This window comes from Pelophylax lessonae (assembly GCF_965119305.1).
Source record: "Pelophylax lessonae genome assembly, chromosome: 2".
Taxonomy (NCBI): Eukaryota; Metazoa; Chordata; class Amphibia; order Anura; family Ranidae; genus Pelophylax; species Pelophylax lessonae.
Genome location: NC_138769.1, coordinates 589130655 through 589274833, shown reverse-complemented (window position 1 = coordinate 589274833; position 144179 = coordinate 589130655). Strand labels below are relative to the sequence as shown.

The 144179-nt window shown below is 43.0% G+C and overlaps 1 protein-coding gene across 1 annotated transcript; it reads left to right on the top strand.

Moving 5' to 3' along the window:
- Nucleotides 1-81122: 81122 nt before the first annotated feature.
- GTF2H4 (general transcription factor IIH subunit 4) lies at nt 81123-132404 on the top strand (the record flags this gene model as incomplete). The annotated part of the gene is made up of 13 exons (XM_082248527.1): nt 81123-81241; nt 86118-86222; nt 96560-96691; nt 108728-108824; nt 109898-109986; nt 113152-113260; nt 114297-114365; nt 114495-114578; nt 116071-116203; nt 117678-117808; nt 119360-119407; nt 125834-125912; nt 132064-132404. The coding sequence occupies 13 exons, from the start codon at nt 81123-81125 to the stop codon at nt 132231-132233; spliced, it is 1365 nt and encodes a 454-aa protein (XP_082104653.1). The 3' UTR covers nt 132234-132404.
- Between the last annotated feature and the right edge of the window lie 11775 nt (nt 132405-144179).

Genomic DNA, 144179 nt, shown 5'->3' with positions numbered 1-144179 from the left:
TTCCAAGCCATTTTACTATTGTAAATGGAAAGTTGTAAACTCTTTCATATACCCACTGAAGTGACTAGCCTCGGGTGATACACAGAGATTAAACAAATCCTCCTATATAAGTTGTGTCTGTTTATCTTCAGCCCTCTCTCCTCTACAGCTGTTCAAAGCACACAATTTACACAGCATTTCTCCAGGAAGCAGGGGGCAGGGATCTAATAACACACACTACACAACATAGAGCTAGAAGCTGAGTGTGATAAGAGGCCTAAATGGAAGGAATGGATATACCCCCTGTACACAGTCTCATAGAGAAACATGCACACCTAAAGCTGCCATTCACCTGCTGTGCTGGAGGGAGGGCAGGGCTGTCTCCTGGAATTGCTTGGTTCTTGGATCAATGATCATAAGTAAATCACGCAGAGAGCAGAGGGAAGAGAGAAAAGCTGGAAACCACACTAAATGCTTTGGATAGAGGCAAGCATTGTTTCTAGGTTGTGATTTTTATTGCAATCGTCCATTGATTTGTGTAGGTTTGATGTACATCCACTGAAAGAGGTAATAGCTACCTACAGTGTATTAAAGGAATTATATTAGTGGGCAGACACCTCCCTGTCATCAGAAAGCATATTTTCAATTTGTGGAAAACAGGGGTACATTTGAGATTTTATTTATTTTTTTATTAAGGATGAATAATGACAGAGTGAGTGAGTTTAGTTCACATTTTTGATATCGTGCATATCATTCTGCCAATAATGTTTTGTTTTTTCTTTCCTGTGTGATATGACACTATATTCCATTACTTTCCCTTAACGTGGCCCCTTACTTTAAAGGAAATTCAACTTTTGAAATCTGATGATGTTGTTAGAACTTTGCATAAAACAAAAGCTTGACACCAGGACAGAGGAAGAGAGATGTGGGCAATGGTCCAATAAGGAGCAATCACATCTGAGATCAGACAAAAGCTCCGGGAGCTATGACTTACTTTCTTGAACGATAAGAAACAATTTACATGTTTAAAACATCAGCTGAAAAATCATTCCCTTCTATCTACTAGAAAATGTTTAAGGCTACATAATAGTAATATGTGTGTAGTACAAGGGTGTGTTCATTTTTTTCATATAATGTTTTTAAATGTTTTGACGCAATTCATACATTTTATATAATAGGGCAGCTATTTGTGTTTTAAGTTTTTGTGTGTTTTTTGCTATTTAAACCTTTTGCATTCTATATAGATGTACTTTAGTGTTTATATTGATTTCTTTCAACTAAATAAGTAACCTGTTAGGTGATCATTGGTGATTCTTATTCTGTATTACAGCAACTTGTCATCTGTAAACTGTTCAGGAAGAAGTAGGTCGAGATTTAAGTTGGGGTTTGTTGGTGCTAAATTTGGCCAGATAATAGCTTTAGACATTTTCTCATGTTCTTGTCTGTAGAATGATGACTAAAACAAAATACTGTATATACATTGTATCAATGCATTCATTTTAGTACTGAACAAAAAATTAATGGCTTAACGTTTTTTTATTTTATAATATAAATCTTTAGGGTGCATGCCCCATGACAAACAGGAGTTGTTCCTGATGTGCCAGTTTAAACATTAACTACCAATCCTTGCAGGGATAATTCACCTCTTTGGTGATCGAGTAACTTTAAATGGCATTGTGTACAGCAGTGCTCTCCATACTGGTGCCCGTTGGTCTGATGTGTTCCTTTTGCTTGCTTTTATCTGGCCCTTGGGGCATTATTACCCCCACTGTTGCTGACATAGTTTTTGCCACTGACACAAACAATGGGCCATATTCCTCCCACTAACGCCAATGATGGCGCACTGTTCATTCCATTGACATTGACGGGGCACTAATCCTGCCATTGACACCAATGATGGGGCACTATTCCTCCCATTGACACAAATGATGGGGCACTATTCTTCCTATTAATACCAACGATGGGGCACTATTTCTCCCCCAATATCAATAATGGAGAATTGTTTACTCCCACTGACACCAGCGCATTCTCTTCTCCCACTGGCTACAGTGTGGCCCCACTAAAGGTTGAAGGACAGTAAACTGGCCCTTGGTTTAGAAAGTATGGGGACCCCTGGTGTACAGGGTACTGGGTCCAGTCTCCATTAGTATAAATTATAAAGTTATATATTTTGTGTGCAGTTTTAATTTAATTTAAACACATAATGATAATATCAATAATTTTGAGTATATTTGCTTATAAATCACAATCCATGTTGTGAAAAAGTTAATATGTTATATGTACATTTCCTATCTCAGTGTTTTTGTATATTTAGGTGTTAACTTGGGGTGCATCATTTTTATTCATAGATATCTAGTGTGAGATGAAAACCTAAGTATGGCAGGCAGTGCCTAAATGACAGCAGTTGTATAAATAGCTCAGCTGGTTAAGCCTAATGTTAACAAATGAGGCTAAAAAGCTCTTCGAAGAAATGGTTTTCATGCCAGTTTAGTCAAATATTGAAGAGTACACTCAAAACCTATGTAGTTTGCAAATAACTCTTCTATCTCTTTAGTAATATTATTAAAGTTTAGGTTCAGTTTTTATTGAAATTGATAGGAAAATCCCAATAGTCCCCAATATCTCTCAGACAGGTCACCCTTTCCTGCAAATACTGTCAATATCAGATTGCCATTCTATATGGGAACAATGACTACAAGAGGAAAAGTGGGTTATCAAAACAGCAAATGCCAGACACCATAGGTACATAGGTATATATTGGTTATACCTACCGATGACATAATTGCAAAGGATGCTACTAGATAAATCTCTTTAGACTCCTCTGGTGGCAGAGAAGTTTATTAACAAGATTCAGTAGGTCAACAAACGTCTGTTCCCACTATACAGATGTGAGGAGATTTATGTTACTGCTTTCCGGAATATGTTAGTTTTATAATCACAAAAATCCAGAGGAGAAGAAAGGCTCAATTCTGGATTAAAGTTAAATGGATGCTCTTTGGGAAAAAGAACCAAGAAAAAGGATCCACATGGTTCTAATTTACTTTCAGTTATTCACTGCAGGACTTTGTGTTAATTCCTGAATGAAGAACCATTATGTCCCATGTGTTTATACAGCCCCCTGCTAAAAATGTGGTGCTATAGACATTTTAATATACATGCATAACATTTTCAGATAGCAGGAATGTGTGTTTAAAAGATCAAACACACTAGGGGTCTTTATAAAGCAAGAGAATTTATAAAAAAGAAATACTGTAAAAGACAGATTAAAAGTGTGGCAAAATATGAGTAACTATAGCGTATATATTTCAGGCTGCCTATAACAAAATTCTTTGCTACTGAGGTAAAATTGAATTACTGCGGGGGGGTTTCAAAAGAGCCAGTTGAGCCGCATTTGTACCTTCCTCCCCTAAGCTGCAAATGTAGCCATGCTGTGATGCAAGTTATCCCCCATGCAAGCAAAGATGACTGCGTCACAACCACCCCACAACTATGTTCAATGCATGTTGCAGCACAGTGATGCAGGCTTTTGGGAGTTAAAAAGGCAATGGGGAGTCTATTGAATTCCTCCACACCACCTGTCAAACCCCCTCTAAATAGTATTTCCCACATGACACAGAAAGTGTGGGAAAATTGAAAATTTTGGATCAGTGCAGATGTTAAAAATTGCTGTAAATTAAGAATTCCTTCAGAAATAGAAGTATAAATAGTTAATTTTGTGTCAAATAACAAAATGGAAAGTAAATGAACAGAAGAGAAATTAAAATCAAATCAATATTCGGTGTGAGCACCCTTTGAGATGATGGGCTCTGTGGGGGTCAAACCATCACTTCCAAGACTTGCTGTTCTTTTTTACACTGAGGTAGTTTTCATGACATTGGCTGTATGTTTGGAGTTATTGTCCTGCTACAGAATAATTATGGGGCCAATTACATACCTCCTTGATGGTATGGCATACATGATAAGTATCTGCCTGTATTGCTCAACATTGAGGACACCATGGATTCTCCATTTGCAGAAATGCAGCCCCAAACTTGCAAGGATCCTCCACCATGCTTCACTGTTGCTTGCAGACACTCATTATTGTACTACTCTCCAGCCTTTCGAGAAACAAAATGCCTCCTTCTAAACCCATATATTTCAAATTTTGAATCATTGGTCCAGAGCACCTGCTGCCATTTTTTGCCCTTTGGGCCTTATGGTTTTTTGGCTGCAATTCTTTTATGAAGACCACTTCCGGCCAGACTTCTCTGGACAGTAGATGGGTGTACCTGGGTCCCACTAGTTTTCACCAGTTCTGTGCTGACAGGACTGCTGGATATGTCCCGATGCTGATATGTCCCGATGTTCAATGGAAGTAAGCATGATGAGTCTTTCTGTGATGAGTGATGAGTCTTTCATGATGAGATTCTGTTTCCTTATAGCAGGTTAAACAGCACAGTGCTTGTGCTGTCTTACCTGCCCCCCTGGAAACTATAAAAAACCTGGCTGATCCTGCCACTTCCTGTGTCCCCCACAGTGTGCTGACCAAGATAATCAGGGCTGCTTAGCCCTGACTACCATGATCTGCCTGCGTGCCTCAGTCATCTGCAGCTCTCCTCTCTCTCCTCCCCTTCCTGCCTGTCTGCTCTGTGTGTCTGTGTCTTTGTCCCCACCCCCCCCCCCCGGTGCTGATAATAATAAATAAAAATGTCACTGCCTGCCCCTCTCATTTAAGTTCCCATCCAGCACTGTAAATTTGTTTTTAAGAAAGGAGGCTCTAAATACCTTTTTGTGTAGTGACTTTAGGCCAGTCATGTGACTCCCGGCCGCTCTGCTATTACTATCCAGGGCTACAGCAGGAGGAGACACATGACTCCCAGCTGATGTAAGAGGAAGAGCTCAGCTCCTCCTGCTGTAGCCCTGGATAGTAATAGCAGAGCGGCCGGGAATCACGTGACAGGCCTAAAGACACTTCACAAAAAGGTATTTAGAGGCATTGTTTCTTACAAACAGTTATACAGTGCAGGATGTGAGCTTAAAAGAGAGGGGCTGGCAGCAAGGCAATGGTTTAGGGTTACAAACCCTTTAAGTTTCCTTGGCTGACCATTATGTCTACGGACCTCAACGTTGCCTGATTCTTTGTGTTTCCTAAAAGAGCTTGAACAACACATCCTGAAATTCCATTCTGTTTTGAAATCTTTGCTGAGAGACTTTGCTGATGCAGTATAAATACTTTGTGTCTTGCTGCTGTGTTCAGTTTTGCCATGATGTATGACCTGTGACATGAAATGGTCTTTTACAACCTCACCTTAGTAGCAGAGTTTGGCTGTTCCTCACCCAATTCTAAGCCTCCTACATAGCTGTTTTTGTTTCAGTTAATGACTGTGCTTCAATCTACATATGAAATTGATGATCATTAGCGTCTGCGTAGTATAATTGGTTAATCATACATCTGAGTCTAATCCTACAAAATCCCTGACTTTGTGCAAGTGTAGAAAGTGTGCAAGTGTAAAAATTGATGCTGGTTTGAAGCCAAAGGATAGTCACGCAAATATTGATTTGATTTAGATTTTAATTCTGTCTGCCCACTTTACATTTTGTAAATTAATAAAAATAAACAATTAAAATATATCTTTTTGAAAGCATTCTTACTTTATAGCATTTGTTTACACCTGCCTAAAACTTTTGCACAGTACTGTATGAATAAAACGTATCTCAACAAATTCCATTGAAGGGGGACACACTTTGGTTGTAATGATGTCCAAGCCTGATCTGAATGGGAGGTAACCTCTAGGTGATGAGTGTCTTTGAAATGGGAAGGCTGCTACTTTAAAATTTCTAACATGCTGGAACATCACTTTGAATCCAATAGTTTTTCTTTTTCTATTGACAGAAAACAAAGAATCTTACAATATGCATGCACTGCATTCAAACAATAACCCGGTTGAAAATAAAATCCCAGTGAATCAGCCTATCTATGTCTGGCTGAGATAAGAAAAAAAAATGATTAGATTGTTAATATCTCATATTGCATCCCAGATACAGACCAAGCAGGGATCGCTGATCACTATCTGCCTGCAGCAAGATAGTCAAATGTTCTCACCAATGTGCTAAATCTAAAGTTTTTCAGAAGAGCCACCAAAGGTGTGGTTGAATCTTGTGTGATCAGCGCTTTCAAAGTGCAAATTAATGGAAAGCAATACAAAGATTAAGGCAATATTAACCGATCAAGCCAAATAAATCAAATAACCACAGTAAAGTATCAGGATAGAGACTGAGGTGAGGTCAAGAATGAGTTAGAGTTCTGGGCTGGTGAGAAATTTCATGGAAATCAAGGTCAGACAAGGAAGCCAGGTTGACAGCAGGTCAAGCTGATCAGAAACAAAGTGCGCACAAAAAGCAAACATAATCTGTAGCAGCTGCAGTACCCTGGGAATTATGTTCCCTTCAAAGCTTAAACAATCAATAGCATGCCATGTTTCCACCTACGATTATATGCACTTCTATGCAAAGAATAAGTAATGGCCACTCCCCCTGATGATGTGTGCTGTGATGGAAAGCACTGGGCAGGCCAACTGAGGTGACGTAATCACGCAAGCCGGGACCCGGAAGTAGGCTATTGCACAGCACGAGGAGAGAACTGGATGTTTCCATTGTGTAATAGTGTAATTTGATTATGCTGGCTTTATCCTTTTACTATTATTTTTTTAAACCTTTTAAAAAAATTGGAAGACTTATTTACTGCACTATGAGGGTTTTCTCTATCACTCTTTGATTTTTGTGCCCATGTTTTGAATGAGGTGAATATGGAAGTTCCCTTGGAGACCTTAGGATGTCCTGACATTGATTACATTAAGAGCGTGTTTTGACCATCCTTCATTGGTGGTCTTACCATCTGGTAAGGTGGATCTACATGCACTGGTAAAATGTTTCCTGTTTTCTTGGATAATGGAGGAATTTTCTGAAAGGACATTTTAATTTCGGAAAAAACACAGATAAATGAACCTATTGTAGTGGACTGTTTATACGCATTTTTTAGGGGTATTTTGTTTATTGAATGGACTCTTTCACATTATATGTTATGGTAGTGGTTCAATTAGCACCTTTTTATAACACCATGCTTGCGCATATGAATGTATTTATTACTGTTTGTATTTGTATTTAAGCGCTGCACATAATCATATTATTATAAGTTAAGTAATGAACCAGAATGCTTAGAGACCTTCAGGAGCCAGAAAACTCAAGGAAAGAACATGTGAGTTTCTAACACTTTGCAGTCAAAAAAAGATGTGCACACATGCCATGCACCGTATACCAACTTCTGCATACATGCCATACACCGTATACCAACTTCTGAATACATGTCATTCACCGTATACCAACTTCTGCATGCACAAGAAGTACCTACCAATGGGCAGATTTTACTCATGTGATGTGATCATATCCTGTGATTGATGGATATTGGCAACAAGTGACAGCATTACTGTCTAACATCCTTTCTGTCCCTTTGCCATATACCCCACGGATTTGTCTGCTTGGTATATTGGATGAGGAACAATGGCCTAGGTACACCAGAATTTTACTTTTGGAAACATTAGCCATCGCACTTAAGTGAAATCAGTCTGTTCCCCCGTCTGTTCATCAATGGATACTGATGATGAACCAGATACTCGCTTATGAAAACCTAATTTTTGAGCAAATGTAACAAAGTGTTGGACATTTGGTGCTCCTCGACTCTCACTATTACTAATACTTGAGAGGTATATTGTATACATCTATTGTATGGGTATCATAACATGTAAAAGTTTGTATATCATGTGGTCTTATACAGTTACTAACCTGGCTCTAAACGATTGGAAAGTACTGTGTCATTGTCTTATTTCCTTTGCCATACATGTTCAGTTTAAACAGTCCATATGTAAGGTGATCTTCACTTAATATTTGTGTACTGGGTGTTGTATTCCTTCAAGCTCATGTTGATCGCAATGGTTGTTATACTAATTTGTCTTTTTGTATCTTGTCAAAAAAAAAAAGAGTTTAAAAACAATAGATATTCACTCAAATATCAGTATGAATATATAATGACAAAGAATAGCACTACTGTTCCCCACGTAACCCAAAAGTTTAGCTTGAGTGATGTGTATCTAGATCAGTAAGATTAAAGCAAACTCACCAATACATCCATGTCTCCATGCCTATACAAGATTTATATAGCTCCAACAGTTTGTGCAGCACTTTACAACATGAGTGAAGACAGTACAGTTACAATATGAATCAATACAGGAGGAATCAGAGGGACCTGCTAGTTAGAGCTTACAATCTAAAAGGGCAGGTCAAATTATATAAAAGATAATAACTGTGGGGCTTTATTTTATTGACAAATCACTTTGAAAAACACCCTGGGGCCATTTTACGGACAGGCAGAATAATTATGTAGCATTTACTTCCTGGAATCCATTCTGTCAGGCATGCAGAAGGTGGTTAGCTGAGAATGCCTCTCCTCCCATCCTCCAGAATGCCTATGAAGACTCCTCAGATGTATGACATAGTTTTGCCCTAGGCCAGAAACCAGGAAACAGGTGAAAGAGAAAAAAAAAAGTTTAAACAAGTAAATATAATATAATATCCTATCTATCAACTAAAGCTAGCAGCATAAGGTTAAGCATAAGCATTAAAAGTATTCAATGTTGATTTAGAGAGTAAAGTTCTGTGATGGGACTGGCTCGGCTGTGAACTGGTGACGCTGTGTGGAAGATCGAAGCATCTGTCATTACAGACACGTGAGGAGAGACACTCTTAGTCTCCTCTTGTGGGGACGTGAGATTGTCGTCTTGTACACAAGAGAAGGCTATCTCGTACACCAATATATATGGATTGAAATTTGGAATTGTCCATCTAATTGGGTATTGGACTATTACTCTGTAGTAAAGGGAAAGGAGAGGGAGGATTATCCTTTTTGTCTCCGATCCTCTTTTAAGAACACAGGCTATCTATTGGCCCGTCACAACTTTTTTCCCTCTTTTTTTTTAATAACCCTTATGGATCTGACATAAAGCATGGTAACTGGTGATGATTAAGTCTTCATCTTTCAGACTACTAGTATTATCTTCAAGCCTTACAAGTCTTAGTAATTCTTCATATCTGGATCTTGAAGAAGCCCCTGAACAGGGTGAAACGCGTTGATCCTGAATTACCCACATCGTATTCATTTGATCCCACTGAGTTGGATACATTATATGTGTAGAGTATTGTGTTATTGTCACCTATCATATGATTTTAATATTTGATGCATTAATAAATTATTGATGTTTTTATATCTGTGGATTATAGAGTCATTATAATCAAGGCCAAACTAATATTTATATTAGGCACCTTAAAATCCCCCCTCTCTTTCCTGCCTTGTTCTCCAAGTGGAGAAAAGGTGGGGGCTTCTTCCTTTTCAGTTCAATTTGGAGATAGTGCTGTGAATTGGATATTTATTTTGTCCACACAGAATTTCCTCCTATCTCTTTATATCATATTCTGCTAAAATATGTTCCTATTTTTTCTCCCTCCTTTGCATTTCCAAATAAGTAGATATTGACTAGTTTTGTGTTGTTTGCATTTCTAATTTATCTTGTCATCTCGCCCATATTCAACAATTCTGAGATTTAGTGTAGAATCTAATTTCTTAGAGTTTGAACACAAACATGTTAGCTTATGTGGGTAAGTAGCTGAAAACTTTAAAGATTCCAAAAACACATTGCTTGTTCAAATATGATATCATCAAGGTGGTTGTTTCACATTTCAATTTGCAAAACTTGAAGCTTACAAATATACTGTAGGACTAATTAAAGATCCACTAAGAAAATACATTGCTTTCAAAATTAAACAAAATACTACATCAACTACACACTGCAATAGTTGTAGAATATATTGCTTCAGATCTTCTTTTATATTTGTATATATCTATCATAATCTATAGAGGGGAAAAACTTCCAAGTTCCAAATAGACATGCTCAACCCCAGTTTTATATTAAACATTTTAACCTTGTCACCCCTATATATGTCATCACAACATACTAGTGTTCTTTAGAACTGTAATCTTTTATCAGCCTTCCTATGCTAAAAACAGATGTAACAGTATTTAGCTAGGAGTGTTTCACTCCTCCAAACAGAATGCTGCCTGTAGTTTGAGATCAGTCAGGACTGTAGACAGCTATATGACGAGAAGTGAAACAGTTAAAAGGTGCATGAGGATGAGCTTTTTGGGAAATCATGAATACAAACTGTAATCAGTTGCTATAGAGTTAAGAACAGTGATTGGAATGTTATTTGCCAGTTATACAAAGCTATGGATGGCATCAGATCAAAATAGAATGTTATCTTTTGTAACACTGGGCAATGTTGCTGAATTGCAGAACCGTATTTGTCCACAAGATGGCATTGATTTGTGCAGGTCGCACAGGAGCAGTGTGGGAGATGTAATCTTGAAAAATGAGTCTAACTATAGCCATCCATGGGCTGCAACTACAAGTCTTGTATTCACCTGGGAGCAGGATGGACCAGATAAAAGCAAAAGCCTGGGAAGGAGTCGGGTAGTTGGGGGAAGCACACCAACCGAGTAGGAGCAAGAGAACTGTGCTGTGAGAAGACAGGCTGTGTCATGCTGTGCAGTGCCAGAGAGAGAGTGGGTTGCTCTCCTGGACTCTGAAACCAGAAGGCTGATCCGCGTACATCTGAACCCAGAATCGCTGTTCAAGTCACTCTCAAATGCTCAATCAAAAGTTGCTGTTTGCTGTACTGCTGCATAAAAGCCCCCCCCCCCCCACCATACAGACTTCTTGCTGCCATTAGAGGACTGCCTACAGAGGAATCCAATAAGAGGGTCTCTGACTCGCATTACAGTTACGACCACCTGTTAACCCTTCCTTTAGTCCAGACACTTCAGGGTTGATGTACCAAAAATGGAGGGTGCATAATCTGGTGCAGCTCTGCAAAGAAACCAATCAGCTTCCAGATTTTTTTCTGTCAAAGCTTAATTGAACAAGCTGATTAGCTACCATGCACAGCTGCACCAGATTTTGCACTCTTCGGTTTCAGTAAATCAATCCCTTTGCCTCATATAATCTATAACATTCGCTGTTGTGTCCACCACTAAGCAGCTCCGATCAAAGCCAAAGATAGCGCATAAGGCCATTAGTTTGCCAAAACACTGCCTTTGCCTTACTTCTCATCTTCTTCTAATTGCTACATAGTAAGCTAGACGTTATACCCTCAACTGCCCTTTGAGTTGCTAAATATTCTGCATTGCTGTAATAAGGATTCTACAAACCTACTAAGGGCAACTTTACACTAGACTGCTGTTGAATGTCACCCTCTGAGTCACCTTCATCATTCTGTGCGCCAACGGTTTTAAAGGGCCCCAACATAGCCAGATAAAGTTCACTATAAAGACTTACCATTATTTATCAAAATGGCACTTCTGGGACAATGCCTTTGGCAGCAGGGTTTTGCTTGCCCATACAAGTGTACTAGTAATGATCCTAGAAGCATCTCAAACTGATGTTATACTGCTGCCATTAACACAAGCACAATACCTGTAAACATAGGAAAAACCTGTCCTTGATTTGGAGAAATTATGCTAATTGTTTCCCTATTCAGTTTCTGTATTCTGGCCAAAAATTTCAAAAATTCTGAAAAAATGGCTTCTACATACAAAGCAAATAGCATTGTTTTTCAACAGTCCATTCTAGAAAAAGATGTTACAGAAAAAAAACACACATTACATAAGGGGTGGAGCTCATATAAATGGCCTCATTCTTCAAGTGTGCTTAGGGCAGTGTTATGTCTACAAGCCATGGACACCCTTTAGAATTCCTTTGGGGCATGGCACCGAAATTGCTGCTGCTTGCACCTAATTTTTTTTTTTTCTCAAAGACAGGCACATGAATTTAGCAAATTCTGGAACTGAGGTCAGAGTGTCCATAATAGAAACTCCTCCCTTAGTGTGCTCCCTCTCCCCCCACCTCTGTGCCCAGAACACAGACATGTGCATGGCTGAGGAGAAGTGAGGTGGGTGGAATCTTATGGGGAACTGAGAGACTAGTTCCCATCAGGTCTGCCTTGCTGTTGATTGACAGCACATGGCAGTGGGCAGATCCATAGCCACTATTTAGTCCAATAGCAGCTTTCGAATCTGCCCACTGCTATCCGCTGTCAATCATAAGTAATGCAGACCTGATGGAGAACTATTCTGTCAGTTTACCATCACATCCTACCCACCCAGTAACTTAAGTCTTTTTACCAAACACGGGCATTGCCCTCTGAGCTCTGATGTACTTTCATACACTAATTAAGAACTGGTCCTGATTACCACAAGTTTCCTAATCTGCAAACTGGTGGTAATTCTTTAAAGCGGAGTTCCGGCCTCGGGGGTCAAATTTAAATAAAAATACCCCTCGGAACAGTCAGGGCTAGTACATTCCACAATGGATAGCCTCTGAACTGTCCCGGGTCGCACTTACCTGTAAGAAGAAATACTTACCTTGAAAAGTTCTTCTCCAGCACTGCCATCTCAGGTGTGGGTAGCTGAAGCCAGTGTGTCCTCTTCTGCGGCCTCTTCTGTGACGTCAGAGTCCCACAATGCACTGCACCGGCCCTGCTCGTCCCTTCCGGTGCAGGCGCGGCATCCCTGCACAGCTTCTGGGCTTGCCCAGAAGCTGTTTAGCAGGGAATGCCGCGCCTGCACCGGAAGTGAGGAGCGGGGCCGGTGCAGGCGCATTGACTCCTGGGAGCGATGACGTTCAGCTCCCAGGAGTCATCGCAAACCGGAAGTGACGGCGTGGGCCTTTCTAAAAGGGGTTGTAAAGTCAGAAGGTTTTTTTTATCCTAATGCATTCTATACATTAAGATAAAAAGCCTTCTTTGTGCAGCATCCCCCCCTAAGTTCCCCCCAATACTTACCTGAGGCCCATCTCTATCCAGCGATGTTGCAGGAGTGTCTCGGCTGCCTGAGACTCTCCCTCCTGAGTGGCTGAGACGGCAGCGCGGCGTCATTGGCTCCCGCTGCGGTCAATCAAATTCAGTGAGCCAATCAGGAGAGAGAGGGGGTGGGGCGGGCCGCTGTTCAATGTCTGAATGAAAACAGGAAGCAGTGACTCAGCTCTGGTGCCCCCCATAGCAAGCTGCTTGCTGTGGGGGCACTCAACAGGAGGGATGGGCCAGGAGCAGCGATGAGGGATCAGAGAAGAGGAGGATCCAGGCCACTCTGTGCAAAACCATTACACAGGGCAGGTAAGTATATCATGTTTGTTATTTTTAACCCAAAAAAAACAAGATTTTACAATCACTTTAAAGTGTCATTAATCTCATACAAAAATCTATTGACAAATGCTGTATGACATGCTGTTTATACTCTACCAGTCACTATTGGATTTGTTTGCTGTATTCTGCAAAAGCAGGGTTGATCCTGCAGTTCTCCGTCTTCCCATTCTGTTCCATGTCCCCACTACAGTTGGGGATTCTGCAGAACAGTGTTGGCAGATAGCACACATGCTCAGTTTTCAGTGTATTCAGTGTATGAAGAAATGTCATCAGCACCAAGGATTCCTCGAAAGGGTCCAAAGCTTTATTCAGTGGTCACATGATAAATATGTAGCAACATTTTGGAGCCACGCAGGGTCCCTTCATCAGGCAAGTGACGGGGCCCTGCGTGCCTCTGAAACGTTTCTACATATTTATCATGTGACCACCAATCCTTGTTGTGCTTATGACATTTCTTTACTTTGAGTATCCACGGTTTCCAACCTATGGTCATTGCAGCACCCAGCATCACTGAAGAGCCGGTTATTTTGAATGTGTGTGTGGGGAATATTGTGTTTGCATGTGACTATAGAGTCACACTTGTGGGTGTATACACAGTGTTAAATGACAATCCACTCCTGCCCTCCTCCTCCTCCATGTTAGCTGAAGCCCTGATGAAGGGGAAGGGATTTCTGTCCCTTGAAACACATTGATTGTCTTTAAGTGCATACTAAAAAAAAAACAATTTGGATCGCTTACTCATCTACCATAGCAGGAGAAACCAAAGCCTCAATCTGGCAAACTGTCTCCTGCCTCTGAAGACAATAAGTGCCCCTTTCATTTCTTCCAGGCTTTTCATTTAAAAGTTAAGCCTAAGGGAGGAGCCCAGTGTCACCACAAACCTTGGGCCTCAACATTCTCCCAGCCTGCAGGCAAGTCTTTTTCAGCATGAAGAAACATACCCACATATCAAAGAAAGTGTATGTCTGTTGGCCTTTGCTTGTACCTGGTCAGAAAGCATCTTGCATGCTTGGGTAAAAGATGCAGTGTCAAGGGGTTACAGGTTAGAGTTCAGCTCTCTGCCATGATTTAAGCCACTCCCTGTGTCTCCACACAGCATAGCAGACCTCCATGCTGCTCTTTGCAAATCTTTTAAAATCAGGGAGTCATTGTCGTGATTTCCTCAGCTGACAGGTGTTTCAGAGTATTTGCTTTGATCTTGTGTGTTGGGAGGGTGCGCTGATAGATGGTTAAAGCTGCTACCGGTATTCAGTGCCTTGTGAATAACTAATAATAATAAATGTATGTTATAGGTGCGCTAAAACAATGGAGTGTTACCCAAACAAATAAAAAATTACTCAAGGGTTATTCTTGTGTGACAGGTTTGACACAAATGCACAAATGAATAAATATTCGTGAAAAATGCAAGACATAAATAAATACAAAAATTCATAGATACAAATATTCATAAGTGTCCATAAGTGATGGCTCAAACTGGTGAAATGATGAAAACAAAATGCTTCTCAATTCGATGTGTAAGCCCACCACCAAGGTGAAATTCCTCCTTACCAGACGGAAAATAAGGTGCAGATTATGATGCAAATAAACTGAAAGCACAACAATCCCAAAGTGCTTCCAATCTCCAAGTGCAAAACACCCAAATTGGTCTCTTACCGAACTGCAGACAATAAGCGCTTGTTAACCACTTCCCGCCCGCCCTATAGGCAAATGACGGCGGGAATGTGGTTGAGTTATCCTGACCGGACGTCATATGACGGCGGCAGGATAACTCCGCTCTGGGCGCCCCCCGGGGGCGCGCAGAGCGGCGATCGGTGATGCGAGGTGTCAGTCTGACACCCTGCATCTCCGATCTCGGTAAAGAGCCTCTGACGGAGGCTCTTTACCATGTGATCAGCCGTGTCCAATCACGGCTGGTCACATAGTAAATAGGAACAGCCGTTGATCGGCTTTCCTTAGTTCGTGCCTGACAGGCACGAGTAAAGGAGCGCCGATCGGCGGCTCCCCTGACAGGGGGGGGGTCGGCACTGGTAATCAGATCATTGATTACCAGTGCAGACCCTCGGGGGGGGGGATGCCACTAGATCCACCAGGGATGCCCACTATGACCCCAGGGATGCCCACTATGACCCCAGGGATGCCCACTATGGCCACCAGGGATGGCAATCAGGGCTCAGGGAGCCCCCCATTGCCCACCCCATCAGTGCTGCCCACCAGTGCCCTCCCTATCAGTGCTGCCCACAAGTGCCCATCATTGCCATCCTTAAGTGTCGCCCACCAGTGCCCATTATTGCCCACCGGTGCCGCCTATCAGTGCCCATTAGTGCCCATCAGTGCCGCCCGTCAGTGCCGATCAGTGCCGCCCATCAGTGCCCATCAGTGCCGCCTATCAGTGCCCATTAGTGCCCGTCAGTGCCACCTATCAGTGCCCGTCAGTGCCACCTATCAGTGCCCATCAATGCCGCCTATCAGTGCCCAGCAGTGCCGCCTATCAGTGCCCACCAATGCTGCATATCAGTGCTACCTATCAGTGCCACATATCAGTGCCTATCAGTGCTGCATATCAGTGCCGCCTATCAGTGCCGCCTATCAGTGCCACCCCATCAGTGCCCCCCCATCAGTGCCACCCCATCAGTGCCTCCTCATCAGTGCCTGTCAGTGCAGTCTCATCAGTGCTCATCAGTGCAGGAAAAAAATTATTTATTTACAAAATTGTATAACATAAACAAAATGTATTTTTTTTTTTTTAAACTTTTCGGTCTTTTTTTATTTGTTTAGCAAAAAGTAAAAATCGCACAGATGATCAAATACCACCGAAAGAAAGCTCTATTTGTGGGGGGAAAATGACATAAATTTGGTGTAGGTACAGTGTTGCATGACCGCGCAATTGTCATTCAAAATGCAACAGCGCTAAAAGGGGAAAATTGGCCTGGGCGGGAAGGGAGGGAAGTGCCCTGTATTAAAGTGGTTAAATACTGCAACGAAACACTATCTTCTCCTCCTTGTCCAACCTCTAACAAGGTGTCTCAGTAAACATGGAATCTGACAATCACCCTCAGACATTCCTACTGCAGATCATTAATAAGATGCTTCAGAGATTGGAGTTGTGATCTGGTGTGTCCATATTCGTTGCTGATCCATATGGATTCCATTGAAGTCGGTACATCCAGCTGGGACATCCAACAAACATTCCAACAAGCTTGTATGACCCATATGCTATATGGTATATGGGTCCCATTTATCTGGTGAGCACAATCCACTTATCTTTATTGGTGTTGGGATTTGCTGCACAATAAGATCACGTTTTCCTATGTTGGATTTACTTCACCACATTACTCACTTGGGACTTTCATTTTCCTGATGGACTTTTTTTATCAATTTCCATTTGGTTTTTTGATTGGACATTTATATATGTGATATTTGTTTAATCACACTCATTGTTATTAGCGCTGCACATTTTTTTCTGTTGTCACACAAGAATAACCCTTGAGTAATGTTTTATTTGTTTAGGTAACACACCATTGTTTTAGCATACCTATAACACATATTTATTTGCTTTGATCTTGTTACTTTTCCAAAACCAAAGGGGGCCACATGGATCTTGCAGTCTTAATCTAAAAAACTGCTAGCCTCCCATTCATTGGTCAAGAATGGTGTCTGAGCTGACAAGCTTATCCTGTAAAGGACTCTTTTTAACCTTATATAGAGATAAGGTAGAATTTGACTCCTAAGGTATTTTTGGCCTTTCACCTCAATCAGGACATTGTTGAACCATCTCTCTGTCAAGCTTCAGTACATAAGAAGAAAATGTACATTCACTGCCTTGATCAAGATCGAGATGTGCTGGTTTACCTCTCTGCCACTTCTTCGATTAGAAATACTAACTGTTTTTAAAATCTATCCCAATAGTCTCCATAAAGGAGAGGCAGCCTCTCTTTCCACCCTTTCTCAGTGGCTTACAAAGACCATTATTTAAGCTTATGGTCCTAGGGAAAATGTTCCACTATTTCCTTCCAAGGTGCACTCTACTAAATAAGTTAGTGCCCCTTGGGCTTTTAGGCATCAGGCAACTGTTTTGCAGATTTGCAAGGCTGCCACATGGTCCTCTGCTCATAAGTTCTCTAAGTTTAAGCAGGTGGATGTTCAGCCCTTATCTGATGCCAGCTTTGGATACAAGGTCCTTCAGGCAGCTATACAGTACAGCCACTTGAAGCCAGAAGTTTAAACCCCTTCCTGTCCAAGCCATATTTCAACACTGTGATAATTTGACTAAAAATTATTCAGGCATGCAATATTGTACCCAAATTAATTGTATATCATTATTTTTAGGCCGATAGAGCTTCCTTTTGGTAGAATTTATTCACCACAGTTTTCTTTTACTGTATAAAAACTTTAAATTAAGGCAAAAATGTATTCTGCTACATTTGGTTAAAAAAAAAAAAAAAGAAAAAAAAACAAATAAGTGTATATTATTTAGGTTTTGTGAAAGTTATAGAATCTACAAACTATGGTATATGTATTTGAAATGTATTAACCCTGATGTACTCACTGCCTATGTAATTTCTTGAGGCCCTAAAATGCCAGGATAGTGCAAACTCCCAAAATGACCCATTTTCGGAAAGGTATTTAGTAAGAAGAATGGTGAGTTTAAGTTTTAATTTTTTTAAAAAATTAAATGAAACATGTTATTATTTTACAAAGTCCTAATTTTAACAAATTATTTCTCACACATAGCATTGAAATATTTAGAATTACACCCCAAAACACATTCTGCTACTCCTCCCAAGTATAAGTATACCACGTGTGTGAGTCTTTTTCCCTGCTGAGCTACATAGAGGGATCCAAAATCCAAGGAGCACCTTTAAGCTTTCAAGGACCATACATTTTGTATATCTGATTTCCTAACTGCCCATCACATTTTTTGAGGCCCTAGAGTGCCAGGACAGGAGAAACACCCGCAAAAGGACCCAATTTTGCAAAGTAGATCCCCCAATGTATTTAATCAGATGTATGGCAACTCTTCTGAATACCATATTTTCTGCCATAAGTCCCTGCCACCTTGGCAAAGGGACGCTGCACAGCCACGAGGATCGGCAACTTCCGGAACGCTGACGAGCGAGCGGGAGACCGGTAAGCGGCCGGCAGAGACCGTAGCGCCATACATTGTCCATACATGCTGTATTTGCTTTTATTAGATGTGAGTGTAATGGGTGAGGGGGGGAGTATCCAATAAAGGTGCATGTTTTATCCAAGCGGTATTGCCCTATGTGTATCTTTACTCCTTCCTTACGCACCGCATCTTTGAGGACATTACAGCCACGAGCAGGTCCCATAGGGATCGGATCATTGGGAGAGTCCGGATTGGAATAGACCTTACAGGCTTCACTAACAAAGCTATCTGGTAAGCGTATATACTCGAGTGTCTCACACGCGGTGAGGTGGAGGTGCATACCGAGCAGTATTACACGGGGATTATATATTCCATAGCAACCCCACATGAAGTTCTGGTGGTGATGGACTTTCTCTTTCACGGACTCTGATTCTGTTTATATTTATATACTTTTATACATTTAAATTTCCTTTTGTGAGAGACTTATGACTATATGCGATAGGTTTGGTCATCCAATCATATTTAGTGGTTGTTTTTAGGTATAGCGCCGCTTGTGCTTATTTTAATACGCACCTATATACAATGTTTTTCTTTATCTAGGCGGCTGCTTCTTTTAGTATTGTTGTGCAGGAGCATACCTGTGTATAAGTACAGAGCGCTGGGTGATTGAGCTTTAAGTTGTTTCTTGGTGCTCTGTCCTTCTTTTTGATTGTTTACAATGACTTTAAGCTCCAGACTTCCTTTTTTCTTTGCTTTGTTTTTGCTGTATGTGCGTCTGTAAGCCCCCGTTCACACTGGGGCGACCTGTCAGGCGACCTGGTCGCCTGACAGGTCTCCGTAGGTCGCCTGGCATAGAGAAGCTGTGGACCCGTTCTAATAGGAGCGACACAAGTCGCTCCGACGTAGAAAAAGGGTCCGGAGCTTCTTTGGGGCGACCTGGAGCGACCTGCATTGACTTCAATGTTATGAAGTCCATGCCGGCCGCTCCGAGGTCGCGGTGCGAGCAGCGCGCCACGACCTGTGAGGTCGCTCCGGGAAGTCGGATTGCCCCAGTGTGAACGGGGCCTTAGTGTTTTGTTTGCTGTGTTGCCCACCCCTCACTTGAAATGCTTTTGGACATCCCAATCGTATCAGAATATCTTGTGATCCGGTGTCACAATAATGAGAGATAAAGAAAACTCGATTTTTGTACTTATCATAGGATCTGTTTTTTGGAGTTTATTTAGGGACGCAGGTCCTGTTTTCTTGTGATCCACCCCTTAAATACTGATTTTTGGAAAAAAAACGGAGGCATGCTGGGAGTGGGAGGGGATATACAGTGCCTTGCGAAAGTATTCGGCCCCCTTGAACTTTGCGACCTTTTGCCACATTTCCGGCTTCAAACATAAAGATATAAAACTGTAATTTTTTGTGAAGAATCAACAACAAGTGGGACACAATCATGAAGTGGAACGAAATTTATTGGATATTTCAAACTTTTTTAACAAATAAAAAACTGAAAAATTGGGCGTGCAAAATTATTCAGCCCCATTAAGTTTTTTTTTTTTTTTTTTTTTTTTTTACTTTATTTTTATTTGCATATAAAATTTAAGTTTACAAACAGTATTTCTCGAAGTAGGATTCACATTTTACATGTTAAGGTTATGCAGAAAAGAAATACACTGAATCAAATACTAAAATATATCATAAATATTTTCCCTTTCCCTCCCTCCCCCCCCTTCCCAATATTCCTCCCCTTCTTGCCACCACTTCCATTTTACAATGCCTCCCCATGGTAGATATGCTTAACTATTTATTTCAATATATTTAGTTGATTTTTTAAATTCTTTCCATTTTCCCCATTTTCTTTTCATGTTTACTGGAATTTCCTCTTGTGTGTTACATATATATTCCATATTAAAGTTGTTATTTATCTTTTTACACCATTCCTTTATTTTCGGGCTCTCCTTTTCTCACCACTTTTTTGGTATGGTTCCCTTAGCTATATTCAGCAATGTTGGTACAAGAGTCATATTATATTTTTTTAAAGGTATTATTGTTTTGTGAAAGAGGCAGACCCATGGATCGTTTGGTATTTTTATTCCAGTGATTTCTTCAATCAGTTGTCTAACTTCTAGCCAGAAATCTTTTATCTTGGGACAATCCCAAAATAGATGGTACATTGTACCTATGTTGCCACAATCCCGCCAGCATTTGTCTATCTTGTTTGGTTGGTATTTATTTATTACTTCTGGGGTGATATACCACCTGAGCAGACATTTATAATTTAATTCTGTTGTGCTTACGTCTGTGGCTGTGGATCCGACCACCTTTAATACAGTCCCAAGTTCCTGTCCTTGCAAGTGTGTCCCAATTTCTTTTTCCCATTTTACTATATATGGAGGTTTTTCCAGACTGTGCCATTCCGTCAGCATTTTATAGATCTGAGAGACTCCATGCCTTTGCGTGGAGGAATAACTCAGTTTCTCGATGTTATTAAGATTTTTTTCCGACCTAATCGGCTGTGGTAATGAGCTGACAAAATGTCTCAGCTGGAGATATCTCCAATCATCTATTTTTATATTTTTATTTTCTTGTTTTAATTCCTGAAGTGTTTTTATGTGACCTTTGTGTAGAATATCTTTTAATTGAGTGTTCCCTATCCAATTTCCACCCTTTTCTTCTTTCCCTGGTGGGAAGTATTTAGTGCCATTTAGTGCTATCATTGGTGAGTTATATTCCCATTTCAATTGTTTGTTAATCCCATCCCATATTTTATAAACTACCTTTGTCAATTCATGTGCTCCCTGTATTTCCCTATATTTTGGTGGTATCCATATTGTTTTGTGTAGGTGATTATTATTTTGCGCACATTCTATCTCTACCCATCTTTTTTCCCTCTTTTCTGTTTTTGTCCAGTCCACCATTCGTGTAATAATTACTGCCTTATAATACCTTTCTATATCTGGAGTTGCTAATCCTCCTTGTGTTTTACTTCTTGTAAGGATCTTGTACTGTATTCTGGGTTTTTTCCACTGCCATATATATTTTGTCAATAAAGTTCTTATTACCCTAAAGAAAGTTGCGGGGATGTTTATTGGCAGCAAGGAGAAGGTGTATAAGATTTTTGGCAAGATAAACATCTTAACAACGTTATTCCTTCCGATCCATGAGATTAAACCATTTGATTTCTTTCTTATGTCTGTTTTTATTTCGTTCAATAACGGTATATAGTTAGCTTGATATAATTTTCCAATTTGTGGTGTTAAATATATCCCTAAGTATTTTAATTTTTCTTTTGTCCACGTATATGGGAAGTATGTTTTTATTATTTGTTCTTCCTGGATATTTAACCTTATATTCAAAATCTCTGATTTTATTGGATTTATTTTAAAGTTTGACAACAGCCCCATTAAGTTAATACTTTGTAGCGCCACCTTTTGCTGCGTTTATAGCTGTAAGTCGCTTGGGGTATGTCTCTATCAGTTTTGCACATCGAGACAACATTTTTGCCCACTCCTCCTTGTAAAACAGCTCGAGCTCAGTGAGGTTGGATGGAGAGCGTTTGTGAACAGCAATTTTCAGTTCTTTCCACAGATTCTCAATTGGATTCAGGTCTGGACTTTGACTTGGCCATTCTAACACCTTTATATGTTTATTTGTGAACCATTCCATTGTAGATTTTGCTTTATGTTTTGGATCATTGTCTTGTTGGAAGACAAATCTCCGTCCCAGTCTCAGGTCTTTTGCAGACTTCATCAGGTTTTCTTCCAGAATGGTCCTGTATTTGGCTCCATCCATCTTCCCATCAATTTTAACCATCTTCCCTGTCCCTGCTGAAGAAAAGCAGGCCCAAACCATGATGCTGCCACCACCATGTTTGACAGTGGGGATGGTGTGTTCAGGGTGATGAGCTGTGTTGCTTTTACGCCAAACATAAAGTTTTGCATTGTTGCCAAAAAGTTCGATTTTGGTTTCATCTGACCAGAGCACCTTATTCCACATGTTTGGTGTGTCTCCCAGGTGGCTTGTGGCAAACTTTAAACAACACTTTTTATGGATATCTTTAAGAAATGGCTTTCTTCTTGCCACTCTTCCATAAAGGCCATAGGTCAACATTGGATCATTCAGAGATCCTCACTGAACTTCTGGAGAGAGTTTGCTGCACTTGAAAATAAAGGGGCTGAATAATTTTGCATGCCCAATTTTTCAGTTTTTTATTTGTTAACAAAGTTTGAAATATTCAATAAATTTCATTCCACTTCGTGATTGTGTCCCACTTGTTGTTGATTCTTCACAAAAAATTATAGTTTTATATCTTTATGTTTGAAGCCTGAAATGTGGCAAAAGGTCGCAAAGTTCAAGGGGGCCGAATACTTTCGCAAGGCACTGTAATTGGCTTGCCAACAGCTTTGTTGGCCAGTGTCTAGTGCCTCCTAAAGGCAGCAGTATAACCCAATCATATCAGAATAACTACTGACCCACTGTCCCTTACTGAATTCTAAGAAACACACTTTATGATAAGTACAAAAAGAGTGAAACATCGAAGCACATTTACTCATTCATTTTCACACCACGAACAATGTAGCTAGTTGCCAACCTTACAGGTATGTTTTTCGTCATGTGGGAAGTTACCACAACACCCATGGAAACCTGGGAAGAACACGCAGACAAGAATTGGTGTGATTACAAAGCCAGAACTTTAGTGTTACAAGAGCTTCAGATGCTAAAAGTCTGTGTATTGAAAAGTTTTTTTGCTTATACTATAAACCTTGTATTACAGATGTTAATTTAAAAATGAAAAGGAAATTGAAGCAACGTCTCCTACACCTACAAGCTGCTATAAACAGTGTTAAACTTCAAAATTACAAACTAAAAATGTGATAAAAATGTTATATATCATTTAATAGTATTAAAGAAAAACTATGGCTGCCACAAACAAAGAATCATATGTGACCTGAACTCAAATGTACAATACAGGATTTATTTTATATTGTTCCCTACTCCTCAGCAGCCATAGGACTTGGTGGTATCATCTGAACAAGTAAAACAGCGCCCCCTGTTGTTAAATGGCAGACAGTGAAATTAATTTAATTCATATCATTCTATCTTACAGCTGAGAACTGTAAACCCTCTCTTTCCTCGAATGTGGAAAAAAAAAAGCCAAAAGAGAAAATGTTATGGCATACATTAAGGTCTTCAATGTAATTGAAACACATTCAATTATTCATAATTGAAAACTAAATTACCATGCAAAAAGAAACTATACATATTTTTTTGTTAAATTACTAAAACAGATTTATTTGCACTAAAGTTCTTTCATTTCCTTTGGATGAGGAAGGAAAAACAACAGCTACTGCAAGACAGTAAATATGAGACTCAAATATTTGTGAAACTGTTAAATTATATCAGTATTTCCGGAGTGTGCCAAAATTCCTGGTCGGGGCAGTTTTTTTCACCATTACAAAATGCTCCTTTGTTAATCATTTCAGAATACCATGTGTAATCAGAGCTGAGATCTACCCTGTCACCAACAGCACATATAGCAGCTGACCTCTGCATTCAACTAACCGTTCCTTTTAAAGGTAGAATTGTAATGCATAAGATTATGCTATTCTGCTTTCCTAACTGGAATCTGCCAGTCAAGAAAATAGTACTGAAATTAAAAATATCTTAGCATTTAATTGTAACAGGGAATCTAAAGCCTAATTTTAAAGGTAACAAACTTTTTCAAAGCTGAATTCCTAGCAAACACCTTAACCACTTAAGCCCCGGAAGATTTTACCCCCTTCCTGACTAGGGGGTATTTTGCGATTCGGCACTGCGTGACTTTAACGGACAATTGCGCGGTCGTGCGACGCTGTACCTAAACGAATTTGGCGTCCTTTTTTTCCCACAAACAGAGCTTTCTTTTGGTGGTATTTGATCACCTGTGCGATTTTTTGATCACGCGCTATAAACAAAAAAAGAGCGTTAATTTTGCAAAAATAGCAATATTTTTCACATTTTTTTATATGAAATTTCCCCCAAAAAAAATGTAAAAATCAAAATTTTTTAACATTTTCGGCCAATTTGTTTTATGCTACCTATGTTTGGTAAAAAAAATCACAAAAAGCGTATTTTGATTGGTTTGCGCAAAAGTTATCGCGTTTACTAACAAAGGGAAAGATTTTTGTCATTTTTGTTGTTTTTTTTTTTAACGCGTAATGGCGGCGATCTGCGATTTTTTTTGCGGTACTGCGACATTGGGGCGGACAGATCGGACCCTTGACTGACATTTGTGACACTTTTGGGGGTCCTAGTGACATTTCTACAGTAATCAGTGCTATACATATGCACTGTTACTGTAAAAATACACTGGTAGTGAAGGGGTTAACTTTATTTGGGAGGGAGGGGCTGTGTGTGTCCCTAGGGGCGTGCTTTCTACTGTGATTGGCTGTGGCTTCAGCTGTAAGGACACTGATCAACGGATCTACATAGTAGATCCATGTGATCAGTGTCTTTACAGCGAGGAGAATGACAGGTGGCTTGTTTACACAAGCTGCCTGACATTCTCCCTCTCCCCCGCCGATCGCCGAGTGACCGGCGGACATCGGGTCCGCTGGTCACACGCGCGGGGGGGGTCCGTGACCACGCGGGAGCGGGAGCGCGCCTCCGGCGGCGCGCGCTCGCTCCCTGGACCCTCACAAGCAAGCGACGTAGACCTACGTTAGTTTGCCTGTGAGGGGCTGACCGCCGACGTAGATAGTCGTGCGGCGGTCGGCAAGTGATTAATACATTTTTTTTTATTTTTTTTACAAATTTGTATTTCTGTTCATCCAATATTGAGATGTACACACAACTCTGCAAATATGCAGTTCACTATTAGTACACCTGAATGCTCTTCTGAAGTAATCTTATTGATCAGAAAATTGCTTTCTACAAACATTCAGGTATGCTGATGGTGAACTGCATATCTTCAGACCCCATACTGACAATGCCAACCATCGTAACTTCAGCAACAGCTCTGCCACACAGTACAGTCCTGCCTGGCAGCAGTGGAGAGCTGATATTTCTCTGCTTTTCACCTCCTTATGGCATGCTTTTTGCACTGCTGCACAACTGATTGGCTCCTTGTGTTTGTAGGAAGGTGCAGTCTATTTTATCCATTGTAGGCATTACAGTTGGAGGGGAATCCAAGAGGAACGTGGTTCCTCTATGATTTCCTGAGTCACTGGGGAGGCTACCCAATTGGATTCTGCCACCCCATGTGGCTCTGGCAGCCATCTTGGGTCAGGCAGAGCCTATTTATGGCCTCAGCTCCCAGACTTGCATTTCATGTGTGGGTAGTGTAGTGACCGGTCACCAGTGTGACAGGGACAGTGATTAGCGGCAGGCAGAGGTTACAGTCAAGAATGGAAAGGATAGGGACATGCCATCCTTCCTGGACACCTCCCCATTTAGGTACAGACTGGCCAGGCTGATTTACCATTCTCAAGACAGACGCTGTCGGCATGTCTGGAACCTATTCTGCTACACATCGATGTTGCATTCTGTGAGTTTTTCCAGTCGGGCACCTTCCCGCTGGGCTTGTTGTGAATTGCTTAATTTTTACATTAACACAAGTTCTATTCTCTGCAACTGGACTCTGAGTGTTTACTGCCGCTGCACCACGCTGCACCTCCCCACTCGCTGCTTCTGCCTTTCCTTAAGTCATGCTGTACAGAGATTGCTAAAGACTGATATCAAGTTGCATTCATGTACTTACAAAGCTTGCATAAAAAAAAATGAATTTAATAAAGCATTAGTAGGTGCCTTTTTATCTACCTGGAGTTCAGCTCTAAGGCAACCCATTCATCTCTCAGCCAGGGATTACAAGCTGACAGCTGACTGAGTGGGGATAGTGACTGACATCACTGACCAAATATGGCCACGGACATATTTGGTAAATGTCATTAGCCACCATCCCTGACCCATTGTTTAAAATGCAAATCTCAGCGTGGAATCTGTCTTTTGGCACAAATCTCTTTCAGGAGCAAAGGACATTGTGCTCAGTTGGTGTGATTTTTTTTTTTTTTTACAACGCGCATCATTTATAGTAATTGACAATAGATTTATATTGTGGGGCAATTTTTTTAATTTTTTTTAAATAAAGGACTTGTCAACGTGCATGGTGTACTTATTTGCTGTTTGGTGAATGAGGTACTATCTATGTACTTGCTCATTTATGTAGGATGGGGGACCAGTATCTGGGGTCTCTATTATTTTTACAAGGGGCTCCTGGATTCTGGCCATGGTTGAGGAGGAAGAGGCCCTTTCCTTCTCAACATAAGGATGTAGTGCTTTGCCTGGGAGGTCACTCACAACAAGGTACCCATTGTATGGTCCAGGAGGAGGCTGTACGCTGAACCCCCACCCCGGCTGCATACTCAGGTAAGAGTTTGGTATGAATTTTGAGGGGTCACCACTTTTTTAATTTGAGGTTCCTGAATAATGGCTGAACTTTACTACTCCATCTCATACTGTCAGAGTGGTGGATTTACTAAAGAAGTAGGGAATGTTCATTTGTAACAGTAAGATGAATAAGATTTATCATCTGCCAGAAAGTGTATTTAGGCAAGGGTAGTAATTGACTGGGCAGGGCTTTTGCCCCTTGCCCCTATACATTCAGGCATTCAGTTTTTAACCTGCACTAGAAACTAATCGATTTTGGTTTCTGTGAGGGCAATAGCTGAGGCCGGTCAGTTTATATAACTGTGCTGCGTTAGCACATATACAGTACATAATGCCATGCGTTAACAGGTATTGCATTACGGCAGCCTGTTCCTTTGAATGAGCTGCCTATTACACTAAAATGCACCAAAAAGTGGATGTAGCATTTTATGGTTTGTGAGGGGTCATTTCAGGTGTCCCTAGTGAGATCGCAGATTCACTAAAACTGTTTGTGTGCCCCGCCATATTGGATTTTAACTCATGAGGCAAATTTACTGGGCAGAAGTATTGAACTGCTCACATAATTGAAAGAGGGACAAAGGCATAACAGAAATGACCTCCTTTTCACCCCACTCCTGGGTTGGGGTCTCACTTAAGGTTCACTTTAAGATTTTTGACTTCAAAATGTATCCATAATAGAAATGTGATAGGCACATAGCAATGTTCATTTCTGTGTTTACAAAATGTATCAGTATTTTATTTTTTTTTTTGCACAATTTAGGAAGGTTGCCCCTAGCCCTTAGCACTTTAATTTAATTTAAACGTGTAATGATAGAATCATGCATCCAAGTAGAATCGCTTGTTTATGTTCTAGCTGTGCTACTGTGAGTATAGGTTCTGATGTGTTTTCTTTTTCTTCGTTCTTGGTCTGAGTATTTCGGGCTCCCCCATGGGAGGTGGGGGTATGAAAAGGCAAGTCTTTCGGAAGGTAGCATTGAACAAAGGCACCTATTCAGTTGCTGGCTTTCAGTCTATCACACATGAAAAAATGAGGCCAGCCTTTAACCTGAGCTGCTGGCAGTCTGTACCAGATGTGACATAACTCAGACAAGGAAGAAAAAATGTACATTCCACGGAAGACAGAATATAGCTTGGAAAAATAGGGCCCTTTCTTTTTAATTTTTTTTAGCTTTTTTTTTCTTATTTTTATTTCCCAAACCTGGGGCCTATTCCTTAAAACCCCATGACAATCCAAGACCAAAAACAATAAATTGGTTATGGCCGTTGATTAAATATTATTTTACAAAGATTCAGTTATTTGCTATGACTGTATGTGACCACTAAACAAAGCCCTTTGATGGAGCTTATTGAATATAGTACTGCACTCAGCTCAAAGTGTAGTATCATGCCAACCAATGAAATTCTAACTGGTAATGGTCTGGCTCCAGTAAAATTATTTTTTTTTGGTTGTTATAGGTTACTGTAAAAAGAACTACAAATGAAAACAATTCACTTGAGGCACATGGAAATACAGTAAGTCCTCTATAAAAGGAAAAGGTAAGCACTAATCAAAAGGCATATCAGTCATCTACAGCTGATAGCCTTTTGCTACAGAGCTATTTGGTGAAAAAAAATAATTATGCATCTAACTGTATTTTAATCCTTTACCTCTACCTAGACATTATAAAAAAAAAATGAAAGGGACTGTAAAGAATTAAAGCGTATCTAAACCCAAAAACTAAAATGTGATACATTGCAGCTTACAAGTCTATAAATGAGGTGGCTGTATTCGTTTGATATTTCAGGCTAAGAGCATTTTATCAAGTACAGAAAATACCTGTTGATCTTGCCAGAAATGCAGTGTCCTTGTCACTTCATGAGAGCTGTAAAGAAAGCACAATCTTATCCTTCTTGTGTAAACTACTAATCCCATCAATCTACTATATAATGGAGATTATCATGGGCAGACTTATTCAACTACTTCAGCTCTCACACCTGTACACCCACTATAGAGCAGTGAGAGTTTTTACATTTCTGCTTTTGGACCTGTTTATTTGACAATAGCTTTGTCATTACTTAACCTCTTCACGACCGCCCCCCGCAGATGTACTGCGGCAGGCAGCCGCTCCTGCGCAAATCACCATACATGTACGGCGGTCGTGAGCAGGAGGCTAGGGGCGAGCGCGCACTGCCGGCGGCACGCTCCTGCTCCCACTCGTTAGCGGGGAAGCTGATGCAGCGGGCAGACGGCTCCGATTGCCACCTGACACCCTAATCATTTCCCACTGAGAGAGAAGAACGGTTAGCTGTTGTAAACACAGCTGACTGTTCTTCTCCCTGGAATGATCATAGAGCCCCTGTGATCCTTCTGTATAGGATTACAGGTCTCTATGGTCATTCCACAAGCCACCCCCCCCCCCCCCACTGTTAGAATCACTCCCCTAGGCTCACATTTAACCCCTTGATCACCCCCAATGTTAACCCCTTCCCTGCCAGTGTCATTATTACAGTAACAGTGCATATTTTTTGTACTGATTACTACAGTATAGTAATGTCACTGGTACCCCCAAAAGTGTCAAAAATGTCAGTTAGTGTTCCGATCTGTCCACCGCAATGTTGCAGTCCCGCAAAAAAATGCAGATCACCACCATCACTAGTTTAAAAAAAAACCAATAAAAATGACATAAATCTTTCCCATAGTTAGTAGACGCAATAACTTTTGCGCAAACCAATCAAATTACGCATATTGCGATTTTTTTTACCAAAAATATGTAGCAGAAAACAAATTAACCTGTCCAACAGTATGCGTTAAAAACAGGGGTTTAGTTAGTACAGTGGGAATGTGGGGCCAGTGATTTCATGAATCCGCCTCCTAAACCTGGTCCAAAGACAAGCCTATTCAGAGAGTTGTGACAGGCTTAAAGATTAGAGTACAGAAGTAATACTACAGCAGTTTGGATTTTTACATAAACTATAAAATGGTGCATGTATTGGAGAAATTATGCATATGAGGTTTACAACTACTTTAAAGCAGAGTGCCACCCAAAAGTGGAAGCTCCACTTATTTGCTTTCTCCCCACATTTGGCACCTTTCGGTGGGGGGGGGGGGGAGCAGATACTTGTCAAAAACAGGCACCTGCTCCCACTTCCATGTAAGGTCGCAGTGGGGATCTACATAATTTCCCCTCCTTCTTCTCTCGCTGCCTTCTGGGAGACACACACAGGTCCCAGAAGACAGCGAGACCATTCAGAAAGCACAGCGTGACTTGCGCATGTGCAGTAGGAAACTGTTTGCCTTTGTAAGGATTCTAGCTCCTGCATCTGAAGCCAATGGACAGATCGGCTTGGGGTGCCGACATTGCGGGATACCTGGACAGGTAAGTATCCTCATATTAAAACTCAGCAGCTACAGTATTTGTAGCTGCTGACTTTTAACTTTTTTAATACAGGCTGGAACTCTGCTTTAAAGTCAAGCTTGTGTGACAGCCATGGCTCCTTTCATAGAAAGAGTGGGAAAAAAAGCATAGCCATGAAGGGACAGGAAGTAGGTTATATGCAGGATTAGCAGGTAAAACTAAAGGGAAAAGAAGCCTAAGAAAAATAAAATGAATGCAACAACTACATCTAAAGACTGCAATATATTATATTTTTGCTTTAAGATTTAGAAACGCTTTAAGGAAAATAATGATCTTTTTACTAATTCACAAAAAATAAAATTAAGTAAATAAACACACACTGTAAAAAAGTATTATATTAAAAAAAAAAAGAACCCATGATGTAAATCTAATTTTAGTCATTTTGTCAAGCAATGTAGATCCATCATCAATCACAATGAACATCACCCTGATGACACATACATGATGACCAATACTGAGGGTCCACTTCTTTTCCAATTGTTTTTAACGCAAATTTTTAACCATTATACAAAAGCTTAAACTTAAAAAATGTCATATAAGTGTCAAAACGAGGTCGCATTTTCCAAAGTGATCAGACACCCTGACCAGCTAAACACAGAAAAACGACATCAAAAAGTTTTAGGCCTAACAATCCTGCTGTACTTATTAGCATTACCATCTGTCTAAGGCCTTTGAGCCCATAGGTATCAGCCACTAGGCACCACGAACATAACAAATAGAAATGATTATCAAGTGACATTACAGTAAGTTGTCGGTCACGCATATCTCTAGAACATGGTGAGGTGGAAGAACATTATCATCTAGGATTGATCCCGCTACCTCAAAGCATGGGGTCTCAATCTCGAGAGAACAGTACAATTGGGGAGACTTTACTGTCCCCCCTCAGCATCCTACCAAAAAAAAAAAATAATAATAATAATGAATAATATGGTATAACAGTACCAAAAAACTGGAAAAGTAAGAAATGAAAAAAGAAAGTAAGGGGAAAAGATCAGAGTAGGGTAGATCCCCTGAGCCTAGGCCTCCCCCCACAAAGTGGCCCAGTGTCTAGGAAGCTTTAAGATACGCAATCCAGGGGTACCACATTTTTTCAAACCTAGCCTGCTTATCTCTCCGAATGCTGGTCAGTTTTTCATTAATAATAATCAAGGATATTTAATGTTTCACCATTGTAACATTAATCACAGGTGATTTCTATGCTCACGTTATGGTTATTGTAGCTCCTAGAAAACTAGAAAAAATAAAAATTTGATAGTTCGAAGATGTCTGGTGATCTCCTCCGACAGGTCAGCAAACAGCACTGTTTTGGCGCCTCTGTGTATGTTCTGCCCTGTCACAGAATAGCCCAAACGAAACATTCTGATCCAGACATGTCGGACCTTCGGACAGGACCACCAGATATGATAAATTTCACCCTCGTACCCACATCCCTAAAAATATAGGAGCAAGATACAAGGGTATGGTTTTGCCAACCTTGTTGGAACAAGGTACCAGTGTGACAGCACTTTATAATTTGCCTCCACCAGGGAAGTGTTAAGTATGCCCTTGTGCATCATGGTGGCCCATTTTTTCCACACCTCCTCCTCAATTGTCTCCCCTAGATCCAATTCCCATGCCATTTGGTAGGAGGGTTTGTTACCCTGGTTATTGAACAAGGCATATAACTCCGTGATTCCTCCCCTTGATTCGGGCCCACGTATGTACCTGTTCTCGAAAAGGGTCAGGCGATCCACTTCTGACTGAATTCACCTTCAATCCAGAGATTTCCCAAACAGTATGTTTTTCTCACAATAAGTCCTGATATCCTGATAGTCAGCATCACTCAACTCAGTTCCTTTGAGCCCAGGTCATCTTAGATGCACCCCAGCCTTGTAATGGACAGTGAAGAAGAAGAACAAGCAGCACAGTGATGTGCTAATCTCCCTGTCACTCTACTTTCTCTTCCTATCAGCATGCTTCATGTCAGCACATGAACTGACAGGCTCCTTCTACTGCTTCATCCTCTCACACTTAATCCATGCTATACAAAAGGCCACTACTACAATCAGGTAATACCAAGTGAAATTCAGACATTAATTAAATGTATTAATTTTTATTCCTATGATAACAGAGCTGCTTTATTTTGTATCCTGTATATATATATATATATATATATATATATATATACATGTGCGTATTTTGGGTGGAACATGTAACATGTTCCAGCTTCTGCACCTTGTCCCCCTGCATAGTCGCATGATCCATTCACAGTTTCCTGTGAATGAACAAACTACAAGTACAGTCAGCTACTGCTGCAGATGTACTTGTAGTTTGAATGAGCATGCCCATAGTTTATTCACACTGCCTACTGCTCTGAAAATGACAGCCGATACACAGATACGGGCAATATAGCTGTAGGCAGTGGGTGTAGGAGCATGACATTGCACCTGCGATCGTGGGTGCAATGTTTCCAGGCTTCGGTTTTAAAAACGCACATTTTTCACCTGCAAAAGAGATGTGCATTTATTATTTTTTATGTAAAGGGGAACTTAGCCTTTATTGTATCAAATCCTATTATTACACATTTTTAACTGCATTAAGTTAATAATAAATAAACTCTATTTTTTGCAATAGTAAGTGGTCAAATAACATGGACATGTCTGAGTGCTTACAAGAATTTTGCAAAGCCTCTCCATCTATTTTGTGAGTATTTGCTCAGGCAATGTAATAGAACAGGAAGTCACATGATCCTGTTATTATATTCTTTCTTGGAAGTGGGATGCTCTTCACACTTGTAAAGCATTTATGTGCATTCTGTAAGCATTACCTTAGAGAGTAATGAGGGGAAAACTCTAGTAAAATGCTATAAACCCTTAAAATATACATACATGACATGAGGACTATGGGGGGCCATTTTTGCTAGACTGCTTTTGAACATGCTTGTTGACTGTCTGTTATTCTTTCCTATTGGCTTTATTGTTTTTTGGGTCATTGACCAAAAACAAGTATACAATCAGAAAAGTAGGAAAAAAGTCAGAAGTCCTAATCTGGATACTTGTTCCAAAGCAATAAAGGTACTGCTGGGTAGCGTAATGTCCTGTCCAAAAGTGTCTACTGAGCTCTGGCCATAACATGCGTGGCATTGTTCTGTGCAGGACACTGAGCAGGACATGTGTAAGTATGTACTTCTTTTTACTGACTGCCAATGCCTTAGAGGGGGGAGGGCTTTTACTTACCACCAATACCTGGTTGAGGGGGGTTTTCCACTGACCACCAATGCCTGGGAAAGGGGGATTTTACACTGACCAACAATGCCTGGAGAAGAAAGTATATTCCACTGCAAGCCAATGCATTGGGAAAAAGGTGAATCCGCTGATTACCAATACCTAGAAGGACAGGACAATATTTTCTGCACCTATGGCCACCCAAGGGTAATGTAATGTAGTTTTATTTAAAGCTGAATTACAGCTATAGCTATTCTTCCATAGGTACATTGGTCCTGCTTGGACCAATGTAAGCATGCATGTGCTATACCTGTGCCATGCCGCTACTACAGTGATCAGTGCTAGCTTCTGGGTTCTTTGCCAAGCAGCTGCGGTGCTGCTTAAGTGGGGTACACACTAGTAGAAAATCAGCCGAAATCTTAGTCCGTGGAAAAATCGTAGGATTTTAGGCTAGTGTGTACACAACTTTCAGCAGCCAATTCCGACATTCTTAACAAAAAAACGGAGGGACAAACTCCAAAATTTTCATCGTCCATCCTCAGCACTACCAATTTTCGTTTAATGTGTATGCAATACATCCGCAAAAAATCGGATACCAAAGACCGCGCATGATCGGAAGTTGCTGACGACCCGGAAGTTTATCAATAAAAAACAACACAAATGGATAATTCGTATCTATAGTATATTCGTTGCACTAATATGAACTGAGGTCTCACTCTCTCTCTCTAGCTATCTCTATCCACACATACAGTGTACAGGGAATATATAAAGTCTATACACCAATGTGGCCTCAGGGGTCACACCAGGCCCGGACTGGGACAAAAATAGGCCCGGGCATTTTAGGCTGAGCAGCCCATTTTTTTTTTTTAAACCATATCACAAAAAATGATAATTCATGGTTTCTTGATGTCTATTTGGAATTATATAAATATATGATAAGAAATGATAGAATGAATGCAATATATAAGGTGCTACATTTTTAAGCAATGATTCAATACAAAGCTTTTAAGGCCTTTACAAGTTACCACTTTAGAGTTAAACAGAAGGTCTGGTGCTAGAATGATTGCGCTCACAATGATGTTTGTGGTGATACCTCACATGTGTGGCGCGATGGCCATTTACATAGGCATGTGGGAACTTTGTGTGCGTTTGCGCGCTAGCAGGAGGGAACTTTACTTTTTTTTTTATTTATTTTTTTTTTTTAAACACTGCACCTTTTTAACTTTTTTTTGATCATCTTTATTGCTATTACATGGCATGAACAACATCCCTTGTAATAGCATGGGCCATGACAGGTCCTTTTTATGGAGAGAACTGGGGTCTATTAGACTCCAAATCTCTCCTCTGGCTTCCAATGCAGCCAAACAGTCTGATCGGTTGCTTCACTGGCCGGTAATGGCCAGGTAACCAAAGAGCCGAAACAGGAAGTGACAAAATCCTTGCTTCATGTTTCTGATATCGCACAGTGAGAGAAACAACATCCTTTCCTCACACTGTGTGCCTAGAGCTGGATGCAACCGGTTGCATCCTTACTGGGTTCCCCGATCATACAGGGGTGCCTGGTGAAGGTGGGAGGGGGGTGAGACCCCCCTTCTGCTACCTGTAAAAGTAATCCAGCAGCTTGTTAGCCACCCAGATTACTTTTATCCTGTGCAAACTGGGGCTAAAGAATGATATCTCCATCATTGCTGCATTGCTCTGCCTTCCCATCTGAGGACGTTTATAAATGTACAGTGGACGGGAAGTGGTTCTAAAGCCTCAAGGTTTATTACCTAATGCATTCTGTGCATTTAAAAGGAAGTATGGGAATCCTTTTTCAGATTCATACTTACCTAGGTGGATGCAGCATCGGTCCAAGTTGAGCCGGGTGCCTGTCCAGGCATGTGGGCGAATCCCAACTCCATTGGTGTGATCTTTCCAGAGCTTCAGCCTGCTGTCAGCTGAAAACGGGTCACAGGAGTGCAGAATGAACTGCACTCCTGTGATCCACAGGAGAAGTACAGCCAAACGAGTTTTGGCTGTACTTCTGCTTTTCAAGGTAAAAAACCTTCTGTGTCACAGACTCACACCCTCATACTTACCTGAACCCCATCGTGATCTATGTGCATGAGAGCTCCTGGCTTTGTACCTCCTCCTTGTGCAGATCGATAGCAGTGGGAGCCATTGGTTCCTGCTCCTGTCAATAACATCTAGTGAAGAGGGAGCAGGGGATTGGGCCGAGTCTTGCTGTATGTGTCAGTGGACACAGCAGCAGGGCTCGGGAGTGAGCTCGCATAAGTGCCCCCATGGGAATGGGTTTCCTATTGGGGGAACCAGCAAGAAAGGAGGAGCAAGGAGTGTAGGCGGGGGACTAAAGAAGAGGCGGATCGGGGCTGCTCTGTGCAGAACCAATATACAGATCAGGTAAGTATGACATGTTTGTTATTTAACCTCCCCACCCCTGGGCCCCCTCCTTTTACAGTGCCCTGCCAATTGTAACAAGCTGAGCACCTTTCCCAACAACATTTCCTGTCTGAAGCTGCACATATACAAGAGGAGTGTATACGTGAGGCTGTGCGGCTATCCTGGCTGAATCGTTTAGAAGTGTTTAGACAAGGATCCAAACATACCTTTGCTCACCCCTGCTAATGGGAATGCTGAAGCTGGCTTTAATGCCTTTAGCCCAGGTTCACACTACTGTGGTCAGAGACACCACATGTAATTCACACAGGAATTGCAGCACATTCCTGTGTGAATTACATGCAATGTCTCTGGGGTGCGATTTGAGCCACAGATTTGTATGGCTCAAATTTCAGCACATTCGCACCAAACCCTTTTTTTGCCTGCACCAGAATCAGATCACATGAATGGTCACACCCATGTGATCCAATTCTGCAAATTGCGCTGTGTTTTTCAAACTGATTGCGGAGTGTCGTTAACATGACCTACACTCCCCAATCTGTTCCCATGGATGGGTTGCGATTTAGGTTGCGGTGCCGAATCCGCAGCAAATTTGCTGTGAATTCGCATTGCATCTAGTGTGAACCCATTGACTTTTGTTAATTCACCTGCCGGACAAAGTTAATAAAAATGTTTCCTAACTTCTTCTGCTTCCTGGGCCCCTCTGATAAACTGATGGGGCCCAAGGAAATTTAATACATCTGCAATCAATAACCTAGGAGCCACAGAGAAATATATATTTACTGCCTACACACTTAGTAAAATTTCAAGCTGCCGGGCCCCCATGTTCAATTTATAGGGCCCCAGCCCCCTACAGGGGGACCCCTATCGGTGGCCCTGTGTGTGTGTATATATATATATATATATATATATATATATATATATATATATATATATGCATATACACACCCAAAAAAGTTTCCTGTATTTAAAGTGTATATATGATTTTTTTTAACACCGCACTTACCCAGCCAGTACACCGCAATTACAAACACACACAAAAATATATATCTATATATACTTTGTAAATATATATATATATATATATATATATATATATATATATATATATACACATTTAGTGTGTGTGTTTGTAATTGTGGTAGATTTAATACTGGCTTGGTAAGTGCAGTGTTAAAAAATCCTATATATACATACAGTATACTTTACATGTAGGACATCTTTAGGTTAGGGCCCAAGAACTGTCCCTCTCTCACACAGTCTGATACCTTCACTCACTGTGTAAAAGAGAGCCAATTACCAAAACCAATATCATACAGACCATCAAAAATTGTGTAAAAATAAGGATTACTTTTGCAGTCAGGCTGGCATAGTCACTTACCTTGCAAGCCTTGGGTGGTGTCTGCGGTGCGGCTGCAGAGACACTGTTCCCGCTTCCCGACATCAAGCAGAATGGGTCGCCTCTAGCTCCACCCCCTTCACAGTCATCTGACCCCTTCGTTTCCACCCCTCCTGAGCTACAGAGAAGGCTGGATGGCTGCGGAGCCGGCCGCAGTGAGCGGCGCTGAGCTCAGCATCAGCCCGGCTGCCAGTGCCTTAGGAGTGGGGACATACTCGGCCAGAAGAATATGCGGCCCTCTCCGCGGAATCAGCCGTGGAGAGGCCGGCGGCAAGTGAGGAAGGCCTGCCCAAGCAGCTGCCTCGGGACTCGGAGGGACACAAAGTGACATGCGCCCGGAGGCCTCGGCCCACCGGGCATATGCCCGGTCTGCCCCATGGCCAGTCTGGGCCTGGGTCACACGTATACGTACTTACATCACACTCTACGATCAAACGTCCAAAGAAAAAAAAAGAGATCGGACGATAAATTTTGTGTAACATTATGCACTCGCAAATAAAAACGGTTATGGCCGCTGAGCCAGAAAAATCGGACGATTTTCGTTCAGTGTGTACGAGCCTTTACTGAACACAGAAGGTCACTCTCTTTGCATAGTCACCATTCAGAAAACACTTTGTATCTTCTCCATGAATGCAGAACGTACTCTAAGTGTATGAGGAGGAGATATTTATGTGCACCTCATCCAATCAGAGAGCCCTTTGCATTCATTTAGAAAATGCAAAGTGTTCTCTGAATGGTGCTTGGGACCAGTGAGCGTCCTCCTGTGTTCACAATGCAGCAGTGCAATCACTCAGCACGGGACCTGGAAGCTAGCGGCGATAACTGTAGTATCAGTGTCTACTACAGTGATATCCAGCTTCCATGGGGATCTCACAGGCGTGACGCATGCATAGTTACAATGTAACTATTTAAAAATTGTCATGCCTGGAATTCAGCTTTAAAGATTTCTAGTTTATCCAGTACTCTGTGTATATGCAAGTTTCTCTGACCCCACATTGCATATGCCTCAAGCACAGCTTCCCGTGGCTCTATTCCAGGGGAGTGACCCCTAACAACCTTTCCCTTCATAGAACTGTAAGTTAAACACGGCTGAACACCACACTTTTTCCACTCCCACAATGTGACTTAAGTTCTACTGTCTTTCTTCCAGCGTGGCTTGTGAAATTTCAGATATTCACTCCAGCAGCTTATTTAAAATCCCCCAGTGTGTACGGTGTAAAAAAACGTATGCCCAACATCTTGTACAATACTCACCTCTGTAAAATCAGATCCAGTTCACACAGAATCAGCTAAACTCCTCCTTTCACACATTTACACTGTGCCTTACTACAAAACGTCAATTCACATTTCATGGAATTTGTGCATGATTTCAGACAACTCATTGAAACAGCTAATATAATCCCTAAAACCATGGTGCCACTTCTTTATATTTTAATTTCCCTTTTATTAAAGATCTCTGCTTAGGTCAGATATTAAGCCAAAGAAAAATTGTTTGCTTTAGAGGTGGTGAACAAAAGAGTAACATACAGTAAATTCCCGTGAACAATAGCTCTGGGTGTTTCATATACAGTATACCAGCTCAGACTGTCTCATATAGATACAGATGCTCAATAGGGCTTTAGGTCTGGAGACATGCTTGGCCAGTCCTTCACTTTTACCCTCAACTTCTTTAGTAAGGCAGTGGTTGTCTTGGAAGTGTGTTTGGGGTCATTATCATGTTGGAATACTGCCCTGCGGCCCAGTCTCTAAAGAGAGGGGATCATGCTCTGCTTCATTATGTCACAGAACATGTTGTCATTCATGATTCTCTCAATGAACTGTAGCTCCCCAGTACCAGCAACACTCATGCAGCCCCAGACCATGACATTCCCACCACTATGCTTGACTGTAGGCAAGACACACTTGTCTTTATACTCCTCACCTGGTTGCCGCCACACACGTTTGACACCATCTGAACCAAATAAGTTTATCTTGGTCTCATTAGACCACAGGACATGGTTCCAGTAATCCATGTCCTTAGTCTGCTTGTCTTCAGCAAACTGTTTACAGGCTTTCTTGTGCATCATCTTTAGAAGAGGCTTCCTTCTGGGACAACGGCAATGCAGACCAATTTGATTCAATGTGCGGCATATGGTCTGAACACTGACAGACTGACCTCCCACCCCTTCAACCTCTGCAGCAATGCTGGAAGCACTCATATGTCTATTTCCAAACCTACCTATTTCCAACAACCTCTGGATATGACGCTGAGCACGTGCACTCAACTTCTTTGGTCGACCATGGCGAGGCCTGTTCTGAGTGGAACCTGTCCTTTTAAACTGCTGTATGGTCTTGGCCACCGTGCTGCAGCTCAGTTTCAGGGTCTTGGTAATCTTCTTAAAGCCTATGCCATCTTTATGTAGAGCAACAATTCTTTTTTTCAGATCCTCAGAGAGTTCTTTGCCATAAGGTGCCATGTTGAACTTCCAGTGACCAGTATGAGAGAGTGAGAGCGATAACACCAAATTTAACACACCTGCTCCCCATTCACACCTGAAACCCTGTAACACTAACGAGTTACACGACATCGGGGAGGAAAGATGGCAAATTGGGCCCAATTTGGACATTTTTACTTTTGTTGCCAGCGGTTTAGACATTATTGGCCATGTATTGAGTAATTTTGAAGGGACAGAAAATTTACACTGTTATACAAACTGTACACTCACGACTTTGTAGCAAAGTATCATTATTACAGTGTTGTCACATGAAAAGATATAATAAAATATTTACAAAAATGTGAGGGATGTACTCAATTCTGTGAAATACTGTATATATATATATATACAGTGCCTTGCGAAAGTATTCGGCCCCCTTGAACTTTGCGACCTTTTGCCACATTTCAAACATAAAGATATAAAACTGGAATTTTTTGTGAAGAATCAACAACAAGTGGGACACAATCATGAAGTGGAACTAAATTTATTGGATATTTCAAACTTTTTTAACAAATATAAAACTGAAAAATTGGGCGTGCAAAATTATTCAGCCCCCTTAAGTTAATATTTTGTAGCGCCACCTTTTGCTGCGATTACAGCTGTAAGTCGCTTGGGGTATGTCTCTATCAGTTTTGCACATCGAGAGACTGAAATTTTTGCCCATTCCTCCTTGAAAAACAGCTTGAGCTCAGTGAGGTTGGATGGAGAGCGTTTGTGAACAGCAGTTTTCAGTTCTTTCCACAGATTTTTGATTGGATTCAGGTCTGGACTTTGACTTGGTCATTCTAACACGTGGATATGTTTATTTGTGAACCATTCCATTGTAGATTTTGCTTTATGTTTTGGGTCATTGTCTTGTTGGAAGACAAATCTCCGTCCCAGTCTCAGGTCTTTTGCAGTCTCCATCAGGTTTTCTTCCAGTATGGACCTGTATTTGGCTCCATCCATCTTCCCATCAATTTTAACCATCTTCCCTGTCCCTGCTAAAGAAAAGCAGGCCCAAACCATGATGCTGCCACCACTATGTTTGACAGTGGGGATGGTGTGTTCAGGGTGATGAGCTGTGTTGCTTTAACACCAAACATAACATTTTGCATTGTTGCCAAAAAGTTTGATTTTGGTTTCATCTGACCAGAGCACCTTCTTCCACATGTTTGGTGTGTCTCCCAGGTGGCTTGTGATAAACTTTAAACTACACTTTTTATGGATATCTTTAAGAAATGGCTTTCTTCTTGCCACTCTTCCATAAAGGCCAGATTTGTGCAGTATACAACTGATTGTTGTCCTATGGACAGAGTATCCCACCTCAGCTGTAGATCTCTGCAGTTCATCCAGAGTGATTATGGGCCTCTTGGCTGCATCTCTGATCAGTCTTCTCCTTGTATGAGCTGAAAGTTTAGAGGGACGGCCAGGTCTTCGTAGATTTGCAGTGGTCTGATACTCCTTCCATTTCAATATTATCGCTTGCACAGTGCTCCTTGGGATGTTTAAAGCTTGGGAAATCTTTTCGTATCCAAATCCGGCTTTAAACTTCTCCACAACAGTATCTCGGACCTGCCTGGTGTGTTCTTTGTTCTGCATGATGTTCTCTGCGCTTTAAACGGACCTCATTCACATGGGTGCTGTGCCCTGTTGTAAGAATATCACATACTTAACTGTTTGCGTTCCACCACTCGGTCCGGTGGAACGCATACGTCACGTGCTGATGTTGGACGTCACTTCCCAGCGCCGTTCCGAAGGGCTATTTAAAACAACGGTATGTTTCATACCGTTGTTCGTGCAACTGCAACCACTTACCTGGATCCCTTGACCTGCTTCCTTGCTCTCTCTTTCACTACTGGAGACTGCTGAAGTATACCTGCACCCTCTCCTTTTCTCACCGAAAATGGAACCCTGCTGAGCTTGCCTCCTCCTCTGATGCCTGCACTTTCCTCTGTCCTTGAAGTTGCTGTTGGAGTGATAAGTACCCCCTAGGGGACTCTGGTTATTCTCCATTTATTTCCATTTACTTCAAGGAATAAGTCTACTAACACTTGGCCGCCTGCTCACTCTTATTGCATGCTTCTACAATCGTGTGAGGACAGTTTCTATCTTAGCCCATCTTCTTGCCCATTCCCTGTACGCTGCTACTACTACTGTGTGGAGTAAGTCCGTTTTCAACTGCTTAAAGAAAAGGGGTTCTGGCGCTAATCCAAGATGTAAAAATCCTATAATGTCCTTATATGGAGAATGCAAAATCGCAATTGGAAATATGTCTAATGCAACACTGTTCGCCCACTCCTAAACACAGGATGGTGTATTGGTCAAGAGAAGTAAAAATTAGGATGGCGCTCTAGTGTGCATCATTATTGTAAAAACCCCAATGGAGGCTCAAATGAACAATCTTGAAAGTTTATTGAGTAGGTCCACAAATGGTTAAAGCAATTTGATATGTAATCCTACCGATCCTTGAAGCCTCTGTGTCTCCTGGCTGTACTGCAGGAATCCCTGGTATATGTCATGGGAGCCTGATGGCCGATGCAAAGGGATAAGACTCATAGATGGAAAAAGGGATTGATCACAGTGGTGAGGGCTTGCACGGTCCAGTGTGCGGCCGCGTCCCTGGACCGGAGCCGATGTGCTATGCTCCCACAGTGCCCACCGTGAGCACCGGGAGGCGCACGCAGATGATGTCACCACAGGGGACCGGAAATCCGTTGAGAGCCAGCCGAAGAGACAACCCGGAAGCCAGGGGGAGCGGAGGAGATGATGTACTCGCTTCTGTGGAGCCTCCCGATTGCCACAACTACATGTTTCGCTACAAATGTAGCTTTGTCAAGTTGCCTTTTTAACTGCTTACCTACGCTACTGCATTCTAGTTTGTGCGGACTCAGTGTGTGGGAATCATGCTAGTACAGTTGCTGGTGAGTCTACCACTGTGATGAGTTAAGAGATTCTAAAGTCGTCTGACTTAAAATTATCTCTAAGCCTACTTCTGAGTGGTATCTGCAGCTGATGATCCATTCCCCGGACCTAACCTTGAGTGATCGTGACACCTGTACAGTGTGAATCTTTGTTTTTCATGTGGTTGGAGCTGTGTGTAGTCAGTCCATGTTACGCTATGGGCTTGCAGCAGCTGTACGAACACAGCCACAGGTCCAAATTTGCAGGAGTGTGGATGTAGGTGTATGGCCTCGTATATAGACAGTGTGCATTTGGGGCCCCTCACCCACACCTTCACACCTGTCAAATTAGGACCTGCGGCTGCATTCGTACAGCCTCTGTGTTCTCATAGAATACAGGAGGCTCCAGTCACACAAACCACTCATTCACCCTGTATTGGCTGTGTGAATGAGCCCTTAATTGTCTTATTTGTTATATTGTTTAAATATCCTTATGATTTCTTTTGTTTTCATTGATTTATTTTAAGAAGTTGGGGTGGGGCTTTGGTGAAATATCAGGGGTCTAAACAGACCCCTGATGTCTTACTTTTGAAAAAGAGAAAAGGATTGAGAGTATTATTTCCTCTATCCCTTTCTCTGCAGCATCAACTGCACTAAGCAGTGAAGAAACAGAAGGCTCTGTACAGAGGCTCCTGTTCATTCACAAATGGAAGCATAGTAAACACAGTTAAACGCATGTGGGCTAATTTTTGGGGCCTGGAATGGCCGACACTTACTTCTTTATCCTGTGAATGCCTAATGTAATTTCAGCCACAGAATACTACATTCTTAGCTGTCAGGTAAACCCATGTGGGCTAATTTTTGGGGCCTATACAGGCCGACACTTACTTCTGTATCCTGTGAATGCCTAATGTACCTCCAGCCATCAAATACTACGTTCTTAACTGTCAGTTAAACCCATGTGGGCTAATTTTTGGGGCCAATACTGGCCAACACTTACTTCTGTATCCTGTGAATGCCTAATGAACCTTCAGCCACAGAATACTACATTTTTAGCTGTCAGGTAAACGCATGTGGACTAATTTTTGGGGCCTGGAATGGCCGACACTTACTTCTTTATCCTGTGAATGCCTAATTGTTCAGACTGGAATTGAAAATCAATGGTTCTTTAAAGGTTCTGCCAAATTGTGGAATGGATGTGGACCCATTTTACAGGATTTTATGGACCCTATATGTATTAGACATGTATTTACCGGCTGCTGTCAGTTCTGGCTGATTTATGAAAAAAAAAAAATAATAATTTTTTGGTGTAAAAAAAAAAAAAATTTAGGGCAACTTTTCCAATTGCAATACTTCTGTTATGACATTGTCCATGTGCTGGGACTATTTGTGCACAGCTAGCACGTCTTTTGTGGCTGCAAATATGACCTAAAGGTTTTTAAAGTTCGCCTCCCATTAGTCAATGGGGCCCGCCGCGAACTTGCGGTTCGCTGACTTTTGAGAAAATTTGCGGCTGACGTTCGCGAACCGCCCCGGCCGATGTTCGTCCATAGTTACATAGTTACATAGTTAGTGAGGCCGAAAAAAGACACAAGTCCATCCAGTTCAACCTATGATGTGTGTGTGTGTTTGCTTTTAACCGTACGTTGTATACCCCTGTATGTTGTGGTCTTTAAGGTGTCCATCCAATAGTTTTTTGAAACTATCAATGCTCCCCGCTGATACGACTGCTTGCGGAAGAGAATTCCACATCCTTACCGCTCTTACAGTGAAGAACCCCTTACGCACTTTAAGGTTAAACCGCCTTTCCTCAAGTTTTAGTGAGTGGCCACGTGTCTTATTGTATCTCCTTTCTCTGAATAGTTTGTTCCTTATGCTAGGGTCGCCAGTACAGTATTTGTACATTGATATCATATCCCCCCTCAATCGTCTCTTCTCCAGAGAGAATAGGTTCAGTGCTTGTAGTCTTTCCTCATAGCTGATGTCCTCCATTCCCCTAATTATTTTTGTTGCCCTTCTCTGGACTTTCTCCAGTTCCAGCACATCCTTCCTGAGGACCGGTGCCCAGAACTGGACAGCATACTCCAGATGTGGCCGGACCAGAGTCTTGTAGAGTGGAAGAATAATCTCTTTATTTCTGGAGTGAATCCCCTTTTTTATACAACCCAGTATTCTGTTGGCTTTGCTTGCGGCGGCTTGGCATTGCATGCCACTTCCAAGCCTGTTGTCTACCAGTACCCCCAGGTCCCTTTCCATCCTAGACTCACCCAGAGGTTCCCCCCCTAGTGAGTAGCTTGCTTTCTGGTTTCTGGCCCCCAAGTGCATTACTTTACATTTTTCTACATTAAATCTCATCATGTAGTTGCCCACCCCGTTATTTTGTTCAGGTCTGCTTGCAAGATTTCCACATCCTGCATAGAAGATATTGGCATGCCTAATTTAGTATCATCTGCAAATACTGAGATTGTACTAGATATCCCCTCCTCTAGATCATTTATGAATAAATTAAACAGGATTGGTCCCAGGACAGAACCCTGGGGGACCCCACTTTCCACACCCGCCCAATCAGAGTACTCCCCATTAATCACCACCCTCTGGACTCTCCCCTGGAGCCAGTTCTCTATCCAGGTACTCACCTTATGGTCCATACCTATCTTCCTTAGTTTGTACAGTAAGCGTTTGTGGGGAACGGTGTCAAAGGCCTTTGCAAAGTCCAGATACACCACATCCACAGGCTTACCTTTATCTAAGTGGCAGCTCACTTCATCATAGAAGGTTAATAGATTGGTTTGGCATGAACGATTTTTCATGAATCCATGCTGATTACTACTTATAATACCGTTTTCATTACTAAAGTCTTGTATGTGGTCCCTTATCATCCCCTCCAAAATTTTGCAGACTACTGATGTTAGGCTGACCGGCCTATAGTTACCCGGGATATATCTCGGCCCCTTTTTAAATATTGGTACCACGTTGGCTTTTTTCCAATCAGCTGGCACCATACCTGTCTGTAAACTATCCTTAAAGATCAAGAATAATGGTCTGGCAATCACCTGGCTGAGCTCATTAAGAACCCTTGGGTGCAAGCCATCCGGTCCCGGGGATTTATTTATGTTAAGTTTCTCTAGTTTAGCTCTAAGTCTAACCTCTGTTAGCCATGGCGGCACTTCCTGAGGTGTATTATTTAGTTCGGCCTTACAAGCGGGGTTCGTGTAGCCCCCCGATTCCTTTGTGAAGACTGAAGAAAAGAAATTATTTAACACTTCCGCCTTTTCTCTGTCCTCAGTGGCCATTTTTCCTTTATCATCTTTTATGGGGCCAATGTGTTCTGGCCTCGCTTTCTTACTGTTTATATACTTAAAGAACTTCTTGGGGTTCTTTTTACTCTCCTCCGCTATATGTCTCTCGTGTTCTATTTTAGCCGCCCTGATTTCGTCTTTACATTTCTTATTACACTCTTTGTAGTGCTTAAATGCTGCCAATGACCCCTCAGTCTTGTATTTTTTGAAGGCCTTTTCTTTAGCTCTAATATACATTTTTATGTTGGAGTTTAGCCACCCAGGGTTTAGTTTTGCTCTTTTAAATTTATTTCCCTGTGGAATGCACTGGCCCACCCCCTTGTTAAGTATGCTCTTGAAGCACTCCCATTTTTCCTCCGTGTTCTTTGTTCCCAGGGTTCTATCCCATTTCCATATCCATCACTACTGATGGGTAGTGTTGGTGGGTAATGCTGGCGTTTACTGCTGGCGGGTAGTGTTGGTGGGTAATGCTGGTGGTTACTGCTGGCGGTTACTTCTGGCAGTTACTCCTGGTGGGTAATGCTGGTGGGTACTTCTGGCACTGCTGGCAGGTAATGCTGGTCATGATGTCGGGCACCGCTGGACGAGGCAGCGGCTGCAGTAGAGAGCAGAGTCGCTGCTTCCTGTATGGCTCCTGTTACAGGTGGAGTGCATTTCATATCACTCACTGTGACAGAGCCGAATCTATACAAGAAGCAGAATGTCTCTGTCACTGACTGCAGACATCCTAAGTCTCCCGCAGCAGCCGGGAGATCGCACGGCACTTGCGGGTGTCCGCGAGTCCCTGGCCAAAAGCAGGAGTCTGTTTGGAGTTCCGCGGCTGGTGGGCTGCATTGCCTGCGGTTTCCGGGCCGCATGCGTATTAGTTTATAAGGGCTAATGATGTTGAATGTAGAATGTAAAATTTGAGTGTTATTATTTTTAAACAAAACAAGCCGCAGTGATTTTAATTGGTTTTACGCTATGGTTTTTCCGGGACTGACCTGAGAGAGTGATTGACCAGGAGCAGCAGCATGGATAATCTTCCTGCTTTGTGTTTGATGTAGAGCGTTTTTGCTGGTTTATAATATGACCAGCCATTATCTCTGGTGAGGTCCGGTTCACACTGATGCAATGCGGGAAGGCTGCGAATCCGCAGCCTGTTCCCGCATCGCACACGCACCCCCGGCAGTTCACACTGCCATATGCGATACGCTGAGGGTGTCAATGTAATCTTAACGACACCCCCAGTTTGATCGCATATCGCAGTGCGATCGTGCAGCTCGCACAGGATCGGATCGCACAAGTGTGAACCGCTGTGTGATCCGATCCTGATGCGGCTTCCAAAAAGGGTCCCTGTGCGTGTTTGCTGCGGCTGCGGTGCGAATTTAGCCATACAAAGTGTATGGCTAAACTCGCACCGCACAGCCGATCGCATGTAATGAAGGAGCAGTGCGCTCCGACATTACATGCGAACCCGGCACTCGCACAAGTGTGAACCGGGGCTCAGTCAGTTTGATGTGAATGGTGAAGAAACTCACTGGGTGTTTTCCACAGGGATAAGAATTTTTTTGAAGAACTTCTTAACACTTCTCTTGGATTCTCTTAGTATACAGGCAGTCCCCGGGTTATGAACAAGATAGGGTCTGTAGGTTTGTTCTTAAGTTGAATCTGTTTGTAAGTTGGAACAGGTACATTTTTAGTGTAGCTCCACCCAAAAAATTTTTTTTTTAAGTTTTTTGGATAGCATAGGGAAGGGTTAACACCTCTGTAACATTTGTTTTGCAGTCTGTGCCCCTGTTCAGAAGATTTCACCTCACATTCTGTCCCTATGATAATTCGATTTTGAACATTTTGGGTTGTTAGAAAAACAAAGATTAGTGATAAAGCTTCAGTGGAGACACCTTTTTCCTATGATAACTCTTCCAGAAGTGAACTTCCCGTCCTAGGGGTTAGATTTCCTCTCACTTCCTGTTTGTAAGTAGGAGTCGTTTATAAGTTGGATGTTTGTAACCTAGGGACCGCCTGTATATATTAATATCGATTTTTCAGGCAGAGGGTCTATTTCACTATAATGTATTATTGGTTGGGACTATAGATCTGCACTGCTTGTTCTCCCCCCTTTTTTTCACAGTTTTTTTGTGAATTTACCAGAATCCAGGTGGCAGCGATCTTGTTTGATCCCTTCGTTTTCCATCAATATCTTTGGCACTAGATCTTTCTTTTTTTCTTATGATCTACCAAAAAAATCCTCAAAACCTTCTCCACCATTGACTCCCCCAGTTGTTCTCCCCCTAGTATATAGGTAAATAAAAACATTTACTGGAACATTTCGGGCACAAATTGCAAAACTCTGGAAACATAGCTAGCAACTGCAAATTGTGTAGGAAGAATAGATCAAAATTACACAAATATTACCAATTGCCGACCGCCGCAAGTACATATACTGCGGCGATCAGCCCCTCACAGGCAAAGTGACGTATGGGTACTTTACTAGCCTGTGAGGCTCTGGGGAGTGAGCATGCGCCGCCGGAGGCACGCTCCCGCTCCCGCTTGGTCACGGACCCCCCAGCGCGTGTGCCTGGCGGACCCGATGTCCGCCGGGCACTCGCGATCGTCCGTTAGAGCGGGAGAAAGGCAGGCGGCTGATGTAAACAAGCCGCCTGTCATTCTCCCCTGTTTAAGAATAGTGATCATACGGTTCTACTATGTAGGACCGTTGATCACTGTTCCTACACCTCAAGCCACAGCCAATCACAGTTAGAATCACATCCCTAGGGACACACACAACCCCTCCCTCTCAAAAAAGTTAACCCCTTCACTGCCAGTGTCATTTTACAGTAACAGTGCATATGTATAGCACTGATTACTGTAGTAATGTCACTAGTAACCCCAAAAGTGTCAAAAATGTCAGTCAAGGGTCCGATCTGTCCGCCCCAATGTCGCAGTCCCGCAAAAAAAAACGCAGATCGCCGCCATTACGCGTTAAAAAAAAAACAACAAAAATGTCAAAAATCTTTCCCTTAGTTAGCAAACGCAATAACTTTTGCGCAAACCAATCAAAATACGCTTTTTGCGATTTTTTTACCAAAAATATGTAGCATAAAACGAATTGGCCTAAAATGTTAAAACATTTAGATTTTTACATTTTTTTGGGGGGAATTTCATATAAAAAAATGTGAAAAATATTGTTATTTTTGCAAAATTGACGCTCTTTTTTTGTTTATAGCGCATGATCAAAAAATCGCACAGGTGATCAAATACCACCAAAAGAAAGCTCTGTTTGTGGGAAAAAAAGGACGTCAAATTCGTTTAGGTACAGTGTCGCACGACCGCGCAATTGTCCGTTAAAGTCACGCAGTGCCGAATCGCAAAATAGGCCCTGGTCAGGAAGGGGGTAAAATCTTCCGGGGCTTAAGTGGTTAAATGAATGATATTTTTGAAAAAAAGAAAATAAATTACAAAATATGTATCATGAATATAAAACTATTCCAAACTTTGCTAAGAAGAAGGAGATGTGTTTAGTCAGTGTTCATGAAATATGCCCACATGGGACACGTGTTGTAAAATGTCTGCTACAGGTCAGTGCTCATTAGAGAAGTCACATCTGAAATCTACCCCAAGAGAGGCAGAAAGGTCATGACTACCAGAAAATGATTCAGTTTGTTCACTTCGTCAACATAAGTCAGCTTGTTCCAAACCATCACAGGAATGGATAAGGCCCATACATTCTAAATTCCTAACCTTGCGCACTTCCATCATGTGTTTTTTTATTGTTCTTTCTGGCTGAAAGCACTCCGGCAAGTCAAAGACCACATTGTTCTCTCACATTTAGAGAAAATGCCTGATGCGCGTTATCCAATACAAGGATCCATCTGGTTACAAATAGGTAAACCATTGTACTATTGGAAGCAAGCTATAAGTAATCTCTCCTGTGATAAAACAGTATGTTTAAAATGCAAGATAAAAAAATAAATCACATACCTTTAGTGACATATTCTGTTTTCAGTAAGGTTACAGTCATATATCTGTACAAGGGTGGCCACCGGCCAGGGGTGGCCACCAGCGAGAATTAGTAGATTTTCGCTAATGCTTCCTCATGCTGACTGCACACACACCGAGGGGGATTTACTAAAACTGGAGAGCGCAAAATCTGGCACAGTTCTGCACTGAAACTAATCAGCTTCCAGGTTCTATTGTCAACGTTTATTTGAACAAGTTAGAAGCTGATTGGCTATCAAAGCTCCACCAGATTCTGAGTGCACCAGTTTTAGTAAATCTTCTCCGCTGTGTACTTTGTACAAATTAATCAATAATCAGTTGAATGACAAGTGGTGGGCTTTATGTCAGGAAAGGACAGGGTTTAATGTCAAGGCGTTCTGTACAACCTGTCTCTATGTAGAAAATTGGGCTCCACAGGGACACAGAGATGGAGTTTAATGCCTCGTACACACGCAACGATTGTTGGCCGTGAATTTTCGGCCAACGTCCGATCAGCCGATTGTCGGCTTGTTAGTATGATGCTTCCGACAACCGACTTCGACTTTTCGGCCGAACAAAATGTGGGGTGCATGCTATAAAATTTTCGTTGGCCGTCAACAGAACGGCCGATTGTTCGTCAGTCAGTACAGATTTCGGCAGACAAAAATCTGATGAGCAAGACTGGGCATGCTCAGAGAAGAAAAAACACACGGAAAGTAAACCAGCACATGACATCACTTCTGAAGTTGGTTGTTGTTGGCCGAAAAAAATCGTGTGCAGTCTAGAGCACATTTCAACCAACACAACAACACTGGACAAAAGACGGCCGATCGGTCGGCCGATAATCGTTGCGTGTGTACGAGGCATAAGACTAACAAGCAGAGCTGAATTCAACATCATAGCCTGTTGAGCTTCTAAAGGAAACCCCCCACAGTTAGTATTGCTTCTTTTGCACAGAATGTTTTCTTGCTTTCCTGATCCTTACTCAGCCTAAAATTATGTGAGTGTGTAAATATGCATATATAAGATAAGTGTACCTCTACTAGTAATTGGAAAATATGTGGGGTCAGTAATTATTCATCCCGCCAAACTGTATGTACACTTGTTTTGTGCAAATGAAGGCAAAATTGAGTGTTATTAGGCTATTTTCTCTCCCGGTCGAATGCTATTCATTCATAACGAATAGAGTAAATCAAGGGAAATCAGAACTCCCTCCAACCCATAAATTCTGGAAACAAATTGTTAAACTTAGTAGTGCCATTGTACAAGGCGACATATATATCCAGGGGTTGTCCTAAGAAATACGAAAAGGTCTGGCATTCATGGATTAACTCTGATTCAACGTTGGAAGAGCAGGACCCTATGGGTTAAACTACTCTGGCCCTGTAGACACTTGACTAGCAGAGAACCCCATGCCATGTGTCTGGAATGGGCCCGGGCGGGTTACATGGCGGGGGACTGGAGGAGGGGAAAATAGACTCCCAAAAGCATAAAACCTGTACTGTTTTAACATCCGGTTGCTGAGGAGTGAGCAAGATGCATGAGTATGGAGGTCTAATGTTCTGACCTCAAGGTATTTCAGATGCTAGATGTAGAGTTGTAGTGTAAGATGCTTGTTGTTATGTATGTCTTAAGTCGGGGTATGCCCCACAGGCTTTGTTTTGTAAAAATATTTTCGCAATAAAAAGAAGTTTAAAAAAAAAAGGAAATAAATAATAATATACTATGATCATAAACCAAAAAAATTGCACTAGATAACGTGACAAAGATTAATAAAGCAAATCATCATTAGTGAATGAACATCTATATGTGATAATATTAACCGGTTGCCGACCGCCGCACGCCGATATACGTCGGCAGTCAGCCCTGGCCCGGCAAAGTGACGTATATATACGTCACTAGCCTGTCACTTCCTTGTGAGACAATAGCGGGCGAGCGCGTGCCCGCCCCGGCTCTTTCCCTGGGAAGTCAGTGCGTGTGACCGGCGGACCCGATGTCCGCCGGTCACTCGTGATCGTCCTACGTGAAGGGAGAAAGGCAGGCCGCCTGTCATTCTCCCCTGTGTAGGAATGGTGATCATACGGTTCTACTATGTAGGACCGTTGATCAGTGTTCCTACACTAGTAGCCATGTCCAATCACAGTAAAAAGCACGTCCCTAGGGACACACTTAACCCCTCCTTCCCCAATAAAGTTAAGCCCTTCCCTGCCAGTGTAATTTTACAGTAACAGTGCATATGTATAGCACTGATTACTGCAGTAATGTCACTGGTAACCCCAAAAGTGTCAAAAATGTAATTCAAGGGTCCGATCTGTCCGCCGAAATGTCGCAGTACCGCAAAAAAAATCGCAGATCGCCGCCATTACGCGTTAAAAAAAAAAACACCAAAAATGACAGAAATCTTTCCCTTTATTAGTAAACGCAATAACTTTTGCGCAAAGCAATCAAAATACGCCTTTTGCGATTTTTTTTACCAAACATATGTAGCAGAAAACAAATTGGCCAAAAATGTTAAAAAATTTTGATTTTTACATTTTTTTTTGGGGAATTTCATATAAAAAAATTTGAAAAATATTGTTGTTTTTTCAAAACGTACGCTCTTTTTTTGTTTATGGCGCAAAAAGTAAAAATCACACAGGTGATCAAATACCACCAAAAGAAAGCTCTGTTTGTGGGAAAAAAAGGACGTCAAATTTGTTTAGGTACATCGTCGCACGACCGCGCAATTGTCCGTTAAAGTCAGTAAAAAATCGCAAAAAAACCCCTGGTCAGGAAAGGGGTAAAATCTTCTGGGGCTTAAGTGGTTAAAGGAAAAAGTCCACATTAATGTGCATAAAGGTGGTGACAATGTTCAATTGTGAATAAGCCACTATGCAATCATGCGATTCTTCAGTGAAAAGGCGACCAACACCATCAAAAGTGAATCCTTCACCAAAAAACAGATGGCTCCTTACCAAAAAGACGTGACCATAAAGGTCATCAGCGATTGTGGAATAACACGAACAGGGCCTCTGGATTGGGAGATAACTATATAAACTATGATCATCAGATCATCTAATGGCCATAATGCAACCTTTCTGGTTCATTCCATTATTTATGCCTAAATGTCATTCCACCTGGAGAGGTAATAGCCTAATAACATTCAGTCATGCCCAAATTTACACAGAACGAAAAATAGCTCTGTACATTTTTTTTTTTTAGAAATGCACCCCTTATTAAAAAAATGTATACTAAAAACATCTTCTGTATCGTTCTTCTTTAAGTGGTCCTAAAGTAAGTTTTTTTTCCTTGTTGCATTCTTTGCATTAAGGTAAAAAAAAAAACTCCCTACTATCTTTCCATAGCTTCCCCAACCATCCCTAAACACTTACCTGACTTCTCTCACCGATCCAGTGCTGTCCCAGCTGCAGCACAGCTCTTCCTCACTTCCTGGTCTCACAGGAGACACTGAGAGCAGTAGGAGGCATAGGCTCCTGCTGATGCCAGTCAAACTCCTGTAAGGAGGGAGCGGGGGCATAGCTTAGTGGTGCTGGGTGTGTCTATAGATGTACACAACCTGGATCTGCTGGAACGTGCATGGGTGCTGCCATAGCACATGACTTGCTAAGGGGGAAGTTAGAGGAATAAGGAGTGGACAGTGCGGGTGAGGAACCACCAAAGAGGAGATAAAGAGCTGCTCTGTGCAATATCACTGCACAGAGCAGGTGATTATAACCTCTTTTTGAATTTGTTTTAATGAAAAAACCTTTAATATCACTTCAAAGTTATCCCATCTTATGACTTAAAGTGATTGTAAAGTTAAATTAAAAATAATAATAATACCAAACATGTCATATGTAGCTGCTCTATGCAATAGTTTTGCACAGAGCAACTCTGATCCTCCTCTTCTCTGGTCCCCCACTGGCACTTCTGGCTCCTCCCCCCTGCTGAGTGCCCGTAAAGCAAGCTCACCATGAGGGCACTCATGCAGGCTCATTCCTGAGCTGCACTCTATGTGTTCATTGACACACAGAGTGCAGTTCAGCCCTGTCCCATTCCATGCTGCCTCCTCACTAGCAGTGATTGACAGTCCCGCTGCTGTGTCTGAGCCAGTGAAGAGAGAGAGAGAGCAGCAATGCTGTCCCATGAACAACGCTGGATCGACATCGGGCTCAGGTAAGTGTTGGGGATGCATTAGGATTTAAAAAAAAAAAACCTTCTGCCTTTAGAACCACTTTAACCACTTGCCGACCGCCGCACGACTATCTACGGCGGCGGTCAGCCCCTCACAGGCAAAGTGACGTAGGTCTACGTCGCTCGCCTGTGAGGGTTTAGGGAGCGAGCGCGCGCCGCCGGAGGCGCGCTCCCGCTCCCGCGTGGTCACGGACCCCCCCGCGCGTGTGACCGGCGGACCCGATTGCCGCCGGCCACTCTGCGATCGGCGGGGGAGAGGGAGAAAGTCAGGCAGCTTGTGTAAACAAGCTGCCTGTCATTCTCCTCTCTGTATGAGAGATGATCACATGGATCTACTATGTAGATCCATTGATCACTCTGCATACAGTTGAAGCCACAGCCAATCACAGTTAGAATCACGCCCCTAGGGACACACACAGCCCCTCCCTCTCAAATAAAGTTAACCCCTTCACTACCAGTGTATTTTTACAGTAACAGTGCATATATATAGCACTGATTACTGTAGAAATGTCACTGGTAACCCCAAAAGTGTCAAAAATGTCAGTCAAGGGTCCGATCTGTCCGCCGCAATGTCGCAGTACCGCAAAAAAAATCGCAGATCGCCGCCATTACGCGTTAAAAAAAAAAACAACAAAAATGACAAAAATCTTTCCCTTTGTTAGTAAACGCAATAACTTTTGCGCAAACCAATCAAAATACACTTTTTGCAATTTTTTTTACCAAACATATGTAGCATAAAACAAATTGGCCGAAAATATTAAAAAATTTTGATTTTTACATTTTTTTGGGGGGGAATTTCATATAAAAAAAAGGGAAAAATATTGCTATTTTTGCAAAATTTACGCTCTTTTTTTGTTTATAGCGAGTGATCAAAAAATCGCACAGGTGATCAAATACCGCCAAAAGAAAGCTCTGTTTGTGGGAAAAAAAGGACGCCAAATTCGTTTAGGTACAGCGTCGCACGACCGCGCAATTGTCCGTTAAAGTCACGCAGTGCCGAATCGCAAAATACCCTCTGGTCGTTTAGCAGTCAAATCCTCCGGGGCTTAAGTGGTTAAAGAGACACATTAGTCAAAAACATCTATTTTTTAACAATTATTGAGGCCACCACATACCAGTGACATGATTTGCCATGCTGCTATTTCCTTGAAATCTGTGATTTTGATTTTCTCTACTTGTAATAATTCCTCCTGGGTCTCAATTGATTTGAGCTGAAACTCTGCTTGACCTTTCATTTAATGTAAACACAGCTTCACACAAAAATGCACTTTATACAACTCTTATCACAGATAATAATATTGACTGCAAATATGACACCACTTGACGACCACCCGCCGCAGTTATACAGCTCAGGGTCCCGCGAATCGCTGTATCTGTACGGCAGTCCGCAGGAGCGATCCTCCAGCGGTGCACGCGTGCCTACTCACCAGCAGGGAAGCCGATCCAAGGGGCCAGTGGCCGTGATTGTCACCGGGACACCCGCGATTGCTCTCTGTGAAGAGAGAACGGCGGTCTGCTGTTGTAAACACAGCAGACCGTTGTTCTCTCAGGAATCAGTACAGAGCTCCTGTGTTCCTCCTATTTAGGATCACAGGTCTCTGTGTTGATTTCACAAGCCCACCCCCCCCACAGTTAGAAAACACCCCCTAGGCTCACACTTAACCCTTTGATCACCCCTGGGTTAACCCCTTCCCTGCCAGTGTCATTAATACAGTAACTGCGTATTTTTAGCACTGATTACTGTAGTAATGTCACTGGTCCTCCCAAAAGTGTAAAAAATGTCAGTTAGGGGTCCGATCTGTCTCCTGCCATGTCACAAAAATTGCTAATCGCCGCCATTACTAGTAAAAAAAAAACAAATTACATAAATCTTTCCTTTAGTTTGTAGATGTGATAACTTTTGCGCAAACCAATCAAACTATGCTTATTGGTATTTTTTTTTACCAAAAATATGTAGCAGACAATAAATTGACCTAAAATGATGAACAAAATGTGATTTTTAAAAAAAATTTTGGGAATGGTATATAGCAGAAAGTGAAGAATATTGTTTTTTTGGGGTTTTTTTTTTTTTTTCAGAATTGTCGCTCTTTTTTTTTTTTGTTTATAACGCAAAAAATTGCATAGGTGATCAAATACCACCAAAAAAAATGTTATTTTGTGGGGGGAAAAAAGGCTTCCATTTTATTTGGGTACAGTGTCGCACGACCGCGCAATTGTCGGTTAAATTAAAGCAGCGCCGAATCATAAAAAATGGCCTGGTCATTAAGGGGGAAAATCTTCCTGTCCTGAAGTGGTTAAACAATCCTAAGTGTGTAAGAAATATACTAGAGCAGGAGTACCCAAACTGTGGGTTGGGACCCACTGGTGGGTCGCGAGCTGCATTTGAGTGGGTCGCGATGAGCTGGAAATCACTGAGAGCGGGCCCACTTAAATTGTGCTGTGCGAGCCTGCGCAAATTACAGAGAGCCAGAGCAGTCAAATTGTGATGGATTCAGGACCCCGCCTATGCAGTTTATGGAGGCTGGTCTGCATTTCCCACGAGGAGGATGCTTGCATCAGTGAGTACGTATGTGGGCTGTTATGTAGGATATGTTCATGGGGTGCAGAGCCAGCTCCTCGGTCCTGCTGGCAGCAGCGGTGGTGGCTAGACTGTCGGCGGGATTCTCTCAGCTATAGTGGGCAGAGATGGCAGCCTCGGTGTCATAGGAGGACCAGGTGGCCCGGCGGTGTCAGGAGTTCATGGCAGCTTCTGTGACCCCAGTAGAGGATCTGAAGGAGAAGAGCCAGGACACCAAAACCAGCATAGAGCTCCTCATCATGGAGACTCTGGGTGAGGTGTGCTGGGCCCTGGAGAGGGCAAACAGGGGCTTCACCTTCACTGTGGACCACTGGGAGAGGAAGGAGGGTGAGTGCCATATAGCCTTATATTTATTTAAATATTAAGTATATTCAAAAATAAATTGATTGATATTTCTAATTTAACATCCCCCTCCCTTTAAAATATGCATTATTATTATTAATATTTGCATTTATATAGCGCCAACAAATTCCGTAGCGCTTTACAATATTCAATTACAAGCAAGTGGGTCCCGAAAAATAACTGTATTCAGAAGTGGGTCTCAGCCCAAAAAAGTTTGGGAAGCCCTGTACTAGAGTATATGCCCCGCGCCTGGTGTGTTTAAATAAATAAGATAAATAGATAAATAAATAAATGAATAAATGTGCAAAAAAATGAGCAGGTGCTCAGCGTGGAAATGTTCCGGTTCACTCTGTGATATCAGTGCAGCTCTGGTTCCTTTTCCACCGTGATAAATGGTAAGAGTGAATTACTTACCAAATGATGTGGGTCATGTATGCCTTATAGCATCAAGACCAACCAGGCATAGATAGCCTCCAGGCTATAATAGGGGTCTCCTCGTGGCTCACTTTGGGTAGATAGGATGGCGGGCTCCCCCTCTCTCTCCTCTCACCTCAGGCCTCAGGCCACTGATTCCGGGAAGACTACTTTCCTAAAAACAATCCTAAGTGTAACTAAACTCAAAATAAAATATATTGCAGGGTACTAGTCATTAGATGTAGCAGCTGCCAGAAACATAATTATTTTTCTAGGGTGACAACACTTACACAATGTACTGTATCTATGGAGGAGCATTGTTTTCATTCTCTCCTTTTCTCTAAAACATAAGAGGAGGTGTTCTATAGTCCACAGAAGAGAACCTAAGAGACTATTTTGCATTTCCCTGTAGCACAGGCAAGATGCATAGGAAGATAGGAGGTGTCTGGAGTTTAGGCAGGAACAACAGTTATTTGTTAAACTTGGGGGTACTTTGTAAAATACATTTTAGAGAGAAGTACTAAATATGTTTTTCGTTATTTTTTTTGTTTTTGTTTTTTTGCAGTAACATACATTAAACGTGTTTTTACAGAATGCAAAAGTTCCTGCTGTCACTAAGGTTGTTGTGTACATAAATCACCACTAGATGGAGCCAACGACCTATTATAAAAGTATTCAAAGATCAACAATGTTTTTTTTTTATCTGGTTTAGGTGTCCTTTTATGAAACGGAGATGAGCAGTGATCCTTCTGATCACAGCTCATTTCCGATCATTCTCACTTTATGAAACAGAAATGATCGGGGAGAACATGTTCTTCGCTGATCATCTCTTCACATGGGAATCTGTCATTGACTGACACAGAAACAGCCAGGCTATGAAGCTGCGATTTCCGCACTTCACTGGTGATCTGTGCCAGAATTCACACTCCCGGATTCACCAGCCTGGAGCTTGTGAATCGGGGAGTGAAGACCAAATCGGGGGAGAACTGAGGGGGAAGAAGGAAGATTATTGTCATCCTTCTTCCTCGTTCAGACCCCCAAACACAGTAATCATGTCCCCCTGCCATATTTATGTATATATATATATATATATATATATATATACACATGTATATATATATATACACACATACATGTAGATATATATTTAATGTGTATATATATATATATATATAAAATGTATGCGTGTGTATTCAGTGTATATATATATATATATATATATATATTTATGTAAGGGGACTATTATTTATTAACATTAGTGGGGATCGTGTATTCAGCAGTGATAATCTATCACTGCTTATTAAAGAGCGCCAGTGATTTTCATACTACGGTAATCTCGCTTTGTCTAACGAGATTACAGGCGCTCCCATTCACTTCTACACAGATCTCGGCCATTCTCCGAGGAAACAGTTCTCCTCTGATCACCCTGGGAGAACTGAAGTTCTCCGCTTCATAAAAAGGGTGCCAGAGGTGATAATTTTCCCCGGAGAACTGCAGAGAAGCGAACAGAGAAAAAAATTCACCCTTTCATAAACGTACACCTTAGTGATACGTCATCCTGGCTTTTTAGATTTGTCAGTACGATAATCATCTAAGGGTGACCATACACAATACAATCTGATTGTACAATCTCTGTACAATCTATGTTCTCTTGTTTACAAAACTATGAAATATTAGGGCAAATCAATACAATCCAATGAATTTCTATCCAATTGCACAAGCCTTAAATTACATGGTAGATGGGAGATCTAAAGGAATAGTACAATAAGATTTTATAGTGTATGGCCATCATTAAGTGGATCACACCCACAATCTGAGTGTTCATTTACCAGCATCTGTGTTATGTTAGGGTCGACCTAAATATATTCAAGTTGCAGCCAGTCTGGTCCTCTCGCTATAGTTATTGCTAGACCTATAGAAGACTATATTTTAAGATGGGTGGTCAATTTTAAATCCTAATCTTAAAACCATTCATATAAAAGCCTACCTTCTCAAATAAAAGTGAAGCTACAGACTCTCTATTGGTCCTGGTGATTGTTATCATCAAGTGTGAAAGTGAAAGAAAATCACAAATTTTGAGTTGTTACCAGAACAAGAATAGAGGGGAAATCTTACAGTGGGGCCTCTAGTACTGGAGACAACCAGGGATTGCCATAGTTGCCAACAGAACCGACTTTCCCGGGACATTCGCGGAAATCAGACCCATGCCCCGGTCTGACCATGTCCTGGGCAGAATCCCAGAAAATTGGCTTTGTCCCAGACAGCCCCTTGGACCACTCTGTTTCTCTGTAAAAAAGGCTACAGCTTCTGTCCATATAAACATGTCCGCACACTCTCTGACTATCTCCTGTATCATGTCTGCACATTCTCTGACTATCTCCTGTATTATGTCCGCACATTTTCTGACCATCCCCTGTATCATGTCTGCACGCTCTGTGACCATCTCCTGTATCATGTCTGCCAACTCTCTCACCATCTCCTGTATCATGTCCGCACACTCTCTGACCATCTCCTGTATCATGTCTGCCAACTCTCTGACCATCTTCTGTATAATTTCCGCACACTCTCTGACCATCTACTGCATCACGTCCGCACACTCTCTGACCACCTCCTGTATCATGTCTGCACGCTCTCTGACCATCTCCTGTATCATGTCTGCCAACTCTCTGACCATCTCCTGTATCATGTCTGCACACTCTCTGACCATCTCCTGTATCATGTCTGCACGCTCTCTGACCATCTCCTGTATCATGTCTGCCAACTCTCTGACCATCTCCAGTATCATGTCCGCACACTCTGTGACCATCTCCTGTTTCATGTCTGCACGCTCTCTGACCATGTCCGCACATTTTCTGACCATCTCCTGTATCATGTCCACACACTATCTCCTGTATCATGTCTGCACAGTCTCTGACCATCTCTTGTAGCATGTCCGCATACTCTCTGACCATCTCCTGTATCATATCCGCACACTCTCTGACCATCTCCTGTAGCATGCCCGCGTACTCTCTGACCATCTCCTATATCATGTCTGCATACTATCTGACAACCTCCTGTATCATGTCTGCATACTCTCTGACCACCTCCTGTATCATGTCTGCATGCTCTCTGACCATCTCCTGTATCATGTCTGCCAACTCTCTGACCATCTCCTGTATCATGTCTGCACACTCTCTGACCATCTCCTGTATCATGTCTGCACACTCTCTGACCATCGCCTGTATCATGTCTGCATACTCTCTAACCATCTCCTGTAGCATGTTTGCACAGTCTCTGACCATCTCCTGTAGCATGTCCGCACACTCTCTGACCACCTCCTGTATCATGCCCGCATACTCTCTGACCATCTCCTGTATCATGTCTGCATACTCTCTGATCATCTCCTGTATCATGTCTGCACACTCTCTGACCAGGGGGGTGATGTTTGGAGTATACTTATCTGCTGATTGTTTAACTTCTGGGATACACATATTGCTATTGTGGTGTAGGATCTGGGCCTGCTGTCTCTCCATCCCTTTTTTCCTTCTCTCTCCCTCCCTCTCTCCATATCTCTCTTTCTTTCTCTCTCTCTCTCCATCCCTCTTTCTCCCTTTCTTCTCTCTCCCTTTTTCTTTCTTTCTTTCTTTCTTTCTTTCTTTCTTTCTTTCTTTCTTTCTTTCTTTCTTTCTTTCTTTCTTTCTTTCTTTCTTTCTTTCTTTCTTTCTTTCTCCCTCTTTCTTTCTTTCTTTCTTTCTTTCTTTCTTTCTTTCTTTCTTTCTTTCTTTCTTTCTTTCTTTCTTTCTTTCTTTCTCCCTCCATCCCTCTCTTCCTCTTCTCTCCATTCCGCTTTCATCTCACACTCTATTTAACCACACCCCCTTTAAGCCATGCCCAATATTTAGCATAGTTTAAACCACACCATCTTTCACCGCGGCGCGCTTAGCGTGCCACATTTTTCCACCCCAACTAGACCGCACCTACAAATGAATGCCTCGCCCCTAATTAAAATAATACTCTGCCTACAGACAAAAAAATGTCCCTATAATATTTTTGAGAATGTAGGCAACTCTGGATTTCCCTTCACGTTACTCCACTTTGGAGGAATTTCCTTACACTTTTTGTTGTGGCTAGGGGACAGAAAGTGAAGAGAAATCTGCCAATCAGACGCAGAAGAAGAAGATTTAGAAGAGTTAGAAACCTCACTTTCTCTATACCAGGGGTGGAGAACCTGCGGCCCGTGGGCCGCATGCGGCCCGCGCGATCGTTACGTCCGGCCCGCATCGTTACGTCCGGTCCGTCGACCATTTGTGTGACAATAGCGAATGAAAATTTGCTATTGTCTCACGGATCCTCCTCCTCCTTGACCAATGCCATTGGCCGAGGAGGAGGAGGGACGCGGGAGGACTTGAAGAGACATGGGGACTGAAGAGAGGAAGCCGCCGCTACAACAGGTAAGTCAAGTGCACTGATTTGGGGGGCTTGGCACGCTGTTCACTCTTCATTGTAAGGGGGCACGATGATCTCTGCATTGTGGTCAGACTGCATTGAAGGGGGCACGCTGTGGTCATTCTGCATTGAAAGGGGGCACGCTGTCGTCAATCTGCATTGAAAGGGGACACACTGTGGTCAGTCTGCATTGAAAGTGGGCACGCTGTGGTCAGTCTGCATTGAAAGGGGGCAAGCTGTGGTCAGTCTGCATTGTAAGGGGGCACGCTGTGGTCAGTATTCATTGTAAGGGGGCACGCAGTGGTCAGTCTGCATTGAAAGGGGGCACGCTGTGGTCAGTCTGCATTGTAAGGGGGCACGCTGTGGTCAGTCTGCATTGAAAGGGGGCACGCTGTGGTCAGTCTGCATTGAAAGGGGGCACGCTGTGGTCAGTCTGCATTGTAAGGGGGCACGCTGTGGTCAGTCTGCATTGAAAGGGGGCACGCTGTGGTCAGTCTGCATTAAAAAGGGGGCACGTTGTGGTCAGTCTGCATTGAAAGGGGGCACGCTGTGGTCAGTCTGCATTAAAAGGGGGCACGCTGTGGTCAGTCTGCATTGTAAGGGGGCACGCTGTGGTCAGTCTGCATTGAAAGGAGGCACGCTGGGGTCAGTCTGCATTGAAAGGGGGCACGCTGTAGTCAGTCTGCATTGAAAGGGGGCATGCTGTGGTCAGTCTGCATTGAAAGGGGGCACGCTGTGGTCAGTCTGCATTGAAAGGGGGCACGCTGTGGTCAGTCTGCATTGTAAGGGGGCACGCTGTGGTCAGTCTGCATTGAAAGGGGGCACCCTGTGGTCAGTCTGCATTAAAAAGGGGGCACGCTGTGGTCAGTCTGGATTAAAAAGGGGGCACGCTGTGGTCAGTCTGCATTGAAAGGGGGCACGCTGTGGTCAGTCTGCATTGTAAGGGGGCACGCTGTGGTCAGTCTGCATTGAAAGGGGGCACGCTGTGGTCAGTCTGCATTAAAAAGGGGGCACGCTGTGGTCAGTCTGCATTGAAAGGGGGCACGCTGTGGTCAGTCTGCATTGAAAGGGGGCACGCTGTGGTCAGTCTGCATTGTAAGGGGGCACGCTGTGGTCAGTCTGCATTGAAAGGAGGCACGCTTTCAATGCAGACTGCGGACTATCACATTGTATTGCAGATTATTGTTTACTGCACTTTTCCATTAGCAATATCACGGACTTTCATAGAAGCAATTCTATTGTAATTATATGTCTGTATATCCTTGAATTTCTTTGCACATATTTATATCTTTGACTTTCTTTGCACATATTTATATCTTTGAATTTCTTTACACATATTTATGCACTTTTTGATGATATGACACATATGGTTTATTGCAATATTATAATTACTAATTAGCATTTTATATTTGAACAAGTTTACAATTACCACAGCACTTTAACCAGCCTTCACAATTTACCCAAAGGTTAGCGCAGTCATTTTTATTATACCTACTCTTAGTCAACTATACATATATAGTGCACTTGACTACTTGCTGCTTCCTTCATCTAAAATACGTGACCTAGGCGCGAGTAGAATCACTTAAGCTAATTTTTAAGTTGATCATTTTGTATGGCCCTTTGAATGATGTTACAAAAATCCAAATGGCCCTTGGCAGAAAAAAGGTTCCCCACCCCTGCTCTATACAAAAGGAAAAAAAAAAAGTTTTAGCTATTCATTCTATTCTAATGTAAAATGCTGGTAGCTAATTTCAGAATATTTTGATTTCTGTGCGTCTCCTCTTACCAACTGCAGAAAGTTATGGCATTGTTTTATGCCTCAAACACATGGGCATACTATAACATCAGACATTAAGGACCGTGCACCTGCAACCCCACGGCGGGGGCGATGGCTGTGTCCGTGCAGAAGCTGCATCCCAACTGACCTGAAAAGGACTGCCGGAACACCTCTGCACCTCCATGCGGGTAAACATGGACTTCGTCTGGGCGTATACTGTAGTATGCCAGTGTGAACGGGGCCGCTTTATTCCCCTCCAGTGGTGTCAAGTAGGAAAAATCTAGTTCTTTACTATATTACACATTTAATATAAGAATAGGGGTCTTCCCACCTCAAAGTAGAACTAAAGGCAAAACATTCATTATTATTTTGGAGAGAATAATGAAGTGTTATAACCTGCTAGTTTTTTTTTCCATCTATGCCCAATAGGAAATATTTCCCTTCACTTCCTGTCACATACCCAAAACAGGAAGAGAGAGGAAATCCTTCCAAAGTGAGGGAATTCCTGGTTGTCATCGGGGTCTCCACAACTAGTGTCCCCATTGGAAGATTTCCCCTCTTATCCTGTTCTGGTGTCAACCAAAAATCGTTACGTCCGGCCCGCATCGTTACGTCCGGTCCGTCGACCATTTGTGTGACAATAGCGAATGAAAATTTGCTATTGTCTCACGGATCCTCCTCCTCCTTGGCCAATGCCATTGGCCGAGGAGGAGGAGGGACGCGGGAGGACTTGAAGAGACATGGGGACTGAAGAGAGGAAGCCGCCGCTACAACAGGTAAGTCAAGTGCACTGATTTGGGGGGCTTGGCACGCTGTTCACTCTTCATTGTAAGGGGGCACGATGATCTCTGCATTGTGGTCAGACTGCATTGAAGGGGGCACGCTGTGGTCAGTCTGCATTGAAAGGGGGCACGCTGTCGTCAATCTGCATTGAAAGGGGGCACGCTGTGGTCAGTCTGCATTGAAAGGGGACACACTGTGGTCAGTCTGCATTGAAAGTGGGCACGCTGTGGTCAGTCTGCATTGAAAGGGGGCACACTGTGGTCAGTCTGCATTGTAAGGGGGCAAGCTGTGGTCAGTCTGCATTGTAAGGGGGCACGCTGTGGTCAGTCTTCATTGTAAGGGGGCATGCAGTGGTCAGTCTGCATTGAAAGGGGGCACGCTGTGGTCAGTCTGCATTGTAAGGGGGCACGCTGTGGTCAGTCTGCATTGAAAGGGGGCACACTGTGGTCAGTCTGCATTGAAAGGGGGCACGCTGTGGTCAGTCTGCATTGTAAGGGGGCACGCTGTGGTCAGTCTGCATTGAAAGGGGGCACGCTGTGGTCAGTCTGCATTAAAAAGGGGGCACGCTGTGGTCAGTCTGCATTGAAAGGGGGCACGCTGTGGTCAGTCTGCATTGAAAGGGGGCACGCTGTGGTCAGTCTGCATTGTAAGGGGGCACGCTGTGGTCAGTCTGCATTGAAAGGAGGCACGCTGGGGTCAGTCTGCATTGAAAGGGGGCACGCTGTAGTCAGTCTGCATTGAAAGGGGGCACGCTGTGGTCAGTCTGCATTGAAAGGGGGCACGCTGTGGTCAGTCTGCATTGAAAGGGGGCACGCTGTGGTCAGTCTGCATTGTAAGGGGGCACGCTGTGGTCAGTCTGCATTGAAAGGGGGCACGCTGTGGTCAGTCTGCATTAAAAAGGGGGCACGCTGTGGTCAGTCTGCATTAAAAAGGGGGCACGCTGTGGTCAGTCTGCATTGAAAGGGGGCACGCTGTGGTCAGTCTGCATTGTAAGGGGGCACGCTGGGGTCAGTCTGCATTGAAAGGAGGCACGCTGTGGTCAGTCTGCATTGAAAGGGGGCACGCTGTGGTCAGTCTGCATTGAAAGGGGGCACGCTGTGGTCAGTCTGCATTGAAAGGGGGCACGCTGTGGTCAGTCTGCATTGTAAGGGGGCACGCTGTGGTCAGTCTGCATTGAAAGGGGGCATGCTGTGGTCAGTCTGCATTAAAAAGGGGGCACGCTGTGGTCAGTCTGCATTGAAAGGGGGCACGCTGTGGTCAGTCTGCATTGTAAGGGGGCACGCTGTGGTCAGTCTGCATTGAAAGGAGGCACGCTGGGGTCAGTCTGCATTGAAAGGAGGCACGCTGTGGTCAGTCTGCATTGAAAGGGGGCACGCTGTGGTCAGTCTGCATTGAAAGGGGGCACGCTGTGGTCAGTCTGCATTGAAAGGGGGCACGCTGTGGTCAAATATAACAGGCTAATTTTTAAGTTGGTATGATAAAATTTATATGTGTCTTCCTTTTTGTAGCATCACGGACTGTCATTGAAGCAATTCACTATCACATTGTATTGCAGATTATTGTTTACTGCACTTTTCCATTAGCAATATCACGGACTTTCATAGAAGCAATTCTATTGTAATTATATGTCTGTATATCCTTGAATTTCTTTGCACATATTTATATCTTTGAATTTCTTTGCACATATTTATATCTTTGAATTTCTTTGCACATATTTATGCACTTTTTGATGATATGACACATATGGTTTATTGCAATATTATAATTACTAATTAGCATTTTATATTTGAACAAGTTTACAATTACCACAGCACTTTAACCAGCCTTCACAATTTACCCAAAGGTTAGCGCAGTCATTTTTATTATACCTACTCTTAGTCAACTATACATATATAGTGCACTTGACTACTTGCTGCTTCCTTCATCTAAAATACGTGACCTAGGCGCGAGTAGAATCACTTAAGCTAATTTTTAAGTTGATCATTTTGTATGGCCCTTTGAATGATGTTACAAAAATCCAAATGGCCTTTGGCAGAAAAAAGGTTCCCCAACCCTGCTCTATACAAAAGGAAAAAAATAAAGTTTTAGCTATTCATTCTATTCTAATGTAAAATGCTGGTAGCTAATTTCAGAATATTTTGATTTCTGTGCGTCTCCTCTTACCAACTGCAGAAAGTTATGGCATTGTTTTATGCCTCAAACACATGGGCATACTATAACATCAGACATTAAGGACCGTGCACCTGCAACCCCACGGCGGGGGCGATGGCTGTGTCCGTGCAGAAGCTGCATCCCAACTGACCTGAAAAGGACTGCCGGAACACCTCTGCACCTCCATGTGGGTAAACATGGACTTCGTCTGGGCGTATACTGTAGTATGCCAGTGTGAACGGGGCCGCTTTATTCCCCTCCAGTGGTGTCAAGTAGGAAAAATCTAGTTCTTTACTATATTACACATTTAATATAAGAATAGGGGTCTTCCCACCTCAAAGTAGAACTAAAGGCAAAACATTCATTATTATTTTGGAGAGAATAATGAAGTGTTATAACCTGCTAGTTTTTTTTTCCATCTATGCCCAATAGGAAATATTTCCCTTCACTTCCTGTCACATACCCAAAACAGGAAGAGAGAGGAAATCCTTCCAAAGTGAGGGAATTCCTGGTTGTCATCGGGGTCTCCACAACTAGTGTCCCCATTGGAAGATTTCCCCTCTTATCCTGTTCTGGTGTCAACCAAAAATGTGGGATTTTGTTTCAGTTTCAGTGGTAATAGCAAACATGACAAATATGGGAGGCTGGGGGGGATTTACAGAAAGCAATAGGCATAGCCATCAATAAAAAACTGACTGGGGTAATCCCTCTCTACTCTATCCAAAACTAAACAAAAAAAGTTTGACTTTAGATATATTTTGAATCTAAGAGCAGGTTCACACTACCCTTTAACGAAAAACTTTCCATTTTTCTCTGCAGGTAGTGATCGCAGCTGGGGAACTGTGTTCTTACAATGTACGGCACCGTTTCCCCTTTTTTGGACATTCCATTCACTTTTATGTATGATTGACATTTTCCTGCTCCTAAACACCCTTCTATATTAGTCTATGTGTCCGTACACACATAGGCATTTACAGGCGTTTAGAGGCAGGGGCATTTAGGGGCAGAAATCTGAACGCACCAAATTTACACTTAGGAGAGAAACATTTGGGCAGAAAAACACCCGATGCACCTAAACGTGTAAACATGTGTAGTAGGCCTGCGGAATATAATCGCCGAATCGATGCATCGCGATGCGACCCTTCGCGATTCTGCATCGATTCGGGGTGACTGCAAAATCGATTAGCTAATGGCGTCACTTCTGGGGGTGGGCGGCGCTGGCGCTTGATGAGAGCGGCGGCGGCGGGCTTGTGGAACACGGAGCTCCTCGTGGAAGAGGAGAGGAGAAGAGCGGAGCATGCAGAGCAAACTGCCCCCCGACCCACGGACTGCCGCTCCCAATGGACTGGCCGAGGAGGCCCTGCCCGCCCTACTTTCCACCTGTACCATGCACGATATCCACTACAAGTCCAAGCTCCAAATGCCCGACATCATGAGGCTCATCACCCGGGACCTGTCCGAGCCCTACTCCATACACCTACCGCTACTTCATCCACAACTGGCCGCAGCTCTGCTTAATGGCTTCCTGCCACGAATCAGTGTCAACCAGTGCCACGTATCAGTGCCACGTATCAGTGTCCACCAGTGACACGTATCAGTGCCACGTATCATTGCCACGTATAAGTGCAACATATCAGTGTCCACCAGTGCCACATATCAGTGCCACGAATCAGTGTCCACCAGTGCCACGTATCAGTGCCACGTATCAGTGTCCACCAGTGCCACATATCAGTGCCACAAATCAGTGTCCATCAGTGCCACGTATCAGTGCCACGTATCAGTGTCCACCAGTGCCACGTATCAGTGCCACGTATAAGTGCCACATATCAGTGTCCACCAGTGCCACATATCAGTGCCACGAATCAGTGTCCACCAGTGCCACGTATCAGTGCCACGTATCAGTGCCACGAATCAGTGTCCACCAGTGCCACATATCAGTGCCACGAATCAGTGTCCATCAGTGCCACGTATCAGTGCCACGTATCAGTGTCAACCAGTGCCACGTATCAGTGCCACGTATCAGTGTCCACCAGTGCCACGTATCAGTGTCACGTATCAGTGACACCTATCAGTGCCACGTATCAGTGCCACCTATCAGTGTCACGTATCATTGCCACTAATCAGTGTCCACCAGTGCCACGTATCAGTGCCACGAATCAGTGTCCACCAGTGCCACGTATCAGTGCCACGAATCAGTGTCCACCAGTGCCACGAATCAGTGTCCACCAGTGCCACGTATCAGTGCCACGAATCAGTGTCCACCAGTGCCACGTATCAGTGCCACGTATCAGTGCCACCTATCAGTGCCATGAATCAGTGTCCACCAGTGCCACTTATCAGTGTCCACCAGTGCCACTCACACAGACCAAGCAGAGATAATGGAATATATATACCATTACATATATATATATGTATATATATATATATATATGTAATGGTATATATATACCATATAGGCATGGCTGCAATGTGGGGAATGCCTGGCTAATCTCTTTCTTCTTCCTGGAAAGTCTGATAACAAGTCGTGTCAATTAAGATAAGGAGGCGACTCCCATTGAAGTATATGGGACAGTCGGATCACAGGTCGCCTCAAAGTAGTACAGGACCCTTTTCTGAAGTCGGAGCAACTTCAGTAGTGCCAATTAAGACGGCACTGATTGATTAACATTGCTTTTGTTATGTCAAGCGACCTGGGGCGACCTGGGGCAACACAAGTTGCCTCACAAGTCGCGCTAGTGTGAATGGGCTCTAAATCAACTCTTCATTCATTCTGCATTGTGAGTGTCCTCCTATAACAGCCATTCCAGACTTTAAAATTGGAATGGATCATTAAAGGAGAAGTGGGGGACCCTGCCTAGTGCCTTGTTTGCTCTAAAGGGAATATATGGAAGACGCTATGTGGCCTGCTCTAAAGGGGGATCTATGGGGGGACCTGCTCTACTAAAGGGGGATCTCTGGGGACGTTGGCCTGCTCTAAAGGGGGATCTATGGTGACCCTGCACTAAAGGGGATCTATTCCATAGATCCCCCTTTAGAGCAGGGTCCCCATAGATCCCCCTTTAGAGCTCAGTTCCCCTGAATCCCCTTTAGGGCAGGCCCAGGCTCCCCATAGATCCCCCTTTAGAGCAGGGTCCCCATAGATCCCCCTTTAGAAAAGGGTCCCCATAGATCCCCCTTTAGAAAAGGGTCCCCATAGATCCCCTTTTAGATTCTATGGGGACCCTTCCCTAAAAGGGGCATTGGGCACATTGTGGGCAGTAATCGTGATGCATCGCGGAATCGAATCGTATCGAATCGTTGCCTTAATAACCGTAATCGAATCGTGAGGTAAGTGAAGATGCGCAGCCCTAATATGTAGGTGTGTTTAGCACTGGTGTGTTTACTCATTTCAGTGGCTAGAATAAATGAATATTCTGGCCAATGAAATGAAAGAATGCCAATTGGCTTGACGTGACTAAACGCGTTTGACAAATGCTGCTTTGGGCATGTTTTAACGCTGCTTTTGTCCTGTGAGGAGAAAGGCGTTCATAAAAGCCTATTCATAAAAGCCTATTCATTTTCCCTATTCCTTGTCCCTATTCATTGTCCTTACTCATTGTCCTTATTAATTTTCCTTATTCCTTGTCCCTATTTGTTGTCCTTATTCATTGTCCTTATTCATTTTCCCTATTCCTTGTCCCTATTTGTTGTCCTTATTCATTGTCCTTATTCATTTTCCCTATTCCTTGTCCCTATTCGTTGTCCTTATTCATTTTCCCTATTCATTGTCCTTATTTGTTGTCCTTTTTCATTTTCCTTATTCATTTTCCCTATTTTTTTGTCCTTATTAATTTTCCCTATTCTTTGTCCTTATTCATTTTCCCTGTTCGTTGTCCTTATTCATTTTTCTTATCCATTTTCCTTATTCGTTGTCTTTATTCATTTGTAATGTATAAAGCCGCAATATTTGAATATCGTAATACACAACACTGCAGCTAACTTCCAGTGAGCGCTTAGTGCGCACAGCTACAGCTGTCCACTAGGGGGAGCCGCCCACTCGCCTTTTCTCGATTTCTTTCCTTTTGATTGTTTTTTCATCTCTCTGGTTGGCTTAGAATAGGGAAGTTGGTCGTTAAGCAGTGCCTGGAACTTCACAACTTCCGGTTAGTGGAGACGTGCGAGTATATAAAGCAGGTAAGGGGAGAGGGACTGGGTCTGTGGTTAATTGTACGGAGAAGCTGTGTGGTGGGTTCAGTGTGTAGTTTGTCCCACCGCATTATAGTAATGCATGTTTCAGCTATGTGAACGTATGCGAAGTGCTCTTCTAGCCCCGAGGTCTATGTATCTCTTCCTGTACAATGACTCTTCCAGGATTGTATACATTGGGCTCCATACAGACTGCTGACTCTAGAAACGTCTGCCTTCTCTTAGATATGAGTGAGTGTGTGAATGGAAGTGTAGAAATAAATAATCACTCTATGGTACTTTACACTGCATTAGCTGTGTCTGGTGATCTTGCTAGTAATAGTCTCCAGCAGGTTCCTGTCCTGGTGTGACAACGTTTTCTGAGCAGGAGCAGTGTTGTCACCTTAGGATGCATGCCCCCCCCTTCATGAACGACAAGACAATGTGCTGATACCCCTGTGAAAGGACCATAAGGCACAGCTGTGATAAGCATGGGAGCGCACACTGCACAGTATCTGGACGTTCTGAAGATGCTCTGCCCAAGTCATGAAAGCAATATTCAAGTCAGATTTTTCACTTGTACCTACAAGTAAAGCCTAGTACACACGCAACGATTATCGGCCGTCCGATCGTCCGTCTTTTGTCCAGAGTGGTGTTTTGTTGGTTGGAATGTGCCTAGACTGCACACGAATTTTCTCGCCCGACAAAATTCTACTTCAGAAGTGATGTCATGTGTTGGTTTGCTTTCTTTGTATTCTTTCTTCTCTGAGCATGCCCAGTCTTGCTCATCAGATTTTTCCCTGTCGAAATCTGTACTGACTGCACGAAAATCGGACGTGTTTTGACGGCGGACAAAAATTTTATAGCCTGCACACCAGGATTATTTCAGCCGAAAAGTCGGAGTCAGTTGTCGGAAGCATCATACTAACAAGCCGAAAATCGGCAGATCGGTCGGCGGACGAAAATTCCCTGCCGATTTTCGACACGTGTGTATGAGGCTTAAGTTTATGAGAAGTCTTGTCTGTAGGTACAGTGAACATGAAACTACACCGCTTAGGAGATTTTCACATCAGCTCCAGCCAATTACGGCACTACATTTGCACAATGCACTCTAGATTTAGGGCGCACACAGCGTGGCCTGAATACAGAGAGTGCCATGCTGCAATTGTGACTCCCGTGCGCATGCGTGGCAGCAGGGCTGCTGATAATGGGGTACCATCGGTCCTCCTGTGCCAGGGCAACCCCTCGCAGCACTGACAGTTTTTCTTTCTTTCCTCTTGTGCCGGCTGCTACGAGCACACAGGGCTTCCAGATAGAAAGCAAGGGAAAGGGGCCGTTAAATCTCTTATTTTTTGGCCTCTTTCTTTTGTGAATGAACACGAGTGACCAGTACCAATCTTTATTAACTCAATACAGTTTTATTTTTTAGGTTTAGCAGGAATTTTGCAAGTTTTTTTGTATTCGTGCCAGCTAATAATGATTTTAGTGTATTTTTAGTGAAAATATTTTGGGGTGGGTGGTGTGGCCACCTCATTTCTTTAAAACGGAACACATATTAATTACACATGTTCTGTTGCTGATTAAGGTTCTAATTAAACTCGGTGTCTTATCTGCATTAAATTAGCCTCAGAACCTGTCAGGTAGGTTGTACAGGGCTCTGTGGTTTCTAACAGCAGTCCTGTGTGGGAGTGACATCATCACAGGCCCAGCCATTTATTCAGCTAGACTCTAGAGAGTGCCATGCCCGAAGAAAGACCAGGCAAAGATGGAAATGCAGTGGTGGCGGTGTCCTGCTGGAGGACTCTGTGCATACTAGCACATTATTGTATTAACCTGCAGGTGGCCCAGCTATGGTTTTTTCACGGTTTACTACCACTTTAAAGTGTAAGAGAAGTGCGTAAAAAACATAGAAGCCCTGTCAGTTTTTTTTTCCTTGATCGTTCTCAACAAAGTTCGTCTGCCATACAAGTGGAAGTTATCCTTGTTCCAAATATTCCTTGCCATGGATTTAAAAAGGAACTTCACTCCCCATGTTTTTTAATTTCCTACTCTATGAATGTACGTACTCGCCCAGCCAATCCAAGATTGTCCTGCTGTTATCTGCCACACACTGGGTCCCACTCTGCCTGATTTTCCTTTATTGTTAATGGGAGCTTGCTGTTCCTTCTGGTCCCAGGCAGTCAGTTCTCTGATAACATGCACCAGGTCCACCTTCTTTCAGCCACAGTGTGTGGATGCCGATGCCTCCTGGGATATATGACCTAGAGATTTTGATACCTGAAGTGCTTTAAAGTCCATTTCCTTTTTTTTTTCTTTATTGAGAAAAGCAATAATGTGATGTACAGTAACTTGAGAGAGATAATTGGCAATTGACATCTACATTAAAGGAAGGGTGTACAGTATCAGGTGTATACCAACATGTGCAGCACAGACCCCTTGTATGCCCCTTGTAAATAAGAGGGCATTAAAGAGGGAGGAGTAGGTGGGGGGGGGGGGGAAGAGGTATGAAGTAAAGTGTATTTCCCATAGGGATGGACTTGGGCATCCTTGGGCTTATCCACCTTACCAATCGTTCAGTGTCTGCCTCCCCTCTCTGCCAATCCCTACACTGGCTCCCGATTGCCCAGCGAATTAAATTAAAAATACTAAATATAACATACAAAGCCATTCACAACTCTGCCCCGAGCTACATCACCAATCTTGTCTCCAAATATCACCCAAACCGTCCTCTCCGATCCTCTCAAGACCTCCTACTCTCAAGCTCCCTAGTCTCCTCCTCCCATGCTCATCTCCAGGATTTCTCCAGGGCCTCTCCCATCCTCTGGAACGCTCTACCTCAACCTGTACGCCTATCTCCTACTCTAGCTGCTTTCAGGCGATCCCTGAAAACTCATCTCTTCAGGGAAGCCTATCACACAGCCAACTAAGCTTCCATCAGCTCATTCCCTACTGTTACAACCTCTTGTAACACCTGCCCCACCCATTAGATTGTAAGCTCTTCTGAGCAGGGCCCTCTTAATCCTCTTGTATTTTATTGTATTGTAACTGTATTGTCTCCCTCTAACATTGTAAAGCGCTGCGTAAACTGCTGGCGCTATAGAAATCCTGAATAATAATAAAATAATAATCCTCTGAACTCATCTTTCTACTTTATTTATTTTACGCCAATGAGCTATGGGCCAGGTAATTTCTGACCTGCAGTCCGCCACCTTTGTTTTTTTCAAGCTGTTAAGCAGGAATGACCTGGCCCGCAACTCAATGAAGAAAAAAAAAAAGCAAGTTCGGAGTTGGGCAAAAGATGAGTGTGGTTGAACTCCTTGCTAATCTCTAGCCAAGTATTCTATCTTTGGATAGAGTGTGGAAGGCGTGTCACTCAAACACATGTGAAATCAAAACATCATAAATAAACTTATAATGAAAAATTTTATAAAAATGGTGATTATATTCTGTTATAAACATGTATCCCCAATAACTAGGTAGAAAAAAAATTAAAAATGTATAACACATAAATTTGAGAAAAAGTTCATAAAATCTCTTGATCAGGAGATTCCCAAAAGAAAAGTAAGGATTCTGATAATCGACAAACTTCACTAGGTGTAAATTGACCACCACCAGTAGTACAAACTGCTTACCAGAATGTTATTACAGTGCCTTGCGAAAGTGTTCGGCCCCCTTGAACTTTTTGACCTTTTGCCACATTTCAGGCTTCAAACATAAAGATATAAAACTGTCATTTTTTGTGAAGAATCAACAAGTGGGACACAATCATGAAGTGGAACGAAATTTATTGGATATTTCAAACTTTTTTAACAAATAAAAAACTGAAAAATTGGGTGTGCAAAATTATTCAGCCCCCTTAAGTTAATACTTTGTAGCGCCACCTTTTGCTGCGATTACAGCTGTAAGTTGCTTGGGGTATGTCTATCAGTTTTGTACATCAAGAGACTGAAATTTTTGCCCATTCCTCCATGCAAAACAGCTCGAGCTCAGTGAGGTTGGATGGAGAGCGTTTGTGAACAGCAGTTTTCAGTTCTTTCCACAGATTCTCGATTGGATTCAGGTCTGGACTTTGACTTGGCCATTCTAACACCTGGATATGTTTATTTGTGAACCATTCCATTGTAGATTTTGCTTTATGTTTTGGATCATTGTCTTGTTGGAAGACAAATCTCTGCCCCAGTCTCAGGTCTTTTGCAGACTCTTATCAGGTTTTCTTCCAGAAGTGTAGGAAGACCACATCTCTCCTAGCAAACTGCTGGAAGTATAGCAATAGTTGTACTCTCAGCACTCTGTGAAACTGTCCATTGTAAATACAATGGAATTCTGACCACCACTGTAAGGGTGCATTCTTCCCACTGGCTTCCAATGTAAGGGCATTTCTCTTACGTCCTCCGACAGTCGCCGCCTCTTCATATTCGTCACAATGGGGTATTAGACTTTGCTCCGAAGGAGTAGCTAGGCAACAGAATATGTTAACATCAAAGCTTTTAACACATCCCACCCTCAAGGGGTGGTCCCCTCAGTCAATACCCTCCTACTTCCTGCAACCATATCTCAGTTTCAATGTCTAGCTTGTCAGGAGTAGCTGGTTCTCTCTGTGCTGGGGCTTTGTGACCCAGCCTCTTTCTTCTTTTTTGATTTTTTGTTTGAGTTTTTTCTCTCTCTTTACTTAGCTGTTCTTTTTGTCAGCATTAGTTAGTTCTTCTGACGAAGAGGATCATGCGGGCTGGGTCTCGGGCTGATCCCCCTGGTCGCAGGTCATGGGTCAGTGGCTTCCCAGCCTGCCATCGAGCGTTCAGCCAGGTAACGCTCCTGGCACAGTGAACGACCCACCCCTGTTCGGTGCAGGGATGATTGGTGAGGTGGCTACCTCACTGGACGCTGTGCGGTTTCTTAACCCCCATTTTGTGCGTCTTGTATGCGACTCTCCCTGCCTCATGTGCAGCGGCTTGTTCGCCTGTGCGGGTCCCCCACACCATTGAGAGGTAAGTGTATCTATGTGGGGACCTGTCTGTCTGGGGGGGTGTCAGTCTGGGACTGTGTAACCTGCCTCTGTTCACACTGTTTGTCTCCCTATCACTCTGCTGCATGCTGCGGGCTGCAAGGGGGGGGGGGGAGCTGTGTGACACTGTCTGTGTCAGCCTTGTTCAGTGTGAGAAGCTGTGTGCTGTGGGGCATGTTTTGTGGCATGTTTGGGCACAATACAGCGATCGCTGCGGCGATCTGCCATGTTTTTTTATATGGATGGTGTTATGTGCATTACTGTACTGTAGGAGCGGCGGTTTCGGCGCCAAACGGCGCCATTTTGCCTGCACTCGCTCCGGCCGCATGTTCTACATGCATGGCGGCCATTTTCTTGTAGCCTCCCATAGGCTTTAATAGAGCGCCCTGGTCTCATCACTTCCTCTTCTCCTGGGTACACCGATCGAGGCAGCAGCAGCGGCAAGGGTCTCCTCAGGTTTTATCCTTCTGTTCTTGCTATATCCATTGCCTGTGTCAGTTTATTGTCCCTGTGGGGGTCTCATTGTGCTTGTGTGTGGTGCGGTGGGCTGCGCTCGCCGCGCTTGTTAAAGGGGCAGTTAACCCTTTATTCTCCGGCATATCATATTGGGGCAATGGATTCTCAGGAGGGCAAATTTCCTGCCACCTTGGTGGAAAGCCAGGGGACCGCTGTTTCCCCCCCAGGGGGGGATTTGGCCACTATTGTGGCCGGCCTTGCTGCTCAGGTGCAGATGCTGGTGGCTGCTCAATCTACTAAAAGACCCAGAGTTTCTATTTCCTCTGGTTCTGAGGGTGAAGGTGATGGGGCTGTTATGGCGGGGGTCTCCTTATCGGGGTCCCGCTCCTCCCTGGATCTAGTGGGGTCCGAGGTGGAGGCTGAGGTTGAGGGGGTTGATAATTCTCCCCCTGGCTCGCCTGAAGAGCTTGCAATCATGGATGAATTGATTGCTTCCATAAAACAAACGCTGCGTTTGCAGGATGAAGTGTGTCCCCCCGCTGCCTTGGCGGCTTATGGGACGCAGAGAAAACGCAGGACGCCGCAGGTTTTTCCCTGCAATGATGATTTTCAGCGCGCTGTTAAGGAACAATGGCGCAATTTACGCAAACCTTTTGCTGTGCCAAGTAGGTTCAAGCTGCGTTATCCTTTTTTCGCCTTCCACTGATGAACGGTGGTGTGTACCACCCCCGGTGGATCATGCAATTGCGGTTTTGAACAAATCCACTGCGATTCCTGCAGAGGATTCCCCGGTGTTCCGTGATGCCACGGATAGAAGAATGGAGTCTCTTGCCCGTCATACTTATTCTGTTACGGGTTCTATGCTTAAAGCTGTTTGCCTCTCTCATGGCGGCCCAGGCTGTCGCAAGTTGGACGCAGATGCTTAGGCGCGTCCTAGTGGCCGATTCGGCCTCGCCGGCGACCCTGGATATGGTGGATCAAATCCACCAGGGTGTCATGTATCTGTGTGATGCGGACTTGGACTTAGTCCCGTTGGCTGCACGTGTACACAGCGTGGCGGTGTTGTCTCGCCGCCTGGTTTGGTTGAAGTGTTGGTCGGTGGACCAATCTTCACGTAAGACCTTAGCCAATCTGCCTTATGATGGGTCTCGACTTTTTGGGGAGTCCTTGGATGTGTTGATTAAGGGGATCACCGGAGGTAAGAGCACTCTCTTGCCCCATTTCCCCAAGGCTAAGGGGGCTTCTGGGAAGAAGCATGCTAATTTTCGGCCCCCTCAGGGGTCCTTTCGTGCCTTTCGGTCGCACTACAAGGGCAAACCATTCAAGGGACAAGGCTCTCAAAAGAAGCCCTGGTCTGGTAAACAGAAGTCCAGTCAGTCCGGACCCGCTGCCCATAACAGTGCGGCCTGAAGGGGCGCCCTCACCCAGTTTTGGGGTGGGGGGACGCTTGCTCGGTTTTCTTCAACCCTGGTTGGCCCGCGTGCGGGACAGGTGGGTTCAGGAGATCGTTTGATCTGGTTACAAGATCGAGTTTCTCTCTCGGCCGGAGAGCAGATTTTTTCCCTCAAATCTTCAACTGTCTCCAGAGCGTTTACGGGACCTGCACCTGGCGGTGCGAGACCTGAGGGCTCAGGGAGTGGTGGTTCCGGTGCCTCATCGGGACAGATTTCGGGGGTTTTATTCCAATCTGTTCACCGTGCCCAGGAAGGAGGGCAAGGTTCGTCCAATTCTGGACTTGAAGGCTCTAAACCGCTCTGTGCGGGTTCGCAAGTTCCGCATGGAATCCCTGCGGTCGGTGGTGGCTGCCCTGGTTCCAGGGGAATTCATGTCCTCCATCGATTTGAAGGATGCGTATCTTCACATCCCCATTTTCGAGGGTCACCAGAGGTACCTTCGATTCGCCATTGCGGAGGATCACTACCAGTTCGTGTCGTTACCTTTTGGTCTCGCCTCGGCTCCGCGGGTTTTCACCGAGGTGCTTGCACCGGTTCTGGCATTATTGAGAGCCCAGGGCATCTCTGTCCTGGGGTATCTGGACGACATTCTGGTTCGGTCTGCGACCAGCCAGGGTCTGGAGAAGGACCTGTCTGTCACGATGCAAACTCTGCAGGAGTTTGGTTGGATGATAAATTTTCCAAAGTCGACACTGAGTCCGTCGGTTCGTCTTCCCTACCTGGGAATGATCCTGGACTCGGTTCAGGCGAAGGTCTTCCTGCCGGAAGACAAACTCGGAACTCTTCAGGAGGAAGTCAGGTCCCTCAGGGACTTTCCGCACTCGTCTCTGCGGACGTGCATGAGATGTCTGGGATTGATGGTCTCGGCCTTCGAGGCGATTCCCTTCGCCCAGTTTCACACGCGGGGTCTCCAAGCGGAGATCCTGTCCAGGTGGGACGGGCAACCTCAATCTCTGGATCTTCAAATCTCGTTGGGCCATCGCACCAGAAGGGACCTTCTGTGGTGGCTCCAGTCCCCGATGGTGTCGGGGGGGCAAGTCTTTTCGTCCTATCTCGTGGACGTGATCACCACGGATGCCAGCCTGTCGGGCTGGGGTGGTGTTCTGGGCGTTCTGTCCGCCCAGGGAACTTGGTCGGAGGGGGAGTCCTCCCTTCCGATCAACATTCTGGAATTGCGTGCGATAAATCTCTGTCTTCATCGTTGGACGGACCGGCTGCAGGGCTGCCCGGTTCGGGTGCAGACGGACAATGCCACGGCGGTGGCCTACATCAACCTCCAAGGGGGCACCAGGAGTGCCCGAGCGGCTCGAGAAGTGGCCGACATTCTGTCCTGGGCCGAGACTCATGTCCCGGCGATAACGGCGGTTCACATTCCGGGGGTGGAGAACTGGCAAGCGGACTATCTGAGTCGCCAGACCCTGGATCAGGGGGAATGGTCTCTCCACCCGGCTGTCTTCCAGATGTTGTGCGCGAAGTGGGGTCTTCCAGATGTGGACCTGTTCGCGTCTCGTCTCAACAACAAGGTGAGAAGGTTCGTGGCAAGGACGCGCGACCCTCGGGCAGACGCGTCAGTGGCCCCGTGGCATCAGTACAAGCTGATGTACGCGTTTCCACCGATTCAGTTGCTGTCCAGGTTCCTTCGCAGGTTACGCTCGGAACGCAGCACGGTGATTCTTGTGGCGCCGGATTGGTCACGCCGGTCCTGGTACGCAGACCTCGTGAATCTGGCGGTCGACGCCCCGTGGCGTCTGCCTCTTTCGAGACGATCTCCTGTCTCAAGGGCCGATATACCATCCTGCTTTACAGTCGCTGGTTTTGACGGCCTGGCTGTTGAGACCGAGGTCCTGAAGGAGAGGGGTCTCTCCCCTGAGGTCGTTCATACCTTGATCAACGCGAGGAAGTCTTCCTCGGGGAAGGTTTACTACCGTACTTGGAAGGCCTATTTTACCTGGTGTGAGTCCAGGGGGTTTTCACCCCGCACGTACTCGGTTTCCCGAGTGTTGTCCTTCCTTCAAACAGGTGTCGATCAGCGTTTGGCGCTGGCTACGATAAAGGGTCAGGTGTCTGCGCTGGCCGTTCTTTTTCAACGTCCCGTGGCTTCCAACTCCTTGGTTGGCACTTTTGTTCAGGGAGTGCGGCATCTGGTTCCTCCTAGGAGGGATCCTCTGCCCCCTTGGGACTTGAATCTCGTTCTATCTGTGTTACAACGTGCTCCTTTTGAACAGATCAGGGAGATCTCGTTGTCTATGTTGTCCAAAAAGGTCGCCTTTTTGGTTGCGATCACTTCGGCTCGCAGAGTGTCGGAGCTGGCGGCTTTGTCCTGCAAGTCTCCGTATCTGGTTATTCACTTGGATAAGGTGGTCTTGCGACCTAATCCTTCTTCTTTTCTTCCGAAGCGAGTTTCGGAATTCCATCTCAATGAGGATATTGTCTTGCCTTCGCTGTGCGCAAAGCCTAAACATCCGAAAGAGGTGAGACTACATTCTTTGGATGTTGTTCGGGCGATAAGGGTTTACCTTAAATCGGCTGAGTCTTTTCGAAAGACGGATTCCTTGTTTGTTCTTCCAGAGGGTCCTCGGAAGGGCATGGCGGCGTCGGCCTCTACCATCGCCAAATGGATCAGGCAGACCATTGAACAGGCCTATGCTTTGCAGGGGAAGGTTCCCCCGGTGCCTGTGAAGGCGCACTCTACCAGATCTCTGAGTACGTCTTGGGCCTGTCGTCATGGGGCTTCTGTAGCCCAGGTGTGTAAGGCGGCGACCTGGTCGACCGTGCACACTTTCAAAAAATTCTACAAGGTGGATGTTCAGGCATCGGCGGATGCTTCCTTTGGCCGCAAGGTTCTTAGTGCGGCAGTTCCCTAGGGTCCCTTGTTGGGACCTCTGGCTGTTGGGATAAGTTTTTATCCCCTGGTTCTTTGTTTTTTCCTGGGTTGTTGCTCCTGTTGAGCAAGTTTTTTTCCTGTTGCCCAGCTGGTTTCCTTCCTTTGGTGAGGTTCCTTTCCTTGATGCGGAGACTGCGTTGCCTTACGGCGCGGATGCGTTTCCCACCCCTCATGTTTGCACTGCTTTGGGACGTCCCCATTGTGACGAATATGAAGAGGCGGCGACTGTCGGAGGACGTAAGAGAAAACTGAATTTTTGTAAAATCTTATCTGTAAAATTCCTTTCTCTGAGTCCTCCGACAGTCGCCGCCCCCGCCCCTCTTTTGGGGTTTGGTTGTATACTCTACTGCTATTCCACTGAAACTGAGATATGGTTGCAGGAAGTAGGAGGGTATTGACTGAGGGGACCACCCCTTGAGGGTGGGATGTGTTAAAAGCTTTGATGTTAACATATTCTGTTGCCTAGCTACTCCTTCGGAGCAAAGTCTAATACCCCATTGTGACGAATATGAAGAGGCGGCGACTGTCGGAGGACTCAGAGAAAGGAATTTTACAGGTAAGATTTTACAAAAATTCAGTTTTTTCCCAATTTCTTCCTACAAATTGGTTATAGCAAGGCATTCTCAAGAGCTAAAAATAAGGTCCTAAGGATTCCTCTACTGTATAGAGGTTGAAAGAGACTGTTTTAAACTATATATATTTTTTTTTTTTTGTGCACATGCAGGATGAAGTTGCAAAGAGTACAGCTAAAGTGTAAGAATCTTCATGAATTTCTTCAAGAACTGAGTCCAGGTGTCCTTGACAGGCTGTACAACCACCCTGCTACATGCTTGGCTGTATTTAGGTGAATATGATATGTGTGATCAAGTTAATTTTATCTAAAAAATACTTTTTTTCTCTTTTGTTCATTTACAGACACAGCTCCTGATCTGCTTAACCATTGGGTTATACTGCCCCCTACAGGAGTAGGACACTAGGCAGAAAAAAAATCTGGCTACACCTATGGGCAGTCCCAGGGGGTATACTTCCTCTTTCTGCGATAGGTATTTTTTTTTCTTCCTAGTCAGGAGTAAGGACCTAGATCCTTGCTGAGATCTCTGGTCCTGGCAATTTTTTTATTTTTCTTGATGTTCATTGACAGACACAGCACCCACCCCCTCTGTGGAGTTGTAATTCTTCTGACACTGCATAAACAAAACTGAGTACCTATAGCAAAGAGAGGGAGTATACCGCCTGGGAGTGCCCATAGGCGTAGCCAGACTTTTTTTCTGCCTAGTGTCCTACTCCATTAGGTGGCAGTATAACCCAATGGTTAAGAAGATCAGGAGCTGTGTCCGTCAATGAACATCAAGGAAATGAATTTTAAGGTAAGTCAAAAATCCAATTTTTCACTTTATCATATACTTTTGAGCTCTATAAGACCCCAAATCCCTCCTCTGCACTTAAAAGCATTCAAAGCGCCAAGTTTGGCTGTTTTGAATACTGTCGTCTTTTTTTTTTTTTTTTAAATCTGGCGCCTTTAAGGCTCCAGTAACCAGGAGTGATGTTATGACATCGCTCCCGGGTTACTACATCGGAGACCCGATCAGAGCTGATTCTGGCTTTGTTCGGGTCCTTGGCCAGCCGGCGGACCTAAAGGCTGGTCGCTCGGGCCTCCCGGTGGAACCGGAGACCCTGGCGGAGCAGTGGAAGAGCGTGGGGGGATGTCCCCTCCCGCTGCTTGTAATAAAGGCCATGTGGCTGCTTAGCCACATCGGTTGTTATTACAAGAAAACCGACCGTCCGCTCTACAAAATGGTACCTGGGTGATGCCTGTAGCTGCAGGTATCACTCCAGTACAACCACTTGAAGCAACATCGGTCATATCGGCAAAGTTTGTTGCCAATACTTAAAAAAAAAAGTGTATATCGGTCCCATCGATAATCGGTCGATCCCTACTTTCTAGCTGTAGGCATTGTGGAGAAATGTATCTGCAATGTTCTAAACAGGCGCTGAAATATCCTCTTAATTTTTTAATTGCAGAATAATCTTGGCAGTCTGCCAGTTCTTTAATGTAAACACACAGCAAGTGTTTCTAAATTTGTTAGGCCCCTTTCACACAACTGGTTTGTCCTTGCTTCCAGATTCCTGCAGCAAGAATCTGTGTATTCTTGCTGCAGGAATGACCGGGTTGTGCGATTAGCATTGGCCGCTCAGCTCATTTAAACTAATGGTTGGCTGACAGCGGCTGCTGCTGATTGCACATAGCCGCACACAGAGCGATTAGCTGTGGTTCCAGGACAGATGCCCAGCCTGGACGCAGCTGACTGCCTAAGGCCCCTTTTACATGGAACAGACTCCAATTTGATAAGCAAGGGATCTGTCTGCTGATCCCCTGCTGGTCAGGGCAAAGCAGGCAGATGACAGATCCGTGTCCACTCAAGTTTCTGCAGAGCGGATACCAGCAAAGATTCCCTTCCGTTTTTTTTTTTTTTTAGCAGATCAGAGGTGGGTAGTTGTAAATGAGCTTATTTCCATTGGGATGAATGGACCATACTATCAGGTCTGCCTGAAATACTCAGAGGTGGACTTGATCAGACCCTTTGTGTGAAAGGGTCCTAAAACCTAACTTTGCTGTGAACTTTAAGGGCTCATTCACACCATTTTTCATTAGAACGCTGCCCAGTGCAGTCCCAACACAGACAAGGCAATTTGCCTTGTTTCTTATGGCGTCCGTTTACACCACTGTGTTGTCATTTTGTGCACTGAAGAAAAGTGCTGCTTGCATGCATGCAGTACTTTTCTTCAGCGCAATTGGAAGCATTGCATCTTAGCACCACTGTGTGAAAAGAACTTATTGAAATGTTGTGTCATTTCAATTAGGTTATAATAAAAAATCGCTTTGGCACTGTGTCTTTACAGCGCGCACCAGCATCAATCAGCCATGAGGATTTTTGGGTATTCTTTACTTCACAGTACAAGCAGCTAGAGAGTTTTGAAATGGCTTGTTTACCACTTTGTAAAGAACTCAAGATCAAAAATTGATGTAATTGCAGCTTACCAGTCTGTAGATATGGTAGCTGCATTAGTTTTCTTTTTTCACATTTTTTCCTTTATTTTAAACTGGTAATCCTGCCATTAACGCTCTTCCTGTCCTAGGGTGGCAACCAAACTGAACAACGCTGTCACCCTAGGAAAGGGATTGTATTAGGACTACAATATACCTCCCTCTCTTCTCCATATCCGAGGGGGTGGGGTGTTTTGTAGTCCACAGAGATACCAGGAAACAAATTGATAACAGTACAGAGGCAGAGAGCACAGGAAGTTGTGAAGATTTGTGGCTGAATAGTCCACTCACAAGATTTCTGGCTGGATAAACATTTGTTGAACAAATATAATACAACACTTATTAAAGGTACATTCACCAGACCAAATGGGAGTAAAGAACACAAATATGTTAAGGAAGACACAATGAGTCGGCGCACGACAGAAGAGATCTCAGAAAAGACTCTGACCAAATCTACCAATGTCAGAATCGCAGAGAGACGTCTTAAGATATAGGAAGATGCTGAAGAAAAAAGGGAGTCTCACTACTTATAATAAAAGACTCCCTTTTTTCTTCAGCATCTTCCTATATCTTAAGACGTCTCGCTGCGATTCTGACATTGGTAGACTTGGTCAGAGTCTTTTCTGAGATCTCTTCTGTTGTGCGCCGACTCATTGTGTCTTCCTTATTGTAGTGGTATTTAGTGATTAATACTAGAGTTGGCTGCATATAGAATCGGATTGAATCCGAATCTCAGAGTCATTATTTATTTATTTATTTATTCATTTATAACGAGCTGCGGCATATTAGAGGAATCCTCCCACTCGGATACATACGTGACAGCGCATTTATCACCCCACTATTTTTTCTCGTTTGCTTATTAACACAAATATGTTGTTTTTTTATTGTAGAGTTTACAAAAAAAACATAACACTTTAATAAATACAATGTGGGAACAAGTGCACTTTAAAATGAACGACCTTCCCCTTTACATATCATTTGTTTTTTGCATAATAGGTGTGCCAACCATTAAAGTTACAAAGTGCACAATCCAGTCAGTAGCAACCCTCACCCCCTGGTGTCAGGCTCTAGGAAGATCTTTAACCACTTTAATACAGGGCACTTCCCTCCCTTCCCGCCCAGGCCAATTTTCCCCTTTTAGCGCTGTTGCATTTTGAATGACAATTGCGCGGTCATGCAACACTGTACTTACACCAAATTTATATCATTTTCCCCCCACAAACAGAGCTTTCTTTTGGTGGTATTTGATCGCCTGTGCGATTTTTATTTTTTGCTAAACAAATAAAAAAAGACAGAAAAGTTTGAAAAAAAAAAAAAGTTTTTTTGTTTGTTATACAATTTTGTAAATAAATAAGTTTTTTCCTGCACTGATGAGCACTGATGAGACTGCACTGACAGGCACTGATGAGGAGGCAATGATGGGGTGGCACTGATGGGGTGGCACTGATGGGGTGGCACTGATAGGCGGCACTGATAGGCAGCACTGATAGGCGGCACTGATAGGCACTGATATGTGGCACTGATAGGTAGCACTGATATGCAGCATTGGTGGGCACTGATAGGCGGCACTGCTGGGCACTGATAGGCGGCATTGATGGGCACTGATAGGCGGCACTGACGGGCACTGATAGGTGGCACTGACGGGCACTAATGGGCACTGATAGGCAGCACTGGTGGGCACTGATGGGCACTGATCGCCACTGACGGGCGGCACTGATGGGCACTAATGGGCACTGATAGGCGGCACTGGTGGGCAATAATGGGCACTGGTGGGCGACACTAAAGGATGGCAATGATGGGCACTTGTGGGCAGCACTGATAGGGAGGACACTGGTGGGCATCACTGATGGGGAGGGCAATGGGGGGCTCTCTGAGCCCTGATTGCCATCCCTGGTGGCCATAGTGGGCATCCCTGGGGTCATAGTGGGCATCCCTGGGGTCATAGTGGGCATCCCTGGTGGTTCTAGTGGCATCCCCCCCCCCCCGAGGGTCTGCACTGGTAATCAATGATCTGATTACCAGTGCCGACCCCCCCCTGTCAGGGGAGCCGCCGATCGGCGCTCCTTTACTCGTGCCTGTCAGGCACGAACTAAGGAAAGCCGATCAACGGCTGTTCCTGTTTTACTATGTGACCAGCCGTGATTGGACACGGCTGATCACATGGTAAAGAGCCTCCGTCAGAGGCTCTTTACCGAGATCGGAGATGCAGGGTGTCAGACTGACACCTCGCATCACCGATCGCCGCTCTGCGCGCCCCCGGGGGGCGCCCAGAGCGGTGTTATCCTGCCGCCGTCATATGACGTCCGGTCAGGATAACTCAACCACATTCCCGCCGTCATTTTGTAATAGGGCGGGCGGGAAGTGGTTAATGTACAATTAGAGATGTCTGCAGAACAATTTTGGTGCCCAGCTTTGGAAAACAAACGTCAATGCAAATTCTGTATATGATTATACACCATGGCCTTTTTTAAATGTTTTCATCCAAGATTCACAATATTTTTCCCCAAATTCATACATTTTCTAATTTGGTTTTAATTTTAAAATATGGGTGAATCTTGGGTAAAAGTTGTGTGAATCGTGAGTGAAAACATGTAACAAATGGATCCCTTGTATTACACTTTTAATTTCAGTGGTATTTTTTCTAATCTCATTTTCTGTGTCTTGCATCTCTCAGGGAACTGCCGAGTCTTGCCAAGAATTATGTGATGCGAATGCTCTTCCTTGAACAGCCTTTACCCCAAGCAGCTGTTGCATTGTGGGTGAAAAAAGAAAATCACAAGTAAGAGATATAGTTATTCATCCACAATATTTGAAATACCCTGAATTTTTTTTTTGATTGCAGTTGCATGTGTGTTTGGTTCTGGGCCTCTTCACTGAGATCAGCTCAGGTGATCATCTGATATTTCTCAAGAGAAATACATTTTCCATAAAAAATGTAATAATGAGAAAAAGGATAACAGAGAGACCCAAAGATCTTGGAAATAAAATTGCTGCTTGTTGACCGTGCACTGTAGTTTTACTGCTACCGTGTGGGCCGGCTGCGCAGAATCACATATATATATACATGATTATATACATGATTGTTTATTTCCGGGTAGAGGGCACGCACATGTCACACCCGCCAATCCAGCTGTGTTGTCATTGGCTCCAGCACATGCTGATCAGTGCGTCCCAGCTAATGATTCATGGCCAGGATCCGCCAATCAGCAGAGCAGATGATAGGAGAGAGATCTGTGTTGGTAAACATCACTGATCTCTCTGACAGCGGGGATGTGCCAGTTTTTGCCTCTCTGCAAAGCAGGGGATAAAAACTGTTACATCCTTTAGTAAAATCAGCACACAGTAAATGTATAAACATCATGCTAGACTCAAAGTTAACCCTTTGATTGCCTCAGATGTTAACCCCTTTCTACCCAGTGTCATTAGAACAGTGACATTGCATATTATTAGCACTGAACATTGTATTCGTATCACTGGTGATGTCAGTGTCAGTTCCCACTTGGTGTCAGATTACCCGCCACTCTATTACAGTCCCGCTATAAGTCGCTGATTGCTGCCACTACTAGTATAAATAATTATTCCAGTATATATACAGTTAGGTCCATATATATTTGGACAGAGGCAACATTTTTATACTTTTGGCTCTATATGCCACCAGAATAAAATTAAAACAAAACAATCCAAATAAATTTGAAGTGCAGACTTTCAGCTTTAATTCAAGAGGTTGAACATAAATATCAAGTACAAATTTTAGGAACTGCAACCATTTTTATACACAGTCCCCCCCCCCCCCCCATTTTTCAGGTGCCTAAATGTATTTGGACAAATGAATATAATCCTAAATAAAATGTTCATTTTCAATATTTTCTTGAGAATCCTTTAATGGCAATGACTACCTGAAGTCTGGAACCCATGGACATTACCAAAGCCTGGGTTTCCTCCTTTCTGATGCTTTGCCAGGGTCTAACTGTAGCTGTCTTCATTTGTTCTTTGTTTCTGCCTTTAGTTTTGCCTTCAGCAAGTGAAATGCATGCTCAGTTGGGTTGAGATCAGGTGATTGACTCGGCCATTGCAGAATCTTCCACTTCTTTTCTTTCAAAAGCTCCTTTGTTGCTTTTGCAGTGTGTTTTGAATCATTGTCCATCTGTAATGTGAAGCCCTGTCTAATCAACTTTGCTGCATTTGGCTGAATCTGGGCTGACAGTATATCTCTAAACACTGCAGAAGTCATCAGGCTGCTTCTGTCTTCTGTAACATCAATAAACACCAATGGCCCAATGCTGCTGGAAGCCATGCATGCTCATGCCATCACACTGCCTCCACCATGTTTTACAGATGATGTGTGCTTTGGATCATGAGCTGTTCCAAGCCTTCTCCACGCTTTTTTCTTCCCGTCATTCTGGTACAGATTAATCTTAATTTCATTCATCCAAAAAATGCTTTTCCAGAACTTGTCTTGCTTTTTTAAATGTTTTTTAGCAAAGTCTTATCTGGCTTTTCAATTCTTCAGGCTTATGAATGGTTTGCACCTTGTGGTGAACCCTCTGTATTTGCTCTCGTGAAGTCTTCTCTTGATTGAAGACTTTGACAATAATATGCTCACCTTCCGGAGAGTGTCCTTCACTTGTATATTTACTTGAATATATTTTGGTAAATACCTGAAAAATCTACAAATGTGCCTATGTCCAAATATATATAGACCTTACTGTATACCATCACTTGTAGGTGATAAACTCCACAGACACGACGTGGTTCTGCACTCCGTACTTTATTTTCTCCTCCACACTAACTAAACAGGAAGGGGAAATACATCATAGAAAAGGAGGGAAACTGAAAAAGATGCAGTAACCGAAATGACCACAAGATGGCAGTATATTAAACAACTATATCCCTTGTACATGAAGTTAACAATCTCACTCTCTTCTTAATCGGTTTGCCGACCGCCGCACGACTATATACTGCGGCGGTCAGCCCCGGCCAGGCAGAGTGACGTATGGATACGTCACTCGCCTGTCACTGACTTGCGAGCCTATTGCGGGCGCGCGCGCTCGCCGCGGCTCGTTCACAGACAAGTCAGTGCGTGTGTCCGGCGGACTCGATGTCCCCCGGTCACACTACGATCGCTCCTGTGAAGGGAGAAAGGCGGAGCGGCTTATGTAAACAAGCCGCCCTTCATTCTCCCTGGTGTAAAAATGAAGATCTGACGGTTCTACTATGTAGAACCGTTGATCTTTGCTTTTACACCAATAGCCATGTCCCTGCACAGTTAGAAACACGCCCCTAGGACACACTTAACCCCTCCCTGTCCAATAAAGTTAACCCCTTCCCTGCCAGTGTCATTTTTGCAGTAACAGTGCATATATATAGCACTGATTACTGCAGTAATGTCACTGGTACCCCCAAAAGTGTCAAAAATGTCAGTCAAGGCTCCGATCTGTCCGCCGCAATGTCGCAGTACCGCAAAAAAATCGCAGATCGCCGCCATTACTCGTTTAAAAAAAAAACACCAAAAATGACAAAAATCTTTCCCTTTGTTAGTAAACGCGATAACTTTTGCGCAAACCAATCAAAATACGCTTTTTGCGATTTTTTTTTTTTTTTTTTTTTTTTTTTTACCAAACATATGTAGCGTAAAACAATTTGGCCGAAAATGTTAAAAAATTTTGATTTTTACATTTTTTTGGGGGGGGAATTTCATATAAAAAAATGTGAAAAATATTGTTATTTTTGCAAAAATTACGCTCTTTTTTTGTTTATAGCGCATGATGAAAAAATCGCACAGGTGATCAAATACCACCAAAAGAAAGCTCTGTTTGTGGGAAAAAAAGGACGTGAAATTCGTTTAGGTACAGCGTCGCACGACCGCGCAATTGTCCGTCAAAGTCACGCAGTAAAAATCGCAAAAAACCCCCTGGTCTTTTAGCAGCCAAATCCTCCGGGGCTTAAGGGGTTGAGATAAAAAAAAAAAACGGGTGAGTTTGACATAAAACATTGTCACACAAAAATGATTTTCAGAACACAGTAGCATTCAAGTGAGTTTGCGTATTTAAACAAACAAAATAAAAATGCCAAGATATATGCTCAATGGACCAGATTTTACAGTTTCCATACACCCTCATACAGCGCTTTAAGAAGCATAAGAGAGGAAGCACCTTTTTTTGTCAAACAGTCAGCAAGTTGTGACTTGGCTGTTGACCAACGCACTTCTTTGATTTTATTAGCATGTATGAGCTCTTTGACACCGCTTATTTCTAATCTTAGTCTCTTCTCTGTGACCTGTTTTGTAGACTTAAGAGCGTCAAACAGGGAATGGTTATCAGTAACACAGATAAGAGGAAGAGCATTAAGATCAGCTTTACCAGTAGTGAGTTCAGAGTAGAGCATAGCCAAGAACATAGCATTGTCAATACCATCTGACATGGCAAGGGTTTCTCCTGCCAGTGTGCTTCTTACCACACGTCTAATTTTTTTAGATTGCCAAAACAGTGGGGAGAACTTTCCTGATTTTTTCCATGAGGGCAATTAGAGCCCCACCCTGTGTACCTCCATCTGGAAGATTGCCCAGTGAAGCATCACTGAATACTACCAAACTCAAATCCTCACTGTTACCCAAGTATTGAAACTTAAGTGTTACCTTCTCTGACTTAAGTTTACGGAGCACTTTGTTCACTTCATGTATGGACTGAACAGTAGCATTCTTAATGTTGGATGCTAGGCTACATGTGTCAAACATAACATCTGGTCTTGTTTGTTTAGCAACCCACAGAACCTGTCCTATTTTGGATCTGAGTTGTTCTCTTTCTTTCTCATTCAGTGGGGCCTCTCTCTGTACAGCACGTGTTGCCTGCAAATTAATTGGTTGTAGGTTTTCAATATAACTGTGCTGATGCACCTGTACTACACCACCCACAGTAGCAATGTTCATCCCCACATATGAAAAACTCTCACACTCTTCACGACCCACGTGAAATGCACAGGGATGACATTGGTTACAAAATGCTCTGAACCTGCCCAAAAAAAATCATCCACATGGCATGCCAGTACTCCTGTTACCTCAGACTGCTCATTCTGCCAATAAAACACTGCAGGATCAACCCGTGACATTTTACCCCCACTTTTCAGCATTAGTTCTTTGACCTTGTTGTACCAGTAGAGGGAAGCATCTGCAAGTCCATACACACATTTCTTTAGTTTCCACAACACATTGTCCACGCTCGCTTCTGGTGGGGGACGAATGTAAATGTCTCTTGAGAGTTCCATTCCCTGCAAAAAAGCAGACTTAATATCCATAGAGTTCACTTGCCATTTGTTTTGACAAATAACAGCTAACAGGAGCCTGAGTGATTCTGATGCACATGTGGGAGAATCTTTCTGTAATTCATGCATATTGACTTCTTCAAAACCTCTCGCCACAAGGCGGGCTTTGGGAACAACACCACTAGAAGTTTCCTTTAACGTACAGACCCATCTAGTAGAGATACATTTCTGACCTTTGTCTGTGACTACTTCGTAAACATTATTATTTTGCCAGTTGTCAATCTCTTGTTGTTTAGCAGCATCAAAAGAGATGTCTTTGGTAATAAGTACATCGCCATCGGTGTTCTCACATTCAGTGAGAAGATCATCAACTTGTGACATGTCTAAAGCTTCCTTTTGACCCTCGTTGCCATTTGGTTCAAGATACTGCACATTGTACCAGTTTCTATATTGCCCTTTTGCTTTCCCTGCTCTGCCTAAAACTCTGGCCGTGTGTTTTGTCTCATCATTTCTGTTTGTAAATGTCACTGTCTGACCTGTTTTCAGTTTGACACCCGTGGAACCCACTGTATTAGTAGCATCCCTCTCATTAGTTTGTCTCACATCTTCTCTATCATCTGTTTCTGTGTTTTCATGGATTTGCACTTCTCTATTAACACTCATTTCATCATCTGAATTTTCTGACATATCAGTGTGTATTACATTTTCTTTTTCTGTACTATCTCCAGGAATATCAGGTAGTACAAGTGTATCCCCATCCTGTGCATTAACTTTATTCAGCCTGGACTGGTGTACTCTGACAAGGATACCACCATGTCTGACAAACACTACAGAGCCATCTTGACCGATAACTACAGCAGGACCTTTCCACTCTGTACTGTCTGCTCGTTTGTAGTACACTCTGTCTCCTGTCTCGTACTTTTCATCTGTAGGCCTAAGCTGCTTTCGTAAAGCTCTTTTTATTCTTTCTGAGCATTCCACCTCTGTGAATGCTCTTCTGGAAGCATGCAATGCTGCTAGGTGCTGTCCTACTCTAGTACTCATAGACGTGCCTTCTAGAGCAGGCAGTTTATTAACCAAAATGGAGGGAAGATTAGGACTGTGACCAAACACCAGCTGGTGTGAACTATAACCATGCACATTAATCATACTGTTCTTGGCCATTAAAGCCCTGTCTAGAGCAGTCTGCCAGCCACACCCGTTTTCCCTTTTCACCTTCAGAAGAATCTAATGCCCCATACACACGTGCAGATTATCTGCAGACTTTTGTCTGCAGACTTACCTTTTCTATGTAGTGCAAGGGCCTGCCGGATTGCATACAAATTGAAAGTGTTTAGGTTTGACCTCATATTATATGGTTTTGGTAAGTCTGCAGACAAAAGTCTGCAGATAATCTGCACGTGTGTATGGGGCATCAGTCAGAGTCATGTTGTGTCTCTCCAGCAGCCCCTTGCTCCAAGGACTGTATGCCGCTGTGGTCTTCATCTCAATGTTGAATTTTTCTGCCATCTCCCTTATCTCCTCATTATTGAACTCACCACCGTTGTCAGTGTATATCTGTTTTGGGGCACCATGAACACTTATCCACGAGTGAATGAAAGAGTTGACAATTTCAGAGGCTTTCTTTGTTCTCACAATGTTTCCACCGCTGAAGCGTGTGAAATGGTCGATGATGTGGAGGTACCATATGCCAGGTTCCAGCTCATGTAAATCCATTGCCACCGTCTCATTGTACTCTGAGGCTAAAGGCAAACCCACAGCAGGCCTGGGCTTGGTCCTATTATATATTTGACATACCTCACAGTCACGGATAATCTCTTGCAGAATAACTGGATAGTCTTTGTCAGTATTTCCAGAGCTGAGGATAAGCCTTTGCAGCCGGTCTGCAGAGGCATGGCCAAACTGTTTGTGAAGCTTCAGGAGAATTTTACGCTTCTCTTTTGTAGACATCTCTGCTGTGATGACAAGAACTTCACTTTCATTGGTGTCCACTTCAGTATTACCATCTCTAATGTCGACACAGTAGTGTCCCGAACTAGTGAGCTCAAGAGGCACTGGTTGCTTGAACATGACAACTTTGTCATTCTCCATGTCTAAAACCGTTCCTGCTCTCTTTAGAGCCATTTTGCTCAGCAGTAAAGGGATATCAACAGGAACAACTTCCGTTTCAATGTGACATTTTGTTGGTCCGATCTTAGCGGGAAGCTTTACCTTTCTGTAGGAGTGTACCACCTGACCATCACCAAATCTGAAAGGTCTACAGCTTGAAGATTCTGTTTGCATCAGTTTGTTTATTTGGCTTTGGCTCAGGTCTTTCATGTAACTATCCAGCCACTTTTCACCACAAACAGTACGTGTGCATGCTGTGTCAATGATAGCTGATCCCAGTGATTCAGTTAGGAAGATCTCCAAGTCCGTCATAACTTTTGTAAACAGTGTAATGTTACACTCTTCGACATTTTCATCTTCTGCTAGCTTTACTTCATTTCTCTGATGAGGACAGTCTTTGGCCCAATGGTACGTGCTCTGACAAATTACGCATTTTGTTCGCTTACCATATTTGTCGAGCGGGTTTGTACCTTGCTGTGGCTGCCACTGTCTATTCTGTGACTGGCTGTTGTTCCGTCTGAATTTACCTGGGGGCCTCTGCTCCGTGAAAAACGCCGCATCTTGAGTCAAGCTGCCTCCACTTGCTCCACTGGTTTTTCCTCCGAAAATCAGTTTTAACGCTGACTTCATGAATGCAAATGTTAAATCCGTGCACGCTGTAAGTGCTAGCTGCCTACTCTTCTCTTCAAGACAAGCCGTGTCCAGTAGTTTAAACGCTAACACAGCGTCAGGCAAGGTCATGTTGTATTTCTTCATGCGGTTGTATCTCTGCTCAAAGTCTATGATGTAGTCTGCCATGGACATCGCGCTGTCTTTGGAAATCGAGTCGAAATGAGAGTACGCTTCATAAGCGCGGTCTTTTTCTTCTCTCAAGAATACAGAGTCCAGCTTAGCTAACAAGGTTTCCATATCATTGTCTTCATTCAGATCGCTCGCGGGTATTTCCAAAGCGGTCTCTCTGGCTCGCCCCTCGAGCCCTAACACCACCGCTAGTGCCTGCTTCTTCTTGTCCAAATCCGTAACAAGTTTCCAAATACTAATTTCATTTTTCCAGCACTCGTATGGTCTGATTTCGTCAAACTTAGGTGGTACTCTATAGTTGGAAACCATCCTCTGCTACCAATGATAAACTCCACAGACACGACGTGGTTCTGCACTCCGTACTTTATTTTCTCCTCCACACTAACTAAACAGGAAGGGGAAATACACCATAGAATAGGAGGGAACACTGAAAAAGATGCAGTAACCGAAATGACCACAAGATGGCAGTATATTAAACAGCTATATCCCTTGTACATGAAGTTAACAGTAGGCACTATAACTTTCACACAAACCAATAAATACACATTTATTGGGATTTTTTTAATCAAAGACATGTAGCAAAATACATTATAACCTACATTTTGATGAAGAAATGTCATTATTTTATTTTTTTGTATTGAATATTTTTTAGAAAACATAAAATACATTTTAGGTCTTTTTTCATTTATATAATAAAAAACCCAATAGTGATCAAATACCACCAAAATAAAGCTCTATTTGTGTAAAAATAATAATATAAATTTAATTTGTGTACAGTGTTGCATGTCCGTGAAATGGTCAGTTAAAGTAGCACAGTGCTAAATAGAAAAAAATGCCCTGGTCATGGAGGGGGTAAAATCTTCCAGAGGTCAAATGGATAGAGTCACAAGCATAATCTCGGAAACATTCTTATACCAAGAGTTTAGAAAATGACATTTCACATCATCTGCCTTCAACGAAAATAAATCCTGAGGACATACTCAAGGGAAGGTAGAGAAAAGGGGAAGATGATTGGAATTCTCAACCATAGTATAAGGCCCAGTAAGAGCCTGTCTATGTAGATATTATACAATAAAGAAAGAGAATAAGCGAAGTAGAGAAAAATAAGGCAATAATGAAAAGAGTAGAAAGAAAGAAGAAGAGAAAAAAAGGGGTTGGGAGTTGGGGAAGGAGAGGGGCGAGGGTGGATATGGGTAGATGAAAAGTTCTGAGTTATAAATCGTTGATGGGAGTTGGAAAAAGAGAGTAAGAAACGTACCCGTCCTCAGTTTATAGTGGCAGAAGTGAACACTAGGCACCAAACCAGACTGTCCTAGCATCACTATTATCACAGGGTCTGGATACCAGAGTGCCTAGAGAAATGCATTTTATACTTATCTTAATAAATGTGCAAATATATTTGTGATGTGCTAGAGCAGGGATCCCTAACCACTTTACATTTAGCCACGTAGTCCTACGTCGGCTGACTTTGCGTGGTTGTACCAGGCATCATCCCGGTACTGTTTTTTAGAGCTGGCGGTCGGCTTTCCGGGCGGTAACGACCGATCCGCTCAGGAGCCGCTCGATCGTTACCCCGGCGAGCGGGAGGGGACGTCCCCCCTCCTGCCACCTTCCGCGGCTTTGCCCGGGTCTCCCGTCCCACCGGGAGACCCGAGCACCCAGCCGGCACGTCCGCCGGCTGGATGGAGTCCCGATCAAAGCCGGAACCGGCTTCGATCGGATCTCCGATGACGTAACCCAGAGGCGGCGTCCATGACGTCACGTCCGGGTTACTCTGCTGCTAAAGGCAGCAGATTCACAAAGTAACTGTATTCAAAAATGCAGTTTTCGGCGTTTTGAATGCATGGAAGTGTAGTGGAGGGGACCCTCGATCCCTCCATAAAGAGTACCTGTCACTGCATATTGCTGTCACAAGGGATGTTTACATTGCTTGTGACAGCAATAAAAGTGATCAGATTTTTTTTTTTTTTTTAAAAACCTGTGTTAAAATAATAAAAATAAAATAAATAGGTAAAAAAAAATGTAGCCGCCCCCGTTGCCGTTAGCTCACCCACGAAAGAAAACATATATGGAAGTCGCGCCGCAAATGAAATCGCTGTTCAAACCACACATGTGAGGTATCACCAGAGCGTGAGCAATAATAAAAAAGTGCTACACTCTAACTCTAAACTCGTAACCGTTAAAACATTTTAAAGCATCGCCTATGGAGATTTTTGTTGACCGTAGTTTGTCACCATTCCGCGGGTGTGCGCATTTTAAACCGTAACATGTTGGGTATCTATTTACTCGGGGTGACATCATCTTTCACAATATACAAAAAAAATGGGCTAACTTTACTGTTTTTTGTTTTTTTTTTTAAATGCAGTGAAATGTGATTTTTTGTAATTTTTTCCAAAAAAATGGCGTTTGATAGACCACTGCGCAAATACCGCTTGACAAAAAATATTGCAATAACCGCCATTTTATTCTCCAGAGTCTTTGCTAAAAAAATAAATATATATATGTATGTTTGGAGGTTTTAAGTAGTTTTCTAGCAAAAAATACTGATTTAAACTTGTAAACAAAAAGTGTAAAAAATAGGCTTGGTGGTAAAGTGGTTAAACGACGGCCCTCCAGCTGTTGCAGAACTACACATCCCATGAGGCATTGTAAAACTCTGACATTCACAGACATAAATAGGCATGATGGGAATTGTAGTTCCTGAACAACTGGTGGGCCATAGTTTGAAGACCCTGTGCTAGAGAGAGCTGCAATGTGGGAAGCCAAGCTATCTTCATTTCTACTGCACGTGACTGCTTCACATAGGAAATGCACAACAAAGCACATACAAATGTTTCAAAAGCCTCATACGAAAACATAATTTGTTCAAAAGTATTGATAGCTTTACTTAAACATGAAAGTTTGTGTCTACAAACTAAATCTGCCTATGTTTATATTTTACTTTACCAGGGAACATGAAGAGAACACACACATCTTGTCTGGTCTGCGACTGTGGCATACTCAACAGCTCCCCGGTGGACTGCAGGGGTTTATCCTGAATTTAATTTTCAGAGAAAACCTAAGAATTGCATTACTAGGGGGGTAAGGAAATTCATTTTTTTCTACTCATTCATTTAAATTGTTCTTTTCATGTCATATTAGTCTATTACATTTACACTTTTTATATTTTGCCTTTTTAAATCCCTTATAGTGGTTGTCGTGGCAAAATGTAGAAAATTATATTTGTCACCCCTCTGCAGTACAACTACATTTTCCCATGTTTTGTCTTTTTTAAATGTTGCAAGTACAGAAAAAATGTTTTGCCAGATTTACAGTAAGCTCCTAACTTCCTGTAGTGAGCTGACATTGCTGCCTTTTCTTTACTGAGATCCCAAGCAGTGTTGTCATCCCTGTTTTCATCATAGAGCTTTCCCCTATTGGACTGCATAACACCGTTCTCTTATGTAGTCCAGCAGGAGAGAATTCATAGCAGGATGTGGTTTTTAAAGTTGGAGTTATTAAAATCACTAATATACTGTATATAGCCAGTTGGTGTATAGTGGTTGGGAAACTCGTATGCCAAATCTTCTGCCACATCATCAATAAACACCAATGACCCAATGCCACTGGAAGCCATACATGCTCATGCCATCACACTACCATGTTTTATTACTTCATTGTACATAAACCTGAACAATGAAGTTATTTTATTTGTTTCCTTTTGGTCTGCTAAATATACAATTAAAAGTGTTTTGTTATATAAGTATTTAATAAATGCAAAAAATACCTGTTGATTTTGCCAGAAATCTTGAGAGCTAATAACTCTCTGTACTCTCTGCCTGTGCACAAGGAGGGGTTATGTGGAGGGTGTGGAAATGAGAAGAGGTTTGTAGTCTTTGTTAATGCTTTAGAGATTATATAGGCAGGTCTGACACCATGATCTTTAGGAATTCAGAGCTGTGTTGTCATGTCAAATAGATGAATGTAGGAGCATAAGATATTTCTGGCATATAAACCATTCTTTTTCTGTAATCTCAGCATGTTAAAAGGATTAAAACATGGAGAAATGTGTATGTGTTCCATAGATGATTGAAATATATATATATATATATATATATATATATATATATATATATATAATTATTTATCTTCTCAAATACAATTAAAGTGGTTCTTCAGTCAAAGGTTTTTTTTTTTTTTTACCTAAATTCTCCCAGGACACACTTAAGAACAGCAGGAGCCATTGGCTCTTGCTGCTGTCATTGATATCCTGTAAAGGGGGGAGTGGGGGGATGGGCCAAGCCAGTCTGTGTGTCTATGGTTTTAGAAAAAAGAGGAGCGAGAGCTCCGGTAAGGGGCCGCTCTGTGTAATATCCTTGCACAGAGCAGGTAACTATAACATATATATATATATATATATATATATATATATATATATATATATATATATATCATTTTTTTTTTTTTTTTTGTAAAAAATAAAATGGAGACTTTTAAGGCCCACTTAAGGACCACCCCACGTACATATACTGCGGCAGGGCGGCCCATAAGCACAAAATCACATACATATACGTGATTTCGTTTTAGGGCTCTAGGGGGCACACGCACGCTGCCGGAGCCGCGCTCACAGCGGGAGCCGGTTTGCGGGTCCGGCAGCCGCGATGGCCGCTGCCCGTTTGCGATTGTGAAGAAGAATGACGGAACAGCTGTCTGCCTATGTAAACAAAGCACACTTAACCCTTTAATCACCACTGATGTTAAACCCTTCCCTGCCAGTGTTTATTCAGTAACAGTGCATATTATTTAGCAGTGATCACTGTATTGCCATCACTGGTCCCCAAAAAGTGTCACTTATGGCACTTTTCCACTGCAAGTACCGGCTCGGCTCCACTCGGAACTGCTTGGCCCAGCTCGGCTCAGTTTGCTTTTCCACTGCGTGGTACGAGTCAGCACCTTTCAGCACTGTATAGGCTATACTCGGCTCAGTTTGCTTTTCCACTGATGTAGTACTTAGTACTAAGTGGGTGGGATTACAACAATTCTCTGACCAATCAGTTGCTAGAAGTGACAAACAATCAATGCTGCATGCTAAGGATTGTGGGATATGGTATAGGTACGGCCTGCTTGGAACCCCAACCGTGGTGGTACTGTTTAAGAGAGCCGTACCGACGCTGTACCATGTAGTGGAAAAGCGCCACTATACCAAACCATACCGAACCGTTCTAACCCGTACCGTGCGGTACCATGCAGTGGAAAAGCACCAAACTGATCCGTACCATGCAGTGGAAAAGTGCCTTTAGTGTCGTATTTGTCCACCGTAATGTTGCAGTCCCTCTGAAAATCGCTGCTCGCCGCCATTACTAATAAAAACAATAAAAAATTAAAAATCCATAAATCTATCCCATAGTTTGTAAATGCTAGCACTTTTGTGCAAACCAATTAATATACGCTTTTTGGATATATTTTTTTACCAAAATTATGTAGCAGAATACAAACTGGCTTAAACTGATGACTTTTTTTTTTATTTATTTATTGGATGTGTTTTATAGCAGAAAGTAAACAATATTGTTTTTTTTTTTTTTTTTTTCAAAATTGTATTTTTTTGTTTATAGCACAAAAAATAAAAACCACCAAGGCGATCAAATACCATCAAAAGAAAGCTATATTTGTGGGGAAAAAAAGGAGATTTTTTTTTTTTTTTTTTTTGGGTTACAGAGTCGCACAACCACGCAAATGTCAGTTAAAGCAACACTTTAATAGCCTTATAGCAAAAAATGGCCTGGTCATTAAGGGGGTAAAACCTTCTGGGACTGAAGTGGTTAAATTTTGTCCATGCTATATTTACAGAAATAAGAGAGGCTTTTCAGTTGTGGTTTAGACGTAATTTTATCTTTCACAAATATTACATGAAATGTGGAAAATGAGGCCACACACATCTCCTACGTATTTGAATTCAGCAGCATGTTCCTGGCTTTGACAGGTTTAAGAACCTCAAAATCATTTATTTATTTTCTTCACAAAAAAAAGCTGCTTGTTCTAAATTACATATGGGACTATATTTGGCCAATTTAGATACATATATTAACATAGGTAAATTTTCTTCACGCAAGTAAACCCATTGATTGATTGTTGCTATAGAGGTTCTGAATCTCGTCTGCAGGAAGAATGCTGAACACTTTCAAATATTTGGTTCTATATTAAGCCCCGTACACACGTACCGATCGTCGGCCGAATGATCGGCCGTCTTTTGTCCGCGGGCTGTCTTGTCTGTTGAAAAGTGTAAAAGACTGCACACTAATTTTGTCGGCCAACAACAGCCGACTTCAGAAGTGATGTCATGTGATGGTTAACTTTCCTGGTCTTTTTTCTTTTCTGAGCATGCTCAGTCTTGCAAATCTGCTGTCTGTCGGCCGAAATCTGTACTGACTGTCGAACAATCGGCCGTTCTGGGGTCGGCATACAAAAATTTTAATGCTTGCACCACAGATTCTGTTCGGCCGAAAGTGCGCTGTAGGCTGTCGGAAGCATCATACTAACAAGCCGAAAATCGGCCGATCGGTCGTCGGCTGAATCTTTTCGGCCGACAATCTGCACGTGTGTACGGGCCTTTAGAATGATTTCAATGAATCAAAGTATATGTTCACTTTTTTCAAACAAATTCCCTTTGTCCCGACAGGAGGTCCATACTTGCCTCGTCTGAGAGCTGCAGCCTCCAATCTGTCTGCAGCCCAGCAGTAGAAATCGAATGTCGAACTGCAGGCTAAGGTGCTATAGACCATTCCCATTGAATGGTATGTTGCTCCTGCAATACAGGTAGACACAATGAAAGGGGGCTAAGGGAAATTTTTCGTAGAAGGTGAACATGTACTTTTTAAGCAAAACAGTCAAAATAGTGAGGAGTAGGGTTGAGCGGACACCTAGATGTCCGTGTTCGACGGGTTCGGCCGAACTTTAAAAAAAAGTCCGGGTCCGTGTCCCGGACTTTTACCGAACTTTTCCCGGACACCGAACCCCATTGAAGTCAATGGGGACCCGAACTTTAAGGCACTAAAATGGCTCTAAAACACCAAAGGAAAGGGCTAGAGTGCTGCAAATGGCAGCAAAACGTAATTAAGAGCATGGCAAGTGCTCTGCAAACAAATGTGGATAGGGAAATAACTTAAAACAACAAAAAAAAACAGAAAAATAAAACAATGTTCTTCTTCATCTCTGAAGGACGAGGCCCATATGGAGTAGGAGGGAGGTTGAGGTGGTGGTGGATGTGGCGGTGACATAGGCGTGCGCACAGGGTGTGCTGGGTGTGCCTGGGCACACCCTAATCACCTAGGGCACATAGCATTGCCAGTGAGGAGATGGGAAAGATCTCCCTGGGACCTGCTCTGCTCTATTTCTCCTTGCCTACAGGTACATGGCCCCGATACATTACTCTCCCTGCTGGCAAACACATGCATGTGTATTTCAACTTTGGGGTGCACACCTTAATGCAATAGGCTGCGCACACCTATGGGCGGTGTAGGTGGAAGCGGCGGTGGAGGAGGACCAGGGCCGGATTAACAGCATCATGGGCTTGGTGCTGAGGATTTTGAAGGGCCTTAAGGGCCATGCCTTGCCATGCACCCAGAGGAGGAAGGGTGCAGCCATGCATGCCTAATTCAACATGGGATGCTGTCTCTGAAGCCCATAAACACATCCATGCATCGCCAACTGTCCCTCCTTGTCCGGCCTTCACGCTGTGTGGGGAGGTTCTGAGGGTGCTGCCTGGGGAAGCGAGCATAGAAGCCAGACTTCTGTGTTTACAAGTGACAGAAGAGCGGTAACAGTGAATATGGCCAACCCGGGGCCTATATAAAAGGTAGGGGCCTGGAGCTGCAGCTCCAATAGCCCCTACATTAATCTGGCCCTGAGGAGGAGGACGAGGTAGCCAACACTGCTTCTTTTCAAAAATTTTAAATGAGGGTACACCCCAAAAGAGTGAGAAAGAGCAAAAATGGAACAATGGGTGGGTAAGGTCGGTATCCATTGCTATTCTGCATAAGGTACGGAAAAGTCCCGTGGGATCCATGCCTGGTTCATTTTAATGAACGTGAGCTTGTTCACATTGTCTCTGGACAGGCGGCTGCGCTTGTCTGTTATAACGCCCCCAGCCGTGCTAAATACCCGTTCAGATAATACACTGGCTGCAGGGCACGCCAGCACCTCCAAGGCGTAAAGGGCAAGCTCAGGCCATGTGCCCAATTTGGAGACCCAGAAGTTGAAGGGGGCAGACCCGTCATTCACTACATGTAGGCGTGTGCACACATACTGCTCCACCATGTTGGTAAAATGCTGCCTCCTGCTAAGACGTTCCATCTGAGCTGCTGGTGCTGCTGTTTGTTGTGGCGTGCTGACAAAGCTTTTCCACATTTCGGCCATGCTAACCCTGCCTTCTGAGGTGCTGGCGGTGCCCTGGTTGCGTTGGCGACCTCCTCCTCCTCCTCCTCTGCCTTGTGCTTCCACTGTGGCCCCGCTGTCAGATGGGAATGCCAGCAGCATGGCGTCTACCAGCGTGCGCTTGTACTCGCGCATCTTGCGATCGCGCTCCAGTGAGTGAATTAAGGACGGTACGTTGTCCTTGTAACGGGGATCCAGCAGCGTGGCCACCCAGTAATCAGCACAAGTTAGAATGTGGGCAACTCGGCGGTCGTTGTGGAGACACTGCAGCATGTAATCGCTCATGTGTGCCAGGCTGCCCAGAGGCAACGAAAGGCTGTCCTCTGTGGGAGGTGTATCGTCCGTGTCCTCTGTATCCCCCCAGCCACGCACCAGTGATGGCCATGAGCTGGCCTGGGTGCCACCCTGCTGTGAACATGGTTCCATCTCCTCCTCCAGCTCCTCCTCCTCCTCATCCTCCTCATCCTCCAGAACTGTGCCCCTGCTGGACAATTGCGTCCCTGGCGTTTGCGTGTGCAGGAACCCACCCTCGGAGCCCCTTGCGAATGACTGCCCTGAAAGCCTTGGAAATGTTACCTCTTCATCCTCCTCCTCCTCCTCATCCTGTGCCACATCCTCTTCCATCATCGCCCGAATTGTTTTTTCAAGGAGGCATAGAAGTGGGATAGTTAAGCTGAGAACGGCGTCATTGCCACTGGCCATGTTGGTGGAGTACTCAAAACAGCGCAACAAGGCACACAGGTCTCGCATGGAGGCCCAGTTAAATTAAATAGCGGAATAGAAAATATGATCCAAAAAAAGTGTATGTATATCACACGTACACAACCACACTGGGCCCCAATTACTATTGTTTGTACCCCTAAAAGGCTAGATGAGGAGTAGGGGGAGTATGGAACAGGCAGCACCCTCAAACCTTCAGAAGTATGAGATGAACCCCAACAACTTGGAAAGGTGGATCTCTCTCACACGTACCAACACAGACTATCCCCCAATTTAACTGATCCCCAAAGGTTTTTGATTAAATAGCGGAATAGAAAATATGATCCAAAAAAAGTGTATGTATATCACACGTACACAACCACACTAGGCCCCAATTACTATTGTTTGTACCCCTAAAAGGCTAGATGAGGAGTAGGGGGGGTATGGAACAGGCAGCACCCTCAAACCTTCAGAAGTATGAGATGAACCCCAACAACTTGGAAAGGTGGATCTCTCTCACACGTACCAACACAGACTATCCCCCAATTTAACTGATCCCCAAAGGTTTTTGATTAAATAGCGGAATAGAAAATATGATCCAAAAAAAGTGTATGTATATCACACGTACACAACCACACTAGGCCCCAATTACTATTGTTTGTACCCCTAAAAGGCTAGATGAGGAGTAGGGGGGGTATGGAACAGGCAGCACCCTCAAATCTTCAGAAGTATGAGATGAACCCCAAAAACTTGGAAAGGTGGATCTCTCTCACACGTACCAACACAGACTATCCCCCAATTTAACTGATCCCCAAAGGTTTTTGATTAAATAGCGGAATAGAAAATATGATCCAAAAAAAGTGTATGTATATCACACGTACACAACCACACTAGGCCCCAATTACTATTGTTTGTACCCCTAAAAGGTTAGATGAGGAGTAGGGGGGGTATGGAACAGGCAGCACCCTCAAACCTTCAGAAGTATGAGATGAACCCCAACAACTTGGAAAGGTGGATCTCTCTCACACGTACCAACACAGACTATCCCCCAATTTAACTGATCCCCAAAGGTTTTTGATTAAATAGCGGAATAGAAAATATGATCCAAAAAAAGTGTATGTATATCACACGTACACAACCACACTAGGCCCCAATTACTATTGTTTGTACCCCTAAAAGGCTAGATGAGGAGTAGGGGGGTATGGAACAGGCAGCACCCTCAAACCTTCAGAAGTATGAGATGAACCCCAACAACTTGGAAAGGTGGATCTCTCTCACACGTACCAACACAGACTATCCCCCAATTTAACTGATCCCCAAAGGTTTTTGATTAAATAGCGGAATAGAAAATATGATCCAAAAAAAGTGTATGTATATCACACGTACACAACCACACTAGGCCCCAATTACTATTGTTTGTACCCCTAAAAGGCTAGATGAGGAGTAGGGGGGGTATGGAACAGGCAGCACCCTCAAACCTTCAGAAGTATGAGATGAACCCCAACAACTTGGAAAGGTGGATCTCTCTCACACGTACCAACACAGACTATCCCCCAATTTAACTGATCCCCAAAGGTTTTTGATTAAATAGCGGAATAGAAAATATGATCCAAAAAAAGTGTATGTATATCACACGTACACAACCACACTAGGCCCCAATTACTATTGTTTGTACCCCTAAAAGGCTAGATGAGGAGTAGGGGGGGTATGGAGCAGGCAGCACCCTCAAACCTTCAGAAGTATGAGATGAACCCCAACAACTTGGAAAGGTGGATCTCTCTCACACGTACCAACACAGACTATCCCCCAATTTAACTGATCCCCAAAGGTTTTTGATTAAATAGCGGAATAGAAAATATGATCCAAAAAAAGTGTATGTATATCACACGTACACAACCACACTAGGCCCCAATTACTATTGTTTGTACCCCTAAAAGGCTAGATGAGGAGTAGGGGGGGTATGGAACAGGCAGCACCCTCAAACCTTCAGAAGTATGAGATGAACCCCAACAACTTGGAAAGGTGGATCTCTCTCACACGTACCAACACAGACTATCCCCCAATTTAACTGATCCCCAAAGGTTTTTGATTAAATAGCGGAATAGAAAATATGATCCAAAAAAAGTGTATGTATATCACACGTACACAACCACACTAGGCCCCAATTACTATTGTTTGTACCCCTAAAAGGCTAGGAGTAGGGGGAGTATGGAACAGGCAGCACCCTCAAACCTTCAGAAGTATGAGATGAACCCCAACAACTTGGAAAGGTGGATCTCTCTCACACGTACCAACACAGACTATCCCCCAATTTAACTGATCCCCAAAGGTTTTTGATTAAATAGCGGAATAGAAAATATGATCCAAAAAAAGTGTATGTATATCACACGTACACAACCACACTAGGCCCCAATTACTATTGTTTGTACCCCTAAAAGGCTAGATGAGGAGTAGGGGGAGTATGGAACAGGCAGCACCCTCAAATCTTCAGAAGTATGAGATTGTGTTCACTGTACCCCACAAAGATTGAGTTCACTGCACCCCACAATGATTGTGTTCACTGCACCCCACAAAGATTGTGTTCACTGCACCTCACAAAGATTGTGTTCACTGTACCCCCCAAAGATTGTGTTCACTGCACCCCACAAAGATTCTGTTCACTGTACCCCACAAAGATTGTGTTCACTGCACCCTAAAAGGATGTTGTTCACTGCACCCCACAAAGATTGTGTTCACTGCACCTCACAAAGATTGTGTTCACTGTACCCCCCAAAGATTGTGTTCACTGCACCCCACAAAGATTCTGTTCACTGTACCCCACAAAGATTGTGTTCACTGCACCCTAAAAGGATGTTGTTCACTGCACCCCACAAAGATTGTGTTCACTGCACCCTAAAAGGATGTTGTTCACTGCACCCCAAAAAGATTGTGTTCACTGTACCCCCCCAAAGATTGTGTTCACTGCACCCCACAAAGATTGTGTTCACTGCACCCCAAAAAGATTGTGTTCACTGTACCCCCCAAAGATTGTGTTCACTGCACCCCAAAAAGATTGTGTTCACTGTACCCCCCAAAGATTGTGTTCACTGCACCCCACAAAGATTCTGTTCACTGTACCCCACAAAGATTGTGTTCACTGCACCCCAAAAAGATTGTGTTCACTGTACCCCCCCAAAGATTGTGTTCACTGCACCCCACAAAGATTCTGTTCACTGCACCCCACAAAGGATTTTGTTCACTGCACCCCAAAAAGATTGTGTTCACTGCACCCCAAAAAGGATTTTGATCACTGCACCCCAAAAAGGATGTTGTTCACTGCACCCCAAAAATGATTTTGTTCACTCCACCCCAAAAAGATTGTGTTCACTGCACCCCACAAAGATTGTGTTCACTGCACCCCAAAAAGATTGTGTTCACTGTACCCCCCAAAGATTGTGTTCACTGCACCCCACAAAGATTTTGTTCACTGTACCCCACAAAGATTGTGTTCACTGCACCCCAAAAAGATTGTGTTCACTGCACCCCAAAAAGGATGTTGTTCACTGCACCCCAAAAAGGATGTTGTTCACTCCACCCCAAAAAGATTGTGTTCACTGCACCCCACAAAGATTGTGTTCACTGCACCCCAAAAAGATTGTGTTCACTGCACCCCAAAAATGATTTTGTTCACTGCACCCCAAAAAGGATTTTGTTCACTGCACCCCAAAAAGGATGTTGTTCACTCCACCCCAAAAAGATTGTGTTCACTGCACCCCAAAAAGATTGTGTTCACTGCACCCCACAAAGGATTTTGTTCACTGCACCCCAAAAAGATTGTGTTCACTGCACCCCAAAAAGGATGTTGTTCACTGCACCCCAAAAAGGATTTTGTTCACTGCACCCCAAAAAGATTGTGTTCACTGCACCCCACAAAGGATTTTGTTCACTGCACCCCACAAAGATTGTGTTCACTGCACACCAAAAAGGATTGTGTTCACTGCACCCCAAAAAGATTTTGTTCACTGCACCCCAAAAAGATTGTGTTCACTGCAGCCCAAAAAGATTGTGTTCACTGCAGCCCAAAAAGATTGTGTTCACTGCAGCCCAAAAAGATTGTGTTCACTGCAGCTCACACACAGAAAAATGGATGTGGATCACTGACACCTGCCTATCTCCAATCCCACACCACACAGCAATATCGATTGTAGTTTGTAGAACACAGTTTCCCTAAAATTCAGCAGACTCTGTCCCTAACAGGATTGAGAAGAGATCGTAGATCAGGATTGAGTGCAGATTCACCCCACCCCCCACACAGCAATATCGATTGTAGTTTGTAGAAGACACTGACCCTATAATTCAGCAGACTCTATCCCTAAAATGCCTACAACTCGCCCTGCCTAAACACTCCGACCTGTCCCTCAATTCTATCCGGACACAAATGGTTTTTTCCTGCCTATCTTTCCCTAATCAGCAGCCAGCACATTGATGTGTGCTCTGTCCCTTAGCTAAGCAGCAGAATGACGCTGCTGCGGCGGCTGCCTCGAACTTATAAAGACTTGGTCACATGCTTCAGACGGCCAATCACAGCTACTAAGACATTTGCAGGCATGGCTGGGATGGCTTAAGGCACACCAGTTAAACGATTGTTGATTGGCTGTTGAAAGCCCGCCATGAAAAGAGCGCCAAAGCATGCAAAACCCGGAAATAAAACGACCGAACACGGATTTTTACCCGAACATACAGTAAAGTGTCCGTGTCCGTGTTCGGGTAAAAAAAATCCAATTATTCGGTACGAACACGAATAATACAGTCCGTGTTCGCTCAACACTAGTGAGGAGTTTACAAAAGAGACAGACTCGTGTTTGCTTTTTTTATCTATTTATGAAAAAACACTGTATTCTTACTACATTTCCTTTACATTTCTTTAAAAGTTAACTCCACTTTAGTAGGAAAAAAATAATAATAATAATGTAGCATATACAATTATATATTATTCTATATTATTATTTTATATATATATATATATATATATATATATATATATATATATATATATATATATATATATATATATATATATATATATTGTAATTGAATGCTATTAAAACCGACCTTTACTTTTCAATCTGCAGTGCTGTAATTTTCTGTAAAATACAATGCAGTATGGATATGTAGATATGTCATTTCCTGCTTGTGTTATTGGCTCACTGATTTTCCCATAAGTCTGCACTAAGATAGAAGTCAGACATTGAGCATTCCCTGCAACAAAAATGTAATTTTTAGTGAGATACTCTCAATAGGAAATCACGTCTAAAGGGATGCAGACCCTCCCACTTTTATCATTAGAACCCTGCATGTGCAGCAGCTGTAGGATGATTATAAAATCACTCCTATACAAATTAATTCAGTACATGTACACAGACAGACACACAGCTATTTGTTGCAGATTCCTACCTTTTGTTTCTATGAAGAAAGTTTGTTCAAATCCCAGCAATATAGATAAATCACCCAGAAGGCAATGTTTTTTTTCTCAACAAAAGTGGAGTTACTCTTTCAACTACGATTTGTAAGGCCTTTTTTAGACATGCGGTTAAGGGTGGTAAAAATGCATGGTTGAATCATGTTTTTGCCACCAACTGGGGTATCTAAATGCTGCTGTCGTGATGCTCTACTTCGTGACTGCAGCAAAAATGTACCCAGCATGTAGTGACCCATTCAAATTGGGAAACGCTGCATGCACCCCACAACGGCGGTTGTGGTTGTCTGCGAAAATTGGGTCAAAACGAGCAGTGAGAAGGCATTGCATCGTTCCTCGCTGCTTTTCATTCTCCTCTGAAAAGAGCTCCAAACCCGGATCACTCTTCAGAGGATCGTTTGCTTTAGACACGTGTCAAAATCTGCCTAATTGTAAATATTTTATTATTTTATTTATTTTTATTCTTTTTTAATTTTTGTGTGTCTTTTAGTCTATCTGCATAAATTTGCCTTTCTGATTATTTTACTTTGATCTTTCTATTTTGTCTTGTGTAGAGGCAAAGCCTGGTCAGATGATGGCAGTCAACTGGGTCCTGATAAACATGGAAAAGATGTTCTCTCTCTGGATAAATATGCTGAAAGCAGATGGGAGGTGAAGATCGGGTTTACTGTAACTTACCGGTTGTGTTTACAATGATAATTAGATAATAGGTCATAACATTGAAATGTCAATCCACACTACCAGGACAGGCGATTTGAATTTAATATCCACTGTCTGCAACAAGATATTCTTCTGAATTCCGGAAATCACCAATATCGCTGTAGCAGGCAATTTTGTCCAGTCAGTGAATCCTTACAAACAATAAATTGCTCACAAGCTGCTGAGCAATGTGTGTGTGGAGTTATTGACTGACCAGACAACACTTCCGAATACAGCTTGATGTTTATATCTTACTGAGCCCAGTGTATGAATATTGGTGATTTTTTTTTTTTTAGATTCACAAGTATACCTTTTTGCAGAGAATTGCAACTAAGTTGCTACTGGTCTGTCAAGTGCAGTGTGAATTGACATTTTTATTTAATATTTAAGAGACTCACTAATGTACTCTATCTATACACCTTCTGTGCCCCCTTTTTCCTCACTGCTACCTGTATCTTTTGTAAGAGAATAACATTGATCTTGAAAGGCATTTTACTACCCAGTTCTTAGAGTTTTTCTAGTTGGGTTTCAAATATAAATGTATCCTGAATTTAGTTTCATTTTGTTACTGTATGTGTTGATGGCAAAAAAATGAAAAAGTCCACTTCTTCAAGTTTTATAAAGCATTGGTGTGGGTCTAGATAGGGAGTGGGTCTAGATATGGATTGTTTTGATAGCTTATGTAAGTGCAGTTTTAAAGATGATGTCTAAAAATGAATTTACTGGCGCGTTTTCCAGTGGCTGCTGTTGATTGGTAAGTAGCTGTTGCTGCTTCTGAGTGTTGAGGGATTTTTGTTTGAATCTAGCAAACATGCTAGCCCACACTTGGTATATTTGATCATTCTTGTGGTGAATGTTTCCAAATTTAATCATGGTTTTGCAGGAATCTGTGGACAGATGGATATTACGCTTTGAACATTCCGTTCTTTTGGTATATGTCCATCTGTTAGCTAAATATTTAGTTCTAAATTTGCAATGCTATGCCTGTAACACACTGAAATTGTGCTGTTATTTTTGATTTTCAGGTTATCCTCCAGTTTATGGTGGGATCACCAAATGCAACAGTGAGTCAGGATTTATCACAACTTCTCATTTCAGCTGGTCTCATGAAAAGGTAAACCTGCATGTTTTAAAAATTAATCTGTATGTAATGCAATAAAAAATCCAGTTTAAAAATGTTGGTGGTAGAGGCATCTAGATATAGCTGCTGGTTAATGACACCTTGTTACTAACCTGGTATTCAAGTCACTTACATAGTGGTGTTTTGGTAACAATCCATCCATTTTGCTCTGTTTGCTGCCCCCTGTCATACTCTATTTGTATACAGACATTATTAGAGAAACACCTCCTGTGCTCTCATGTCTCATCAGCAGCAGGAGGTGAGGCAGTCATTTACCATTTCCCCACTAATAGGTATGAGAAATGGGATTAAGCAGTGAGGTGATGTGATTTTCTAAAGATTTCTACAATCTACTTCTTTTAAAGCTTATCCTAAGCATTAGCCTAAAAACAGAAGGGCTCCTGCTTTTTTTTTTTTGTGTATTTTTGAACTTTTTCAGTCTCCTATTAAAAATATAAAACACAGAAGAGTGAGCAGAGCTGTGTTTGATGTAGTAACAATGTGAAGGTATAGTAACAAAGGCCTTTTTTTAATTAAAAATAACAAACATGTTTTTGCACAGAGCAGCCCAGATCCTCCTCTTCTCGGGTCCCTGTTTGGCTCTCCTGGCCCCTCCCTCCTGTTGAGTGCCCCTACAGCAAGCAGCTTGCTATGGGGGCACCTGAGCCGAGCCACAGCTCCCTGTGTACATTCAGACATAGAGCCACAGCCCAACCCTGCCCCTTTTCTCTCCTCATTGGCTGACTGACTTTGACAGCAGCGGGAGCCAATGGCGATGCTGTCTCAGCCAATGAGGTGAGAAGTCTCAGACAGCCGAGACACTCCTGCAACATCCCTGGATCTGGAGAGACCTCAGGTAGGTATGAGGGGGGTGCTGCACACAGAAGGCTTTTTATCTTAATGCATAGAACGCATTAAGATTAAAAACTTCTACCTTTACAACCACTTTAAAGCTGATGTCCAGGTTTACTTTCAGTGGAAATAGTTTGTTTGGGCCCAGGTGGCCCAAACGAACCATTTCTTTCACTAACATTTGCGGCCCACTGTATAAACTGTATGTAGCCTCAGCTACTTATAGTATACAGCACTGTGTTCTGGGTTGGAGCCAAGACTCCTGTCTCAAACCTGGAGCAAAATAGCATTGGGCTGAGTGGAACTCAGAAATTCACAGGCAGCTTTGTATTCTATCAACAAAGACAAAATGTAATCTGATTGGCCGAGTCTGATATTTTGACGTCAGCTGGCCTCTCCGACTCAGCTAGTCAGAGGAAGCATATGATAGGAATTCAAAGCTGCCTATGAATGGCTGAGACAGGAAGGTCTTGTCTCACACCCAGAACACAGAGCTATAAACTGTACGTAGCTGAGGCTACATACAGTTTATACAGCGTACCCAGCTGGCACACATGTTCGTGAAGGAACTAGTTCATTTGGGCCAGCTTGGCCAAATGAACTATTTAATGTAAAACTAAACCTGGACATTCGCTTTTAAATATTGGGTGTAACATGCCAAGATTTAAAATGATTAAGATTTGCTTATCTAAATCTAGCAAGTGGACGTTGTGCCATATGGAGGCTGAGGCACTTCCACTTTTCTCTGGCAATGGGGAAGTTTGTTGCATGCAAATTCCTTGATTTTAACAAGTTGTAATGTCTCCTCTGTGACAGGATCCTGGCAGTTATACATGCTCGGAACCAACATTTAGGGCTCGTTCACACGATACATCATACATGCAAAAAAACTGATGGCAAAACCGTGCAAATTTCACTTGCAGATGAGTGTACATCAGTTTTCATGCACAATGACATCCGTTTTCATGTGTGTCAGTTATGTGCCCTGTTCACACCAATGTTTATGCCAGTTTTTTTTCCTGTGCAGAAAACTGTATACATGTTGCATATTCCTGCTCAGAAAAAATCTGCATGTGATACCAGTGTTGTGGTGTGAACAGGACGCATAGTAACCGAGGCCTTAGGGTACATGGTTTTAAAGCAGAAAGGCAATAGCAAGGTAATACATTTTAAATGGACACTTTGTTTGTTCTTATAACTGCCAAATGGTTTGTAATTTTGTTCAGCCAGTCTTGTAGTTTAAAAAAACATACGCTATACTGCACATTCAGATGTGAAAGCAACCATTGTACCCCTCTGCTTTCAGCTAATATATTGGAATCTGATTTGTCACCTCTACACAATTTAGTGAAAAAGTGATCATGGATGTAGTTGAAGATCTTCTAGAGCAGCCATTCTCAACTTGGGTTCCTCCAGAAGTGACTAGAGCTGTGACTAACTGACCTCCTATGTGATTGGTTCTGCATAGTTCCAGCTCCAACACCACTTAGCAGAAACTTAGACATGACTGTAATGCCCTGTACACACTATCAGATTATCTGAAGACTTTTGTCTTCAGATTTACCTTTTCTATGTAGTGCAAGGGCCTGCCGGATTGCATACAAATTGAAAGTGTTTAGGTTTGACCGCATATTATATGGTTTTGGTAAGTCTGCAGACAAAAGTCTTCAGATAATCTGATAGTGTGTACAGGGCATGAGGGTTGCATTCTGATCACCACTGTAAGGGGAGCATTTTTCTCACTGACAACCACCAATGTAAGAGGCATTTTCCCAATGACCACCAATGGACTAATCTTAGCAGGGGTTCCATGTGACCTGAAGTTATTGCAGGGGTTCCTTGGAAACTTAAAAGTTTGAGAGAGGATGTTCTAGAGTGTTCAGTTCGGCAGAGCCATACAGATAAAATATACATGTATTTCATCCATGCAGTTATCTGTTTCTTGACTGGTCCACTTGTAGTTTATCAGCAATGACTTCTTACAGTAACGCAGAGCCAAAAGCTTAGGTAAATGCAATTTCATGAAAGGTTGTTTCCCATAAAGCTAGGGAGAAGGAAGCTTGATCACAAACCTGGCTGCTTGTGTGATCAGGAAGTGCTGGTGATCCTACATTTTATTTTTATCTTGGCCTAAGATTTTTTACAAGATCTGTTACATTTTATGTTGTGCGCCTTCCCATGGGACCATGCATGTTACATTTTGGTTCTACTGAAACAATGTTCACTATACAACAGGCATGCAAAAATATTATTTAAATCCTTTTTTATGTTTTTAAACAACATTGTGGTGTTTTTTTCATTCTGTAGTGATGCTGGAGAAGCTCCAAGCATTTCTTCAGCTGGATTTCAGTTCCTACTGCTAGATACAGCTTCACAGCTCTGGTATTTTATGCTACAGTACTTGAAGACAGCCGAAGTAAGTACTTTATCTCTAAGACTTTAATATACAGTACCCAACTTGTTATGGCATCTTTTATAGGGTAGACAATTGAAAACTAGAGCCTTACTGGATCACTGTCTACAGAAATTTTCACTACTGTGCTCTTTACTGTTCTTGCCAGAAAGGAAGCTACACCTGAGGACCTACAGTGCAGTGATCTCCCTGCTGGGGAGGAAACTGCACATTGGGAACCATAGTGCAAAGGCTTCCTATATTTCTGCATCATCCATTCTGTAGACCTGTGCTTCTTTCACCTCTCCTGCTCCTTTTGGGTGAAGTTCTGCTTTAATGTCAGAATGCGGTTGCGTTTTAAGCATAGTTAAACCCCAAAACAAACATTTCAAATATTGCAGCTTTGGATAAGGTGGCTGCATTAATTTTCTTGTTTTTGGGCTATTTTCCATTTTACTTTTACCTGGTTGTCCTGTGAATACCACACCTCCTATCCCTGGGTGGCTACACCCACTCCTCTGCTGTATCTCTGGAAGAAGCCATGGTTTGCCACCCAGACTGGACTTCAAATATGACTTTGTTAATCACCACTACATGGAAGCTGATGGAATTAGCAAAAGAAAGATAAGTTTATTCCTGCAGGGAAACTTGGGGCTTTGCATACTCCTGGGCGTAGGACCCAAAGGGTTGCACAGGGATCAAATTAAAGACAAACACAATTATTTCCAGGCACCACAGGACTGTTATTTTAATCTTGGGCAATTTTTAGGTTAGGTAAAGTTAACCTTAAAATGCCAAGACTGCCACACTAGCTGTGTGGAATAGTGCAAGCTAATCATCCATGGAGGAAAGTGAAGCACGGACAAGGGTATAGTTCACTTAGATTACCTTTTCATTTTTTCTGAAAAAGGTAAATTTACACTGTAAGTTGCTTTTCACCTTTTTAAAGTGTATTTCAATCAATGGACTGTACTATGCAAACATTGTACTTCTATTACTGCTTTTTAATAAGTGTTGGTCTCTGTTCCTGTATGTAATGCCATTGTTTTGTCATCTGCAGTCACGTGGGATGAATCTTGTTGAGATTCTTTCTTTCATGTTCCAGCTGAGCTTCTCAACACTTGGAAAGGTATTATAAAATGTAACACATTTTGTAAAGCATGGCGTACTAGCCATAATATAAAATGGTCTATACTAACATTAATTTATAATGAAAGACCTTTATTAATTTCCCAACCTTGTCTTTACTAAATAAAAGGATTACTCTGTGGAAGGGATGAGTGACTCCTTACAGACTTTCTTGCAGCATCTGAGGGAATTTGGACTAGTGTTTCAGAGAAAGGTAAGCAGTTCCTTCTGATAATTAAAATAGGAACGTTTTTGCATGTGAATTGTATGTTTTTCAATGTTGGTGATCTAATATTGTGTAAAAACGTGTTTAAATTGTATTTAGTATCAGCATTTAGTAAGAAAGCTTAAAAAAAAGGACAGCCAAAGCTCGTTTGGCTGTACTTATCCTATGGATCACATCATCGCAGTTCGTTTTGCACTCCTGTGACCCAATTTCCGTCAGACAAAGCTTTACAACCTCTTTAAAGCAAAATTCCAATATATACAGGGACTAAAAGAGGCCAAAACCAGTTAAGATTTCAGGTACTTGCACTGCTTTTATTTAAAAAATGTATTTATGTATTAACGATTTGAAGAGAATAATTCAGCACTATACAATCAAGGAAATAAAATTCCATAAAAAGCCCACATCTCAGAAGAAAGTCCAAGTAGATTTATACATTTATGTGCAGAGGCCACCACTGACACCCAATCACGCAGCCTCATACCATCCACTTCAGACCCTCATTACAAAGGTCTAGATACGCAGTGATCAGCAATCCAAAGGGCCCTTTAATAGCAGCAACCTCCTTTCCAGCTTACTCAATCGATCTCCTCCAGGACTTGTATGTCTCACATAAAAACAAAGGGAACACTCCTCATAGTGTAGGGGGGGTCTCAAACCAATTTTAATAGATAGTAAAATGTAAGAGTAACACTCACATGGTAGCAGCAAACAACTTGCTTGTCTGTAAAAAAAACAATCGGCATATCAAACCAACAAGATGGCCGCCACTTCCCAGCATGTAATGGTGTTTTGCATTTCGTCATCAACTGATGTCATTAGGGGCATGGTCAAACAGACGCCTCAGCCATATATGTGTGTGTGTATGTATGTGTATGTATGTATATGTATGTATGTGTGTGTGTGTGTGTGTGTGTTTGTGTGTGTGTGTATATAATATGCGGGACAACTGTGTTAGGCGGGGATTATTTGCCTTCCACCGACTGGAACTTGGAATACAGCCCTATGACAGGGAAGCCTCTACTTGCATTACACTTGCATTACACATGCTCAAGGCTGGAAGCACACTCAAAACTAAAAGCAATTCATAATGCAAGACCATATATCATATGATCACTAATACAAAACAAGACCCAAACCAGAAAGTATTTATTAGAATTTGCTCTTAATTTTAGTTTTCTAGTTTTGAATTAGTGATCATATGATATATGGTCTACTGACTTTCTACTGGGATGTGGACTTGTTATGGAATTTTATTTCATTGATTGTATAGCACTGCAAAATCCTTTTTAAATCTATATTTATATTGTTTTTTTCCCCAATATTGTGCCAGCAGCTTTAATAACTAGAATATCAAGTTGTTAAAAAAAATTCACCTTTTTACAGATACAAAATTAATGTAGTAATGATTACAGAGCTCTTTTAATTGTCTTTTATATCTGCCTCTACTTCAGATTTATTAATGTCATGTCATTACTAGAGAAAGTCCAGACGCTACTACCCAACACGACTAGCTATTAATCTGGCATCTGGGATATCTGGCACCACTCTTGATAGCCACAAGCAAGGTTTTATTGTGGTAGAGACTAACTACAGACTCTATGCATATACAGGTAAGTGTGCAGTAATGTGTTTATACTGTGTATGTACTTTAGGTTAGTATTCCATCTAAACATCTACCGATGCAGCTGTAGGAGAGAAGTCTGTCCAAAGTGAAGAAAATCTGCTCCTAGACCTGCTCTTTCACTATGAGTGTACCCGTTAGAAGACTGTACCTCATGTTTCAGTGACAACTTTCAGTTCCAACAACAGTGGTCATTAGTAGAATTAAAGTATAAACATCCCCAACGAGGGGACAGACAGGATTGAAATACTGGGATATGTTTGACATTAGATTTATTTTAAGTTCTGCATGAATCAGGTGACTTCTGGCCATTAAAATTATATAAAGTTAAAGCGAGATTAAAGTTACATTTTTATTAAAAACTGATAATAATACACCTTACATGTATTTGCTGTTTTTTCTAACAAAAAAAAAATCTCAATTTACTTTTGAGAGTGTCCCCCGGCTGTGCTGACCCATGCCCCATGGATTCCTGTAGGAGTCCCCATACCTGCACCCTCCTGCTTTTTACTTCAACTGTACGTGCAGCCTTCGAAGCGCTACACACACACACACGACACAGAGCCCCTGTCAATTACCCCTGTGCAGGATGAAGTGGGCATAGATTTTGCTCTGTGGCCCTCACATGCTGCCTGTGTGTGTTGCTTGGAAAGCTGCGCATACAGTTGTAGTGCAGAATGGGAGCCTGTACGTAGATGGGACTCCATAGGTTCTGGCTGCACAGGGGAAACAGGTAGAATGGGGACTGTGTCAGAATAGGTAAACTCAGACTCAGAGAAGAATTGTTTTAGAAAAAAAAAAAAAAAATACAAGTTATATTATCTGTTTAATGAAAAAATAAACTTTAAAGGCACTTTAGGTGAGCTGTTTGGGAGTTTAGTTCAGTTTATCTGGTAAGGTCTGGCAGGGGGGAGTTAGTATTGGATTAAAGTGGAATTTTAGGCAAAAACTAACTCAAATCCTCCTCTTTGCCACATTCTAAGACTAATCTATCTAGCCCTGTAAAGCAAAAATCACTGTACTTATCTGTTCTGCAGCTGCTCCAGTCCAGTCCCACGCTGAGCTGTCAGCGGCAGCTTCACTGTGTAAGCGTGTGCAGGAGAGGCAGCCAACAATGGAGGCCCCATATTATGTCTGTGTGACATAATTTTCCAGCCATTGTCTGTTCTCTCCTCCACACAGCATCAGCTGCTAGAGACAAAAAAGGTAAGTGGAGCGATTTTTTTTTTTTTTTGCTTTACAGGGCTAGATAGATTAGTCTTAGAATGTGGCATAGGGTAGGATTAGGGTTAGTTAGTTTTTGCCTAAACTTACACTTTAAGTAGATTACAAGGTACACCTAGGAGAACAGCCATGAAATATGGAATATGTCACCAGCAGCCAAAAGCTTAAACAAGAATTTTACAATGTGCATTTCTTCTTCTATATTTTTATTTTTTTTTTTACATTTGCTGTGTCCTCAGATTCAGAACTGCAGATCGCCCTCATTGCTCTTTTTTCTGAGATGTTATATCGCTTTCCTAACCTCGTAGTAGCGCAGGTCACTAGAGAAAGTGTACAACAAGCTATTGGAAATGGTATCACTGCTGAGCAGGTAAGAAGAGATAAACCAAAGTTCTTAAGGTAGACGACAAATTAATTAATATATAATTTTGTTCCTTTGTCAATGAAATAGCAGCATTTTTTTTTTTTATATATTATGGTGTAATTCGTATGCAATATATACATCTAAAGGCATGCTGTCATATCATACTAGACATGAATATAAATATATACTGTATATACGAGAGGTCTTCAAAATGTTTCTGCAGTTTTTTATATTTAATAGAGTTAAAAAAAAAAGTACAGAAACATTTTGAAGAACCCTTGTAAATATAAAAAATGAATGCATATGATAATTTTATACCAGTTGTAGCTAGCAGGGCAATAGCTTTTTATAAGATAATAAACCAGTACTTTTTTGAAAGATAACTAATTAGCAGGAGGATTAGATTACAGAGATTGCAGAATAGTTTACAGAAGATGGATACACAAAGCATTTATAGAATGAAAAATGTGAAACAATAAAAATAGGTGAGCTAAAAAAAATGACCAAAATTCCCTATACTTTGATTTAGGATGTGCTTGCAAGTATTGACTTTTGCTAGAAAAGAGTCAAATATGGCTCCCAAGCCATTGAATGGGGGGCATCTACTGTAAACTTACTGTACATTTGAAGGGTCAACTCTTATTTTTAAAATAAATCAGGAACAAGATACCTAGAATGGGAGAGAGAGGTTTGGTGCTTGCCAAAATTGAGGTGTTGTACGAAGTAGCAAGTAGAATGTTTTAATTATGGTGATTGGTTTAAAAAGACACTGTAACCTTGCCTATTCGGGGAAAAAGGGAACTTTGCAAAGGGCCCCTGACCAACTGATATTCACTTGCTAGGTTTCTCCTTTGCGTTTTCTTCTTTTGCAACCAGCACCAAAATCACCATGTGATCACAAAAAGGTTCATTATCACTTTAAATATTATCACAATTGAGGTGTAATATCACTTTAAATGAGAAAGAATTATATTAAACTGTGAATAGGATAAGGATCATAAAACAATCCTTGCAAATATAGAATGATTTATAAAGAGTCTGTGAACCATAAAATCCATTAAGTGAAATAACCGTGAAATAAGTCCCAAAATATTAGTTGCAAAAAGTGAAGCACTTCCGACAAATGCGCGCTTCAGGTAAAAGCCACCAGTGTTCACACCTTGCTGTCATACAACTATGTACTCCTTGCAGTAACCTAATCTGGTATGGCAGATGTCAGGATTTTAAACAAACACAACACCCATGATTCTTTGCACAATATTGATAGACTTTGGAGTGCTTGTAGTAGCTAGGTCAGTTTAAAAGGTGTTGCAGAGGAATATCTCTGTAACTTGCAGTCTGAGTAACAGTTTGTGGTCATTAGGGATGGCAAAAAAAGGTCACCACCCTGTGGCATCGGCATGGACTGTTATTCTTACATCTTGTGAGTAGGAACAACTTTATCACAATGTTTGATGGCAGTGCAATATTTTGCACCAGCCAAATTAAGTTAGAGTGCCTATGATTAACATAGTTTAGGAGATTGAACGTTCCTAATGTTTGTATTCTAATCTTTAGATAATCCATTTCCTGAGGACTAGAGCACACCCTGTGATGTTGCAACAGGTGAGATATTTTCCTTTGCTAAGGTGTTCAATTTCACATATTTGTATAAGTTCCTATAGATTTTTTAGATGTTTGCTGCATAAATTAAAAGATTGAAAAAAAAACAAACGATTTTCTCTTTTGTTCATTGACGGACACAGCTCCTGATCTTCATAGCCATTGGGTTATACTGCCCCATACAGGAGTAGGGCAGTAGGCAGAAAAAGAAGTCTAGCTACGTCTATGGGCAGTGCCAGGGGGTATACTCCCTCTCCCTGCTATAGATACTCAGTTTTTTTCTGCCTAGTCAGGAATAAGGGCCTATTTCCTTGCTGGGATCTCTGGTCCTGGCAAAATATTTTCCTTTTCGATATCATTTTTTTTCTCCTGGTTTTTTCCTGTGAGATCTACAATCAAATTGCCGGACTGAGCGACGGGCTGGATAATCTAGATCCAGTGGTCATCTCAGTCTGGCCAGCGAGCACGTGCAACCCTCAGCTCTGCGCTAGATCAGCTGTGACATAGCCCTACTTGACAGGGGCTGGCCTGCAAGTTAAATGCCTCGCGAGGTCGAATACGGCCGGGTCTCGGCCCAAGTTGCACTGTTCCCCCTGGCTGACAGCCCCCCCCCATTTTGAGGGGTTCTATCTGGTGTGGTCTTTGGAGCATATCTCCCCACCTAACCGCCTCTCTGAGGCTTCGGGGCCCTCCTGGGTCCCAACCATCTATCGATGCAACGACGACTGTCCTGGGGTCCTTTGTTTCCCAGGTGGAGGTGACTTTCTGGCGATGGACTAGCAAATAGCACCTCCCGCCTTTTACCTGCCTCATCTCTCATCAGATCTTTACTCTGATTCGGCCACTGCGGACATGTGTCACCCTGCTGCGTCTGCGACCACACACCTGGAATCCTCCAGATAGTGAGGATGATTCCTCTACATCTGCAACCACGCACGAAAAGGCGCTGGTGGAAGCACTGATTATATCTGTGCCTGAGACCTTGAAGATGGAGGATGCAGCTGCGAAGGAGGCGCAGGTTCCCTTTGGCACTCACAAGCCATCCAGAGCGGCAAAGTTGTTTCCTTTCCCTGCCAATTTTGACAGAATTGTCGCGCTAAAGAGTGGGGACGACCGAAGCGTCCCCTTGGGGTCCCTAAGTGATTTACTAGGTGTTACCTCTATGCGGAGTTCCTTATTAACCACTTTAATACAGGGCACTTCCCTCCCTTCCTGCCCAGGCCAATTTTCCCCTTTTAGCGCTGTTGCAATTTGAATGACAATTGCGCGGTCATGCAACACTGTACCTACACCAAATTTATGTAATTTTCCCCCCACAAATAGAGCTTTCTTTTGGTGGTATTTGATCACCTGTGCGATTTTTACTTTTTGCTAAACAAATAAAAAAAGACCGAAAAGTTTGAAAAAAAAAAAAAGTTTTTTTGTTTATGTTATACAATTTTGTAAATAAATAAGTTTTTTCCTGCACTGATGAGACTGCACTGACAGGCACTGATGAGGAGGCACTGATAGGCGGCACTGATAGGCGGCACTGATAGGTAGCACAGATATGCAGCATTGGTGGGCACTGATAGGCGGCACTGCTGGGCACTGATAGGCGGCATTGATGGACACTGATAGGTGGCACTGACGGGCACTAATGGGCACTGATATGCGGCACTGGTGGGCACTGATGGGCGGCACTGATGGGCACTAATAGACGGCACTGGTGGGCAATAATGGGCACTGGTGGGCGACACTAAAGGATGGCAATGATGGGCACTTGTGGGCAGCACTGATAGGGAGGACACTGGTGGGCATCACTGATGGGGAGGTCAATGGGGGGCTCCCTGAGCCCTGATTGCCATCCCTGGTGGCCATAGTGGGCATCCCTGGGGTCATAGTGGGCATCCCTGGGGTCATAGTGGGCATCCCTGGTGGATCTAGTGGCATCCCCCCCCCGAGGGTCTGCACTGGTAATCAATGATCTGATTACCAGTGCCGACCCCCCCCCTGTCAGGGGAGCCGCCGATCGGCGCTCCTTTGCTCGTGCCTGTCAGGCACGAACTAAGGAAAGCCGATCAACGGCTGTTCCTATTTACTATGTGACCAGTCGTGATTGGACACGGCTGATCACATGGTAAAGAGCCTCAGTCAGAGGTTCTTTACCGAGATCGGAGATGCATCACCGATCGCCGCTCTGAGCTCCCCCGGGGGGCGCCCAGAGCTGTGTTATCCTGCCGCCGTCATATGACGTCCGGTCAGGATAACACAACCACATTCCCGCCGTCAATTTGTAATAGGGCGGGCGGGAAGTTGTTTAAGAAATTGACTGTTCCAGTGGTAGTGGACCTTCGGGTTTCCAAATTTAACAAGGCAACCATGATTCCAGTTAAAGAGTCCCTGGCCTTTAAGGATTAGACTGAATGGAAGGGGGGCCTGTGGCCCGCAATATGTACACTCTCTGGCTGGTTCGGCGCTGAGGCCGGTATTCTCCTTTGCTCTGGTGTCGCAAACTCTGACTGAATGGGCTCAGCTTTTACGCCATGACCTGGAGGGAGAACAGCTCCCCCCTGCCTTTGCTGAGCTGGCGGACCAGCTGGTCCAGGGGCTGCAGTTTATCTGTGATGCCTTTTTGGATGCGGTTCCCCTAGTGGTTCATCTCTCTGTTTCGGCAGTGGTCCTTCAGCGTGTCTTCCGGCCTAAATGCTGGTTTGCTGACCGGACTTCTAAAAAGGCCTTGACTGATCTCCCCCTTCAATGGGATCGTCTGTTTGGGGCTACCCTGGTTGAAATCATTAAAGGTCTCACAGGGGGGGGAGAGTACTTTTCTTCCACAGGCTACTAAGTGCAAGGAACCTCGTTGTAGACGTTGGCCCTCCTTTCTACCTCATAAGAAGTTTTTTCATCCCTCAGGGTCAACTGACAAGGGCTCAAAGCCTTTCAGGGCCTCTTCTGGAGGATACAAACAAACTGGGTCTGGCAAGCCGAGAGCGGGCTTCTCCAGACCCAAGGACAAGACTCCTTTAGCATGAAGATGCGCCCTCCCCCGTCTCCGGGGTGGGGGGGACATCTTAGTTGGTTTCTGAACCCATGGACTTCTCTGGTACAAGACCTGTTGCTTCAAGGGGTGAGTGTCCTGGTTCCGACTTCGGAATGTTTTCAGGGTTTTTTCTCAAACCGGTTTACAGTTCCCAGGAAAGAAGGCAAGGTGCGTACAAACCTGGACCTCAAGGCGCTGAACTGCTTTGTGCGGGTGCAGAAGTTCTGGATGGAATCCATTCGCACGGTGGTGGCATCCCTGCATCAGGGGGATTTTCTTACCTCTATTGACATCAAGGATGCTTACCTTCACTTTCCAATATGTGCTGGTCACCAGTGCTTACTCTACTTTGCCGTTGGAGAGGAGCATTATCAGTTTGGGGCGTTACCCTTTGGTCTCGCCTCTGCTCCTCAGGTCTTCACAAAAGTGTTCACCCCGGTGCTAGCATTGTTATGCCAACAGGTGAGCGGAGTCCCCTACTGCTCTGGTGGAAAACCTGGAAATCACCATACGAACTCTGAGGGGGTTCAGCTGGATTCTCATCTTTCAGAAGTCTGACCTGGTTCTGTCCACAAAGCTTGACTATCTGGGTCTGACTCTGGACTTGGCCCTAGCCAGAGTGCTCCTTTTTCTGGATAAACTCCAATAATTGCAGGCTGGGATTCGTCTCCTGTTGTCCAGCAGATGGTCATCCCTCCGGTTTTGCATGCAGGTGCAGGGCCTGTTGGTGTCCACCTTCGAGGTGGTTCCGTTTACACAGTTTCATACGAGGCTCCTGCAAAGGGAGATTCTGGTCTAATGAGACAAGACTCCGCAATCTCTGGACAATTGGATCCCGCTGAGCCTGGAAACAAGGGAGCCCTTTGTTCTTCGGCACTTTGGCTGGGCAAATCCTTCCCCCCATTGTATTGGATGGTGGTCACCATGAATGCCAGCATGTCCAGTTGGGGAGGCGTCCTCAGGAAAAAATTCTGCTCCGGTGATCTGGACACTGGAAGAGTCCAGACTACCGATTAATGTCTTGGAACTCTGAGCGATCAGGCTGGGCCTGGAACATTGGACGGATCGTCTTCAGGGATGTCCAGTGCCCATTCAGTTGGACAATGCCATGGTCGTGGCTTATGTCAATCACCAGGGTGCACAATAAGTGTCCTGGCCGCTCTGGAGGTAGCCGGCATTCTAAGGTGGGCAGAACGGTTTGTTCCAGCCCTCTCCACTATACACGTTCCAGGGGTGAAAAACTGTCAGGCAGATTACCTCAGTCAGCAGGTGTTGGACCAAGGGGAGTGGTCCCTTCATCCGGAAGTGTTTCACCAGTTGTGTCTCCGGTGGGGCATTCCTGAGGTGGATCTGTTGGCATCTCGGCTAAACAGAATGGTGCAGAGGTTTGTGGCTCGGTCACGGGTTCCTCTGGCAAACGGCATAGACGCGCTGGTGGCCCAGTGGGGTCAGCATCGTCTGATTTACGCCTTCTGTCCTCTCAAGCTTCTGCCAAGGCTTCTACGCAGGATCGAGGCAGAATGGATTCCAGTCATCTTAGTGGCTCTGGACTGGCCTCGCTGGGCTTGGTACGCCGATCTGGTGTGGCTGGTCACCGATGTTCCTTGGCAGCTTCCTCTCAGGAGGATCTGCTGTCCCAAGGACCAATCTTCATCCTGCTTTACAGTCGCTGGCTTTGATGGCTTGGCTGTTGACCATGTTTTGGATGGATGCCAGGTGCTAATGGATAGAGGCTTATCAGAGTAGCTATCACCTCTGCGCGCAGGGTGTGAGAACTGGCAGGGTTATCCTGTCGTTCACCTTACTTATTTATTTACAGAGATAAGGGTTTCTTCGTCCCTGTCCGTCGTTCCTTCCAAAGGTTGTCTCTGATTTTCATTTGAATAAAGACATTGTGTGGCCTTCCCTGTGTCCTAGACCGAAACATCTGAAGGAAATTGCCTTGCATGCCTTGGATGTGGTCCAGGCAATTAGGGTGTACCTGACAGCTACGGAGTCTTTTAAGACTTCAGACTCACTATTTGTGCTCGCGTATGGGCCTCGGAAAGGGTTGTCTGCTTCCTCTGTGACCATTTCCAGATGGATCAGACAGACAGTTATTCAGGCCTATTCCATGAAGGGTCAGGTTCCTCCTTTTCCTGTCAAGGTGCACTCTACTACTTTATTGCCTCCTGGGCCTTCCGTCATCCGGCATCAGTGACGCAGTTTTGCAAGGCGGCGACCTGGTCGTTGGTGCACACTTTTACAAAGCTCCGTAAGGTGGATGTGTTGACATCTGCAGATGCTTCTTTTGGCCACAAGGTTTTGCAGGCTGCTGTTTAGAGGACTTGATCCTCTTTGAGGGTGTATTTTTTTTCTGGTGGTCTCCAGTTGTTTTGGTTGAGCTCCTGTTGCCTGGTTGGCTACTGTTTAGCCTGGGGAATATTTTTGCTGTTCCCACCGCTCATGTTTAGCACTGCTTTGGGACGTCCCAATCGTTATGAAGATCAGGAGCTGTGTCTATCAATGAACAAAAGAGAAAGTGGGACTTACCGTAAAATCTATTTCTCTGATGTTCATTGACTGACACACCATCCACCCCTCTGTGGAGTTGTAATTCTTCTGACACTGCTTTTAACAAAACTGAGTACCCATAGCAGAGAGTGTACCCCCTGGTACTGCCCATAGGTGTAGCCAAAATATTTTTCTGCCTAGTGTCCTACTTCTGTAGGGGGCAGTATAACTCAGTGGTTATGAAGATCAGGAGCTGTGTCCGTCAATGAACATCAGAGAAATGGATTTTACGGTAAGTAAAAATACTCATTTTTATAAATTGGCTCGTCTGTAATATCTAGGTAAACATATTAATTGTCCTCCCTGGAAAAGTTATGTATTTTGGATACCTGACACTTGAAATGTTAACTCCCTGATTACATTTTGCTTGCACAGACTAGCAATGCACATATTTTTCTTTTGTAATAGTACTGCTAGGTTAGAAGCCATTGAAAAGCAACAGTATTGTCCCAGGCCCTGTGTGTTCAAACTGATTACAGTGTTTAGTAGAAGTTAAAGATTAGACCACCTGAAAATTTCTCCTACTGTATCTGTGGGTCAAAGTACTTGCTGCAGGCCATTATGGGGGGCTCATGTTCTACCTGCTGTATTTTATGTTTATCTTGTATTAGGGTAAATGCAACAAAAGATGCTGGAACACACAAATGTTGGAAACTGCCAGGTAGACAGAAACGCGGGAACTACAGTATAGAGCACTCACTCATTGTTGGAGTATCCAAGTTATAGAATGTCATCAGTGGACTGTAACACTTTTTTACTGACCCTTTAATGGGTGAAGCCCTGACAATGTTTTGGGATGCCTGTACTATGTGTTGGAACTAAAGGTATAATGTTTGTCTCTTATTTTTTTCCAGACTCTAGTGCTTCCACCAACTATCACTGATCAGATTCGCCTCTGGGAGCTTGAGAGAGATCGTCTTCGTTTTTCTGAAGGTCTGGATACCCTATTTGTACACCGTTTATTGTCAGTGCTCTGTACAGGTGCCATTTGTCTACAGATATTATGAAGAATCATATGTGCTTCTACAGTGATAAATAATGAACTGAAAATATCCAACTCACTGGCCATATGTAACAAAACAAAAAGAAAAAGAGGTTGGGAGACCATGAGAATACAAACAAAGGTCTGTTACTCACTACCCCAACCGCCAACTAAGGGCACCATAGGCGTGTATTCTGGTTAAAAAGTATAAATTTATTAGGCACGTATGCCTTAAAGTGCAAATTCAAGACAAAAACAAACATGAAGGCAGTGAGCCATAGTGTTACAAAACAACAATTAAAATCAACGATTAGCACCCATGCATGTTGAAGAATACCATCTAATCATAAACACTTGGACCCTGCGGACACCAGCATACAATGTAGGCTGGATAATTCGCAAGGTACAGTGTGAGGACCTCAAATATAATGGAGTACCCCTCTGTCTGTCATAATAAACTGACCTGGCTGGAATTCACCAAAATTATGGATTCAGTATGAATAAGATATTTCCTGGAAAAAATATTGATGGTGCAAAGGAATTCCAACCTTCCAACCTGCAATTATCTGCCGACAAGATTGTCCAAAATTGGTTCGTTAGCTGTGGTCGGTTAACCCACAAACATTAAAAGGTATTGGTAGATGTAGACTTGATGGTCTGCGAGAAGTTCGAAATTAAATCATCAAAACAAGGAGAGTCCTTGATGTTGAGAATAGATGAAAACCGCAGATATCACTTGATGGAACTCGAAATAGGTCTCAGGTTGACAGTAAATATAAATAGAAGCACACCGTCCGTGTAAGCGGAATCAAAGAGTAGAAGTATAACAGATCATGGAATTACCTTGGCGTGAGCTTCTTTGAATAGCGGTGTGTTGGTCATGTAGAGAGGGAGGATGGATAGCGGTATTTTGCGGTACGGTCCCCCAGGTCCGGTTAACCTGTAGCTGTCACTCTAACCCGTCGGCGTTCTACCCCTCCATGTGGCTGAACCGGCGGCTGCGGAGAATGACTTCCGGGTCAGAGGTGTCCTACCTGTCGTCACTTCCTGTAGAGCCGATCAGCCGGACGCCTTCTCGGGGAACAGCCTGGGGAGCGATAGATGTTGGATCCTGTACAGGGGACTCGATTGTCGCTTGTGCATGGGTGCTCAGTGCACAATGCTGGATGCTGACGCGTTTCACCAACAGAGTTGGTTTCCTCAGAGCTACTGAATGGACTCCAGATGCATCGATATATACCGCCCCTAATTGGTAATAATTACTTAATCATTCACTGATGTGCGGGACTGAGGGAAAATGTACTACCGCACATTTCCACAAGATGTCCTCACTCTTTAATGACAGTGCGGATTAGTTCGATGCAACTTGCCATTCTGCCAGCAAAGTTATTAGCACTATCTCCATGTATATCACCATGTAGACAGTGCCCAATCCTTAAGTTGAACAAAGTGAACATATAATTAAGAGTGATTAAAAGTTACACAGCGTACTAAACATAAGAAGATGTAAATAACTAATAAGATCTGCATTCTCTAATATGGAAAACAATAATTGAATTTAGTATGGGTTACTGGATAGTTGCAGGTAGAAACCCTTTATGTAATCCATAGGTTATGTCCCGAAGTAGATATAGGGGAGAAAGGGGGGCAGATGAAAGAGAAGGGGGAAGAACCTCTAGATTCACTATTTATTGATTTTAATTTGGTCCTAGCTCTTAGTTGGCCATTAATGTTGTTATTTTAAATTGATTGTGGTCCAATATATATAGGAGATATAATTATCATTGACATAATGACTATCTAGATTCATTCATGGTCTATATTGTAGGGACAATTTATCCCCATTCTCTATCATCCTCAGAGTTTGATATTATGTCCCCAATTTATTAGAAAACACAAAGTAATGTTGGGAACCTATGGGAGGTAAAGATACCCCCAAGAAAAATTAACATTTAGGACATCATACAGACAGCAGTATTTTTGCTGAGTATGTGGCAAAACATGGTTGATTCATTGAGAGGAAAGAATGCCAGGTAGTATCACGATGCCAGTCACGGGGGGCCAGGGGTTCAGGGGTTGAAGAAGGGCTGTAAACTGAATTCCACATTGAGTCCCACCGGTGATAGGGATCCCATCTTGAAGATCCACTGGCCATATGTGCTAGCTGTTTCTAGCCTCAGCCCAGAGTTTCTTTATACATATAATCATTACATACCTCTTTCTCACACCACCAACAAAGAATTATTGTTATAAAAATAAGTATGAGGAATTGCAGGCATACATGGTGTGTGGTGGTGAAAGATTTTCACTGTGCTTGTGGCAAGCCATATTAAAAACAATTTTGTTAGTGATACTGGCCAGGCCAACTCAAAGAATACTCAGTGGCATATTAGTTAATCTTAAACATTTTAGAAAATAATTCTATCCTATAGATGTTTATGATACTTCATATCAAAAAAAGTTGCCTCCCCAAACAAATGCCACTAAACTGCAAGGTAACTCCTCAGATCCCTAGACTGTTGGGTATTGCTTAGTTTGTGTGTTAGTCTGTCTTTTTTCTTTATTTATTTTTACTACATTATAATAACAACATTGCCTTTAGCAACAGGATGTACTGTAACTGCCAACATAAATAGAGAAAATCGGTGTTCCGTGAAAAAACCCTACGCGTGAAAATTCCCTACCCTCGTCACTTCCGGTGCACCTATGTCATGGAACAGCTGAGCAGCTTACCACTGCGCATGCTCACAGCTCCGGAGGGTAGGGAATTCTCCCAGGGTAGGGTTTTTTTAACGTTACACCGCATCAGCTGTTGCCGCAGGTACATTAAAACCTTTCCGCCGCAACATGAAATCATCTCCGCTCCTACCCCTGTCACTTCCCTGATCTCGGCTCCTAAATGTAAAAGCGGCGGTGGGTCTATGAAAATTTAAATCACGGAGCCGAGATCTCCGTGATTTATATTTTCATACTCCCGCTACTCCCGGAGATGTTTTAATGTACCCACGGCAACAGCTGATGCGGTGTAACGTTATAAAACCCTACCCCGTGAGAATTCCCTACCCTCCGGAGCTGTGAGCAAGCGCAGTGGTAAGCTGCTCAGCTGTTCCATGACGTATGTGGGCAGGAAGTGACGAGGGTAGGGAATTTTCACGAGGTAGGGTTTTTTAACGTTACACCGGTTTCAGCCATGTAAAACGTTTGGACTGTTGGCTTGCTTTCAGCAACTAAATCCTTATACAGTAAAACCTTGGATTGCAAGCATCATTTGTTCCGGAAACATGCTTGTAATCCAAAGCACTCTTATAGCTAAGCGAATTTCCCCATAAGAAACAGTGGAAACTCAGATGATTTGTTCCACAACCATTTATTCATAAATTCTTCAGTTTATAGTCGATATAAAAAGATTATAGCAATGTGATAGGTTGTGTAACTATAAAATGTCCATCCACAAATGGCAGCCGGCACAAGGGGATTAAGAAACAAAATCCAGCAGGAGCTACAGAGTATAAAAGAGAATAGAGGCACCTCTAATTGTAGCAATATGGTGACATTTAATGAAGGCTCAACATTTAGCAACTCATATGGTTAATGATTAAAAGAGGCACATCTTAAGTATGCACGCATCCGGGGTAAAGCTGTCCACATAGACCATCCTCCGTACTGCCGCCTCTCACCGCCATCAGTCTGCAATTTTGACCGTGAAGACTACCCTGCAGTAGAGTGATCTGAAAGTGAGGCTTCAAGTGCTTGTGGAGCGCAGTGTGGAAGTGATGACATTGATGGTGGTGCGGAGGATGGTCTATGTGGACAGCTTTACCCTGGATGCCTGAATACTTAGATGTGCATATTTAAATCATCAAACATGTGAGTTGCTAAATGTATCTTTATTAAATGTAACCATATTGCTACTCTTAGAGGCGCATCTCTTCTCTTTTATACTCATTTGTAACATGATGCTACATGTATATCAAGACATTGCTTGTTTATCGAGTCAAAATTTATAAAAAAAAGTTTGCTTGTCTTGCAAAACGCTCTCAAACCAAGTTACTCTCAATCCATCGTTTTACTGTACTATACACAAGATGTATTCCCTTTTCTGATGCAGCAACCTCTCTTATGATTTGCTCCTTGTTAAGTGCCACTTACAGGTTACAATCTAACTGTTTGTTTATTGTACATTCTCCTGCCACCAAAACTATCCAATCAATTTGTAAGACAATCAGTGAGATTTAAACAAACTACGTTCCCCTGCGCTACAGAGTCTAAACAATACTTAGATGCAGCTGCTCATCACCATGTGATAATGTAACAAAACAACTCAAAACAGCGCAAAAAAGTAATGAGCAAAATCTATAAATAAATAAATGTCTTAATCATAAAGGTGTATAGAGAAAATATCCTCCCTCCAAACAAATATATATTAATTAAACAAGTGAATAACAAATGATAATGTGCAACACGTGCAAAAAGGTGAATGCCCCAATAATTCAAATCAGCAGGTGTCCAGTGAAACAACACATATGAAAAAATATTGTTGAATTCATGTCAAAATATTTCAAATAAACAAATATTTTAAATAGACAAATTTTTTAAAAAAGCAAGTGTCCAGTGAAAATCAAATGTCCAAAAGGCCCAGAACCGAAAAACATCCAAATCAGCAAGTGTCCAGTGGGAACATAAACAGCATGCTCTGTGGTTGCTCCAAAAATGTGTTAATCCGTGAATATACATGCAAACCGTCAACGGGCACCCCCAGTAAATGATGCACTTATCAGACTATATATACCCCTTAGCTATATAGCATGTGGGTCATTCAGGTGTTGGGCCTGGTATTGTTGAGACACTTTAATATCTTGGTAAGGTTGGGCACTTGTATATCCTGGTTATTCCCCCAGCGGAAGATGAGCTTTGTGTAATTATAGGTGTCCCCAGTGGACATTCAATCCAGGCAAATGAAAGAAAAAACTTCCATAGCTTTTAATAAATAAAGAGTAACACTTACGGTTTAGCATAAGAAAATCGCTAGAAGTGTAGGGTGGCGTAGAGGCATCCGGATCTCATGGGAATGCCGAAGGGTTGCGCACTTCCCTATTTGTGTTCCAACATGATCCTGGAAGTGACGTGGTGAATAATGCCGTCAGCCGGAAATTGCGACAAATCGTTTTGCCCCTCCCAGTGGGCGTTATCACAGACGTCTGCGATAACGCCCACTGGGAGGGGCGAAACGCGTCAACGCAGTTTCCAGCTGGCGGCATCATCCACCACGTCACTTCTGGGATCGGGTTGGAACGCAAATAGGGAAGTGCGCACCCCTCAGCGTTCCCATGAAATCCGCATGCCTCTACGCCGCCCTATACTGCTAGCGATTTTCTTATGCTATACTGTAAGTGTTACTCTTTATTAAAAGCTAAAAAAACAGCATTGGAAGTTTTTTTTCTTTCATTTGCCCGGATTGAATGTCCACTGGGGACACCTATAATTACACAAAGCTCATCTTTCGCTGGGGTTATAACCAGGATATACAAGTGCCCAACCTTACCAACATATTAAAGTGTCTCAACACTACCAGGCCCAACACCTGAATGACCCACATGCTATATAGCTAAGGGGTCCATATAGTCTGGTAAGTGCATCATTTATTGGGGGTGCACGTTCACGGTTTGCACGTATATTCACGGATTAACACCTTTTTGGAGCAACCACAGAGCATGCTGTTTATGTTCTCACCGGACACTTGCTGATTTGGATGTTTTTCGGTTCTGGGCCTTTTGGAATTTTTTAACATTAATTCAGCAATATTTTTTCATATGTGTTGTTTCACTGGACACCTGCTGATTCAAATTATTGGGGCATTCACCTTTTTGCACGTATTATTCACTTGTTTAGTCGGTGAAATTGAAATGGGGTTAGTGAGGTTTACAAAAATAATATTACTAATATTAATTGCAGCAAGCTGACAGAAATAATGTGAATTTATGTATTATATCCCACCAAAGAAGAATACATTTAAGAACCTGTGTTTTAAGATCCTTGCTGTTTTTCTTATTTCATTGTTTTTTATTTTTTTTCTCTCTCTCTCTCTCTGTCTTCATCTATTAGGCGTTCTATACAATCAGTTCCTTTCACAGGTGGACTTTGAGCTGCTAAGAAATTACGCTCAAGATCTTGGTGTACTTGTGTTTGAAAACCCTGTCCGGCGAGTTATGGTGGTCACACAAGCTGGACACCCAGATGTTAAGCGATTCTGGAAGAGACAGAAACACAGTTAATGAGACCAGGATTAAAACTTTTTGGAGGAGAAGGAATGATGGTTAACAATGAAATCACACTGAGTTTTGTTACTGCTATGGCACCATGGATGGGTTTTTATACTGCACTAGGAACGTTTGTGTTGTGTGCTCTTCAGCTGGATATGTTTTGAAAGAAGGATAATTGATTCCTGTTTCCAGTTTCTGCACTTTGACTATGACTTTCAGCAATGCAAAAAGAGATACTTTTTATTAAAACCAAGAAAACTGATGTTTTATTTCAGTTCACTAATTCTTCAGTTGCTGTGAATAAAAAACACTCATCAAAGACTTGAATAGCCAGTAGGTATAGGAGCTGGCATTTTTAACCATCATGGTCAAAAATGGCCTAATAATAGAAAAGCTCTCTGGAATATTTAAAGTGGTTCCCGATGCTTTATCTCTAATTGCTGTTACCAATAATAAACTGGTGAGAACAAAATATTTGTGGGTATTTATTACCATATGTTAATAAGGGCCCAGAAACACCCAGTACAAACAACTAAAATGTTCCAGATATTAAATGTTTTTCCTTTGTTTACTATATGTTAAAAATGGAAGAGCCTTATAGTTGTCAATGATTCTGCAAATCGAGTCCTGCTTGTGATGATCACTTCCTCTAGATGTAGATAGTTGGCACATCCTACATATAGAAGCACTCATTATCCATTGAAATGTTTCCTTTATAATACCTGATACTTTCATTTTTTTAATGAGAAGGAGGACAAATTAAAAGTGCTGCTAGTACACCACGTTTATGATTGGCAGGGGGTGTCTATATATAGCACTTTACCGTACTGAGCCTAATAAGCCTGGGGCACTCAAAATGACAGCAAATTATGTTTGTGCCACCTACAGTTGAGCTGTATATAGATGGGTTAGCAGGCACTTAACCCAGAAACTGCACTCAATTAACACTGAGTATTTTTAATCTTTATGCCGCTAGCATTAGTAAATCGATACAGAAGTATATTATAGTTACTTGTTTTAACCACTTTTAGTTAGCCATTTAATTAGACATTCTTCTCCTAAATGTAAAGATCAGCATTTTTTGCAAGAATACCACTTGAAAACCCCCAAACATTTATATTTTTTTAAAGCAGAAGCCCTAGAGAATAAAATGGTGAATGTTGTATATTTTTATGTCATGCGAAAATTGTGCAGGTTTTTTTAAATGCACATTTTTTGGAAAAAAATAATTTTAATGAATTTTAATATACAAAAAAACACAATTTAATACCCAATTGTTTGGTCAAATATAAAAGATGATGTTACGCCGAGTAAATAGACGCCTAACATGTCATGCTTTAAAACTGTGTACACCTGTAGAATGGTGCCAAACTACAGTACCTAAAAATCTCTGTAGGCGGCTTTTTAAAGCCTTTACAGGTTACCAGTTTAGAGTTACCTGAGTGATAGATAGAATAATTGCTCTCACTCTGACGTTCTTGGCTATACATCACGTGTGGTGTGGTCACTGTTTACATGTGTGCAGGACCTATGTCTGCATTTACATTTGCTCATAAGCACGTGGGTGCTTTCAAATATTTTCTTTTTTACATTGTACCTTTAATTTATTTTATTTTTTGCATCAACTTTATTGCTATCACAGGGGATGAGCAACATCCCATGTGATAGCATGGGCTGTGACAGGTTCTTTTTATGGAGAGATCTGGGGTCTATTAGCCAAGATCAGTTTGATCAGATGCTTTCACAAGCTGGTAACGACTTATTTACATGACACTAAAATCAAAAGTGACGAAATCCTCATCTTTGCCGAAGTCTTATGTCACACAGTGGGATGAACAGAAGTTCCTCTCACTGTGTGCCTGGAAGCCGATGCCGCTGTTGGCAACCTTACCGTGTTCCCCTATAAAATGAGAGAGCCCGGTAAAGGTGGCAAAAGGGGGTGGACCCCTTTCTGCCATCTGTAAAAGTGAACCAGCGGCTCAATTGCTGATCACTTTTACCGTTTGTAACCTTAAGCCGTTTATAAATGGCCTAAAAACCGGAAGTGGTTAAACTTTTTTTCCCTCTTCAGTTACTTACTGGGTTCCAGGCCTAGGCAAATGTCATACATCCCTGGAGTCTTCAGGAGGAGAGGAGGGGGTTTTCTTAGCTAAGCACACCCTAATGCCTGTATTCTTGAGCCTAAGGGCAGATGAATTCCAGGAAGTAAGTGCTACATTTATCATCTACCCTTACTCAAGATGGTCACAGCCACAAATGCTAGGAGGTGTTTTTTAAAGTGATTTCTTAGCAAAATCAAGCATGGTACATGGACGCATGGGTGAGTTTGCTTTGAATATTGAAAAGTAATTTAACAGCATTTTTGGTTTGTGGTTCCCAGATGCAGCATAGTTCTGCTTTAAGAACATTGCTTTCTTTTCTTTTTTTAACAAAGAAAAGGTAAACATGCTTTCAGCACTCATGCCCTTTATTCTTCTTAGGTTATATCAGGATTAGAGTGGAAAGGCTTCTATGACACAAACACTAGGGTACTATACCATTGGTCTTCATAAGTTGTCATTGACATTTACGTGTAAGCAGTATGTCGCTTACAAAAGCAATGTTAAATTAAAATGATGTTTGGGGGCGTGGCTTGCGGCTGACGTGCAGTAGGATGTGCTGCACACTCTCACCGCCGGTGATCCGTTCAATTATCCTGATATCTGCCTATAACACTACTGCCTCGAGCTCTTACTTACCCACCGATGATCCTGGGTATCGTGCCTACCTTGCCAGCCTACGATATCCTGCTGGATCAATGTCGCGGAGAGGCAAGGACACCCAGACAGCCGCGGACCATGCGGGGCAAGATGGCGGCCGCTCGACCAGGGAGGCCGCAATGAAGCTGTTCACCAAATCTGGCAAAGACACTCCAACTAAGTTACCTTCTACTTCTGAGGAATCTGGTGTTCAACCATCTGTCCCGGCTGAGGAAGAGGAGACCTGGCCTGAGGACATCGCTGATTCACCCATGTGAGTACTGCAGCAATTGCAGCTGCAGACACAGTACAGGGAGAACATCATGTGCCTACTACTGAACCTACTCTCCGGGACATTTTTACTGCAGTCACAACCTGCAATAAAGCAATCACTGCACTGACTTCAGAAATTAAAGGGGTGAAATTAGAGCTAAATTTAGTGAGACAAGATATGCAGAAACAAAGGGATCGTACAACGGCCATACAGGATAGACTGGGCACTGTGGATGATGATATGGCGCCATTACAGCAGGACCTACATCAAGTTCAATCTATCACCTTAGGCCACTCTGCACTCTAGAGGACGTGGAAAATAGGCTCCGCCGCAATAATGAACAATGGGCATTCCGGAGAAGACAGAGGGGGAAGAACCCAGTTGCCTTTATTGAAAATTGGCTTATTAACACCTTTGGGCTGAGTCCTTCTACCCAATGTTTGCTGTTGAGAGAATCCAGAGTCCCTGCTAATCAACCTAGGCCTGTTGAGCCCCCACGACCTTTCCTGTTCAAGCTCCTAAATTTCAAGGATAGATATGCCTGTCTATACCAAGCCAGAACTAAAGGTGACGCTATGAGGATAGACAACGTGCGCATTTCTATTTGCCCAGACTTCTCAGCTGATGTACAACGACGCAGGGCTAAGTTTACTGATATTAAAAAATAGATAAAAAGATAATAGAATCCGCGCTAAGGAATCAAAGGATATAAATAAGTACTAATAAGCTGCAGCCTCACTTAAACTATAGCCAAAAGACTATATAAATAGATAAGAATGGAGGTGATGGCGCTGCTTATATTATAAGGTGTAATTAGGTGGATATTCCTATGTAAACATATATCATCGGATGAATTGTATATAAAAAAGGCTATGGAGAATAGCCACCAGGTGGCGAAGTGTAATGTGCAAAGAAGTGCGGAGATAAATAAATATGTGTATATATACAATATGCAATAGTGATAAAAATAAATAGTCAACAGAGTGAATCTATAAACAACATTAAATAAATCAATCAATAAATAATATAAAATGACTCAAAAATCACGATGATAAAAATTAGTAAAATAGTGCGGGAAAAGCTTGACCAAACAGAATAAATGTGCAAATATACAGGAGAGTATTATTCAAAGTGTACAAATAGGTGATAGTACTAAAAATATAAAAATTATTATAAAAATTAAAGTTCGTGATCAAAAAATTGTGCAAAAGCAATAAAGTGCGGGAAACTTCTTTCCAAAGTGTGCCAATACGTAATAATCAGTCAATTCATATACTAGAATACATCCATAAGTAGGTGAGTGTACCCAGTGAGATAGGTGGGCAGTGACTTACGGTGACCCCCAAGGTGGGTGACTGGTGAGCTGCAAAGTGGCTACTGATGAAAAACCTACTCACCAGATATACCCACCCCACACAGGGGTATAGAGTGGGTATTGTAGATATGCCTCGCTGGTCCTTACTCTGTGTAGTGGTTCCCTTCCTGGGGGAGAATGGTGTGGGGTCCGCGGGGTATCGCAGATATCCTAGCGTGGGGTCCAGTACTAGGGTCTTGTTCCAATATGTCCGATGCTCCGTGGAGGGATCTAGTATGGCCACTCACAAGTATATGGATGGGAGGGTCATAGGAAGTGGAAAGACTCGATAGTGTGATATCGTAGGGGATATTTTATTCAGCAGTATACAATAAATGAATACTCACATTCAATCATATGGAAAACAGCGTGGTATTGGCGTCCCGGAACGCAATGCGTTCCAACTGGAAACCGGAACCGGAAATGACGTGACGGCGCTGTACGCGTTTCGTCATGTGACGTCTTCTGCAGAAGACGTCACATGACGAAACGCGTACAGCGCCGTCACGTCATTTCCGGTTCCGGTTTCCAGTTGGAACGCATTGCGTTCCGGGACGCCAATACCACGCTGTTTTCCATATGATTGAATGTGAGTATTCATTTATTGTATACTGCTGAATAAAATATCCCCTACGATATCACACTATCGAGTCTTTCCACTTCCTATGACCCTCCCATCCATATACTTGTGAGTGGCCATACTAGATCCCTCCACGGAGCATCGGACATATTGGAACAAGACCCTAGTACTGGACCCCACGCTAGGATATCTGCGATACCCCGCGGACCCCACACCATTCTCCCCCAGGAAGGGAACCACTACACAGAGTAAGGACCAGCGAGGCATATCTACAATACCCACTCTATACCCCTGTGTGGGGTGGGTATATCTGGTGAGTAGGTTTTTCATCAGTAGCCACTTTGCAGCTCACCAGTCACCCACCTTGGGGGTCACCGTAAGTCACTGCCCACCTATCTCACTGGGTACACTCACCTACTTATGGATGTATTCTAGTATATGAATTGACTGATTATTACGTATTGGCACACTTTGGAAAGAAGTTTCCCGCACTTTATTGCTTTTGCACAATTTTTTGATCACGAACTTTAATTTTTATAATAATTTTTATATTTTTAGTACTATCACCTATTTGTACACTTTGAATAATACTCTCCTGTATATTTGCACATTTATTCTGTTTGGTCAAGCTTTTCCCGCACTATTTTACTAATTTTTATCATCGTGATTTTTGAGTCATTTTATATTATTTATTGATTGATTTATTTAATGTTGTTTATAGATTCACTCTGTTGACTATTTATTTTTATCACTATTGCATATTGTATATATACACATATTTATTTATCTCCGCACTTCTTTGCACATTACACTTCGCCACCTGGTGGCTATTCTCCATAGCCTTTTTTATATACAATTCATCCGATGATATATGTTTACATAGGAATATCCACCTAATTACACCTTATAATATAAGCAGCGCCATCACCTCCATTCTTATCTATGATATTAAAAAATGCCTACGAAGATTTACAGTCACACATGCCATGCTATACCCAGCCCCACTTTGGGTAGTGGCCAATCATAAGACCCACTTTTTTGATAACCCGATTGCTGCATCTAACTGGCTGGATAGAGCGGAGCATACCCTGGAAAAAGCCAGTGCATCTTCAGTTTGATTGCCTATTCCTCAACACGTGCCTCTCTGGAGGATAGCTGATATGTCTTTTCTGCTTGGTTTATACCTGCAGAGAATTACCCCTTTAAGGCGGATGACCAACCTATGTGAAGCAAATGAGTCCTGTTTCTTACAGTGTTTTATTAACTGCAAGTTCCTTCATATCACTACCTGTCAATTTGGAATGCTGCTATATACCATGACAATTTTTATTAGGAGCAAGTATGCCAACTCTATTCTTCACACTTCATTATGTCTGCTGATGGACGGACGACTGTTCTGCACCTTTTATGCTGGACATGGGGCCTGCTACCCCGCCTGTTTATAACTCTACACCCGCTTACTTTATTATGAATCCTCTTGTTCCCCGGTCTACTAGAATGTTTGCATTTCCTGCAACTGGTATGACTGCTGGGGATCATGGCTAATCCTTGTACTGTGGTTTCATGGAATGTTCGGGGGTTAGGTGATGGAGTGAAGCAAGTGGCATTATTCTCCACTTTAAAAAAACATAACCCTGATGTGGTGTGTCTGCAGGATTCTCATCTATAATCTAATACAACTTCACTGCTAAGACACCACAACTACCACACTCAAGTTTCACTCCACGTATTCTAGAGGAGTCCGTGTACTAGTTTCAAATGTGCCTTTTTTAAGTTGTACTCTCTAGGATTGATGAACAGGGAAGATATGTTTTCCTATTATCTAAATTAGCTGGCATGCTACAGTGCCTTGCGAAAGTATTCAGCCCCCTTGAACTTTGCAACCTTTTGCCACATTTCAGGCTTCAAACATAAAGATATAAAACTAATTTTTTGTTATGAATCAACAAGTGGTACACAATCATGAAGTGGAACCAAATTTATTGGATATTTCAAACTTTTTTTAACAAATTAAAAAACTGAAAAATTGGGCGTGCAAAATTATTCAGCCCCCTTAGGTTAATACTTTGTAGCGCCACCTTTTTGCTGCGATTACAGCTGTAAGTCGCTTGGGGTATGTCTCTATCAGTTTTGCAAAGCGAGAGACTGAAATTTTTGCCCATTACTCCTTGCAAAACAGCTCAAGCTCAGTGAGGTTGGATGGAGAGCGTTTGTGAACAGCAGTTTTCAGTTCTTTCCACAGATTCTCGATTGGATTCAAGTCTGGACTTTGACTTGGCCATTCTAACACCTGGATATGTTTATTTGTGAACCATTCCATTGTAGATTTTGCTTTATGTTTTGGATCATTGTCTTGTTGGAAGACAAATCTCCGTCCCAGTCTCAGGTCTTTTGCAGACTCCATCAGGTTTTCTTCCAGAATTGTCCTGTATTTGGCTCCATCCATCTTCCCATCCATTTTAACCATCTTCCCTGTCCCTGCTGAAGAAAAGCAGGCCCAAACCATGATGCTGCCACCACCATGTTTGACAGTGGGGATGGTGTGTTCAGGGTGAGGAGCTGTGTTGCTTTTACGCCAAACCTAACGTTTTGCATTGTTGTCAAAAAGTTTGATTTTGGTTTCATCTGACCAGAGCACCTTCTTCCACATGTTTGGTGTGTCTCCCAGGTGGCTTGTGGCAAACTAAACGACACTTTTTATGGATATCTTTAAGAAATGGCTTTCTTCTTGCCACTCTTCCATAAAGGCCAGATTTGTGCAGTATATGACTGATTGTTGTCCTATGGACAGAGTCTCTCACCTCAGCTGTAGATCTCTGCAGTTCATCCAGAGGGATCATGGGCCTCTTGGCTGCATCTCTGATCAGTCTTCTTCTTGTATGAGCTGAAAGTTTAGAGGGACGGCCAGGTCTTCGTAGATTTGCAGTGGTCTGATACTCCTTCCATTTCAATATTATCGCTTGCACAGTGCTCCTTGGGATGTTTAAAGCTTGGGAAATCTTTTTGTATCCATATCCGGCTTTAAACTTCTCCAACAGTATCTCTGACCTGCCTGGTGTGCTCCTTGTTCTTCATGATGCTCTCTGCGCTTTAAACGGACCTCTGAGACTATCACAGTGCAGGTGCATTTATACAGAGACTTGATTACACACAGGTGGATTCTATTTATCATCATTAGTCATTTAGGTCAACATTGGATCATTCAGAGATCCTCACTGAACTTCTGGGGAGTGTTTGTTGCACTGAAAGTAAAGGGGCTGAATAATTTTATACGCCCAATTTTTCAGTTTTTTATTTGTTAACAAAGTTTGAAATATCCAATAAATTTCATTCCACTTCATGATTGTGTCCCACTTGTTGATTCTTCGCAAAAAAATACAGTTTTATATCTTTGTTTGAAGCCTGAAATGTGGCAAAAGGTCGCAAACTTCAAGGGGGCCGAATACTTTCGCAAGGCACTGTATGTGTGTTGGCGAGTGCGTATGTGCCTCCACCATTCTTTCTTAACTGTTTTTAGTGCCCTGTCCTAATTTATGGACCCATATTCCAATATTTCCATTCTAGCACTGGGGGATTTTATTAATGTTATAGACAAACTTAATAGATTTTTGGGTGATGGTACTCCTGTTGTTGCTAGCGGTCTTACTCCTTTTGCTCGACTTCTTACCGAGATTGGATTGGGTGATGTGTGGAGGCACAGGTACCCTGATTTGCAATGTTTTTCCTGCTATTCAGTTGCTCACAAAGGGTTATCTCGTATTGATCTATGCCTAGGTAATGATCTTACCCGCGCTATGGTTTCCTCCATAGCCTATGCACCACATAACATCTCAGATCACTCCCCATTGATAGTGAGGCTCGGCATATCCCGTTCCTCTCAGGCTAAGCTGTGGAAGGTTAACCCCTTCTGGTATACCCTATTTCCAAGCCCTGATTCTGTATTACCAGCCATACAAGAATATTTGAGACATAATCAGGGTACAGCATCACCCTTAGTGGTCTGGGATGCTTTAAAAGCTCACCTTAGGGGTCTTATAAGTAAATATATCAATGAAAACAAAACAAATATCTGCCATTAAAACTAAGGAGTGGGAAAATGTAGTACTCAATGCAGGGGGTGAGGCAGAGAACTACATTGCTAATCCCTCTGGCAACAATGAACGTAGATGGTTGGAGGCTCAGGCTCTTTACTGACAGGTTTCCATCATGGACCAATAAAAAAAGATGTTATTGCACATTGACCTTAAAGAACTTAACAAATTGTTACATAGCAGTTCTTTGGAAAGAAGAGATTTAGCAGCAGTGTTTCTAGTGAAGTACAACATGGAGAGTAAAAAAAACTTTGTTTATGCTTGCCTTTCCACAAACTTCTGCTTAACCGGTTGCCGACCGCCGCACGACTATGTACTGCGGCGGTCAGCCACGGCCAGGCACGTCACTTGCCTGTCCCTTCCTTGTGAGCCAATAGCGAGCCAGCGCGCGCCTGCGGAGGCGCGCGGACCGCCGCGGCTCCTTCACAGGGAAGTTAGTGCGTGTGACCGGCGGACCCGATGTCCGCCGGTCACTCGCCGATCCTCGGTACAGAGGGAGAAAGTCAGGCGGCTGATGTAAACAAGCCGCCTGTCATTCTCCCCTGTGTAGAAACAGTGTTCAGACGGTTCTACTATGTAGGACCGTTGATCACTGTTCCTACACTAGTAGCCACAGCCAATCACAGTAGAAAGCACGCCCCTAGGGACACACTTAACCCCTCCCTCCCCAATAAAGTTAACCCCTTCCCTGCCAGTGTCATTTTGCAGTAACAGTGCATATGTATAGCACTGATTACTGCAGTAATGTCACTGGTAACCCCAAAAATGTCAGTCAAGGGTCCGATCTGTCCGCCGCAATGTCGCAGTACCGCAAAAAAAATCGCAGATCGCCGCCATTACGCGTTAAAAAAAAAACGCCAAAAATTACAGAAATCTTTCCCTTTGTTAGTAAACGCAATAACTTTTGCGCAAACCAATAACAATACGCTTTTTGCTATTTTTTTTTTACCAAACATATGTAGCAGAAAACAAATTGGCCAAAAATGTTAAAAATTTAGATTTTTACATTTTTTTGGGGGGGAATTTCATATAAAAAAATTTGAAAAATATTGTTATTTTTGCAAAATTTACACTCTTTTTTTGTTTATAGCGCAAAAAGTAAAAATCGCACAGGTGATCAAATACCACCAAAAGAAAGCTCTGTTTGTGGGAAAAAAAAGATGTCAAATTCGTTTAGGTACAGCGTCGCATGACCTCGCAATTGTCCGTTAAAATCACGCAGTAAAAAATCGCAAAAAAAACCCTGGTCGGAATGGGGGTAAAATCTTCCGGGGCTTAAGTTGTTAAACCTTTGCAAGATCCTCCCTAAATCCTATCTAAAACAAATATGCAGTTTTTCACTAGTTTATCCAACAACCACTCTTTCTCTTTATATATTGTCTTTTGAGGTGGAAAAACCTTACTTTGCTGGTACTAATTGTTGGATACCTTAGGATTTGTAGGTTAATTAATTATTAACATATCTGTATGTCTAGATTTTTGTACCGGATATCCATATGATATCTCTTAAATTTTGTGACATTGTTTGATCCAGTTATTTTGTGCATTAGAATTTTTTTTTTTTTTTTCTCTTTTGTGGGGGGCCCGTGTGTCCAAGTATTAGGATGGCCTGCCACGGGGATAACAAATGGGAAAAATTCATGGACTCAATCGAGTCGTCCTACAAATCCAGTAACCAGACTCACGTTGGCCTCGAGGTCTACTTCCAGCAGTTGACCAAACTGATGGAAAGGAAGTCCAACCTGAGCTGGCACATTAGATTTTTTGACCTATATATATATAAGGGAGAAAATCAACCCGATTGGACTACGGATCCAGGTATACCCCTCTTATGAGATAAATGATAATGTATTTAAAACACAATGGGAAGATAACTTGACAGATTGCACAGCTAAAATTATGGAACTCCTTAGGGACAAACAAATCCGGGACCTAGCTGACATAAATAAAGAAATTGAGAAGTTGCGTTTAACAAATGAATCCATCTTACAGCATCCGGAGTTTAACAATAAAGAACAGTCCCTGATGACCTATCTTGAGAAATATAATAAGGACATCCTAGCCAAGAAAGATATGAAGTTTATCAAGGACAAGCTGGCATCTGCTGGTGGGTATGCCTATAAGTGGCACAGAGGACGCGGTCAAAGGAGAGGTAGATTTCCTGCACCTCAAGGTTGGTCAAAAGTTTTCTAGATCAGAGTCTGAGCTATCTGTTCTTTCCTCGGCCTCCTCGCATTTCTCGCCATCACGGCTGAATGCCGGGAGTAATCGGGGACGCAACAGAAAGCGTGGAAAAAGTGGTGGGCAGGAGAATTTATCCAACGACCACAAAAAACGGGGAGTATCAGCTCAGAATACCGGCCCAGGGGGGAAAATGTTACCCCTAGCCGAGGGCTCAAAGAACCTAAGACATGAAGGTAGCGTATCAATGTTTCAGGGTAACAGGAACCCCATTAAAGCTGGGAAACCACATCCTGACCCGGGAGCGATCCCCAAGAACCCCTCCAAAGTCGGTGCTCCTTCCCCCCCGAGCCCCCCCTCGGCCTCCTCCTCCCCCCCAGGGTTAGTCCCTTTGGAACAGCCATTGACCAACTTGGCCACCCCTTTGGGAGCAGACAGAGGGAGGGGGCGAGGGGGACCCATGGACACCTACGTATTGAGACCGGGGGGGACCCCCGCACTCTAGACATCGACCCATCAACTAATGGATCAGGAATGTGAGGTACTCAGATTGGGCTTGAGTTTCTGCCTCTTACAGGGTCTGAGTAAATTCGACCTTGTGAAGGACGTGCAACTCTTTGCCTTTACGACAAAGAACAAAGTAAGGCTGAGGGTGGTGACGTAAATCCCTATAAGGATTTCAGGGTACAGGACTTCAAAGTTTTGAAGATCCTTATGCAGTTATTGGCGGAGAATGAACA